This window comes from Diceros bicornis, chromosome 36 (assembly GCF_020826845.1).
Source record: "Diceros bicornis minor isolate mBicDic1 chromosome 36, mDicBic1.mat.cur, whole genome shotgun sequence".
Taxonomy (NCBI): Eukaryota; Metazoa; Chordata; class Mammalia; order Perissodactyla; family Rhinocerotidae; genus Diceros; species Diceros bicornis.
In genome coordinates, this window is record NC_080775.1 from 28,308,912 (window position 1) to 28,453,090 (window position 144,179).

Below are 144,179 nucleotides of genomic sequence, written 5' to 3' on the forward strand. Positions count from 1 at the left end.
AGGTGACACCTGTCTTTTCATTTATAATATCACTATCACCTGACACCTATTACTAGTGCCTGGTATTCAATAAATACCAATGAATGCATATTTGCTTTTGCTATCAATTTGATGTCACCTACTTTATAACCTATAGACAGCCCTCAAATTTCTAGTCCATTGATGAAGCCCCTCTGCTGTTGCCCTGCCTTCTTTATCATTTTTATACTTGTCTGCCACTGCAATGAGATTTTTGAAAATGAGGGTAAGTAAACAAATGTGCTTAGTTAATTATTTCTAAGCAGGTGCAGATAAGTTCCCTGGAGTTTGATTTACTGTGGCACTTATCACTCACATTCAAAATTTAGCTCCTATTTTATATTTTCCAGATTAAAAATTACACACATACCCCCAAACTAACGGATTCCAAATATGCTATAAGTTCTACTATGAGCTACAAACAAATGTTTATAACCATTAATATTAGTAAGAAAGACAAATTAGAATACATTAAATAAATCTATTATTTTTTTGAATATAAACACAGTTATTGTTTCTTACCTGGCCAGTACTGAGGATCTAAACAACTGCTTTTAAGAGTTCTTGAATGTTGTCTATACAAGTAAGAGGAACGTAAAGTACTAAATATATCTAAGTAACCTGGAGGGAAATTGAAAAAAATACATTTAGTAATGACCAAACCAAAGGGGGACAAAAGTCATATGAAATATAATAAATTTACCAAATATTAGAAAAACAAAAATACAAGTTTTGCCTTTCATTTATCCATATATGACTTTGCTTTTATAAATATCTAAAAGCACTGCTAATCTAATTACAGTTCTTCATCACTTTACTGTCTATCACTTGTTCATTAGAACATCTTTTTTATCTGATATCTGAATACAGCTGCCAATGAAATGAAATTCAAATCAAGAGATAAAAGATCCATGTTTAGCTAAAGTTACTTTTAGTTAAGAGCATAAAGAAATAAAGAATTGCTATTTCCTAGAGACAATTTCAAAAACTCTAATGAACAATGTGATAAAACATTGCAAACCAGAGGTACTGTGATCTTTCTCTCTTAAAGTTTCCATTGTCGTTGGGTACGAAGAAAGTTCCTTCCACAGCTGTGAGCCATGAATACTTTGGTGATCCTTCGGAACTCCTCCTCTTGAATAATGGGCCCCATCCTATGTTACATCTATGTCCCCAGGGAAAAGGTAGGCAGCAACTACAGAAACTGGTTCTCATCTATCCCTGTATCCCAGTAAGATTCAGGGATTTTTCTAAGAACTCTTACGTCAAGTCAAGAAACCCCTACTCTGCCTGCCTAAGCCAAGAAATCAGCTGGCAGCAAGAACAACCTTAAAAGGAAATTCACATGTGCAGACTAGAAGAGTAATAGTAATATTAAATAATAATACTATAATAACAATGATAGTAACAAAAATATTACTCTCCTGCATACTTACTATGGACCGAGTACTTTACTTAGATTATTTCATTTGATTCTCTAAAGTGAGATAAGGAGTTATTCTTCACACTTCATATAAGAAAACAGTGATTTAGAGAAATAAAGTAAATACCATAGTCACTCAGTGGCAGGATTGTGTTTGATCCTAGTCTACTCCTCACTCTTAACCACTAAGCCTCAGGGCTCCTCTCAGGAAGGAGGTAGTATAGCATAAAAAAATCATAAAATAGAAGTAGATTTTTAGTCCAAGCTCAAAAACTTTTTTCTCAATCTTGAATTCTTTATTTATCTTACAGCCCTTATATGAAACAAAGAAAAATGAAGAATGAAGAATTAGTAAATGAATTAAGTTTATACAAAGTACAGCTTCAAATCAAACCTTCATCACAAAACTACTCAAACTTGCTCTCTTGTTCCTGGGCTTCTACAGCTTACAGTGATTTGAAAAATCTGTTCTTCCATCAATACAAAACAAGTATTCTGATAATCCTCTAACATTCCTTGTTTAAGTATCATCCCAAAAGAAACTCATCATGAAGCTGACATCCCTTTCAAACAAACTGCCCACTTACTATAGTACCAGATTGTTACAAGACTCAAATAAGAAAATATATAGACATTCTATAAAACAAGGGACCATGACTGTTTCTTCAACGTATTCTCAGAGATTTGTATGTTACGTGGAATCCAATAAATGTTTGTCACCTAAAATTAAAAATAAAAGAAACCCACAACGTTCCCTATTCTAAATGCTATGTAGTATGCTATGTTAGATCTTGGAACAGAAAACAGACCCTAGTGGAAAAACTAGTGATTTGGGGAAATTAAAATTTATTTTGTAAACTCTAAAGAAAGTCCATAGTTTAATTAAAAATATTGCACCAATGTTAATTCTTAGTTTTGACAAATGTACCATGGTTCTGTAAGTAGTCAGCATTAGGGGAAACCAGATGAAGAGTATATACGAACTCTCTGTACTACCTTTGCAACTTTTCTGTAAATCTAAAATTATTCCAATATGAAAAGTTACCAAAAAAAAAAAAGAAAGAAAGAAAACAACTCAGGAAAGAACCTGGCACACAGTAAATGTTAATAAATGGAATCTATTAGAATTATTAATAGTATTAAAATGGCTTATTTTAATTGGAACAAAAAATATATTAATTTACCATATTTATTTCCAAAGAAGGATATGAGATGTATTCCAGTGGCAAGAAACATTTTTGCCTTTACAAAATCCAGGAAGGAGACTCTCTACCAGTTGATCAATCTGTCTAATTTTTAATTCAGATAACTGTAGGTCCCTTAAGTTCAGTATTGGCTGTAAAAGATTAAGTCAACCAAGTAAGCAGTATTATCAAGATATTTAAATAAAGAGTACTTATTCAGTTGAAACAATATGGATTTTTAAAAATCTAACAAATGTATTGATTTCCCTTTTCTTTCTAATATTTTCAAAATAAGTTGGTGCAAATATTTTTATAGTTCTAGTTTTACCGACGTCAGTCACAGGAGGTTTGACAAAGGTTAAAAAATCATGTTGCCAATGGTATCACCAGTCCGTGGAGCTTTAAAGCTTCCTCCAGGCCCTAATGCCCATAAACAAAAGCCCATTTGACAAAGAAAGGGTGTGATCTGTGACCACAGGACATCTCACTCCTCGGGCCTCACTGCTGAGATCCTACTTTGAACTGAGAGGTTCTATAATTACTCACATCTAACTTCTAATAAGGAGAGAAATTGAACAAAGTCAAAATGTGGAAACACCAGGCAAAAAATGCCCTCATATTACAACAGTCTAAAGTTACTAAAATTGGGTAGTGGTGAGTTATCTCCTTGTCCACATGAGCTGACAGGAAGATACTAAAGACCGGTAACAATTACAAGCCCCAAACAGCTAAAACTTCAAGTAAGGAGAGCAAAAATAAACAGAACAAGTAATGTATCAACTTCTTACAATGGAAGTAAAGTTACATCCACAGATTACACAGCTCTGGATTGACATTCGGGGTTTGTCACTTACTAGCTTTGTGAGAAGTCATTCATATTCTTAGAATCCATCTCCTCATTAGTAAAATGACCAGGAAATACGCCCTATTTCATGATGAGACAGAATGGGTCAACAGAAGAGATCATGCCTTGCTCACCTACTTACCCTAACATATGCAGTAAGATAGTTAAAGGCATGATGAAATAAAATACTTAAAAGTGCTTTTAAACTTCTAAAAACTATACAATTTAAAGCATATTATTATAATGGAAGCAGGACTACAATATTCAAGAGCTACTTTTCAAAAGTTATCTTTTGGAATGGGAAACCAAGAAGTCTATTTACAATACATAGACTTCAAAAGGGAAATGCAGATTCTTAACTAAAAAAGAGAATTATTCCCCTTACCGATTGGGTGTCAGGTCCTAGGAACATACAGAGAAATAAGGCACATAAAAGCATAGTAATTGTCATACAACATGGTAACTGCTATTACAGAGACATAAAAACAAGTGGTGAGAGAACACAGAACACAGGGCAACCAATTTCCTAAGTAGGATGAGGCTTCACTGAGGTAACAGCTAATTAGCAAAATGCTGGGGGAGGAAGGCTTGGGGAAGGGGGCACACAAAAAGTCATCAAAGGGCCTGGAATGTTTGAGATGTAGTAAAAAGTTTAGTGACGGAAGAAGGGACTAGAAAGATGGGCTATGGCCAAATTGTGAAGAGCCTTGTTTGAATTTAATTCTACAGATATGATTAGTTTTGTTTTATAGGAGAAAAATGAAAGATAAAGATAAACCGGATGAGAGAAGGCTGATGGAAGAAGAGAAAAATGATATGCGCCTGAACTAAGCCCTGACTAAGAAGGATGGAAATGACAAATCATAGATAACAGACACTTGAAGAAGCCAGTAGAGTAGAGGGATGGAGAGGGAGCAGGGTTCTGATAGATGTGCTGGTTATCAATTGTCTCTTAGCTGCTCTTCATCCCTCTCGTTCCCATGAACATGGATGTGGGCCCTTTAAATAGTCTTCCTTTGCCAGCGGGCACGATGTTAAGCTTCGTCAGTAGAGGGCGCCCGAGAGACACTGCGGGGAAAGAGGTTTTGCTCCTGGTTCTAGTGTGCTCACTCAGCAGGCTCCTGTCTGCAGCACCCAGCGTTTCTCCAGCATCTGGCTCCCGCCACGTGTGCAGCTTCTCCAAAGCCTGGCTCCTGCCGTGTACAGTGGCCAGCAGTACCCAGCAGCTTCCTGCGGCACCACTCCTTCACTGGGCAGCTCTGTAGCAGTTTTTCCAGGAAGACGCATCCCCATGAACAGCTTTCCCTGGTACCCTAGATTTCCATCAAGCTCAGCTGGCGTGGCACCAGTGACGTCTCTGCCATTCAGTGAGCCAAGGCCATGCCCTCACCAACAAGGTCAGGACCTCAGCCCGAAGGTGGAGAACTCGTCCTGGGATGCTCTGTCTCAGTACTAGGAGGATTAGCTGCTCCTGACATCTGCTAGTCTTAGATGAATTTTAAAGGTTTCTTTATTATTACTTTATTTATTGGGATAATCCCTAGTTATCCAATCCCCTGTAAAAATAGGTTTTTAAAAAATATTAAACTAGAAAATTATACTGATTTTTTATATTAAACTTTCACTGTTGAAATGACTATGTGGTTTCTCTCTCCTGTTTGGACCCAGACTGATAAAGAGGGGCTGAAACCACTGGAAGATCAAACACACTGGAATCTGGGGAAGAGCTCAGTTTTGGACGTTTTAATTTTGAGGTCCCTGGAGCCTACCAGAGGGGTATTTTAACAAGCCACTAGATAAATTACTTTAAAACTTTAAGGTTGGAGATATATTTGGGAGTTATCAGAATATAGACATATAGAGATGTTACGTGAAGACATGATAATGGGTAACATAACCTGGGAGACAGTGCATAATGGAAATTAGATTAGGGATAAATGCACAGTACTCCCAGTGCTTAAGGGGTTGGCAATAAAAAAGGCTGGCAAAATAGAAAGAGAAAATAATCATCAACAGTGTAACAATTTAAGAGAGTATTTTGAAAATAGTAGATGTTCAGCAAGATCAAATGCTGAGGAAAAGTTGAAAGAGATATGGATTTTTTAAAGGCCTATATTTAGTGCCAGGGAAATCAGCAAAATAAGTCTGTAAAATGGTAAAAGTAGTAGTCAAACTATGATGGGATGTAGTGTAAATAAAATTTTATAAGTACGGTTATAAGTTCAGAGTATCTTTTTCAAGAAGTCTGAAAGCAAAGGGAAAAGACGTCAGTAGCTTGAAGGAAGTTAAAGGAAGATTTTTTTGCTTGCACTGTGGAGTGGATGTTTGGATGAGCAAGATGATGAAAACAAAGTCACCAAGTGGCAAAGGAGGTGAGAGTAGAGACAGGTAGGATGCTCAGGGAGAATGAAGTGTTTGTGAAGCAATAACGAGCACTCAGTGAAGACAAGTAATGAGGGTATATCAGAGGTTAAGAACACCAGTTCTGTATTTGAGACCATTAGTCTCAAGCTCAACACTGGCTTCTAGAGTTGAGCTACTTTTCAAGCCCCAAAAATATCCTTCACTACTGACCTAGCAATTTCACTTGACAAAACAGTCGAAGATTTAGCAACACAGAGAGTAAAAATGGTGCTGTTTATAGCAACAAAAAATTAGAAACAATAACCAACAATGAAATATCATACAATGAACACTTCGAGTTGTTAAAAACATAGAAAATGTATGACATTGGAAGTTCATAGGACTATTAAATGAACAAAGAATCTACATCAGCATATACAGCATGATCCAATTCTTATAAAATAGAAAATCACAAGAGGAAAGAAGAGACATGAAATATAAATACAAAAAGTTAACAGCAAGGGCGAGCCCTGTGATCTAGTGGTTAAGTTCAGCACGCTCTGCTTCAATGGCCCAAGTTTGGTTCCCAGGCACGGACCTACACCACTTGTCGGCGGCCATGCTTGGCAGTGTCCCAAATACAAAATAGAGGAAGATTAGCACAGATGTTAGCTGAGGGCGAATCTTCCTCAAGCAAAAAAAGAAAAAAAGTTAACAGCATTATCCCTGGGGAATAGGATTAGAGGTGAATTTTATTTCTTCCACCTACATAATATTTTCCAAAATTTCTGAAATGAACATAATTTTGCTGCATGTAGCAATTTTGATGCATATAGTATTTTCATGAGGAAAGCTCTCTTGGACTATAATTTGAGAGAAGGATGTCACAACAGTAGAAAGACAATGGATTGCTTACAGAAAGAGGCAATAGGAACTGGGCAGACAGTATGAATGGAAAGTATGAAAAGGACAGAGACAAGCTTTTCATCTAATTAAAATTTTATCCTAAGACTGACCCCACAACTCCCCCAAAGTGAACTCTTTTCCAACTCCACTGTCCTTTGCCTAAGCCCCTGATATCAGGACTAAGAACATAAGCTATTTATGGGCTGAAGAGGCTTTTGGGAAAGTTAACTACAGATTATAAAGTTTTCTATGAAAAATGTCTTCTGAGCTATAAGCAACGATCTTATTAATGAAGCATCTGAACACAAAGGATCCTAGGCTGGGAATTCCCTATGTCCTAGGCAACACTGATTTTATAATTCTCTGAACGCTGAAAGTACAGTTTCATAGCTCAGACATTTCACTCGCAGGTTCCTCTGCGCTAATCGTTCAATTACAGCGACAGCTCCTATGAGGCAGGAGACGATAACTTCTTCCTGGTCTATCTTCCCTGAGACTTGGGAGGCAGTTTTGGTCGGTTAACTGTGGGGTCACTGCTACTGTTGGAGGAACACAAAAGAGCATCTAAGTGGTATCACAGGAGTAGTAATCCAAAATTGAATACCAAATATACTGCCACATGAAAATTTTTATAGATTAAATGTTAAAGAATAAAACAAAGTAACTTTTCTAGCTGGAATTAGACATCTTTAATTATAAAGGAAATTAAACTGAAGACAGAAATCACCTTGTTCCAAATGCCTAACCATAGAAAGATATTTCACACATGTCTACAATGTACTGAATCAAAGAGGCTTTCTCCCACAACCAGGGGAAAAGTTATGACCCCATTGCTGGGAGCCTCATGCTCAGGAACCACATCTCCACATTGGTTTTGAGAAACTGATGCACTGACAGAAACAGATGTGTTTTTTGGTGACTGGAAGGCATGGATGAGATGACTCAGAGGAACTGTAACCTAGAAGACGAAAGTTGAAATTAAGTACTGTGTTTTCTAAAATAAAAAGAATCTTTCTATTGTCAGGATTTGGGATTTGTAAAAAGTTAAACATATACTGTATATCAAAACTATGTATTAAAAATTGTAAATACTCAGATTTATTGCTGGTAGGAAGAAAACTGGTATATTATTTCAGGACAATATTCTGGCTATATGAATCAAAAGTATTAAAAATACAATCATGTGCTGCATAACGACATTTCGCTCAACGATGGACCACAAATAGGACTGTGGTGCTGTAAGATTAGTACCACAGAGCCTAGGTGTGTAGTAGGCTGTACCATCTAGGTTTGTGTAAGCACACTCTACGACGTTTGCACAAAGCTGAAATCACCTAACAATGCTTTTCTCAGAATGTATCCCCGTGGTTAAGCAACACATGACTGTTGCGTAAGAGAATCTGTACTGATTTTAGTTCCCGCCAACGTGAATACCTCTTGGACTAAGTATAGACATTGGATGAATGACGGGGTATGGTATCCTCAACTAGAAAAACACCACTCTGCCTCTTCTTCTAGTGAGTTACTAGGGCCTGGAAAACCTCTATAGAAGCTCAAGGGCTGTCCCTTGCCCAGATAAAGACAATAGGTGAAAATTTCTCCCTATGTATTGAAAACAGACATGCCACTGACCTTTCCTGGGTGACAAACCAGGACAATATTGCAATCAAACCCTGTGTTTGATTCCATAGATGGCATCTTCAAACCCATCACAGAGTTTAAAAGTGACTCTAGCAGAGACGTTTGCCAACTCACCAAATGTTTTGGATGGTTCACAGGCCATCCTTGTACAACTTGGGGTATCTCAGCTGCTCCCTGATTAGATTGCCCAGTACCCCAAACTGTATGTGAGTGGAGCAGAAATCTGAACTGGCTTGGCCAGATGACAAAACCAAGCTTTACGGCTGCCCCAGCCAGACTGCAGGCCTCCTATATCAGATATTTTGTAACCTGTTCTGCTCTTACAAACCAACAGGAGTCCGTGGAAAATGAGGTATGGGAACTAATATTACTGGTAGCAATGGTCATGGAATGTCCCAGATCTGAGAAGTTACAGATTCCACTCTGACCGTATCTTTGAATCACCGTGGGTTTTTTAATCTTATGTGGTGACAAGATATATAAAGGGTTCCCACCTAAATGGTCAAGACAATGTGGACTTGGATACCTCGCTCATTCTGTCACCAATACTCCATTTAAATGCCAGAGAAATTACAAACGTGAGCTGCTTTGTTCATAAAGTTGTGCCACATAAACATATTGCACAAGAAGTCATAAAAAATCCAACTGTGTATCACCATTCCAAGTTCTTTTCATTGTGGAGGACCTTATTCCCAAGCTTTGAAACTTATGAAATGGAAAGAGCCATCTTATATCTTCCCACAGTAACAGAACAAGAGTTCAACACCACTGTGCAAACTTTGGAAATGCGCCGGTCAGAAGTTAACAGATTAGCCTCTTTTTTTTTTTTTAAAGATGAGTCAACTCATATTGGAAACCAGATTTTCTTTTTCTTTCTTTCTTTCTTTCTTTCTTCCTTCCTTCCTTCCTTCCTTCCTTCCTTCCTTCCTTCCTTCCTTCCTTCCTTCCTTCCTTCCTTTCTTTCTTTCTTTCTTTCTTTCCTTCCTTCCTTCCTTCCTTCCTTCCTTCTTTCCTTCCTTCCTTCCTTCCTTCCTTCCTTCCTTCCTTCCTTCCTTCCTTCCTTCCTTTTTGCTGGGAAAGATTCACCCTGAGCTAACATCTATTGCCAATCTTCCTCTCTCTTTTTTTTCCCTCCCCAAAACCCCAGTACATAGTTGTATATTCTAGGTCTTCTGTGTGAGCTGCCACCACAGCACGGCTACAGACAGACAACTGGTGTGGTTCCGCGCCTGGGAACCACACTGTGGTAGCCTAAGCGGGGCACGCCGAACTTAACCACTAGGCCGTCAGGGGTGGCTCACTTAGCCTCTGCTGTACTCCAAAATCGTCTGCCCTACATACAGTGACTGCCCAGCAAGGAGGAGCTTGTGTGACCATTGGTGAAAAATGTTGCTTCTGTGTAAATCAAACAGGACAAGTAGAGTGCTAAAAAAGATTAACGCTTTCCATCAGATAAATGAAGCACAGCCATTTCATTGGCCTTATCTATTCCCAGGGTTGGGAGACTGGTTTAATGGGTTGTGGGAAAATTGCTTCAATTTGTTCTTTTCTGTTTGTTCATCTTCATTCTAATCTATGTTCTTTTCCAGCTCAGCTTTTAATATGGGAAACTTGCAGGGAAGTATCAGAGGAGGAAACTGATGGGGGTCATTATAGACCACCCCAAAATAGGCCAAAATGGCACATTGATTATTTTGAGTTAAAGTTACTTGAGAAAGTCAGTGCAAGAAGGACACTCTGACCCTCCTCTCTGTCCCCCTGAAAGCAGGAAATAAATCTCCCATCTGAAAGGTGCCCTCCCTGCACCAGGAGGTAGAGAGACTTCCTTATTGCCAGAGATAGGGAACTCAGAACCGAAAAGCCTATGTAAACAAACTCTGCTTAGTTTCTTCATTAATTACAACCCAGTCTAAGTTTCTTTATCTTGTCAGTTCTTCACAAATTTATTGTATCTTTATCTAAAAGGTATGTAAACAGCATGCTGTGGTCACTTCTTGGGTCCCATATCTATGAGACCTCCATAGAAATTGCACATATGAAATTAAATTTGTGTTTTTCCTCCTGTTAATCTGACTTGTGTCACTTTAATTACTAAACCAGCCAAAAGAACCAAGAGGAATCGGGGGAAATTTTCCCCTCCCTGTCCAGGGCCAGAAGAACCGCTTGAAACTGACTGAAAAGAGGGACTAAACTGACTTCAATTATTTGGACTGAACTAGAGGGGAGGGTGGCACTACACCGTCCCAGTCAGTGGGAGGTGGAGGCAGTGCTGGGGCCCAGTCCGTTGTGCTCCCTGATTAATCTATGTCCAGCTCGTGGTCCCTAACAACTAGACACTCTATTTCCTGGGGAGTCATGTGTGTCCTCTGGGATTCTTGTGTTGTGTGTGGGAAAGGCAGGTGGTAACTTGGGTCTCTAGTGAAAACACTGTGATTTGCACCTAGGGGCAGTTATCAGAAACATTCAAATGCTTGAGGAAACACTCCTTTAGTGCACATAGCCCCCAAACATGTATGCTGTTTTGTTTTGGTTTGATTTTTTTGTAGGTTTTACGTGGAATGGGAATTATTCCATTAGAAAGATGGAATGAAATTTGTCCCCGACTCCTGCTGAAGTGAACAATGACCTCATCTCAGCCTGAAAGGCATTCGGGGGGATTTCAACTCACTGGTTAGTGTTATTTGGATAGCATAGTTTGCCATAGATTTCTTCCTTGCAGGCCAAGGCAAAGTCTGTGCAAATTGTTAGCATAGCTAGCTGTACCTGGGTATGTGCCTTGGCCCAGGTAGGAAAGGTTAATACAGGAACATAAGGAGGAAGACACCTGGCTTTCCAAGATGGACTCTAACAGTTTTGGGGACTCACTTAGATGCCTGAATCTGAGATCTTGGGGTGTCTGGCTGAGACCAATGCTACAGGTTCATCTCTTCCTATTGCTCAGGGTCCTGCTGATCAAAGCTCTGAGTAAATGTTGCCTAAGACAAGACAAAAGGATTTGGTGACTGCCAACGCCAATTTCAGTTTGACAGGTTAGAGAGGCTGATGTTGTGGCAGACACTTAGGAAAATTCCCCAGGGGCTAAAACTCTTTCAGGAACAAGGGGTGAAATTGTGGGGAAATAAAACTTCGTGGGATTTCTCAGTGATTCTGTAAAAAGCCTTAGCCCTCTAAGACTCCTCATGCAGTAGGAGATTTAGATCTGCAGCCATTTGTCTAGTTAATTACTCTGATCTGCAAGGATTAATAATGTCTCCTATCTCCCAAGGAGGACCAGATAGTTACAGTCCAGAGTAAGTCCCCTAAGTTGCACTATCTTCCTAGGAATTTACATTTCACGGAGGAATGAGGCCCAGGAAGTTGGAAAAGCCTCCAGGTCTGGCTCCTGGAGACATTTTATTTACATACCACAGGGCTGGAGTAAGGAAGAGAGCCTTCCCAGGGGAAGAGGACAGCTAGCTCCTGCCCCTTCATAAGCAGCAGGGAAAGTCAGTTTTCCTGTCCTTCCCCTACTGGTATAGGACAATTGACCTGCTCTCAACATCTCACCCCAGGGGTAAGATTGGGCCAAGGGGAGTAATGTGCATGTTATTTACTGTGAGATGTTTAACAAGAACTCTGTCTCTGATCAGAATACCTTGTGTGTGCATTCAGGATAAAATTAAAGAATATTAAAAGCCCAGCCCAGCCAAAAGGAGAGAGCGTCTCAAGGAGATCAATTATACTGAATGACACGAGGAATGAGAAATTGTTAGACAGGGCCTGGAAATGTGTCACCGTGATTTAGCAATGTGTAAGTCATCAGTGACTTTCGAGTAGTTTCAGGAGAATGGGGGAAGGAGGAGACATAGGAGAGACGGTGGTGATAAATTGTCAATGAGGAAACAGGCAAATCTTTCAAGAAGTTTGTCATGGGAAATAAGATCGTCTGGTACAAGTGAGAGGGAAGAAATAGGATGAACTTTAGAGAGAGAGAGGATTTGAAATCATCCTTGTGAAGAAAGGAGATGCAAATTAACTCAATAAAAATAGTAGGATCACTGGGCACTGTGTGATTTTCAGCAGCACTTAGATGTCTGGGGGAAGGTAAGGGGGCAGAATGACAATTAGTCTCTCGTGTAGTTGGGGGTTTGCTGAGTAAGTACTTTGGACGGACAGAAGGAAAGGGGAATAAACGATGTAAGGTAAGAGTTATTAAAATTCTAGCTCTTGGAATTGTTGGGAAGGAAAACATTTCCTGTACCCTCTTAATTTTGTGATCAGGGATCTGCAAATTAAATTGACAAAAGCAGATTAGCATGAGAAAAAAGCATTTAATCATGTGCTACTACATGCAAGCTTTCACAAAGAAATGTGACTCAAGGGGGTGGTTAGAATTTGGGACGGACTTACTATTTTTTAAAAACTTTAAAAAAATTTTTTTATTGAGGTCATATTGGTTTATAACATTGTATAATTTCCGGTGTACATTATTATATATATCAGTTTCTATATAAACTCCATCTTGCTCACCCCCAATAGTCTAGTTTTTATACATCCCCATACATACATGCCCCTTTACCCCTTTCGCCCTGCCCCCACCCCTTTCCCCTCTGGTAACCACTAATCTGTTCTCCTTATCCATGTGTTATCTTCCACATATGAGTGAAATCATATGGTGTTTGTCATTCTCTGTCTGGCTTATTTCACTTAACATAATACCCTGGGCATCCACCAATGTTGTTGCAAATGACACGATGTTGTCTTTTTTTTATGGCTGAGTAGTATTCCATTATATACATATACCACATCTTTATCCATTCATCAGTTGATGGGCACTTGGGTTGCTTCCACATCTTGGCTGTTGTGAACAATGCTGCAATGAACATAGGAGTGCATAAATCTCTTTGTATTGTCTATTTCATGTTATTTGGGTAAATATCCAGTAGTGGGATTTCTAGATTGTATGGTATTTCTCTTTTTAATTTTTTGAGGAATCTCCATACTGTTTTCCATAGTGGCTGCAGCAGTTTGCATTCCCACCAGCAGTGTATGAGGGTTCCCTTTTCTCCACATCCTCTCCAACATTTGTTATTTTTTGTCTTGGTGATTATATCCATTCTAATGGTTGTAAGGTGATATCTCAATGTAGTTTTGATTTGCATTTCTCTGATGATTAGTGATGTTGAACATCTTTTCATGTGCCTGATGGCCATCTGTATATCTTCTTTGGAAAAATGTCTGTTCATATCCTTTGCCCATTTTTTGACTGGGTTATTTGTTTTTTTGTCATTGAGTTGTATGAGTTCTTTATATATATTGGAAATTAACCCCTTGTCGGATGTATGATTTGCAAATACTTTCTCTCAGTTGGTGGGTTGTCTTTTTGTTTTGTTCCTCATTTCCTTTGCCTTGAAGAAACTTTTTAGTCTGATGTAGTCCCATTTGTTTATTTTTTTCTTTTGTTTCCCTTGCCTGAGTAGACATGATATTTGAAAAGATGCTGCTAAGACCGATATTGTAGAGTGTAGTGCCTATATTTGCTTCCAGGATTTTTATGGTTTCAGATCTTACATTCAAGTCTTTAATCCATTTTGAGCTAATTTTTGTGTATAGTGTAAGATGATGGTCTACTTTCATTCCTTTGCACGTGGCTATCCAGTTTTCCCAATGCCATTTATTGAAGAGACTTTCCTTTCTCCATTGTATGTTCTTGGCTTCTTTGTTGAAGATTAGCTGTCCACAGATGTGTGGTTTTATCTCTGGGCTTTCAATTCTATACCATTGATCTGCATGTCTGTTTTTCTGCCAGTACCATGCTGTTTTTATTACTATAGCTTTGTAGTATATTTTGAAGTCAGGGATTGTGATACCTCCAGGTTTGTTCTTTTTTCCCAGGATTGCTTTGGCTATTCAGAGTCTTTCATTGTTCCATATAAATTTTTGGATTCTTTGTTCTATTTCTGTGAAGAATGTCATTGGGATTCCGATTGGGGTTGCATTGAATCTGTAGATTACTTTAGGTAATATGGATATTTTAACTATGCTTATTCTTCCAAAATATGAGCGTGGAATATCTTTCCATTTCTTTATGTCTTCTTCAGTTTCTTTCAACAATGTCTTATAGTTTTCAGTGTATAGGTCTTTCACCTCCTTGGTTAAATTTATTCCTAAATATTTTATTCTTTTGCTGTGATTGTAAATGGGATTGTATTCTTGACATCTCTTTCTGCTAATTCATTATTAGTGTATAGAAACGCAACTGATTTTTTTTTTTTTGAGGAAGAGTGGCCTTGAGCTAACATGTGTTGCCAATCTTCTTCTTTTTTTTTCTTTTTTTCTCCCTAAAGCCCCAGTACATAGTTGCATATCCTAGTTGTAGGTCCTTCTAGTTCTGTGTGGGATGCTGCCTCAGCACGGCCCAACAACCGGTGAGCAGGTCTGCACCCAGGATCCAAACTGGCAAACCCCGGGCCACTGAAGTGGAACACGTGAACCCAACCGCCATGCCACTGGGCCGGCCGCACAACTGATTTTGTAAGTTGATTTTGTACCCTGAAACTTTGCTGCAGTTGTTGATTATTTCTAATAGTTTTCTGGCAGATTCTATAGGGTTTTCTATATATAAAATCATGTCATCCACAAACAGCAAGAGTTTTATTTCTTCCTTTCCAATTTGGATACCTTTTATTTCTTTTTCTTGCCTAATTGCTCTGGCCCAAACTTCCAGTACTATGTTGAATAAGAGTGGTGGGCATTATATACCATTTAATAGGTGAAGGGGTGTAGCAGAAAGTCACTTTCAGGAAAACAAATGACTTCTCAGTGAGGGGGGAAAGAAAGGGCACTTATGGGAAAACAAATGACATTTAGGAAAGATAAAGGGGACCTTAGGAAAATAGACTGGGGACATGGTAGTTTTGTGAGAATGTCTGTTTGAGTTGGTGCTAACTTCTCCTCTTTAAGAGGATTAGAGTTGCTTTATAACAATTAAGATCTTTTGAGTTCTTTTGGAAGGCTCTGCTTTTAGGCCAATAAGAGATTTCAGGAACTCAAATGTCTTCAGCTCAAAATAATTTTTTTGCCATGGTGGCATTCTGGACCCCTTCAGAATCTAAGTAAGATGAAGATGAAAATTAAAGCAGAAGGCAACAAGAACACAGACGCTTCCTCTAGACCCTGAATTATCTCTGATGGTGAGAAAATAAATTGCTTCTGTTTGTTAGAGCTTTGGAGGAAATGGTGTCTTTAAGGTTTAAATCTAAGTTTAGATAAGATAAGAGATGAAAGATATTGAAGGACTTCAGAACAGGCCTCCCCAAGATGTGCCACTTTGGCATGTGGAGTATTGTGAGCTAAAGGCAATGAAGATCCCACGGGCTTCAGAAAATTTTACCTCTCCTTTAAAGAATTTAAATTGGGAGCCTTGCCCATAATAACAGTTATTATCAGAAATAAATTTTTATGACCTATCTGTAGGGCAGGGCAAACTTCTAATTATTGAGCATTTGCTATGCTCTTCTTATCATCCTGTGAATTACCCTTCTCAGAGACCTCAGAGCCCTATCCCATTCCTTAGCTCAAGATGGAATATATCTCTCATTTTGCCTTTTGTCTCTGAAACTTTTATCTAAGTGGGGTCTCAAGGGGGACCCCCTTGGCATGTAGGGTTCCCGTATATATACAATTAAATTTGATTGTCTCCTATTAATCTGTCTCATGTCAATTTAATTCTTAGACCAGCCAGAAGAAGCCAGTAGGGTAGAGAAAAATTTCTTCCTCCCCCATGGTTGGCATAGCCAGCAGGATAAACTTCCCTGGCTGAACTCTACTCCCTCCAAGGCTACTGCAGCTGAGAGATCATGGGACATCTGCCAAGTGCCAGCAGAAGGTAAGATTCTTGCCCCATCAGAATCCTGGATCTCTGCCTGCTGCAAGGTCTATCAGAAGCAGGATTGTTTAGAGTCTTTTTTTCTCTTTCCTAAATTTAGATTAGCAGGAGAAAATATTTGTTAAATTAGTTTCTTGGGCAAAAGCAACTCTGGTAAAGTTTTGAGAAGAATGCTCTTGTTTTCTGTTGATCTGGTTCCTCCCAGACATGGTCATTGTTTTCTTTTGTCTCCACCAGCCAGATGATGCATATGCGTATGGCAGGCAGCCGAGTAGGCTGTGGATCTGAGCTTAGGGAATCTCACCCTATTCTGTTCAAAAGCTGGGGGAACACATGATTCCCTCTGTTTTGGAATGGTTGCTTAAAACCAGGGCCCCTCATAGTCACTGCCTTTACTTTCCTAGGCTAACTCTGGGAGTGAACTTTTGGATCTTGGGAGGACTGCATCCTTTGCACTCTCCTTTGAGGATGCCTCTCGCGTCCATGGTTAAGCCCATAAAAAGGCTTTTGGTTTGAGTTGCTATTAAGATCCTACCTGTCAATGGCCAGATGATGGGTGCTTTGAATTGGAAAAACTTCTAAATTGGGGAAAAAAATTTTTATAGAGCTCTCAAATTGGTATAATGGCTAGCCAGTGAGACTCCCTTAATAAGACGTCCTTCCATGGACAGAAATTAGAACAAAAATCAAAATCCACTCAGACCCCTTCTTATTTGCCTTCAGACATTTGCAGGTATTGTAAAAAATCAGGACACTGGAAATACAATTGTCTGGCATTTAAAAAAATAATAATAATATAACAACTAGACTTAGGGACTCCCTAATATGATGAAAAAACAAAAATTTAGACTTAAAACAAAAATCGAATGTAAAACCCTCTTCTTAAAATCCAGCCTCATCTGCCTGTTTTAGCTTCCCTTTTTCTGCAAGATTTACAGAGAACACTCCAGCCTAATCTCTAAGAGTTTACAGGTTACTCATGTAAGTGCTGAAGGCAAGCAAATGAATTTAGCAGAAGCCCTTGGGACAGGCAGTCGGGCTCGTTTTGCTGGGTGCTATAATCAGGCTCTGCCAGCTTCAGCATTCCTATGCAATATGTCCTGTGGATATATCTAGACACCCACTCAAAGAATTTGTGTTCCCAGGGCAACAACAGATCTTTTGAATTATAAAGTCTTTTTACCTCCACTTTCAGAAGATCCTACCAAATGTAGAAAAGAATTAGAAAGATCAATGGCCACTGTAGTGCCCAATCAAGAGAGTGAAATCAAATTTAATGTTGTCCCTTCCTTTCCAAATCCAGATCAATTTTATTGACCCTTTCTCTCCCAGGGGTAGCTGCTGCCCTCTTTCTTGTTTTGTTCTGTGTCCTAAGGGCTTGGCTTGGCTTTCTGCCTGCCTGGGACATGCAGGCTGTTGGTTTTTCTCTTTTGGCTATCTTTGGGAGTGACTCTGAATTTTAGGAAGGTAGTAACCTTCGAGGATGTCTCTAGGGTCCGTGGAGCTGTTTAATACAGCCAGAAATATTTGCTGTTTGTCTCAGCTGAAAATTGGCCAAACTGGAAGCTGATATTCAGAGCCAGATAGGAATTTTTGTGTGTGTGTGTGTGTGTGTGAGGAACATTGGGCGTGAGCTAACATCTGTTGCCAATCTTCCTCTTTTTGCTTGAGGAAGATTGCCCCTGAGCTAACATCTGTGCCAATCTTCCTCAATTTTGTATATGGGACGCTGCCACAGCATGGCTTGATGAGCAGTGTGTATGTCTTCGCCCAGGATCTGAACTCGTGAACCCCAGGCCACCAAAGCAGAGTGCGTGAACTTAACCACTATGCCACCAGGCCAGTCCCAGGAATTTTTTTATAGAGGACTTTTTCCCTAAGTTAAAATAAAACTGTGTAGCCAGAGGGAAGAAAGAAAATTAAGGATAATGTAGTTGGAAGAGTAGATCTACCTATGATATCATTTAAATTACTACCCAATTTCTGAGGAGTTGAGAGCAATTGTCCTTATCTTACAAATTTTGATCTAGACCATCCCCGATTCCTAAGGCTCAAGGGAAAAAAAACGGGGGTAAACAGCTGTAGAAGTACCCTTACTCAAAATCTAACATCTTAAGTGTCTTCTCCACAAATATTAGTGAAAAAAAAAGCTTTAGCCATCTAGGTAGGTAATTTAATTTATTCTAGCCACCAGAAACACAATTTGGACCCAGCTATTCTTTCATAACTAGTGAGTATTGTATTGCTGTACCTGATTCATGGCAATAATTTTAAAACAGTAGCTATGGGGTCTCTATGTATATGTGTCTATATATGTATGTTGTAAACATGTAATGATTTTCTACCTCTGGATGGTTTTATCAAATTTAATTTGTAAGAGAGCTCTGTTTAATTGGCTTAAAAGTAAACAAGCATTTTATAAATTAAGTATACCCTCAAAAATATAATGGAAATTAACTCAAATGAATTTCAGGATCACTTGATCTAGGAAAATATTTGGTATTAAAGCTAATTTAAGTTTGTTGATTATTAAAATAGGTATGTCTTTAGAGTTATCAGCATTAAATATAAAACTTTTGTTCTACTTCAGTTTATTAAAAGTCAAACAAATTTATTTATCTCCATTAAAAAATTTGGCAGCAAAAAGTTGATGGTTGACTTTGTCTAATGTCTCATGAAGTTTTTGTAGGTAATCTAAACATAATTATTTTGAACAAATAAACTAAATAGATGTTTTAAGTAAAAAGGTTTTTAGGTGAACTTTTTAACAATAATTGAGTGTTATAGTATATGTACTTAAAAATAGCTTCTAAAATCTTTTTGGTAACTTGAAATGTTAGAGTTTTGCTAAGTTAAGTTACATGATGGGAATTCATTCATAGATCATTCCCAAATGAGATAAAATACAGAAACAATAATTGCTAAGGAAGCCTAAGTTTACCTACTTTTGACCTCTTATTACAGAGAAACTAAAAGATAAATTTGGGTCTGTTAGTAAACACATCTTGTGCTTTTTTGAAAAGTTGTACTATGAAGAAGCATGTTTCTAGAAATTATGAAATCAATTCATATATTTGCTGATTAAAGAATGCTGGTATGGCAGACAGTTCACAATTGCTAACTTCTTAGTTTTTACCAGAAATTAAGGTTTCTGAGGGTTAAAAATTCTAATTAATATTTGTAATTAAAACTACAAAAATAATAAGGGAAATATCTTAGTATAAAGTGTGTGGTTTTAGTAAAATAAGAAAAGAGAGGGAAAGCATCGGACAAAATCTGAATGTAAAAAAAAAAGTTATAGGTTAAAGAACCTTGAGAAAACAGTTTTATGCATAGTTAAGCTGGCTAAGATTGAAATGAATTTAATTAAATAAATGAGTTTAATATCAAAAGTAAGCTGATACAAAATTAGAATTTGGTTTTTCTCTCTATTAAAAGGAAAAGGTTTCGTTGGGCTTCTAGTTTGCTCTTGATAAAGAGATTATGAAAGGTTTTTTTCTCTACCTTTGAGTAGCCTACCTAAAAGGCAGGGATTTTATGTTTTATCAAAATAATCTCCTGTATTGTTTTTATCAGCTCTTTGATTACAAGAGTTGTTTTTCTTACAATCATTTAACTTTATGTAATTGCCTGAAAGTCTTTAATTATCACCATGGTTAAATGGATAACTGAGCAGTGTTTCATGGTGACTTATGATCCTATTTGACCAAGTGTTTTAAAACCTTTTGATATTTTTGACAAATTCAATCTGCTGCACTTTGCCCATGCTGGAAGTTTTGTGGATTTTCCTGAGATCTTTGTCTCAGATGTGACACCCAGGCCCCTCACACTCCATGCCCATGCTGTCCCTCCGTGGGCTGATAGAGGAGCCCAAGGGCAACTTTCACTTTTCTCCGCCTCCTGATCCCAATACTAGAGCTATAGATAAGCCAACCAGGTCTTGCCACAACATTTCAGCAGTGAAGTTCCAGGATTTGGAATCTTTCAGCCCAGAACAACTGTAGCCAAGCAACGCCACTAAACACAAGTGCATGTGTGCACCTCAGAAGTCTCCATGGAGTTTAGCCAATGCAACAACAGAAAGCTGTTTTAATGGGTTCAGAGATTGCGGCCATATGTGTCATGAAGTGCAGACTTAGGAAGAGAAACCAACGCATATTCTCCAGATGAAAGGAAACACATTTCTGCATGCCTCTTAACCTTCTCCTTTGGCCTAACCTTACGTTTCCATTTTATTTACTTTTATTTTCTGCTTTCATTTTTCTCCAATTAAATCTTTACTCAATCCAAGATTTCTTTTGAAGAATGGTGTAACATTTAAGAACTTCTTTGCCAACCCACACACAGGTCCATCAGCAGAATGGAGGGCCTGACTAATGGGGATTGAACACAACCTGTGTTCAATCTTTGGATAACGCTAAGCTATGCAGACACAGCAGCAACCCTTAGGAAGCAAGATTCAGAATTTTTAAAAATCAGCAGAGACATCAGTGGCTGCATACTGTGGCAGAGACAGACTTCACAAATTTACTGAATACAAGTTACTAAACAAAACAAGAACAACCCTCTGGGGAGAAAATCAGAATCTGTAACTGCTACATTATCTGAAATTCAACAAGATAGCAAAGAAACAAGTGTGACCCTTACTAAGGAAGAAAAGCATTAAATAGAAACTGTCTGAATGTCTCCAAATGTTGGATATAGCAAAGACCTAAAAGCTATTATGAACTATTATGAACATGTTCAAAGAACTAATGGAAGTCATGTTTAAAGAATTAATGAAAACTTTGATGAAAATGATGCAATGCATAAAGAATCTCAAAAAAGAGATACAAAGTATATGAAAGAACCAAATGGAAACTTGGAACTGAAAAATACAATATCTGAAATGAAAAATTTGGTTGATTTGAGATGGCAGAAGAATCAGTGAACTTAAAGAAGAATCAACAGAAATTATTCAATCTGAAGAGGAGAGAAAAAACAATGAAGAAAACGAACAAAGCTTTAGAGACCAGATCAACATCAAATATATCAACACGTGTAACAAGAATCCCAGAAGAAGAGAGACAGAAGAGGACAAATATATTTGAAATAAATAATTCCCAAAAACTTCTCAAATCTGATGGAAAACATTAATCTGAAGCTCCAAGAAGCTCAACAAATCCCAAGTAGGAAAATCACATGGAAATCTACAGCTAAATGCATTATAATCAAACTGTTAAAAGACAAGGCTAAGAAAAAAAAAAACTTGAAAGCAGCAAGAAAAAACAACCTATCACAAAAGGAGACCAGAATATGATTAACAGCTGATTTCTCACCAAAAATAATAGAAATCAGGGGTTTGTAGGATACCATATTCAAAGTGATTAAAGAAAAAACTGTCGACCATGTATTCTACATCCAGCAAAATGATTCCTAAAAAACAAAGGCAAAATAAAGATATTACCAGATAAAGACTGAGGACGTGATTACATAAAGCAGTATTAATGCCACTGTATTGTTAAGCTTTAACATGTACAGATGTAACATATGACAACAAGAGCACAAAGCATAGAACAAAAGGAGATAGATAGAAATAAAGTTCCTACATTTTACCAGAATTAAATTTGTATTATTTTTAAATAGACTGTGATAAGTTAAGATGCAAATTGTCATCCCTGGAGCAACCATTAAAATGTAACTCAGAAAAGGAGGAACAGAGGGATCACTTTAGATATGAGAAAAACAGAAAAGAAATAACAAAATTGCAAATGTAAAAACAACTATATCAACATTAAATATGAATGGACTAAACACCCAACTCAAATATTAGAGATAGTCAGACTGGATTAAAAAAAGTAAGATCTATTTGATAAAAAACTTGTATTCAGAGTATATGATCTTTTACAACACATAAGAAGACAAACAACCCAAAAAAGGGGGTTGCTTCTCCAAAGAAGATATACAAATGGCCAATAGTATAGGAGAGGATACTCAATATCACTAGTCCTAGAGAAATATGATACTAGTTTGTATCCACTAGAATGGCCTTATCAAAAAGACGACAAGAAGTACTGTAGAAGATGTGGAGAAACTGGAACCCTCATACACTGGTGGCTGGGAAATAAAATTGTATCATTACTTTGAAAAGAGTTCTTCAGGTTCTTAAAAAGTTAAACAGAAACTTACCACATGACCCAGCAATTTCAATTCTAGAAGTAACCAAGAGAAATGAAAACATGCAGCCACACAAAGACATGTATACACACACACACACACACACACACACACACACACACACAGAGGGAGAGGGAAAAAGGGAGGAGAGGAGAAAGGAACGGGGGGCAATAAAAAAAATGGAGCAAATGAAAATAATTAGTGAATCTGGATCAAGGGTGTATGCGAGTGCCTTGTATTATTCTGGCAACGTTTCTGCAAGTTTGAAAGTACATCAAAATTCAAAATCACCCAAAAAAAGGGCAAGAATATCATGTAGCAAGCTCCCTCTCACAATTTCTTCAATGAAGACTATATACAGCTTATAAGTGATTAGAAAACTGTAGATAATTTTAATAAAATCACTTCAAGAATATAATTTGTGGGGCCAGCCCCATGGAGTAGCGGTTAAGTTCGGCATGCTCGGCTTTGGTGGCGCAGGTTTGTGGGCTCAGATCCTCGGCACAGATCTACACCACTCATCAGCTATGCCGTGGCGTCAACCCACATATAAAAAAAGTGGAGGAAGATTGGCACAGATGTTAGCTTAGGGCTCATCTTCCTCAGCAAAAAAAAAAACAAAAAAGAATATAATTTGGTTGTAAACCCAATACAATGTGCTCTAAAATAATTTTTCTATTGATTTAAATAAATTCATCTATAAATCCTGTAACAAGACAATAATATTCACAAAATCTGGATGAAAACTTTTTATTTCTAATACAGGGTAATTCAAAAGTTCACTTTGAAGGGGCCTGAGGTTTTCATTTTATTTTGCTTTTAATACGAAGCATAATTATATAATTATTCAGAATTTGAGGTGTGTTACTTGTTTATTTAACAAAATACTGCTGCTCTGAAAGAAATTTCATTAGTCAGAGTGATAGTAATGTTTTTTGAAAAAGACTATGAAAATGCAAGCTGCATTTGTAAAAGGTTATAATCATTTAAATTCTGATTGTGTCTGTACATTTACAATTCCCTACTCTTAGATTTTCAAAAAACCATTTTAAATATGGTCAAAGTGGAGCATAATTAAGTGCATCTTAATGAAGTTTCCACTGATGTATGTAGACATATGGTTTACCAACAGCTAAATAGCATCATTTCTTTATCAAAGATAAATGGTACTATGTAGAAATAAAGACAATCCTTCAACAGTTTTACTTCGCTAAGTAAAAATACTTCCCAGGAGTTAAAGGCACAGTTTTTATTCACATCTAGTACAACAACCAACCATAAAATCATTACTTATTTTCAACTTAATAACAGATTGACATTTCTCAAACAAGCTGTTTTCAATCCTGATAATTCTTTATTTTCTTTAATATATTTGCCATTTGCAGCAGGTGTCCATCATGAGCGTAACCAAAATTAGATAACTGTGACAAAAAATCAACAAATTATTTCACACCCTTGAGTGATACCAAGTCAAGAATGGGAGAAAAACATTGCAAAAGGAGATTACTGCAATACCACTTATATTCTTGCAATAAAATCAGCAATGCCTCCATTTCAAAAGAGTTATCATCTCACTTACAATTTCTTCCCCTCAAGAACAATTTGAATCTCCTTGGCATCCAAAGTCTCATAGGTCAATAAATCTTCTGCTAGGTTCTTATGCTCTTTTGCACGGGTCTTCAAGGTAAGTTTCTCCCATTCATATGAGTCCTGAAATAGCAGATATGTAAGAGGCAGAAAACTTAGGAGAAGCAAAAACCATAAATGAGAAAAGAAAAAACCTTTAATGTATCCCCCAAAATGTGAAATCTACAGATTTCTATTTATAAAAGATGAAAATATTTAAAAGCTTGGTTCCAAAAGATAATTCTTTTATACTTCCAAGTGTTCTATTTTTAACCTCAAAATCTATCACACAGATAACTGAGGACTACTTAGACAAAAAGCTACTTAAAAAAAATAAAAATATGCATTGTACTTATCTACTTTTTAAAGACTTTTATTTATGTATTTTTTTCCCCCAAAGCCCCAGCAGACAGCCGCATGTCATAGTTGCACATCCCTCCAGCCGCTGCACGCGGGACACAGCCTCAGCATGGCCGGAGAAGCGGTGTGCCGATGCACTCCCGGGATCCGAACCCCGGGCCGCCAGCAGCGGAGCGCGCGCACTCAACCACCCAGCCACGGGGCCGGCCCTACTTATCTACTTTTTAAATAAGGTCTGTGAACATAGAAATCTATTTCTCTATTCAATACATATGTTAAAAAGGAAAGAAAGTTCTCCCCTTTCACCTCGAGATTTCACCAATTTATACAATCTAAAATGGCCAGAAAGGCTATACCTTTCCATTCTTTTACTTGGTAACAGACTCACTTGTCAATTTGTTACAAGTGTAACACAGTATCATTAGACAATCTTAATTTTCATATATTTGATTTTATTTTTGGAGCTCACCTTAAATTTGTCACTTAAATCCTTCAATTGTCTTTCCAAAGGTGAGTTTGTATTAAGTTTATCAGCTCACAAATAATGGCACCAATAATAGTTCATTTTTGGCAGTGTCACAACATTTGCCTGTACAATGTCTATGCCAATATTTGGATATTTAATCATATTTTTGCCCTTATAAAGCTGGATGGAAAATGTAAAAATGAATTTACCAACACCAAGAAACATAAGTAATATCAACACAGCACAATTGTTAGACATTCTGAACATAATTTTTATGTCCAAGTGAAATAATCAAATTAAAGAAAATATATAAAATGTTAGAAATATATCATATAAGATTGCAACTAAAAATCAAGAATAAATTAACAATGACTTTTAAAACTCTCCTGGCATGAAGCCCTTACTTTACAACATGTAAGACTACCATTAGGTTGTTATGCGTTTAAGTCTCATATACATTTGAACCTAAAATGCTACTGACTAGTAATCATTTCCCCTTCATAACAGTTAAGCTCGCTATCTAGAGGAAAGAGGACCTACTGTCTTTCCAATCTATTGTTTCAGAAGGAAAGGACCCCATTTTTGTTCTTCTGTTTTCTGAGTTTTCAGAAATGTACTATAGCAAAGAAAGAGTATTTCCAACGCTCTAGGAGTCCTAGAGTATAGATAATTGACTCAGAATAACATATATAGTAAGGGAAAGAGAATGAAGATTCTGGGAAGGCAGAGACTCTTCCTCTTCTGAAATACCTTCTAAACTTTTCCATTTTATAAACCTTCCATTCCTTAACTACTCTAAAGCCTTTCTTCTACCTCCCCGAATTATCAAATCCTGGCTTTCTTGCGGAGACTGCTTTCTCTGACTCTTATGTGCAGTTATGTAGCTGCTCTTATACCAGATACTTCAAGGTACAGAGGCGAGCTCTTTGCTCCCATCACCACTTCCAGACCATGACTATCACATCCTCTTCTATAAAGCGCTATTCTTTAGAAGTTCACACCATTCGACTGTAGCCTTACCTAACACCCTTCACTGTGCCATCTACTACCCTCTTTACAGTCTCCGTTCACTAAAGACTGCTGGCACTCAGCTCAGTCTTCCTTTCCATTTGAAGACCTGCCTTCACGCACATCCAAAATGGAACAAATATCCAACCTCTACGCTAAGCTCCAGACCCACGCATCTTCACTAAGACACCTCAAATTCAACGTGTATAAACTGAACTCATGACGTACGCGTTTCCCAGCTTTAGCTCATCTCCAGTGTTTTCTCAGTAAATGACACAAACAACTATACAGTTACATGAGACAGAAATCTAAGCAACAGCTTTCTATTAGCTGCTTTCTCAGTCAAAACATCACAAAGGCATGTTGATTCCACGACACCAGTATCTCTTGAACCCACTCATGTTTCTCGGTTTCTACTTTCACCAGCCTGATCCAAGCATCCATTACACCACAACTGCATTACCACAGCACTAACTGATCTCACTGCCTTTACTCTCACACGTGCCTTTACCCTAATCTCTATTGCACACTGCAGTCAAAAGGATCTTTGTTTGGCTTATTCTGTATTCTCAGCACTGCTAGGCACAAAGCAATTAATACTATTTGTTGAATAAATATGTCAGAGTGGGAAAGCAATAGAGACTCAATAATCAACATCCCCCAGTCTAATGCCTTTTATGGCTTTGCAGCTAAAGCAGAATGGAATATTTATAATTGTAGATATAAACTGTTTTTAGCCTATGGCCAGAATAAAGGAAAGATCCAGTCTATGACCAGAGCTTCCCTAACAACATATTTAAATCATGGCTGCAATGGTGCATCTATTATCTTTATTATGTAGAGTGACATTTCTAAGGAACAGAAGGCCTTCAGCTATTTTGTAAGCACCCAGTTTTTTAGGCACATTATGACTAAATAGACTAAAAGCATAGAAAAATATGGTCATTACCCTTAGAAGGATTCTGATTTCTTGTTCAATAGCAGATTGAGTTTCTGGACTAGTTTCCCTGTGTCACTGTAGGTTATAAATCCAAAGCTAAAACCAATGGGAAGAAAGAAATTGAGCAGAAAAACCTGAAAACACTAATAAATGTAACAGAGGTAGTACTATCCTATACATAAGGAAATAAATATCATGGGGGCCAGGGAAGAAATACATATAAAAATGCCCTTGAGGGCAAAGAAATTTCAAAATTCCTCTGAAAGTATAATGCTAAAATTAAAAGTGTGAGCAAGAGAGAAGATTTTATATCCTTAGTATGGTTCTGAGTACCTTTTTAGAAAACATTGGCAGCTACTCTAAGTCCAGAAATCCACAATTCACAGAGTATTAGAATTGCTTCATGGAGCCACAGTGACAATGTAAGAACGTGAAATACGTGGAAAGGGCAAAGTAAGCAAGCTCAACAAGTATGTCTTTTATGTAGTACTGATACCGGCTCAAGACAAGGTTGACATGAGGGAAGCCATATTATAGAAAAGAAAAACTCTATTGAAATTTTGAATAACCTCTGACAAACTAACCCAGCTGGATCTGCACCCTCCAGGAGATCTAACTGCTCTGTAGATTTTACGACCCCTGCTTGTGCATATACATCTCAGCTGCGATAACTTCATTTTTTTGAGTTCCTTAGGAATGTGATGACCCCCAAACAGAGAATCTATGCTGATAGCCATCATCAATGAAAACTGAAAGATCTGGTGTGGCACTCCCAGTCTGTAACACTAGAAGGTCAACATTCCTAACTTCCTCCCCAATAATACAATGGCCTATATAACTGCTGTAAGATTTCATGCCCCCTTAAAATGGTTCTTTTGGACATGAGTTGGCCATCTTCCCTCTTGCTAGCAGGCTGTAATAAGAAAGTTCTTTTTCTCCTACCACTTTGCCTCTTGACTATTGGCATGTCTTGCGGCGAGCAGAAGGCCCCACGTTGGGCGGTAATAATACGAATAGAAAAGACTAAAGATTTTATCTTATCATTTGGTTAATTCACAAAGTAATAACTGTTGCTGTTCGAGCAGCTAGAATAGAAAGAGAATGCTACATTTGATTTCTCAGAAAATAACATTTAGTTTAGAATAAGTTGCATCAAATCCATTTGGAATGAGACAGGAAAAGTAAATGTTATCAAATTACAATGAGAACACTCTCTCACAAAGAGATACTTGGCACATAACCATTTGATGCGTGAGGAGGGATTAAAATTAGCTATTACCTTTTCACTCATTCCAAATCCGGTAACCCCATCCACTTTGCTGTTTTGGTTGCATTATCAAAATCACTGGAAACACCTAAAATTTTAAAACATACATAGAAGGTAATATACAGCACAGGGAACATAGTCAACAATATTGCAATAACTTTGTATGACGACAGATGGTAAGTAGTCTTATCAGGGTGATCATTTGGAATGTAAATAAAAGTCCAATCACTATGTTGTGCACCTGAAATAATACAATACTGTATGCCAACTATACTTCAATAAAAAGAATAATAAATAAAATAATAATATACACAAACTCAATTTTAAAATATATCTTTAAACCAACAAACACAATTTGGATGAAAGCCATGCTTTACAGCCAACCTGTTGTAACATGATCAGTTCCAAATATGAGCTCCTCGGCCACTCTTCCTCCCACACTAACATCCATTTGTGCCAGCAGCTGAGCTCTGGTCTCATTCCATCTGTCATTCTCAGGCAGCAGAGACACCTAGACAATTGAAAAACAGAGACAAACCTCAGACACGGGTTGGAAACACTTATATTAATAAGCAGAATGATCGCAGGTCTCTCACCACCTGACGACACCCTGATTCTGAAAGCTCAAGGGCATTCAGCAGAGACGGTCGTCAGTGAATGATGACAAAACCAGCAATTGACAAAATAAGGAAAATTCTTTACACAGCAAAAGTGCATTTCATGAATAAGAGGTAGATAATGCTGCAATAGGACTGCTTTATCTCTGGTTGCACAAAAATGTTTAAAATGTCTATAATTAGAAAGATATGAGAATGAACCTTGTACTCAGTGTGAAAAGTCTTACACAAACTGTTGTACTAGATTATCGGTTTGTTATAAAAGGATATAACTCAGGAACAGTCAGATGGAAGAGATGCATAGAGCAAGGAGTGGGGAAAGGGCGTGGAACTCCCATGTCCTCTCCAGGCACACCACTCTACCTACATCTCCACATGTTCACCAACCCCGAAGCTCTCTGAACCCCATTCTTTTGGTTTTTTATGGAGGCTTCATTACATAGGCATGGTTGATTAAATCATTGGCCACTGGTGATTACTTTCAATCTCCAGCACCTCTGCCCTGGATGGGACATAAAGTTCTAATCACAAGGTTGGTTCTCCTGGCAACCAGCCCCCATCTTTGGGTATATTTCAAAAGTCTCCTCTTTAATATAAAAAAGACATCTTTATCACTCTCATCATTTATGAAATTCTAAGAGTTTTAGGAGCTCTCTGCCAGAAATGAGGATGAAGACCAAATATATATTTCTTATTATAAATCACAATGTCACCGTATACCCCTAGGCCCAAGGAACATTGAGCGAGTGATCTCCAGAGCCTAGAAAGAGAGCAAGCTAGGAGAAAGGGGCCACATGGGATCTTGCTTGAGGGAGGAAACCAGGAACCAAGTGCCTGACCTCTTGCTTCTCCTCATCTCCTACTGGTCCCCTTTGCCCACATACTAACAGAAGTCAGGGAGGAGGGTGACAAGGAAGCCCGAGCACATTAATGTGGCCTGTACAGGTCAGCCCTCTTGGTAGAGAGCAGGTGGAGAAGGTGGAGAGTGGATCTGGAGTGGTAAATGGAGAATACACAGCACAAGGACCATTGGACCCAAAAAAATCCCCCAAAACAGGAAATTTCCTAGTTGAGACTGTTATCAACCAAAAGAGCATGGCTGTATGTTCAGACTCTATTGCAAAGGCTCTGGGAGGCAAATGCAAAGAGTTGCACTCAGCCCCAGGGAAACTGGGTCTGTTCAAAGCAGCCAAGGACTGTATGGGTCGCATTTCTGAAGCATGTTCTTAGATGTATCTCTCAAGAAGAAATTCTGCATTTCGTGAAAAAACTGGTTACCATAGTCAAATACGTTCAGAAAATTCTGGGTTAAATTGATTTTTCACTTCAAGGTTTCTGAATTCCTTTAGTGTTCCAGTGTACACTGGTTAATTTACAGAAGGAAGGGCTTCTTGTTAGCATCTCATGGACCTGTGTGTTCTTTACAGTATACCTGAGTACCTCCCTGAGAATCAGGCTACCGCTGCTCTAGCTCTAGAATTCAATTCTGCTGCTGCCTGCCGCTGTGGACACTGCAAGCTACTTAATTCCCTTGGATCTCATTTTCCTTGTCTTCCTGAGTTAAGGAGTTGATCTTAGATGTTCATATTCTTGAGATTCAATGTCTGTCCTCGAGTCAGGGCTGACCAGTAACCTTGCATTTCTCAGAGTAAAAAGCCTGAGTCCTTCTGAGAACCTCAGAGCAGCAGCTTCCTTGGAGGGCTCGCTGGTGTCCGTCTTCCCCTCTTGACCTAGACCTTAGTCCTGATCTCGTTTGTCATCACTATGCACAGCTCTGGTCTCTGGTAGTGACACACGCTTATCCTACTGCCTGCAGTGAATTACTCAGCCCGGATTCTGCCCAGTCTGGTTCTACTTCCGTGAATCACTCATCTCCTGCAGTGACACTTGAGTATCCTCCAAGGTCATTCCGATGTGCCCGGGATCACATGTCCTTGTGGCTCTGAGCTCACCAGGCCTCACCAGCAGCTCCACCCATTCTATCCTCAGCAGTTTTCTTCTGGCTGCTGATGTTTTTTTCATACCATTTTGTTTATTCCTTATATCTTCCTCTTCTTTCCTACCAATATTGAAAAGAAGTTTCATTTTCCTCTCTTTCTTCCCAAAGCTGCTACTTCTCTCCTTCCCATCCTCTCTCTGCTCCCTGTGGCTTCCCTGTATTCCTTTGGGCAGAAGTTACTATTCCCCTTGAAACCCATCCCTCCTTTCAAGTACGACACAATAGCAAGTTAGCTGCTCCCTAGGGTGACCATAAAATTTATCGTTCAAACTGGGATACTCCTGAGAGTGAAACAGGTTGCTTTTAACAATTCTGCCAGAACAATGAGTGTAAACCAGGACTGTCTCAAATGGAGTTTTATGATCACCCAGTTGTTTACAGATATGTGACCTATTATACAGCTGAAATTTCATATGATTTTCTTTTATGAGGTGTGTTTATGTCCTAATCCTGCAGATTTGAAGCACTATTCCTGACTGCATGGTTTCTTGAGTCACATGTATTGCATGTCTCTGACTGTCCCCTAGATCAGCCAAATTCCTCCTCTAAATGACAAGTTCCCTAAACGGGTGGTTGAGCCTGCTGTCACAGCCATGGTCACGGTCACTGAAGCTGCAAATCAGAGAACAGCAGCATCTTCCTCCTTGCCTTTTCTCCCTCCCCTTCCCCAGGTCTCTTTGATACCTCCCTTATCCACCCCGCCCCAACTTTCCAGCGATTAAGCCTGGGTTGCCTTTCTTTTAGTGCTCCCACTGGCACCTACAGCAACATTCACTGCGACCTGTCCCAAGTCAAGAGCAAGAACTTCTGGATCATGAACACCAAGACCTTTCCTAGCCTGCTTCTGCTGGGAGCTTGTGTCCCTCTTCCTCAGCAGCTGGATTCTTTTTGTCAAATGCCCACACTGATTTCACTAGCCTCTGCATATTGTTTTTTGTTTGTTTTTTGCTGAGGAAGATTCGTCCTGAGCTAACATCTGTGCCAATCTTCCTCTATTTTGTATCTGGGTCACCACCACAGCATGGCCACTGATGAGTGGTGTAGGTCCCCACCCAGGAACCAAACCTGGGCCGTCAAAGCGGAGCATGCTGAACTTAACCACTAGGCCACAGGGCCACCCCACTCTGTGTATTGTTTTGATGGAAAGAGATAGAACCCCAACTAAAGCTAATTTAGCCCCAAAGGGGAATTAATTGACTCAAGGATCTAAGAAAATTTTTTACAATGGGAGGGGCAAAGATGTAGCTGGGCCTAAGGAAAGACTGGAACCAGAGATCTGAGGGCCACCTGGACTCTGTTGGCATCCCTTGTCCTATTTTTGGGCATCAGCTTGAATCTCCCTCCTTGATGACTAGCGTTACTCTATGCCAGGAAATGTGGTTTCTGAGTCCCCAAGTTGTGCATCTTTAGTGCTGTGCAGCCTAGGGTGTATGTCCATCAATTTTTAGGAGTGAACTTGGGACACGACAACCAGGAGCCCCTGCAGTCACACTTGCCTGGGAGGGCACAGCAGGTCTATGCAGACCTCCTATCTGGAGTATTGATGAGATCTCTGCTTGGATACCAGAGAGAGATCTCCTAACTGCTTGGGTGTTAAGGCTTCCACAGCAAGCAGGTTTATTGGTGATATATGTACACTGGTGGTTTCTCTTGCATTCTCAAATTCTTCTGCCAGATTTTGTTGATGACTGGGTATGGAAGAACTTCTTATTTTGTTTAACTGATGTGTTTGTTGAATGCCTGGCACACCTTAGTGCTTTTGACACTGAGATAACTAACTTCATAGCACTGAGTCTTCAAGCCAAAAATCCAGGCAGGAACCAACTTGGACAGACTCTCCATACCTAAGTGAATCAGCCCGAGCCTGAGTGAGAAGGACAGGGGTAGTTTCCAGGAGAATGGATTTACTGGGCTGAGAGCTCCAGAGGTTCCTCAACGCTGAGTCTCCCAGACCCCCAGGAACTGCCCGCCTGAGTTAGAGAAGCCCATCCAGCAGCTCCCACCTTCCATCCTCCTAACCCCTGGGGGAGGCGCTCTGTCCTGCCCAGCCTGCAGCACTCCATCAGTAAAGCTCATTCTAGCTTCCCTTCATGCTGTTGTTTTATTTGTTATTATCAGCTGCTCATGAGGCTGTTATTTTAGGAAGGTCCTTACAAAACTATCATTACATAATTGCCCCAGCCTACCACCAAACAAGCCAGAAACTGTCCCCGACACTCACCTCCACCCAGTTTCTTCTAGCACAACAAACAGCTTCTCATTTCCGCCCGCTCTCCGGTTCTCCGGTTCCTCCCTCGGCCAGGCTGGGTCCCTGGCTCGCCGGGTTAGTCACATGCGTGTCGACTTTCAGTTGAGTTTCACCACGTGGGTAGATTTATTCATCTTAGTTGAACTCACAAGTTCCCTTCACCTTTGACACCTTTCTCTCTGGCAGCTTGAACTTTTTTTTTCAGATAAGATCTCAGGCTCCGTTTTGTCAAGCTGTGTATATTCTTCTTTGAATTTCTCTTGGGGTCTCTTTTGAGGGCCTTGTTGCCCAAGGGCCTTTTGATTCACATCCCCACACACCACCACCATCACCCCCACTCGATTTCCTCAGAATCCCCTCTCTCCCTCTCCCTCCTTCACTTTATGGATCTAGACCAAGTGAGGCCATCGTTGTCCCAGTGGGAATTATCTGCTCCTGGCTGTCCTTCACTGCTCCTCAGGGTTATCCCCACTACTTCTTCAGCATTCCTGCACATTTCTTCAGCATCCCCTAATCCATCTTCTGTCTCTCCAGCACCCCTTCCTGCCTAAAACCTCTCTTGCAGGCTTTGCCCTCCTCCACCCACAGAGTGGTCCCTGCCTTCCTCTGGGCAGGTGCCACTAGCCCTGTGTTTCATTTCCCCTCTCAGTAGGGGCCCACCTCTGCTGTGGCCTGAGTATGAGTAGTTTGTATAAATGTAACTTCCCTCCACCCAAAGGTTCCCCTAGCATTTTTTTAAAACTCAAATCGTGCTTATAGGCATTATGCTTGAAATACTATTTTCAACTACACAGTTGAATTCAGAGAGTTTCCTCTTTTTTGTTGCACTTTTAAAAAAACAAAGTGATTCTTTGTCATGGTGAAAATAATATATGACTGCAATAGAAAATCAACAATTAAAATATCAATATTTTGCTGTATATGGTATGTCCTTTCTGTTGTTTAAAAGGTATGGTTTTTAAAAAATATTTGTAATCATGTCACACATACAGTTGTGGATCTTTCCATTAGCACTCAATATTAAAACTCATCTATCAAATATTCATTGAGCATGTTTATGTGTGAGGGACTGTATCAGGCCCTAGGGATACAATGCTCCCCACCCTCCCTGAGCTTAGGGTCTCATATCAGAAATAGTGGGGCAGTTATGACACTGTGAGCACAGAGCGCAATGTTCTATGGCCCCTAGTCTGGTCTTGGAGTGGGTGGCAGGGAAGGCTTTCTTGAGTGAAGTGAAGCCCAAGCCAAGATCTGAAGAATTTGCAGGCATTACCTGGGCAATAGGCAAGGACTCTTCTCGGCAAAGGGAACAGCATGTGTACGGCATAGAGGGGAAGGGGCAGGAGAAGTTTTGAGGTTGATTCTGGAGGTAACAGACCATGTAAGCTAGGTAATTGAGTTTGTATTTTATCCTGAGAGCAATGGAGACTTCCTTCGGAGCATAACCAGATTTGCTGATCAGATATCTCTATCTACAGTAATGCAGCGTAGATCAACTCCTTTGTATACTTATTAACTCTTCATAATATATATTTTTATTGATAACAGAAGATCCATAAGTAAATGTACCGTAATTTACTTAGTCATCTCCCTGCTGTTACTGATATTTTATGTTGTGGGAAATATATTTCTCTTTGGCTCTCCTTTATACAAACTAAACCCCTTTTTCAACACTAGTTGAATAGCTTCTTTTATGTAATTAACTCTATCTTTTCTTTGTTCCAATTCTGGTTTATATGTCATGCATCCCGTCCAAGCTCCAAACTAGTCTACGAATTTAGCAGGGTCTATTAGGAATAGCAGCTAAATAGGAGGTCCCACTCGGGCAAGACCATCCATGTTTACCTACCCACATCCACTACCAAACTTCCCCTGGAGCACTCAGTGTCCCAGGAGAGACACTCAATGCATTTCACATCACAAAGAGAGCTCCATGGACTGAACTGCATGGGTTTCTGAAAGAAGTTAGCAGTCCTAGCGGAGAAAACACAGTGGTAAATTGACAATGTACACACTGACCTAAAACGTACTGAAAACTCACACCAACCATTTTCACACACTTCCTCTTTTTTTCAAACCTTTTTTTTTTAGTTATCCCAGCTTCAATCTTAATTACCATCAGTGAGAGTAGAAGAGGAAGGAAGCAAATACCACTCTTCTTGAGTAGTTGGGCTATTTTAGTCACACATGATGGATCCACAATTGAGGCTTTGAACTAAAAGTTCTGTTAAGCTTCACACGAAGTTGTAAGTTACTAAACCTCATTTCTCTGGTTTGGACATCAGAGCTAAAACGTGTGTTGGCTGTAACTGTCTAGGTAATGTGGCATCCTTCCTTTTTCTTGTTGTTTCCTACTCATTGAAACTCCTCTTGTTGTTTTGTCACCTTTCTTGACCACTTAGCTTCCTCTCAAATTAAATTTTATTCATTAAGGAAACACCCTGTTTTCATGGTTCATAATTTCTTGCTAACTAGGCTGTGTACAACCATGACATTAAAAGCCACACCAAAGTTTATAAATCTTCCAGAAACCTTACACTCATAAACTATTTGGTCCTTGGGAACTTTTCAGTGTATTTTTAAATACCTTCTAAGTCTTGCTAAAATTCCACATGCTCCTTTGTGCAGAAGGGGGATTGCCAGATAGAAGAGTCCCTCATCCTTATTCATTCACTCATTTGTTCAAGAAGTGTTTATTAAAACACCCACTATGCATCAGCTTTGTGGTACACCCTCTAATCTACCAGGATCTGGCAGAAGTGAAGCAGGACCCAGGTCCCAGCCCCAGTCTCAAACTTTGATCAAGAGTTCAGACGTCGTTCAATGTTCCTAAGACTTAGCCAAAAAAGACCTCTTTGTACAACTTGCAAAGATGACCCTATGACAGTGGCTCACCTAATGTAACTCCCAGATCAGAACACTTTTTAACACCCCCTCCTTTCTCTATATGAGCAAATTATTTTCAGTTATGATTATGAAATGAGATAAAAATAGTTGTGCCCAGAAAAGACGCACAGACAATGAAAGTGGTCTGTTATTGAACTTCAACTATATAATCATGCCAGTAAAAATATTAAAATTAAAATAAATATTACAATTCAAAAAAGAAAAATGTAAAGTTAATTGCATTAACTACAAATGTTAATTGCAAATGTAATCTTAATTACAGTAATGTATTTTGGAAAGAGAAAAAACTATCTATATATTTTTTCTGTTGCAGTAAAGAATAATAAATTATCGTTTCTGTTCTGCAGCTGTAACCCTGCAAATCTGTCAATGACAGATTAATCTCTGATCGATCTTGCTTGCATAGTCGCATTCAATACACTCTTCCTTCACTCATTGTTGATTGAAGAATAATGTTTATTTTAATTTCAAAAAATTTCTTTCACATGAGACAATAGATATACAAATAATTAGGAAAAGTATATAGTTTAGCGGTGATTCAAGTAAATCCCATTTCACAATACATTCTAGAAATTGAAAGACTGGCAATGTTTTTGTTTCTAGGAGATTGATCCCACTGGCTTTCAAAAGTCTTCACATTCAGAAAATTTCCATTATCTTCCAAATATCTTCTCCAGAAAATTCACCATAGATTTCTTTTATGTTTGTTAAAAACTTCCATAGTTTTTCTTCTACAAAAATCAGAGAGTAAACATTGACATTATTTGATCCATTCCTTTAGAAAGTGTCCAGCTCTTGGGGAAAACCAGTGGAGCATTCAAACATGGTCCTTTGGGTTTCTTCTGGCAGCGTAAGACTGGCATCTTTTGTCATTTCTCTACATTCTTCTCCAAAATTTAATTCTATTTTCTATGAAACATCACTTGTTTACTTATATTTTGTTATTTTGGAGTTAGAGGCCTTTTTCATAAAATCTAAGCCGATCCTCCCAACTTCCAAGTTGGGATTAATTTTTCAGATTTAGTCTTTGTGGTATGCACAGCTTCATACTGAGCACTCCATCTTCTCTGAAAGGCTTTTGGTTTGTTGCCTACTGTTTGCAGGATTTTTCATTGATGAGGTGAGATTAATAAGAATGAATAAAATTTTTTCATAATTCCAAAAATATCACACATGAAGAAACACATCCAAAAGAGTAAACTGTGAAAGGTTCAGAGAATGTTTTGCAGAATAAACACATAAGGACTTGAGCAATTTCTGAGATCTTTTCTGGACACCACTGTGAACACTGGTCAAAACTAGTGTTGTCATCCCCTTGACCACAGCAGAGGTTTATCCTCAGTCCATCCATATCCAATTGTTCCAAGATTTCTTTGATGCATTCAGCAACAATCTTCCCAGAAATAGAAAAGATGCCCAAGACTGATTACTTTAACTTGATTGTCTTCAATATGGACACATCTGATCACTTCAAATATTTAATAACTGTGGGAAATATCAGGAGTGCTGTAAAAAGAATGACAATATATTTAGCTTTTTGAAATGTCTACTACTATTTTCAATTTGATGTAATTTTCCAGAAGATGAATGAATTGATTTTGGATTTTGGGGAAACATGCGTGAAATAAAACTCTTCTAAAAGAATAGAATGTTTAGCTTTTACAAAATGTTCCTTCAAAACTAGTTGGCAATTTTAAGGCTATTTCTACCAGTGCCAACAAATTTCTTTTGATTCCTTATCATGTATCTGCTCTTTAATCACAGAAAGGTTTTGTTTGGCTAAAAACATAATTAGGCCCAAATGATGATATAAAATTTCTCATTGTCTTTTCTTTCTTAATCTAATTTTACTGGATGGATTTTAGGAGTTTCCATTCCATTGCCAGGATTTTCAATTTATCTAAAGCAAGAGAGGTGTGACTGAACTATCTCACATTCAAGGAATTGAAGATTAAATTTCTGCCAGATTTAAAGCCAGTTATAAAGTTGGACACTCCATTTTTTTTAAATCTCATCTGCAAGCAGTCTCCAACAAAAACAAAATGAACAAATTTTTAAAATTTTAATAAATTATATTCTCTGCACTTTTGGAACTTGGTAGACATTTATGAAACCATGAAGCTGTCAAATGTCAACAGCTTATTTCATTCTTTCCTCCTTTCTGTTGACCAACAGAGAAGGGACTGTCTTGACTGTGAGAGACGCATTTCCCTCTTCACCAGGGTACTGCTCAGGTCATGTGCAACTGGTATTGGCCAAAAAAAAAAAGTTCTATTTTCTTGATTCACTTTTTAGTTTTAAAACCAACAATTAGTAATTAAAATAAAGACATTGATTTTAATTTTGAAGAAGTTACTCAAATTTAAAATTTTTCAGGTGTGGACCAAAGTTCACGCTTACCAAACAAGAATATTTTACCTCACAGTTTACACTGTATTGTACTGTTTTAAATTTTAAACACAAATAGGAACTCCAAGTGGTCACATAGGATGACAGAATGGAAGAGACTCGAATTCTGTTTCTTCTTCTCTAAAACTGCTGGGCTATCCATCATTGTTTGTTTTGAATCTACTTTCTTTTTTTTTTAAGGTTTTTGGTGGGTTTTTTTTGGTGAGGAAGATTAGCCCTGAGCTAACATCTGTTGCCAATCCTCCTCTTTTTGCTGAGGAAGATTGGCCCTGGACTAACATCTGTGCCCATCTTCCTCTACTCTATATGTAGGACGCCTGCCACAGCATGGCTTGATAAGCAGTGTGTAGGTCCGTGCTCAGGATCTGAACGTGCGAACCCTGAGCCACCGAAGCAGAGCGCGCGAACTTAACCACCATGCCACTAGGCCAGCCCCTTGAATCTACTTTTTAAACATAGGGATGTGTAAGACCACAGGGGCTGGAGGCACCAACCACACTTGAGTGAACTTCAACAATTATGTGCCATTAAAATCTTACTCTTGAAACAAATTCGTGTGGCTGAGTTTTCTGTGGGGAGAACTTTATAATTAGTTCCCCAAATTAGCCACCATACAATGTTTATTAAAGGACAAGTGACGACTCCACTCTTAAGAGGTACTTATGTCAAATTCACACAGTCAGAAAGTACAACGGTGGTCACCAGTGGCTGCGGCGATGGGGAATGGGAGGTTAATGGTTAAAGGGTACAGAGTTTAAGTTTTGCAAGATGAAAAAAGTTCTGTAGATGGATGGTGGTGATGGTTGCACAACAATGTAAATACACTTAATACCACTGAACTGTACACTTAAAAGTGGTAAGTTTTATGTGGTATATTTTACCACAATTTAAAAAACAAGTAATTTTTTTAAAAAACAAAAAATGGATAATTAATTAAATTGTGCCAACTTCAAGCTTATCTATATTATTCAAAGTCAACAGTAACCACAGCAATTGTTTAGAAATTTGACTAACAGAAGATTTTTTTTCAGGAAGGAGCATTTTATCACTGACCAGGACATAATATATCAAAAGCACATCAACTTTGGGTGGATTTCATTATCGTTTGTGAGTTCCCTATAGACAATGCACCCCTCATCTCCTGCATTCCGGAAGGCAGCTCCCACTGCCCCCCCTTTGGTTTGTCACCGCTCTATCCTCTCTTAGAAGATAACCTTGGTCGCACAAGTCAAGATTAGAAGAGATGATTAAGTAGTGAGTTTTCCCAATCTCAACACGTCCCAACCGAAGTGCATCATCACCCCAGTCCCTACCCCGCTCTAGATGACCACTCATCTCACCTTCTTCTCTCTGTCAAACTCACCGCCATCTCTTTGGACACCCAGACTTAAAAACTTATGTTTCCCATTGGCTTGTTCCTCTCTTTCATCCCCACTGCCAGCAGTATGTAACTCCTACCAATTTTCCCACTGAAGCACATCTTATGACGATCCTCCACCATATTCAAATCCAGGCTTGCATCACTCCTTTGCTGTATTTATTTAACAGTTTCCCAGACTCCCTGAATCCCATTTCCTTTTTTTCTAAAATGGATGCATTGTTCTGCCTAGGCTGATCTTGCTTAGTGCTGCCTTCACTTCAAAACCTTCAATAGCAACCTCTTTCCTGCCACACCAAGGGGATGCTGACCTGCCTACTTTCAAGGCCCTTCAAAGTAGAACTCCACCCAACCCATTTACCAGTATTTCTCACAGTCTTTCTACTTCTGTTGATTAGGACGACACCTTCAGTGCTCCATAAACGCCTTGTCTTCCTGCCCCTGGGCATTTGTTTACCTTCTTTCCTGGCCTGTGGCAAGCTTCCCTCTGCCCAGCCACATCCTACTCACCCTGCAAAGTCTCTCTTGGTGCTATAACCTTGAACAAGCTACACCATTTCTCATCTAATAAAAAAAAAATGGCAGGAGTGGGAAAGACCTAGACCAGGTGCTCTCTGAGACTCCATGCCAGACATCTTCCAAATGCCCCTCTAGATCCACTCTCTTCACTTCTCCACTCAGTTCTTAGCCCCTGGGCACTGACCTGCATGAGTACATCAATAGATTCTTCCTCTGGCTTCTGATTGGAGCTCATATCCTCTAACTCCTTCTTTGTAAGGTTGCCCTGGGGTTGGCAGTGTCCCTTAACCAGAGATCATTGTTCCTTTCAAGGTGACCTCTTCTACAGGACTGTGTTGTGAGTTCAGTAATTGCTTCCCTCCCTAAATTCCTCCAGTCCGGAGTTGGTGATAGTTCTTCTGCTACTGGTCCAGAGCTATCGAATTATGCCCATGGTTCCCCTATACTCTGGAAGAGTGCCATCGTGAATGAATTTTTCTCAGATGACTGTATCTCTTGAATGGCATACCCTAGAATACTCTGTCTCTTGGAATGCCCCATCTCTTTTCTTTTGGAACTCTGTATCAGATGCAATTACACACCTCCTCAGATTCACTTGACCCCACGTGTCTCCTGTGCCTTTGGTTGCTTACTCTTGGAGACCCCCCTCACCACTGCCCATTTCACAGCTGCCCCCACCACATCTGCCAGCCCTGATCAGCTCCCGGCCTCCACCAAGGGGAGTGCAAGCTCCAACACGGGCTCCATTGCTCCTGCTTTAGTGAGAGCCACAGCAGCTCTGCTGCCCAGGCCTGACAGGACGCAGGTGACTCTGGTCCCTCCCCTCACTTAGGGGTGTGGACGAAGTGCTAAATTGCAGCCCATGGAAACTGGCTTCCCTGCAACTGCCAAAGGTATCTGGACACACAACCCGGAAGTTCAGGGAAACTATCACTCATGGGAAATCCTTGACCAGTAAGACAGGAGGGAGAGAGAGAATGAATCCCTCTCCCTTCCTCACTTCAATGGGCTGTTCTGGGACACTGTGTTCTGTATGGCCTCTCCAAAGATAGCCCATGTGTCTAAGCAACCAGCCGTGTCTTTTCCTGAAGCTGTGGCCTGTTCAGTAACATATCACCTTTTATTTGCTTCCCCTCCTTTCCTGCTTCGCTTCCCTCCTCCCTCACTCTCACTGCCCTGGAATTGTGCCTCCCATAAAACATTAGCACCTAAGCTTTGCCTCATGCTCTGTTCTCTAGGATGCCAAGTCTAAGAAAGACTAACTGATGCAGATCCCTTCCAGTTCTATGGGTTATCACAGCTCTTATTCCTTCACCTTTATCTTCTGTATGAACTCATACAGCACTCCACGTCACACAATTATGTCCTTAATTACACTAAATGACCTGGTTGCTACTTGTATGGGTCCTGATCTTATTGTACAACCAGACTGTAAACTCTTCATGAGCTAAGCCCACATTCTATACCATTCTATTTGTATTAAAGAAGAGGATGTGTCCCAGCAACAAACATTATAATAATTCAAATAACTTCATTTCTAGAGGTAGAAATAATATAGGAGTCATGGGATTTGGATTCTCATCGTAACAAGTTTTAGTAGGAAATTTCTTTCTCCTCTTCCCTCCAGTGAGACGGGGAAGCAGCAGAGTTTAGTGGTACGGGAATGAGCTTTGGAGTCAGATGGACCTGGGTTCAAGTCTCAGTCTACCAGGTACTAGCAGTGTATCCTCACGTTACTTACCCAACCTCCCAGACTCTCAGTTCCCTAGTTTACTAATACTGTAAATGTAAAAGTGGCCACCACAAATGTCAGCCACAATGTCAGCACTCAGCAAAAGTCAGTTTCCGCTTCCTCTGAGGCTGTTCCCTTGCTTGACAATGTGAAACCTCCTATAACAATGGCTCAATGACACTTTGGCCACTTCTAAGTGAACAGACTTTGTAAATCCCGAACACAGCACCCCTGCCCAGGCCGAGGGTCTGGCTCATAGAAGACAGGTCTGATCCATTCTGGCCTCTGCTGTCTGAGCCTCAACCATCAAAGCACATGGCCACCAAAGCACATGATGAAAGGGACTAGCCCTCCCCAACACACCTGCCAACTCTAAGGTTAAGGGTAGTTTGGAAGAGCTTCGCTTTTAGAACATTTGGCATCCCTTTGCTGAATTCACAATTTACTGTGATTCTATTCATCCTAAACAGAGATAATAATGCCCAAACTACAATACAGCTTACATGGAAAACAGTTTCATTCCCACAGAGTTAGCTCATTGGAATATGACTATATCTACCCACAACTGCATTCCACGTTCTCGAGCACACAGCTGGTCCTTGCATCATTCTTTGTCATCGCTCACTTTAACGAGTGGCTCGTGACTTTCTTTTCTTGTACCAAACACCATTGATTCTTTTCCTTTAACATCACCTTGATTTTGTCACCATGTGTAGAATCTCTTCTCCTGCTATCCTTTACCCCGGAGCCTATTCTCACCCGCATAGATCGCATCTCATGACATCAACTGGAGACAGGATCAATAGATCTTGGTATCAGTAGAAGAGAAACTTGATTAGTCTAGCCAGATAGATCAATTCCCCACCCATGAATGTAAATTGTTGTCTTGCTTCTGCTCTGGGATTTCCCAGGCCCTTCATAGCCAAGAAGGAAACAGTAAGTGGCAAACAGCAGCGTGGGCTGGTGGCAAGATGCTGATGTTAGAAGAAGTCAAGGGCTTCGGTTCCCATCCCTGCCCTGCGAACCATTACATTTGACCTTAGGCAGATCCAGAAACCTGTTGCTGTTCAATTTCCTTTCCCGTAAAATGAATCTTAAAGATTTCAGTGTCTGGAAGCAAATTGAGAGGCCATTTGGTGCCACCCTTCAATTTCCAGAGGAGGAAAGAAAAGCAGGAGAGCCAGATTAGAGCCTTCCACCTCACGGCAGGAATGTCTGGGAAAAGGCTTTGTCGAAGATAAATGCAAGAGTCATGTTAAATGAGATTGTTCTTATTAAAATACTTCCTTCTGTGATCACTGGGAAATATTCTGTTAAAAAAAAGAAAACAAGATGCAAAACTACGTAGAAATTATGCTACTATGTGTGCATGTTGTTGTTGTTGTTTTACAAAGAAGAGTGTTATGTAATCACCTATGTTTGTATATGCATAGAATATCTTTGCTAGCAGCAATTGTTTCTGGAGAGCAGAGCTGGGGAATTGAGAAGGTCAGGGGGTGTCAGGAGGGAGGAGGAGAGGCTGAAGAGATGAATGAGGAAGGCACTTGCCAAGTCTTTCTGTTCACTCTTGCCTGCTGGCCAGACGAAAGAGGGAACTTTGGATTTCAGTGAGAAAATCTGAATTAATTACCTGTTCATTCTTTTTCTTTCTTATGTAACTTAATTAAGATAGAAACAATTGGGGTTTTTTTGCTTGCTGGCCCTGCCAAGGACTCACAAATAAGTCCACACAAGGAAGTTGTGAGAGGTACAAGGAGTCTTCTGGGCCCTGAGTCACCATCTAGTCCTCTGTCCTACCGAGAGCAAAACTTTGGCAAGACCGGAATTTCCAATCAGAAGAAATATCTGGCAGAAAGGGAGGAGTTGTTCCTGTATGGAGGTTATGCCATTTCCTTTTCACACCAGCCCAAAAGTTAGCAGAAGACCTCATTGGTGCCAGGCACTGTCATCCTGTAACCTCTCTATTAGCATCACTGCCGTGGGCTCACAGTCCCCATAGCCCACACGGGCACTTTTGTGAAAAGCAATATTGAATCAGAAGTCAACTCTTCTCCTAGCTCCAAGCCTTCAGCAGTGGCCCATTAACCCTCTTTTTCCTGGGGCCAGCCCGGTGGTGTAGTGCTTAAGTCGTGCTGACGGGGGTTTGCAGGTTCAGGTTCCAGGCGTGGGCCTACGCACCACCCATCAAGCCGTGCTGTGGCGGCATCCCACATACAAAGTAGAGGGTGATGGGCAAAGATGTTAGCTCAGGGCTAATCTTCCTCAGCAAAAAGAGGAAGACTGGCAACGGATGTTAGCTGAGGGCCAATCTTCCTCATCAAAAAAAAAAAAAAGACCCTTCATTTTCCTGAAAATATTCTTCTTTCTTTTCATCTCCTTGATGCCTTGGAAAAATGTTAACTAGACTCAGATGAGTCAAGTCTGTTGGAATTTATAAATGCACCGCTATGGAGACATGTTCCAACGAAATGCAGGACAATCCCCCACTCTCTGAAATTCTACATTCATGTGGGAAAGATAGAGCTGAAGTATATTAAGCTTCACAGAGAGAAAATTTAGGGTGAATTAAGAAGATAATAATAATAGCCCTCATTTACAGAGCAATTCCACATCTCCTCTAATCTTTTAGTGTTATTTGTATGATGATCAATTACTCAGGGCACCTCGGCATAGGTGTGGAGCCGTAATGAGAGAATGTTATGCCCTGATGTGTGTTTCCGGTTGGCTGCCCTTACATAGTCACCAGAATTAACAGGATCCCGTGAAATTGGCCGTTGCACTCTGGGCAGCCAGATAGCCAGTTTTTATCACTCCTATCTCTGTAATTTCTGATGAAACAGATGTCTCTGAATTGGTTAAGTACTCAGAACTTATCCCAGCACTGAAAATAAATGAAGCACGTGCTCTGTTCTCACGGGTGATAGCTCTGAGTGGTCGTCTCTCACTGTGCTTTTTGAAGTGAGACGAAACAGAGTTCCCACATCTAGGTGAATATAGGTAACATGGGAGGAAACCGAGGTCCTTACAGAGGGATGAGCCGAGCTCTGGCTGCTGAGGGGGCAGCTGCTGCTCCCGGGCCTGGAGCTTCTGTGCAGTGGAGTAGAGAGCATGACTGCATGGTGCCCTGTCCTCCCTCTTCACCCTCATAGATGCACCCCCACCCCCCAGAGAGCTGAGCAAAAATCCCTGTGAGGGTACATACAGATTTGTACCGAAGTGCTTTGTATATGGCTACTTTGCGTCTCTCCTCTCTCTGGCCCAAAGCAGACTTTTGAAACCTGATGTGGATGCCAAAATCATGTGATTGTAATCATCATTTTCCTGTGCATTTGAGGTGAAGTTGATATTTGAAAATGTAGCTCACAGGCAAAAGGCAAAATTGCAAGTAAATGCTTGGCCGAAAGTCAGCGAGGACATACATCAAAACAAAATACCTTCCAGAAATTCCAACATGGAATGTGCTTCCTTTCAGCAGGGACTGAATGAGTAAGAGGGGCTAGGACCCTCTCTTGTGTCCCTTGCAGGGGCCGGCATAGTTCTTTGCCCAGCGTAGGTCCCCATAAGGCTTCGACTCTCCATTAAATATGCCTGCTCTTCCGCTGCACCTTTCCTCCGGGGAACCCTCAGGGGTTGGCCCTGGACCTGTGGCATCAAGCAATCTTTACTCCTAATCACATTGCAGACCACGAAAAAAATCCCCCAGGCCCTCCAGAAATCACTGGCTTTCATGTTGAGTTACACCATAGAAATTTGCTCTCAATAAAAGATTGATTGGCTTTGCTCTGTCAGACAATGGACATGTACCAGGAAGGAACACAGGGAGCTGACAGAAATCAGTCCCACTGAATTCAGGTCCTACTGTGGTGCTTAGTGACATGGCAGACACCCAGTGGAAACTTAGCTCTAGGGGTGAAGACATACTGGCTGATCCCCAGATGGGAGCCATCTCTCCAAGGCTGGGCAAATCCCCATTAGGTCTGGCAAAGTCCTAGGAGGCAGTCTTTGTCATCTGTTCCAGGTTATTATAGACCTCAAGGCAAACAGGAGGGCAGTGATCATCAGAGGAGGTGGCTCCAGCGTCAGCCATGTGACCACCAGCGAGCACGTCTGTGTACCAATGTATCCAACAGGGGCTTAGACAAGATGATCTGTAAGGCCTGAGCTGGAAAGGTCCCATCTGTCTTCCATGATGCATTCCATGCCCCTACACAATCAGAAGCCTTGCTGCTGGAAGCAAGAATTCTCAGGTGGGCACAAGGAGGTTTCAGGATGTGAGTATTCTGTCCTAGATACACACAAGCCTGAGAGCCCCACTGCTCATCTTCTCAAGAGGCGAGAGATGGATTCCCTCAGAACCCACTGGGGGCCTCCTTGCTTCTCTCAGCTGATTCTCTGCCTGTGGTCCATCCCAGGCTACAACTCTTGGCTTCCCATGTCAGCAGCTCTGTAAGTCTCCAGGGCACAGCTCTCAGGCCTGAACATCCCCTCAGAGCTCCCATGACCGCTTGCTTAGCCACCACCATCGCTGATCACCTCTTGGCAAACAAACACCTCCATTCTTTCCACAAGAGTTCCAATTTATTTAAAAGGAATGGTTTTCTCCAAGTGGAATTGAACTAGAACTCCATTCCTACTGTTTTTCATGCAAGTCATCCAAAGTCGTATACCTTGATGCAGGGGCAGGTCCAGGTTTTGTTGGGTCTGATCTGGGATATTATGAAGGTAGGCACAGAGCCACAGAGGGGTCCATGCAAGTGGGGAACCCTGCGGCTGAAGCTACATTAGCTTCATGGTAAATAGACCTCTGCCCTCAGAGAACTGAATCCCAGAGGGAGAACTCTGCTTTCTCTGCAGCGAGATGATCTATCACTTACGAGCAGCACAATATGAGAAAGAACACAAGCACTGGAGTCAGAAAGCCTGGGTTCCAATTCCAGCTCTGTTTCTTTACTTGCTTTGTGATTTTGAGCATAGAGTTACCTGACCTCACATTGCTTCAGCTTCCCCCTCTGAAGAAAACCAGAGGAAATAGTGCATCTTTCATGTGTGTGCTGTGAGGATTACAGAGCTGGTGTGTTTTACGTAACACATGTAAAAGCCTGTAACGCTATTCACTCAGTGAATGATGGATCAGACTCCCATTCAACAGTTTTCATTAGAATTTGGTGTATGTGATTGAAATCTACCTTATACAAAGGCAAGTTAGTTATTAACTTCACAGACAATAATAGGCACAGAGCATGCAAGTATATATTCAAAGGTAGTATAAATGTATAAAAACAAGGTGCAAAATAGGCCCACACTTAGCCCGAACCAGTGGCTAACAATTATTTTTTACCTCAATGTACCAAAGGGACGCCACATCATCCAGAGGACAACAATGGCTTGATACCACAGCAACAGAAGAGGAGCATACACACAATCTGCAAAGCTCTCAAGCATCTTTTGCCTCCTTGTGATACATGTTCCCCTCCAACCTATATCCCAACCCCTATTACCCATCCCCAGTCCCAGATCAGAATCACACTCTTTACAATAATTAAAGCAAAATACTGAATTTATTCACTTGATCCGACCAATAACATTGGATAAAAGTGTTGGTTTCATTTGCAGGATGTAAAAACATACTTTAAGTAGGAATACTCACATACTTTATAATGCTAAAAATATATATATATATATATAAGAAGATTCATGGAGGCATTTGATATAAAACATACACAGTATGCTATTTTAATATACAAATGCTTAAAAGTAAATAGAATCTTAAGAATTATAAAAGTAGCATCATTAAAAATTTACAAAAGTTTCCATTTTTCTTAAAAGTCATACTCTCATCCTTTGGGATGTACAGAAGTTATGTGGTTTACACAGTTTTATCCACATTCAAAACATCACGTTTTAAATGTTTTAAGCATAGCATGTACAGTACAAAATATTTCCATAGGAACATAACAGAACCTGTCACTAGGGGCCTGCTGTCAGATGGCTCCCAGTTAATCAGTTAGCCATTTTTAAGACACTAGTCCAGCTTATTGCTACAAAATTCAAGTTGTTCTATTCACCCAAAATATAGTGACTTTAATTTATACTAGACTCTCCCGACAAAGGCTCACAGAGTTATCATATAATATACACCAATATACATAAAACAACTATTCTGAGTTAAATGAAATTCCCATACTTAAATTAGAACCATGAATAGTAATTTTAGGCTAATATATTATCCTTGTGATTGGTATTTTAAAATTTTGAGAAAAGTGCACAGTGAATGGAAACAGTCACCAGAAACGATCCTTCTATGAACACTCAGTTCCTTCCTTTGAATCACACCACCTGAGAAATGAGAACTTTTAGAGCTGGTGGGTACCAGGACAGCCTCACAAATCAAACCCACAGGAGCCACGTGGAGTCACATTCATGAGTCATGGGAGCCCAGACTGCGGGCTAATAAATGACACAATTCACTATTCAGAGTCCCTGTGTAGAGTCAGCAGAACCAGCTTCCAGGAGATAAATGCTGAGTCTTAATTTAGAGCAAACGATGTCATCAATCAGCCATATTCTAGTGTGGGGGGGCCCCGAACAAGGTTGAAGTAGCCAGCCAGGGCTCCAAGGTCTATGTAGAGAGAACGTTGTCTCTTTAGCATCTCAGATTCCTCAGTGCTTCCTGTGCATGAAGAATCTGAAAAGGGAAATATTGAAAAAATAAAATAAATGACCAGGAGACATGTTTAATAATAAATACCTTCTGCAAAAAAATACCCTGGGTCTAATGAAACAGCATTCAAGCTCTGGTTTTATTAAAGAGCTACACTCAAACGGTATGCACTAGTTTATGCAATATGACATAGACAAAAAAGTCAATGACAACAACAAATCAGCTAGAAATCCTGGCATATTTTCCAACATCCCAGACGGTTCTCTTTAAATACAGAAAAGTCAGACAAGAAGCCGAGAAATGCAAACAAGCATTCCAGGCTTGACATCTGGGTTTGGACCAAAATGGATTAAGAATGCCACAGATTTTAACAATAAAAATAGAAACCCTTCTCCATGCATATTCGATGCTCCTGGAATGCATACTGACTTTCCTAACTGGGAAAGATTCATAGTTCGCAGAGATTTTAAGCAGAGGAAGACAGAAATGCAAACTGACTTCAAGCTCAGTATTTCATCTGTGCAGAGCAGTGCCACGGTGTTTTCAGCCACAGACTGCCGCAGCTTACCATAATTGAGTTAAACAGAACCCTGCTCTTTACCAACAACAAGACTGTCCTGCTTGATTCGTTTTTAAAGGCAAATTATGTTCTCTATTGCAAAAAAGCAAGTCAGAGGCAATTCCCAATGATTGTGTTACCTACATTTGCACTGAAAACCTGTTATGATTGGCTGGTAAATTAGCCAATTTTTTTTTTTTTTTAATGCTTTTGCTAACATTCTTGCTGAAATTTCTCAAACAACTTATGGCACTCAAGAAGTCACTTCCTTTTTTTTTTCAAGTGCTTTCACGAACTACACTAGAGGTTTGAAGTGGACAGAAAAAGAAAGGAAGAAAGAGGCACTACCCACAGCAGGGTGGCCCTACCAGCAATGTTCTCCTCCGGAAGTTCCAACTCCTTCCTACTCAGCAGCCTCTTCCTCTCAAAGAGGGCAGAGTCCAGACTCTGACAGCGTGGCTGATCCTCTCTGGGGGGGTTCAGGGCGTCGTGTTTGAGCAGGTCGGCTGCCCTGGGGCGGTGATTGGGGTTCCTCTCCAGGGCGGCCTCCATCAGCTCTCGCATGCTAGGACTGCAGTCAGCTGCAATATCTTCTAATGGAGGCGCCTGCTTGTGGATCTGTCAACAAACCAGCTCTCTCAGCATCACTGATATGGAAACATACCCTCAACAGCAAAAGTATTCTAGTAACAAGACCTGGAAAGTCATGTTTCCCACCACACGCCCTGCAGCAAATACAGTTCATACCCTTAGACAAGTTTCCTTTTAATTTCCCAAGGACACTGAGTTAAACCCATCTCTTGGTTTAATGCAGTCAAGGACACGTGCTACATATGAATAAACGGTGACAGCTTTATATCTGAACAGTGGCCCAAGGGTCACTCTGCAGGAAGTATCTGCTCTGCCTGATCTTCTCAACAGTAAAATGAGAGTTGCATGTTCCACTACATGTCAGGCTGCTGTGAGGATCTATAATCTAGTATCTTTTTTCTTTTTTGAAAGTGTTCAAAGAACATATACAACTTCCTTGGCTAAAGATTTATGCTACTCTGATGCTACTAAGTGGCATTTTATTATTACAGCTGCAATAGAATAGCATATAATTTACACCCAATGTACATTTTAGTAAATTTCCACTAAAATAGCAATGTCTTCTTTGTAAGAATGGGGCTTCCCTCCACGTGGGAAGAACTCGCAGCTTCCTCTCATGGGTCACTAGTTCACCACCATCCCACTCGGGGGGTGAGTGTTACAGGAGGTAAAGCAGGTCTCCTGAGCAGGTGGGGTTCCCCTCCACCCTTGCCCCTGGGGGACCCCCACTTACTATGTACAGGTAGGAGGGATAGGCTGAGCGAGGGTAGCGCTTCACCCAGGGAGGGGTGCCCGTCTGCATGTGGATGAGTGTGGCCCCCAGGCTGTAGATGTCTGCTTTGGTTGAATGGCCCCTGCATAGGATCACCTCTGGGCTCATGTAAATCTGAAAAACAAGTTGGAAACATCTGTCTGACTCCCCTCATTTGTCCAGGTTTCCAGTTCTTTAAGTTGGCTCATCTATCTTTCCCATATTTACTGCACGATTCATCCCTTCAGAAGAGCATGTCATTGCTGTGTTCCCTTAAGCTAAGGAGGATACTGCAGACACCCTCGGAGAGCCAGGCAGCTTTGGCACAAGGGGCTCCTGCAGCCTGGCAAAGAACACCTTTTACCCACAGACTGAACACATCATAGGCCTGGCAGCAAAGGGCTTGCAGCCAAGAACCCACCTGGGACCCCTACTCATCAAAGTTCTGCAAAGCACGGATTGATGTTTAATTTTTCTATTAAAACACCAATTCCTTTCATATTTAAATGCACGCTTCAAATATACTTCTTCACTTCATGTTTATAAATTGCTAAACCTCTAATTATCTGCAGCAATAAAACATGGCAGAAGTCCACAAGGTTTTAACACCAATCACCCAGAAGAGAAGAATTTAAAGTGTAATGTTGTAAAAGTGATCCTAATTAGTCATTTCTATGAATACTTCTTATTTCTACCTACCAAGTAGCTAGTGACTAAATATTAAAGGCATGCCATATTAAGGTGTGTAAGTTCTATCTGGTTTCATGAGTTGATGCTGGAAAAGCAGAACTAGTTTTAAAAATAGTTTCTCTACGAAGTGTTTGTTTCTAAACTTAAAAAAAGAAAGAGAAAAAGAGAGCCAACACTGGTGACCAATGATCTGTATTTATAGCTGGTACAGACATATAGTATTTAATATCCTAATTATCAATATTCCCTTTAAGAATCTTTCATACTATCTGTCATTTGAACATGGAGAAGAGGGTTAGTGTTCCTGGAATATAATTCACAGTAAATAAGTAAAGAACTGGCTTACAAAAACTGGGGAAACTGCCCAGTTTCCCCATCCTAACCACACTTCCGGGCTGGCTTTTGCTCATGTTCTCTCTCTCTCTCTGTCTCAGCAAACAGGCTAAATCGAGCTCCTTCTTCTCAAACTTTCCCTGAAGAAAAGACGAAGTATTTGGATCCTGAAGGACTTTCTTACTAAATATAATCACAAAGTTAAACAATAAATGCAGTCAGTAGGATTAGCTGCCAATAGAGGATTGCCTACGTCTCCTCCTCCCCCGTTGCAGAGAGTAATCCAAGCCAGGATTAGGCAAAGGATTTACTGTTGGTGTAACCAACGCAGCTGTGCACACAGGGCTCTGGAGGCTCTATGTGACCACACGGGAGCATCCTGTCCACTCGGTGACCTGGCTGCTGCCCCTCAGGCAGATCCCCCAGAGTTCTACAGCGCAGAGCTCCTGCTTCCTCAAGCTCTACAAGAGCCAGAGCCGCAGGGCATGGTGTTCAAGGACTCCTCAGGCTGGCTGACCGCGGGCATGAAGCTGGCCTGGTGCCACCCACACGAGGCTCTCTGAGTGCACACCAGAGCAAGGGAGACTAGAGGTGGGTGGTCAAGCCCTTCACCTCTCAACACGTTTATTAGAAAGAGAAAGACTGTGTGTGTGTGTTTGTGTGTGTGTGCACGCATGCACTATAAAAGTAATTCTAATTAGTTATTTACATTCATTATTCTGTCTTTCTCTAGGACATATAATTCAAAACAATAGATTAAATACATGCCAGATTAACCCTGTATATGTTATATGGTTACAGTATAATGCTCTGAATACGAATGCTGAGAGGTGGCAGCGTTTGTATATGTGAGCTACACTGAGGGATCAACAATTATCCATGCTTATGCAGTGGCCAACCCATCAAGTCCAACGGAAAGCAAATCTACATGGTTGACGCTGACTAGTTATATCTTACTGGCTCTTTAGGAATAAGGAGTAAAAACAAGCTCGCTGAAAGGTTCACTGGTGACTTCACAACCCGGGTCATTATCAAACTTCGACTCATGAGTACCACACAGTTAGTCAATGCAGGTTGATTAGAAGAGTTTACAACTATAAACACCAAAGCCAGTTTAGCACTTCATAAAAAGCTATTTGCATTTGATGAAAATAACTCAGTCCAAATACCATCCAGGAGTAGACACTAGGTAATTATCTCATACTCTAGCATACATTCTCCCTCTGCTAGAGAATCCCAGAAAAGTCATATCTTTCTCCAGCCATTGCAAAATGTTTAATTTGATCACATTGCTGGGAAGAGAAAGGTATTTTCCATCTTTAATACCATAAATAGTTTGTTTCTCAAACTGGCTCCAGGAAAAAGGCTAGAATGTCACATATCTGAACTTATGACTAATGCCAAAATATGCTGAAACATTTTCCAAAAAAAATATGTCGTAAGCATTAAGTCATATTAGATTTTGTGCTTTGGTGAAGTATTCTTAAGATTTGAGGACTAAAACATTCTTAAAAAAAAAGTCTACAGTTTTCTCTTCTGAATATTATTCTGCCCAAAGATGACTATCAAGAATCCTCTCTCAAGTATTTTCCAGAATAATTTCAGTAATATCAGCAAAAACAAGGATTTCTTCTGCTGTTCAGGAGGGTCTTTGCTTTGAGAGAGTTAAGAAAAGGCTTACAAAATCTTGGTTTAAAATGAATATAATTTTTTTTTTTGCACTGCAATTGAGTTCAGTGCAATACATTTACTAGCTAGACTAAGCACTGTCATTCGGTTGAACACCAAGACTGACCTGGTAACCTTGAGGCAAAGGTGCAGCCAGTGCCCTCTCTCCATTCCTGGGGACACTTCCAGCAGAGAGAAGGGCATGGGGCTGAGAGGCTCTGAGAATTAGCATCCCACTGTAGTGGACATGGGCCAGCAAGGCAGCTTCTACACCCATTTACCTTCCCAGTTGCATCCAAACCCACGCCCATCACAACGCACTGTGAACTAAGCTATTGGTCTTTTAATAATTCAGGTAAATTTAAAACAGGTCCTTTCACCAAAGAGTGAGGACTGCTGAAAACCACTGAGGGCACGATCCTTGTTGGCCTGGTCCAGTGTGCCATTCCTAGAACCCACAACAGCCTGCCCTAGAGTAGATGCTCAACAGACGCTTGCTACTTGAATCAACTATTCAGCCTTATAATGTGAATGTTAAATTAAATAGATTATTTGAAAACCCAGGAATCCATTTCTCTGAATCTCATTTAGATTTAGGAAAGTTTGGTTTTGATTTTGGTTTTGGGTTTTTTTTGGTTTTACAAGTGAGTTAAATAGTACAGCTGGTTTATATCTTCAATAAGATTTATTTGTGCTATAATAAACTTGAGGCTTATTATAGGATCCCGAGGATTAAAGATAGGCCTGAAATGTTGTCACAGTTCTCAATAAATATTACCAATGACCATGAAAATTATGGTTGCAATTGAATCAAAACAGAAATAGTAGTTATACTAAGATTATATATATATATAAGCTATATTAAAAAGTTACATAGTGGTTAGACCTCAGACTTTAGACTCAGATCTATCACTAGCCAAGTCGCTTTGCGCACGTTATTTTAACCTCTTTGAGCTTATTTCCTTATTGTAAAATGGTAATCATAATAGTATGTGCCTATGATAATAGTATTTACCAATAACAGGTTGGTTGCGAGGATTAAATAATATAATTCCTTTAAAGCACTAAAATGAGTATCTGACACAAAGCAAGTGCTCCTTAAGTATGTTCCAGTGATAATCATAATGTAATACAATGGTTTTCCTCTCCTTCTTTGTCCTTTCCGCAATAATGCTAGAACATTTTTGATTTTTACTCTTAACAAGATATTGACCATTCTTGTGGGAACATAATTACCTCTGTTCCGCGGAGGTCCTTTGGAAAATAAATATCTTCAGTCATTTGAACACTTAGGCCAAAATCCACCAAAACAGCTTTTGTGGACATGAAAACAATGTTGCTAGCTATAAAGAAAGGAAAACTTTTGTATAAAATTGTCTATATATCCATAAATAAAATGAAAACATTATTTAAAATGAGTCCCAAGTAAGAATAAGTTGAAAGGCTTTCCCAACTGAGATGGGTGTAATCTATTCAAAAGAGGAGAATGAATCTGGGTGAAAGTTTAGGTGAAAATCACTTCAGATCTGTCACGAATTCAGCCAATGTGGATATAAATGATTGTAGCCACCAATAATGCTCAAGCTATAATAGCAAAGACATGGAAACAACCTAAGTGCCCATTGATGGATAAATGGATAAATAAAATGTGATATATGTGTATGTAAACATAAAATGGAATATTATTTGGCCATAAAAAAGAAGGAAATCCTGCCATTTGTAACAACATGGATGAATCCTGAGAGCATGATGCCAAGTGAAATAAGTCAGACAAAGACAAATACTGTTTGATCTCACTAATATGTGGAATCTAAAAAAACCAAATTCATAGAAACAGAGAACGGATTGGTGGTTGCCAGGGGCAGTGAGTGAGGGTGGGGGAAATGGGTAAAAGTAGTCAAAGGGTAAAAACTTCAGTTATAAGAAGAATAAATTCTGGGAATGGAATGTACAGCATGGTGACTACAGTTAACAATACTGTAATGTATATTTGAAAGTTGCTAAGAGAGTAGATTTTACAAGTTTTCATGAAAAAAAATATTGTAACTATGTGAGGTGATGGATGTGTTAACTAATCTGATTGTGGTAATCATTTTGCAATATACACATATATCAAATCATTACATTGTGCACCTTAAACTTACACAATGTTATATATGTCAATGATATCAATAATGCTAGAAAAAATATAATAATGCCCAAGCATTTGAGTTTCAAATTCTAAGATAGAAGCATACTATTATCAAGCTGCTTTCTAAAACAAAAAAGTAAAATACTCATTTTTTCCAGCAAAATTTATCATGAGATATTAAGGGTTCATAGTGGGTCTCTTGTGTATTTCCCCACCATCTCTTACTCCTAGAAAGCAGCCAGCGAAGGCCTGTTTAATGGACTATTGCCAAATTGATGTTGAGAATTTAAAAGCTATTTGTTTCTCAAGAATATGTGACTGTGTGTGTGTGTTTTTAAGTCAATACCATTTTAAAAGCCTTATTAACAAGGGAGGGGCAGTTCTTAATAGACATGTGGCTATAATCTTTTCCACAACAACTGGATAATCATACTTCCTTATGACTTTGCAAGCTCTAGTGACCCGACTTGACTATAAACCGTATTTCAGGAGCACAGGGGAGGAAGGTGGAAAGTGCTCCGAGGAAACTGTCCTCCCAGCCACTGAGGATCTTCAGATTACTGCCTGTCTAACTAGTCTCTCGAAGCCAAAGAGGTACATATGCAAAGATAACTCACGTTTAATATCGTGGTGAATCACTTTCTTTGAGTGTAGAAAGTCAAGTCCCTTGAGAACGTGCTTTGTCACCCAAATAATCTCGAATTCTCTCATTGGCCCACAGCTCTCCAGTTTCTCCAGAACAGACCCTCCCTCGCCTGCTTCCATGAAGAGGTGGACGGTTTCACCCCAGAGGACTGCGCCATATAACTCAGCGATGTTCTCGTGCCGGAAGCAAGCCTGGATTTCCACGTCCGAGGGCTTAAACTGATCTACCGGGATCTAGAACACAAAAATACCAGGAAGATTCTTAAGAACACTAGGATAATGAAGGATATATATAATATAGGTCAACCCACAAACCAGAAGGCAAATAACCGCCCTCACGGATACTCTGATCTTATGAAATTGTGCTGCCAAGTTAACATAATGTTTTCTTCAGATCTGCCTTTACATTACGGCAGCTTTAGGTAAACAATTCAAAATAAGAAAAGAAAACACACAAAAAATGAAATATTATTTTCATTTAGAGTGTAGAAATCCAACCAAAGAATTATTTATGACTGAATCAAAAGAGAGATAATTTCCTATTTTACATATAATTTCTATGGCACCTAGATTTTAGGTTGTATTTTCAATATTTCAACTTGTCATGAAATAATATGTCTTTGGTCCCACAGCCCATGATCTAGCAATGCATTTAAAATAAGCATGGGCCATCTATTCTATGGAAAACCACACAGATATTAATAAAAAGAGAAATAGATCTTTCACAGTGCATATGGATATGGAATTTCTCCAAAATATAGTGTTAGATGAAAAAAGCAAGATGCAGAAGTACATATTTTATGTTCCCATTTGTAAAAAATTTTTAAACTCTACACACATATGTCCATAGACATGTTCTTGAAAGATGCATAAGAACCCATTATCAGTAGTTGCCTCAAGGAAAGGGATCTCATTCTTCAGCTACGTCCTTTTGAATCTGTTTGGGGTTGTTAATCATTTTTTTTGGCTGGGAAAGATTCGCCCTGAGCTAACATCTGTTGCCAACCTTTCTCTTTTTTTTTTTCTCCCCAAAGCCCCAGTACATAGTTGTATATTCTAGTTGTAAGTCCCTCTAGTTCCTCTACGTGAGCTGCCGCCACAGCATGGCTACTGACAGACAAGTGGTTCTGCCACCGGGAACCTAACCCAGGCCGCCGAGGCAGAGCTCACCGAACCTTAACCACCATGCTATCAGGGCCGGCTCATTAATCATTTTGTATGTTTTTCTTTTTTAAGAGAAAATGTAGCTTGGGGCCGGCCCCACGGCTTAGCGGTTAAGTGCATGCGCTCCGCTACTGGCGGCCCAGGTTCGGATCCCGGGCATGCACCCACGCACCGCTTCTCCGGCCATGCTGAGGCAGCGTCCCACATACAGCAACTAGAAGGATGTGCAACTATGACATACAACTATCTACTGGGGCTTTGGGGGGGAAAAAAAAGGAGGAGGATTGGCAATAGATGTTAGCTCAGAGCCGGTCTTCCTCAGCAAAAAGAGGAGGATTGGCTCGGATGTTAGCTCAGGGCTGATCTTCCTCACAAAAAAAAAAAAAGAGAGAGAGAAAATGTAGCTTAAAAATTAAATATAAGTACTACAAGGAAAACAAACCCACAAAGCTATTTTCCCATGTCTTTTGCAATGAAACTGAGAAACAGGACGCTTTGGTTCTAAAATCTTTATAAAACGTTGCTAGACTTTTTTAAAGGAACTTGCACATGTCCCCTCTAAATGCAAGCTTCAAATGACTGACCATAACACCTCCTTTTTTTCTTTTAATAACAGATATTCTAGCAAATCTTTATGAAGGAACAAATGAGGTCAACAAATTATTGATCTTTTAATTACAATAAGAGAGACTGAGATGATATCAGCAACTATTTTACATTTTTTGTTAAATCAAAAGTGAGTTTATTTTATTGCACTTTAAAATAACTTTTAATTAAAGTAAAACAGACAGACAAAAGTGTCAAACTGGGTAAGTATCAAACTCAATGAATTATCAGCTGAACACACCCATGTAACCACCATCTAGATCAAGAAACAACTCCACCAGCACCCCAGAATCCCCCTCCTCACCCCTTCCAGTCACTGCTCCTCGAAGGGACCCAGTAACCTGACTTCCACCAGCATGGATTTGTTTGGCCTGTTTTTGGCCTTTAGACAAGTGAAATCTCATACCATAGAGATTTTGTGTCTGGCTGTATGGGCTCAACATGATTATGAAATTCACCTACATTACTGTAATTGTAGGTCATTTATTTTCTTTGCTGTACAGTATTCCATTGTGTAAATATACCACATTTCAGCATCTGGAAACTTTCCAGTTGGGGACTATTGCAAACAGTGCTGCTAGGAACACTGTAGTACACAGCTTTTGGTGACCACGTGTACACGCCTGTCAGTTATGTACCTACAGGAATGGAACTGCTGGCTCATACGGTGTGTGCGGTGTGTGCGTGTTCAGCTTTAGGTAGATACTGCCAAACAGTGTTCCAAAGTTTGGAGCAATGATTGTTTAATAAGAAGAGATGGGGTCTTTTCAATAATTGGTCCATTTAACATTCAGCCCTTCAATCCGCAGTCCCGAGAAGTCTTGTAGCTTTCCCAGCTCCTGCTTCTCAGCCTGGCGCCCTCCCCAGTGGGTGGGATTAAAGGAGAAGTGCACAGATTGGCTCCCGCAGGATAGCTCCCCTCTACCCCACCCCACCGCAAGGGGGACGATGTTATCCAGGCCGGTGCTAAATAAGCCAGCAGGACTGCCTTTCTCATCAGGGCAAACCAGATTAAAATCGACTACACACTTAAGCAAACTTAGGGGCTGAACGGCCCCAGGTAGTAAGTAAATGCACGAAACATAGATGCTTTTGGACAGGGCACCCTCAGACAAGATCCACGCAAAGGGTATCAACTTAAGAGTAATGCGAATAAACAAACAAAAGCCACAACGCCAAACATGCAGTGCACGTTGTCCAGTTATAAAGTACATACCAATTTACACGCCATCCTTTTCTTAGTCTTTATATCTTGTGCTAAGTACACTTTTCCAAAGGCCCCCCGAGGAATGAAATCGGAGCCAATATTCCTGTAGGTCAGCTTCCAAGGGATGAGAAGAACGTCAGAGTCTATCTGATAGCGTCCATTTTGCGGAGTGATCACCTATAACACGATAAAAAAGCAGGAGGGTGACAATTTCAGCAAAGTCCTTTGCTAAGACCCACCCTTTAGAAACTGGGTACTTAGAGAATGCATTGCTACACTCCGTGCTTGAAACTGGTGTCACGGTGTGCAATCCGAAGAGCGCACAGAGACTATATTTAGAGCTTCAGCAAGACAGAGAACGCATGTAACAGAAACACATCCCCGGTCAGACCTGATAGTATTTCCATCTACTCACGAGTAATTAATTGCTAAATAGAACTTTAAAAATTATTTATCTAAGGGAGCGTGACTGATCTGACCAAAAGGCTGAAAAAAAGCTTGCATAAATGTAAATGGTGCCTGCAAGCTGACTTGTTTCCAATTAAAATGTGCTAACCTGTTAGTCCACATAGCAATTACTCACACATGATGCATACAGAGAGAGCGTGGAAATTAACTGATAATGGAGGATTCTGGAAAACAATGTGTTATGCCAGAGATATGAGCTGACAGTGCTACATAAATAAAGTAAGGGCAGGGCCAGCACCAGTGGCCTACTGGTTAAAGTTCGGCACTCTGCTTTGGCTGCCCCGGTTCGGTTCCCCGGGTGCGGAACCACACCACTCGTCTGTCAGTGGCCACGCTGTTGCAGCAGCTCACATAAAAAAAAAAAAAGAGGAAGATGGGCAACAGATGTTAGCTCAGGGTGAACCTTACCCAGCAAAAAAAAAAAAAAAAAGGGCAGAATTATTTCTCATCTACTTACTCACTTAATATATATTGAGTGCATAATATGTGCCAGGCCCTGTGTTGGTGCCAAGGAGGCAACTATGAACCCTGACCTCCAAGAGCACATGAGCAAGCACTTAGAACAAGCAATTTCAAAACCAGGTGACTCAAAAATGAAGAGACGTATCCTGAGAGCAGCATGGGTTACAAGGGGATGTGCCTTTGTCAAAACTCATCAAACTGTAGATTTAAGATCTGTGTATTTTACTGCATATAAAGTATATCTCAATTTTTAAAGAGTAAAAAATTAAAAGAAGTAATTACAATTAAAATTAAAACAGATTAACAAGGTAGTCCACAGGAGACAAGACCTGAAACACATGTGTTAAAAATGCTTGAAGTGTTCTTCCAAGGAATAGAGAGTCTCAAAAATCTAAGTTTTTCCTCAGAGTACTTACTAATATTATCACTTCAGATTACAAATCCAGGAATTATGAAACTATCAAAATGACGTGGTTATTTCAGTACAGAAGAAGCTGAAGGGGAATGTGGACCACATGGGAAAAGAATGATGGGCTGATTCATCTGCAGAGGGCTGGGGCTCCTCACAGCCACCGCTACGGGAAGAGTTCTAGTGACTGTCAGGGTTATTCATTTGGTCTTCATATTGCTAAGCTTGGCTACACCCGACAAACAGATGTGTTCACTGTTAGGGAATGAAGCAGAGAACAACTCTATTACCTAGAAATGTGAAGTCACTACATTTAAAAATTAAAAATGTACTGAGTGCTCCCTCCGCGCAGGACCCTGGGCAGGGCCATAGAGGGAAAATGAATGAGTACAGACCACGGTCTTGACTTGCTTGAAATATGACCTCCTTTCAAGAAGTGTGTCACCTCAAGTTACTGGCGGCCTCTTTTGACAGCATGCTAAGAATGTGATGAATGTAGACCCTTTCCACATTTAGACAGAACCAGACCGACGGTGCTCAACTGCACCAGCTTACTGTCTCTTTCTTGTTACTAAATATTTACAGACCCAACGTCACCAAATCCTCTGTTACCCACTTCAGTGTTTAACTCGCCTTCAGGTAAGTTTTACTTTTATCCAACTAAATTTGTTATAACCCAATGTGACCCAGTGTCCTCTTAGTCTATCCAAGGGATGAAGAGTAATAATAGCCATACAGTGAGTGCTAATTATGGGCCAGGCACCACGCTTAATACCTGAATACATTATTTCATTAAAGTCTCACAACAGTGTTGTGAGGTAAGTACTATTTTTATCTCCATTTTTCAGATGAGAAAACTGGCTTCAAGAAGTTAAGTAACTTGCTGGTCAGTAACAGAGTCAGGATTTGAACTCAGGTTAGTCTGACCCCAAAGCCACAGCTCTTATTCTTTGGATAAGAGTCTTTTGGCTTCTAGAAGGCTGTAATTAAAGCTGAGCCATGATCAAAACCCAGTCATTAAAAGCCTACATTTCCACGTCACAGAGCACCCCTTAGCCTTCTCCTCTTTAGATCAAATACTGCAAGTTCCTTCACTCCTAGTTTACCATCTCCCGCCTTCTGGGGACCCTCCTCTGAGCGCCTCGCAAGTTCTCCATGGTAACCTTTGACGACAGGCCCTGGTCGGAAAGTGTGATACGCAAGTGCTGACCAGTTTGCAGTTCTGCAAAGTCCCCGGTTCTTCCCCGAGCCTCAGACCTTCCCTATTTGGGTTTGAGATTTTTTTTTCCCCTTCTTCTTTTACGGGCCCTCCCAAATAACCTTATAGAACTCTATGCTCCTTATCTCTGCAATTCTTCAACTCACCAAAGTCATCTTCAAGTGCAGACATTATGAGCATGCTTTCGATGTCCTCATCCAGATCACTGTCATCCATACCAAACAATACTGGGCCCAGGAGCAATACTTGAGAAACATTCTTAGGTATTTTAGTAAAAATAAATTCCATTTTATTGTGGAATATAGTTGTGCTGTGCCCACTATGAAATGGATGTGACCCTGGGCTACATTCAAAGAGGTATATTATCTAGAACAAAGGCAGAGCTGGCTGTGTCCTACTCTGGTGATCACAGAACAAATGGACTGCCACGTTTAAGTTCTGTCCTGTAAGACAGGCACGGCACAGGCCTGACTTCAGAGGGCGCTACCCAGATGACAAGGAGAGTTTCCACCACCATACATGAGAACAGCAGACACAATTAGAAGTGTTTGTGAAAGAAGAGAGAAGATGCGTGGAACCTGCAATTTTTAAAACATTGGAAAGACTGTCATAAGGAAGGAGAGTAACAACTGTATACAACAACAACTACCACGATGATTTGCATTCTTTCAACACTCACTATGGGTAAACAGGTCACGTGCATCTATTATTTTTTCCAACAACAACCGTATGGAGTAAATGCTATCATGTTACCCATTTTACAGATGAGTAAGCTGAGGCATAGAGGGATATAATAACTAGTCCAAGGTCACACAGCTGACCCATTTCTGAGCTGAGATATATACACAGGCACTTTCATTCCTGGGCCCACAGTCTTTACCACTACTTATCAAATACACCTGTTTATGGCCAAAAAGTAGAACGAGGACTAAGAGAGTCAGAGATGGACTTTAGTTCTATATAAGGAAGGACTTCCTTACAATCAGAATTGGTCAAATACAAAGTGAAATGCCCCAGTACACGATGAACTCTTCATCACAGGAGATTTTCAAGCACAGACCAAACCGCTCCATCAATTATTGAGATGATGAATGGGGTGATTCAAGCATCAGACAGGGGAATTGACTCAAGAATCTTTCAGGTTTTTTCAAACCTGGAAGCCAGCACTCCATGACTAAGCCCTGAGAAACAGCATTCAGCGTTTCACACCCACATCCATGAGCGAGCCTTTTAGCTGTCCATATAATCGCCAAAGAGTTGAGTGTATGGAACCCATTTCGGGTTATTCATCCCCAGATCAGGTAACGAACTGGTCTAGATTATAAACAACTTGTAGCACTCTCACACAAAGCAATCCCTACATCAAGTCTCCTCAAGTTTCTTCCCCAGGTCCTGCTGGATATTGGTGGAATCTTTATTAAATATTATTTTTAGGAAAATAGCACACACTTGCACATACATGCAGATCACCATTTAACATGCCTACGCTTCAGGATATTTTTGTAATTCCCGGTCCTCCACCCTGTCTAATTACCTCCATGGGAGGTGTGGTGTTGGTTGCCTGGAACACACCACGTGTCTATGCCTCCAGGCCTTTGCACACGCTAACGCTATTCTCTTCGTCTGGAACACTCTCCACTCTCCATCCCCTCCATCTGTCTGACTGCAGGTCAATAACTTAGACATCCACTCCTCTTGGCAGCCTCTCTGATATTCTTCTTTCCCCCTAACCCCCCTCATGGCTATGTGAAGTATCCTGCCCCGTGGTTCCCACAGCAATGAGGGTGTAGTTGTATTGGGAGGTACCACACTGCATTATAATGGCCTGTTTTCATGGCTCCTGCCCTCACCAGGCAGTAAGCTATCAGAGGGCACAGACTGTTCAACACTGTATCTCTAGCACCTGGAAAAGCACCTGATACGCTGTGGATGTTGGAGCCATGTCTAGCAAATGAACTAGATGAATACATGAATGAAAGTATTTGGTCCATATGTAGATAAACTTCATAGATAGATTTTACCTTGAAATCGATTTGTTTGATACATAATTAGCTGTCATTTTGTAAAACAGAGAGTAGCAAATGAACCCAGAAGAGAAAAGTTTTGATAGGATATTAGGTGGAGGATTGGGAAGGGAAAGGTCTTGAATGCAGGATGGTTCCAAGGAGAGCACCACGTGAGAATGAAAGGGAGCCAAAAGCAAACCTTGCCTCTTTTAGCATCTTGTCCCAGACTGGCTATGATCAGAGACGGCAAGTCACAATTCCTATGCCATTATTTATGAAACAGAGCCAGGATAGGTTACTAGAAATCTCAGGGATATATCGATCTTTAATGTCAGTGGCAGGAAAGTCAACCACGGCCTCCAGAGCCATCAACCACTGGGTTGATTTGTGGATTTTAAGGTTCTCATTTCCATTCCATTTATATGTTATATTCTTGATCATTTTAAAAATAAAAATCTTTTAAAAGTTTTAAAGATCCCTGCCCTTATATGTCCTGTTCTTAAAATTTCTCCTGAATATGCATCTGTCAGTCCCTCCATGGCAGGACTGACAGCATTTCACTCTTGCCCTTTGCTGATAAAATTCTCACTAACTTTATCTCCTTTTCTGCATTAGCATTTTTTTTTACTGCAAAACCATTAGGACGCTATTGCTTTGTACTCCTTACAATTTTCCTGACTTCCCTTCTGTACACTCCCAGTGGAGTTCTACGGCCCATCTCTCATCAGTCTGATGGGCCAGGGGAAATATACCTAAGTCTCTACACGTTTACAAGCAAGAATAATTTGTTTATTCTGCATGTTTTCCTTAAAAATACCCATTCAAATAAGAGACAGAAATACATAAGCAATTATGTTTCTGATTATAGACATACATATTATTTTGAACCAGAGTTCTCCAGCTATATTTTAGCTAAGAAAATCAGGCATTGCTCCCAGTTCAAGTTATTACTACCCATGCATAAGAATAAGTAATATTCTCAAGGTAAAGTCAAGTCAACTATTACATACAGTTTGGTATATCCAGACCAAAGCAAGTCACACAACTATGCAAAGTGTAATCTTGCTCCAAACCGAGCTACAGCTGAACACAACTGGTTTCTAACAAAACAATTCACTCCATAGCTGACCTAAATTAGTCGTGTTTAATTAAATGAATGCGGTATGCAAAAAAAACAAAATAATTAAGTACTTTGTCCAGACTCTTTACTTGTTCAGCACTGACCTTCCCCTCACATTAGCTATTTTGCCATTTAGAAACAAGGAAGGAAAGGAGTCACTTTCATCAATAAGCTTGTTTTGCAAGTTACCACCTACTCCTTTGCAAATTGTTCTTTTTTTAAAAATTAGATCACCTTTAACCAGCACTGCCGTTCACCTTTGACATACTAAGAATCTGACAGAATCTCAGGCACACCTAAACACATCACCCGATCTATTATTGTGGCAACAAAGTATTGTCACAATATTTTGGATTATTTGCATATTTGGGATGACTAAGCAAATATCTCATTTGTCATTCATACTTTGCCAATTAAAGACAGTGAATCCGTGGATAGCTATTTACTGCCTACACACCACATTTCTGCAAGAACCAAATTTAGCCAGTATTAATACTGTGACACTTCAAGATGTGACAACAGAGAAGCAAAAAATTCAGCCTTCAAAAATATTAAAGACAAAGTCTTTATTCTCCTCTCGGATAAAAATTCTCATTAAGCCTTTCTCTTCTGCCTAACTGATGATGAGTCTTTTAATGAACTGTTAAACTTAAAATACATTCTTCTTGATTACTTATTTGTAGAACTACTACTAAAATATGGAAAAGATTCTTTAAATGGAACTTTTAATGAAGACTTTTTTTACATCGTTACCATGAAGGTGATTCTTACAGACACTACATTTTTAAAAATCATACCTGGCACCCAGTCTAAACTGAGTTCAAATGATACCCTGCATTAAATGAAGCTGCAGTAATAAAGCTGAACACACAGCACTCAACTGTATCAGAAGAAAACATACCATATTTAACAAAATGCCAGATTCTTGTGGTCGGCGTCCATAAAAACGCTTTGCGGTGTTGGATATATGGTTTGCAAAAGCAAGCAAGTCCTCCACGGTTCCATATCTGACCGATGACAACCAAGGCACCTCCTGGCCACTGAGCAGCAGAGAGTCCGCACGGTCCTCATTTTGATTATTGTCTTGACACACAGTCATTAGACTGGGTTCGTAAACCTCTGGCTCTTGACTTGCATAAAGATTTTCCATAATGTCTATTACATCGGACACATTCAAATGTTTAATCAATAAATCGAGTTCTTCTTTGTTGTCACTTCCAGTGCTCATGTACTCCATCACTGTTGTGCTTTGTAGAGAATCTGCAAAAGAAAATACAAATACGTAGTTTACTATATTTGTATTTGCATTTTGAGATCAATGGGAAACTGACATAAAAGGACTGGGAATGGGCTTCTACGTGCCTATGTTGACACCCTGTGTCAACAGCATATGTGAATTCAAGTTGAGAGACACTGAAGAAAGGGACCTTAGCTAACCTCTAGTCCAGCTGCTCACTTTGTAGAGGGAAAACCCAGAGAGCTTATATGTTACTCACCGAGTTGATGGCATCAGCTATAGCCACTGCAAACAAACTTTCACTAAATATAAACACAAATAAGAGCAGCTCAGAAATCTGAGGAGCAGAGGCTCCTGGCTGGCCCTTTGCAGCTTCCAACGCTACACTACCCTGCCCCTCCCCCAAAGGGACAATCCTCCCTGCACGGATCTCGGTGGCTTTTACGCCTTGGGTCACTTGAAAGAAAAAGAGCTACTTTACCAAATTCAGGAGCTAACTTGGCAAATAAAATTCAAGCAGTGAAGCCAGAAGCATGTAAAATGGATTTTAATCTCAGCAAATCTGATGATGACAGGCCAAGTCTCAGAAACAACTCTGATGCCAATGAGTTAAACAGCTCATGCAGAAGGGGGACATCAAGGCTCAAATCTTCGTTCTACCAGTGATGAGTACGAGAAAGAAGATCCATTTAACCTGTGGATCAGCTGTCCCTTTTTGGGACTAGACTTCTTCAACAGTACAAACCATACATTTCAAGGGTCCAAAAAGGTTCATTTAACATCTAGATCAATGACTCTCTAAAGGTTGTGGATTTACAAGGAGGCCAGAGAAGCTAAATCTATCTTAAGCAGGACACATGTGAGACCATGTGTGAAATATATGAAATATATGCAGGACACATGTGAGACCTTGTGTGAAATATGTGAAATATCATATTTCACTTCTTATATACAAAGGAAGTGCTACACCTGGGGATCTGCAAATGAGGGAAAAAAGGTAAATCAAAGGTAAAACATGATGCTGTTACTCAGGATTTTAGAACAACTCCACTCAAAGGATTAAAGACAAAAGGATTTAAGATATCTAAGAGAATTTGGAGGCATGTATGTCTGCTTAAACTACTGTGCTCCTGAAAGCACAGCCTCTCTCTGAAAGATGTTTCAGGTTCTTTTTTAAAACCCCAAGCCACAGGCCTCCATCAACTTGGAGCTCAAGTTCTGGGGGATCAGAATTGGCCACCCCAAAATGTGTCTCTTTGCCTTGATTATTTTTAAGAACAAAAGACTCTGAAAGAAACTTGAACCTTCCCCCTAACTGCCTAAAAGAATCTGACAGAAGGCCTGTTCCAGGAAGGAGCTAGTACCATAAGATAATGTTGTCTATAGCTGGCCCAGCAAACACTTGCTTAACAAATAGTTGCATTTTCATCTCCATGTGAATTGCCTTCTCCCTTTGAAGCTCCAAACTACTACCCCCAACATCCTTCTTTGTCTTTAGCTGAAAATGGTATTTAAGGTGACAACCTCGGCCATTCCTGCGAGTTACCCAGTTTCCTGGGTTTCTCTCATGTATACACGTCATAAAGCTTTGTTTGATTTTCTCCTGTTACTCTGTCTCATGTCTATTTGATTCTTAGGCCAGCCAGAAGGACCAAGAGTGGGTAGAGGAACTGTCTTCCTCCCCTACAAGCGCAAAACTCCAGGAAATGTTCCACCTCGCGGCCACCTGCAGTGCGCGACCCCGTCATCGGCCTCTGAGTGAATTTCATTGGAGAAAAGAACCGTGCGATTTAGTGCCATCATTAACCTACTTGACGATCATTTGCTGAAGGAAGGAAAGCAGTGTGGCATCCTGCAGCCTGACATTCCATCGAGACTCAGACTGCTGGGGATCAAATCTCGGCCCCCCATTTACTCATACATGAGAGCAAGTACCTTAAGCTCCCTGCAACTCCACTTCCCCATCTGTAAAACGGAAGGAACAGCACCCACCTCACAGGGTGGTTTTCAGGATTAATGGAGTTCATGTGCATAAGTGCTCAGCGCAGTGTCTGGGCCACAGTGAATAAGCTGTGTCATTTGTAGTTGCTATTATGAGCTTAAAAGAGAGAAGTACAGAGTCAGACTCCCGGCTTTGCACACACTGCATTAGGCCTCCTTTCTTATCTGCAACAAGGATGTGGCTACCTATTCTCCCTGCTTCTTCACAGTAAGGTTTTAAAGATTGTATCCAAAACAAGAGAGAAAGGAAAAAAGGCAGAAACCTATGCCGTGCTTTGATGTCTGTTAGCAGCAGTTACATCTAGAGAGCGGGGGAAGCTCCCTCTCAGAGATGCTGGATGTCTTTGGGGGAGACTCTGATTGAAGCTCTTGGGGCCTGTTGAGTTATGAAAGGAATTTCTTAGGCTAATAGAGGAACATTTGATTTTGGTTTCATGGAGCCCTTTAGTTACAGTTTCTGTTCGTAGAATTTAGTGACAAACAGAAGGTAAAACAAACATAGGCTGATTTAGGACCCTAGTGGCTGAAAAGTTCCAAGGCCCCTGTACTTATCAAATGGCTGACTTGAGAGAAAATAAAGTTCCCAGTAGGAACATGACTCAAGAAAGAGGGAAAAGTCCATATAGTTTACAGGACAGTCAGCTGACCCAGAGAGGAAAGACAGGTTTTGGTTTTTCAAACCTGCAGAAAGTCTCAAGAATTTATGTGTAAAACCTAAGGCCGAGGTTAAACACACACACCCCTAAACTGGGCAGGAGGGGGAGGGGGGGAGGAGGGAGGAAGGCAAGGAGGGCAGGGGAGGAGGAGGAGGAGGAGTGCCTGACTCTGAGACTGTCTCCCGCTCCAGGCATAATTCCTTAGCAACGCAAGGCTCCTCTCACACACATCAGCGCTCCCCAAGCAACCATGATGACCAGTCCCCCTGACAAATGCCCCTGCAAATACCCTCAGCACATTCAGGCCTTAATTAAGCAGACAATATGCTAATGATTTCCAAGTTATTCACAATCAGTAGCCGCCTAGCAAAAGTGTTGATTGTGACGGTATGCTAGGTAAACAATAAAGACCTTTTCCCATACAACTCACAATACAAATCCTCATAAAATTCCTACTTCTTAACAGAGTAGACGACCATGGCCATCTTAGAAATGGGCAAATACAGTCACAATTATTTGCTTCGAATTATTTCAGAAATCAGCAATAAAATCAATAGGAAATCCTAGTCCCCAAAATATTAATGTCATACTCTTGGCTACTTGCATCTCCACAAACAAAAGTTGAGGGTTTCCTGGCAAGTGTGACTGAAAACGGGCAAGATTTCAGGCATCAGCTTCTGTCTAACAAAGGATGATTATATCTTGCGTTACTTCCCATTTAAAAGATTTTTCTGCCAAAATATTACATTGCCTCTCAGGGCACATCTCTTATTATATTTTTGTTCTCGAAAGGCCCCAGAATGACGCAGTCTAGCTGTATAGAAGCACAGTGACTCTGCTTCAAGACTTCTAGAGGCCTCAAGTATCCAATTTTCCTTATACCGGGAAGTCCTTAATTAAGGGTCATCTGCCAGAAGTACTGAACACAAACCTCAATCCATCAGAGAGCTGGGGGTCTCTGTTGGAATCAGATTATATTCCACTTGGCAAATTCATAAGACTCAGGCCACAGATACCTAAAGTAACTGTAATAGTGTTTTTTCCCCTGTTTTTATCAGGAGCAGTCCTTTACTCTAGGCCAAAATATGTCTTTCCAGAAGTGAAACAGACACTGCAACGTTTCCCTTAAAGATAGCTAGTGGCCTTCCCTGTTAACTGTTGGGACAATCTGCGCACACCCGGCTTCCTTCTAAGCGTCGTTCTCCGCCCATAACTAGAAGAATTTCGGAGTCCTGATATCACATTCCTGCTGGGAAACATCTGTGAAGTAAGTTTTCTTTTCCTAACATTCTTTCTTAGACCAAAAGCCCAGCATCTGTGTTCTGCTATAACCACTCTTTTGTCACACAATAGCGTCTGGGTTATAAGCATGAAATTAAGTTTCAGCTATTCAAAAGGCTCTCTGCTCCACCACCAGCATCCCCCACCCCCACCCCCACCCCCCACCCCTTCCTCCCGTCCTTACAACCAGGGGAGCCTGAAAGGGCTTGTAAATTATAAAAGCACCCATCATTTGGGCGGGCGGCGGCGGGATTCCCTTGCCTCCGAGGTGCACTCACCGGGTCTCGGCAGGGAGTGCAGCCGTCCGGGCAGCTTACGCGGTGGGAGGCGCGGTGACAACGGGTCCCTGCTTCCCCGAGCATTGCCCAGACCCGAAGTGCTAGTGCGCTAGGGATCCGGGAAGGAGGAGGAAGGGGGAGGAGCCGCGAGTCTGCACTCGGTGAGACCCTTGCGCAAGGTGCTTTCCAGCTGTGCAGGCTGCAACCACGACACGCGCGAAGGACGGAAGCGCAGCAACGCGGGTGGTGGGCACGCCCCCACCTCCCCAAGCCCCAGAGTTCTCCCCTCCGCCGCGGAGACCCTCCATTTCAGGATGGGAACCGCCGGGGCACCCAGGAGGGCTGCGATCAGAAAGACATCCCCGAGCCCCCGAACTGTGGGTTACCTGCGGCCTCCGCGCGCTCCCGTAGGCCGAGCGCTCCAGCCGCGGCCCCCCGACGCCTCGGTGTGCACCTGGTGGCCGGCACTCCGGAGCCAGGCGCGCCGTGGCACCGAGGTCCGGCGGTGACAGAAGCTGGAGCCAGGGCGACCGGCCCAGGAGAGTGGGGCGTCGTCCAGACCGGAGCGGCCGAGTGAGCCCCGGGCCGCCCGCGCAGCCCGCGCGCCCAGGCCACCCTCGTCGGCCCCTGACTCACGGCGTCTGAGCCGGCCGAGGGGCGGCGCAGCGGACGCCAACCGCCGCCTCCCCGCCTTTTCCATTTCCCCTTTCTCTCCGTAAACAGAAAGAGACTGCCCGGTTGCGGGGAAGCCGGAGCCTCCGCGCTGGGAAATTCCGTCCTCCCCCCGTTTGCCCTCGGGGCACCCAGGCGGAGCGGAGGGTGGGACTAAGGAGGAGCGGAGCGCCGCGGGGAAGGGCGCGGGCTGAGCGCTGGAGCCGAGACTCGCCACGCCGTCTGGGGCCCCCGGACGGCAGCAGCCACCGCTCCAGTCCAAGGCCTGGGACACCTAGGCGTTTTCCCTTGGACCTGGAGACCGGACAACCCGCTGGTAGAGGGCGCCCCAGTGGCGGATTTGTAAAGGGCGACTATGCCTCCGCACCCCTGCCGGGTCGCCGAAGGAAGATCGTATTTCCTAAGAGCTCGTGCCCTCGGCGCTACTCCGGCGTCCCAGGCCAGGGCAGGGAGGGCACGAGCGCGGGCTCCGGGCCCACCCCCACGCCCTGCGGGGACAGGGGCGCCGCGTGCTGTCTCCGCTGCGCTGCAGGAGGCGCAGTGAGCTTCTGGTCTTCTCAGAACCGCGCCCAGCCACCCGATCGCGGGAAGCACGGCCCGCCCCGCTCAGATTTCGGTTCAGGTCCACACACAATGAGTGCCATAATCCGTAGTCCGCACGCACCGACTCCGGTTGGAAGGTTTGGGAGAGGCTACTGCAAGGTGGGCCAGAACCTGGGGGGCGAGCACCTGGAGAGGGGCCGGGGTACTCCGCCAACAAAACCTGGTTTCCCTCTTTCCTCTTTATTGGAACTGGTTTGGGGGGGGGGGCAGCGCCCAATTATGAAGTGTGTCTGCACTGATCTCCTCCTAACCCCAGCTGCGAGTCTGGGATTCTCTGGTCTCTTTGGGACGAAGATCAGAGTTCGTTTATAGGTTGCTTCCTGAGTGGAAAGCGTTTACTCCAGGTGAAGCCGAAAGTGAGTTCTAGGGAAATAGCGTCTCTCTCCACGAAATCCACTCTGCCAGGACATTCCCAATAGTTACTGAATTGCAGAGCACGCCCCAGTCGCCCCAAACTTTCCTAGTACCAAGCACCTACTAATAAGCCAGGCATTTTGCAAGACAACCGGGAGAACGAGAGATAATGTAAGGTAGACATGCTCTCCATCTTAGCGCCCTGGACATTGGGCGTGCCAGGCAGAGCCTAGATTCAAACGCCCTACGACTGAGTCCACGACCTGCTCTTTCGGGTGCCCAAGCTCATTTACCCCCGCAGACTCAAAACTGCATCGGACCCGCTCTAAGGCTCTCCAGGTTTCTTCTGTGGAAAGTGTATTTGTACTGCGACCCAAGGAAGTCGTATGAGAATTGCTGGCGGACATAGGCTAGCTGAGGTGAGAAGCAAGGCCCTCTTGTAGGACCTTAACTCCCGTCATTTCTTTGTGCTTCTGGTCACGCAGGAATAAAGATAACAGAGTGATTGACAGTCACCAGATCGCGTCAGTAAAAGTGAGCCCGACTAGCAAATAAAACGGCGAGGGCTGATTCGGCGCTAATTCACCCCCTAAATTATTTTAAATGCAAGAGCTAGGGGTGGCTGTGACGTGAATGACGCGGGACGTATGTCATCCAGGTGGTCCCAGGCTGTGGAGGAGTCCCAGGTGCCTAGAAGAGAAGCCCTTCTTCGGGACTGGGCCTTTCTGGTCCTGAAGGGAGGGGGTGCAGCTTGGACCAACCCTTTCGCACTGACTCGGCAGATGCAGCCAGCGCCCAGGCTGGGAGAAGCCGGCCTGGCCGGACGCGGACTCCCGGGAATTTGGCCCTGGCTCAAGGGCAGATTATACCACTCTGGTCTGCAACTGAAATATGAACTTTAGCGTTTTCTCTGGAAACCAGGTTGTTACCTCTAATTGTAACGTGAGAGACTTCTCTCCTTCATCTGTCGTCTTTGAACAACAAAGGATGATCTTTATAAGCATTTTAAAAATAGAAACATGGAACCACTCCCCCTCCCACCCCCTTGAATGAGCTCATGAAAACCACACCTCATCTTCTGGGAACTAAGTATTAGCCTAACTTCCTACACAGCGATCTCCCAAATATAGCTGTGTTTTAGGGAGCTGGTGAAATGGCTGCTCCAGCAGGGTCTCTCTGGCTGTTAAGGACTTATGCAATAGCAGATTTCATCTGGGTGAATTAAGAGGAGGTTTCACTCAAAAACATTTTTCAAGTCTAGCAGAGATTAGATCTGCTGACCCAGAGGGAAGAGACGGAAGAGAGTGCAACTAAAAAGAAAGAAAAGTTTGCATGACTCCTTGCATTTTTCTTGGCCAAGACTTTGTTACACAGGCTTGCAAAAGCAATCCTGCTCTTTTAGGAGTGTGCTGGCAAAGTGGGGTTTAAACTTGCCGATGAGAAGCCCCCTGAGCCAACGTGCACAACCACAGGGGAGTTATTCAAGAAGTTGTTATAAAGAACGCCAAGCGACAGCTCTCTTGCAGTTTGCAGCTGTTTGCAGCTTACAAAATGCACTTTGAAACTGAGTTGCAACCCGTTGCAGTTTACTTGAACAGCCTTTCTCAACTCACAGGTTGGGACAATAATGGGTTTGTAATCTGTAGTTTGGAAGTCAGAATTTATTAACTCACAGAAACAAAATGACTAGCAATGGGCAGGTTACCAAGTCAGCGCACTGGCCTGTGTAACCCCAAGTGGGGCTCTGTGCTAACAAATATAATATAGGACACTGCTGTCAAGTCTTTTTCATATTCATAAAATATAATATTTTTAGAGAATACTGGAATAAACAAATAAATTGGGGGATAACTATATGTGGATTGGTGAAAAACGTGTTTCATTTTCTTAAATTATAATAGCAATGTAATACAAAGTATTCGAGGAAGATAATTAAATACTGAATTTGAATAAAGCTATTTTTAAAGTGAAGAGGAACTTGAGCCAGATTTTATGAGCATAACTTTTTTCTATATGGTTTTGTTGTAACAGCTATACATATTTACCGGTTAAGATGTTTGAATAATGATGTCTTCAAACTTCAGGTGAGAAACTGTATAGACATGTGGGTAATAAATTTAAAACCATTATTGTAATCTTTAAAAATTTTAAACATTGCAATGGTATTTTTAAAGTCCAGTAGTGCTTCTTTTTCTTTCACTGACATATGTAAGTTTCTTATGATAATATGAGTGGATTTCAATTATAATTGAACTTTTTCATATTAAGTCTTTTAAAATGACAAAGCTTTAATTTGCAGAACGTGCATGCACCGTTGGAGCAGTTAGCATGGACACTATTAAAAAGATACATCAGCCCAAAGGTGGAGATTCTGGGCTGTCTCCCTGAGCTGGGAACCGCCAGCCCCACCTCCTGCCCCACCCCTACCACTGACTGCTCCCTGGGCATTGGCCTGTGCCCCTTTGGTACCTGAAACAAACCCCTTCCTCCAGCACTGCATGAGCCCCCTGCAGCTGCTGGCTGATGGACCTGCTCTGCCACACTCAGCATCTTGAGATGGATTAGGGATGTCCATCAGACCTGTGCAGACCACATGGTGCGTTATTAAATTCTGCTTTGCCCCAGCAGCCCCCTAAGGCATCCCAGAGGCAACAGGCCTGGAGCCTCCAGCCTCACCTGGCTGCTTTAAGGAATAAAGGGGTGAGTATCTAGAACACATCCTTGGCACCTGAGTGTGCCAGGCTATGCCCTCAGTGCCTGCGGCCCTCTCCCCTTCAGACCCTCCCTAGGACTCTGGGGAGGAGAGCACACAAAGATGGAAGGGACAGTCTTATCTCCGCTCCTCCTTCCTTTTGCCTTCTCCTCACCTTTTGGGGCATCACTGTACTCACCAACTTTTGCCTTCCCTGTGCAAAGTAGTAACAGCACCTGAAGGAGGGAAATGGGGCCTGGGGCAGAGATGGAGTCCTCACGTTGGGGGAAGGGGAGAGAAATCCCCCAGCAGCCATGGGAAGAGAAGGGAAGTTCCTAAACGCTCTCAGCTGTGGCCATTGTTTATCTATGAAGGCTGTGTGTAAGTTGGGCCTGTATGTGAATCAGAGACCTTCTGTTCTCATGTGCAGAAAGCTAAATCTTAGGTCTCTCGAAGCACCTAAATTGCACTATTCTGTATGATATATATTATGTTTTTATTAATTCCTTTGTGCTGTGACTTCCCCAAATTGGAGGTCCTTGAACCACACTTTGAAAACAGAAACCACTGCTCTGTGCTTCTGTATTCTGCCTCCCAAATGGAAACTCCTGGTACAGCATTTCTTCATCTTGGTCTTCCAAAATGACCACATACTGGGGGATGCCCCCAGGAACTGTGCAAGGCTCTGGCCTCGGGCCTAGGCAATAGCTTTCATTTTTCACATTTTGAGAGGGGGAGAAAGACTCAGCAGCAATGCTCCCCCAAACTCCCCGGGGTCAGACATCCTGGAGCAGTCCCAGGTGGATTTGTGGAGGGCATCCACGTGCAACCTTAGGCACCTGCTGCCACTCCTTGTAAACCTCAGTCCCCCACCCCAATCCTACGCATCTCCTGCAACCACTGCCTAGAAAGGGCACTGCCTACGAAGTGAGGGATGGGTTGGCAATATATTATTTGGATGAGGGGAGGAATTGGTTAAGAAAAGTCGGTACAGTCTGATCCCCACTCTGTAACTGCAAATGTAAATGCATAGATAGAGATAAAACGCCAGAATAGCATACTCTCCAAAAGGGATCATTTACTAACCTCTTCTGAAATGGTATTCTTCACAAGCAACGTGTTAGGAAACTAGTCAGCTTATTTCAACAGTCTAAAAAAGGTGTGGCGTGTTTATTTTCACGTGACTTGTTTCAAATCAAGTGAGTTAAACACATTTTGCTTTTTGTCCTTTCAGTGACATTACAATGCTGAAAACAATTGCCAACAGATTCCATCTCTTTAGTGTGAGTGGAGAGACTGCTTTCCTTTCTTAACGACATGCTTTTCCTTTCTTAAAACAGCGATTCCTGTTCGTCAGAATTTTTTTTCTTAGTATCAAGATGCCTTGATGGGTGGATTTCGTCATAACTGAGCATCATTATACACTTACACTCCAACCACATTAAAAATAACAATAATAGCTATTGTATTTTGAGCACTTATTAAGTCCCTGGCACTCTGCTAAACCCTTTAGATGGATTATCTCAGAACAATCCTGAGGTGGGCATTAGTCTCTCCATTTGCATGTGGGATTGACATGAGTTTAAAGAGGTTAAGTAATGTATCCAAGGAAACCGGATTCTAATCTGTGTCTGTCTGACCCCAACCCACAAGTTCCTGCACCTACCTGCATGGTTGCCTCCCACAGCAAAGGCACCTCGTGCACTGCTGGTATTTCTTGGTGCCTGTTGGAGGAAAACAGGACTGACCGTGGGCCAGTTGTGACATATCTCGGACAGTTTTCCCATCCTGGCTTCTCCTTTGGAGGAGGTCGACTTTCCAGGCTCTATCCTCTGGCTGGCCCCCTTCCTCAAGACATGAATGAATTGCAGACATACCTTGACCAGCGCTTTATGTTTTTAATCTTTTATCTCTAACCATGAGAGGAGAGACTCTGAAGGAATTTCAGCTATCTCCTTGTGGGGAGAAATGTGGGAGACAGCTGAGACCAGGACGCCTCAGAAATAGAACACTAGTTTTGCTTACCCTTTAAGTAAACCAGCTTTAATTCCTCTTCAGGGCTGCAAGAACCCAGAGCGACTTACTGGCCCCTCTGGCCCTGGTTCTGGGTGGGATGATGGGTGTGTCCAGGCACTGCTGGGGCTTAAGGCCTGTTCCTAGGTTGTTCCTAAGCATGCTGAGGGCAGGAGGGCAGCTATTCCCAGTCACCCACCCAGCTCTAGCACAGATGGGCAGTCCTCCAGGCCAACGCGCTCCCCAAAACAAGAGTCCTCTGGCCAGACTCCTGCAGGCAGTGTCATGCTGAATGGAGCCTATTTTGACCCCCTCACAGAGCCAGTGTTCAATTTTTTCAGGATCTGTGAGAGCTGGTTGTTAAACATAGTCATTATTAAAAATAGAATTATAAAAAATTACAAGTAAATAAAATATATTAAAGACAAAGGTAATAAGCACTAACAACTTACCACTTCCTGATTATTTTATTACATTTCATTGTTTTCTAGGCTCTTGAGCTTACTCATGCCTACTATATCCGCGTGGTGGAAATACTACAATACGATGTGCTCCTGTGCATCTCTTTCCGGCTCTGCATGCGGTGGCCTCACGTTGGTGGCTTAAAATAGGCCATGGTGGGAGTACTGACACCACGGAAACCAGCAAATGCTACAAACCAGGGCAAGGTTTTCAGAGAGCTGGTTGTTAAATATCAGCACACCGCCGCCTACAGGTAAATTTTATGTTTTCAGGCACTGTTGACACATTTTAGGTTATTAATTTTGTTTTTGTACTCTACCCTCCCTTTTCTAATATTTGAATAATGCATCTGTATATCTCTTATTTCTGCCCAAGTAGCAAAATCTCTGACAATGAAGGGTGACCCTGGGCCTCCACCTCTTCGCTGGTCAAGGCCTTCTTATAGCTTCATCTCTGTTCTGACAGCAGCGCCGCAGGAAGGGGAGAAGGTCATCAGTAGCCTGTCCTGAGAGCCAGGCTGCAGCCTCTGGATGGCCTTTGGAGGCACAGTGACTGTGTCCACCAGGCAGTGGGAGGGGACATATTCATTCATAATCTGAACTCCCATGCTGACGCCAGCTGGGTTTAGGATCAATGTTTCTTTCCCATTTGCCTCATAGGAATCACCTGGAGAATTCTCTTTCCGTAGATGGAGGCTGGGGTCCCTGAGATCTGAATTTCAGAAAGCTCAGGGGGAATGTTCCTGGGAAATACTGGGCAAATGAAAGGAGCACTTTTGGGATTCAAACCTCTGCTTTGCCACTTTTTGTCTAGGTGACCTTGGGCAAGTCACTGAAACTCATGGAGACTTGGTTTCTTTCTGTATAGAGGGGGAAAAATAAAAGCTACTTTGTTTTCATTGTACTTTTTTATAATATCAAAAGTTGTTAACAATCCACACAGCTTTGACATTAGGAGAAAAGTTAAATCAATTATTACATGTATTTATGCTGTACTAAAAGACTTGAAAAACATAATACTTTCAGTCACTTGTTAGTTGTTATCACTAATACACTAATCCTGAAAGTTGCTGTAATTAGCCCCATTCTATATTTGAGGAATCTGACATTCAGAGAAAAGTAACTTGTCCTGGATCACTCAGATGTACACAGAGCCAAAATTCTAACCCAAATTTGTTGATTTCAAAATCATGTCGTTGTTAGATTATTATATTCTTGGATTTAGCAGGTGCTAAGTCACTCACTCACTCACTCAAGAGACACCTAGGGGATCAGTAGGCTCCAGAGATCACCTGAGATGCACCTCACATTGCCATCTGCTGCTGTCTGCTGTCGGTGAAGCCATTGGCCAGCCCTCCCCACTTCCGGCTGCAGTCCTGCTCTCAGGGTCTCCACCCCCTTGCTTGCTCAAACCTGCCACAATGGTGCTTCTAGCTAAGTGAGCTGCTGCCTAGTCAGCTCCCCCAGCCTCACCCAGCAGATCCAAGATTCACGAGCACAGCCCGGGGCACAGATCTCCAAGGAGGGCTGGAATAATGAGATGCATCTTCTTAGTTTCAGTTAATTAAAGATGGGGAAGCTCCTGACATACCATGGGGTTCCCAGAAGCCCTCCAACCCGCTACATCAACCAACCGATAGCACAGGTTATAGATTTAATTGCTCCCAGAAGAACACCAAATTAGAGAACACGCCAAGAGTTGGTACTTTTTAAAGACTTAAATCTGATTGCAAAACAATTCACATCAGTAAAGACATTCTGGAAAATAGAGATAATGACATTTATACCCAGTTCCAACACTCAGATCAAAGGTAACTACTGTCAATATTTTAGTGAATATCATTCTGATTTTCTTTGTAATGCACAGAAATTAAGATTTTGTTACCTTTATTTCTGGTAACTGCTTCTACAATTTAACTTTACAAGTGAGAAGAGAAGAATAACCACCACAGCATTTTAAAGGCAATTTGCTCACTCATTCGTTGATTCAGTAAATATTTGAGTGTGTATTCTGTGCTTATCACGCTCCATGTGCTGGGGACAGCAGTGGAGGAAACCCCATGGCTTTCTGGAAGCCCATAACTTAGTTGGGCAGAGAGAGACACAGAGGAGTAAATAAATACGTGTGAGTACAACTTGTGACAAATCTTCTGAAGGAAATGAACGAGGTGGAGGAAGCGGAGGGGTATGGAGAGATGCTGATGGACTGGACCTCTTGGATCAGAGAGGATCTTTCTGAGAATGTGCCCCTCACATCAAGATAATGATGTAATTCCAGCAACCTGGTATAGGTCAGAAGTGTAGGAGTACCTTTTGTCACTTACATCCATGCTTCAGTTTTGTTATTAGTTGATGTGAATAGATTCTCAAAGTAAGCCGAGATCTTAGAGGTGATTTAATCCAAGACCTTCACTTTATACATGATGAAAATGTGGTCAAGAGGGTGACTTAGCCAAAGTCACACTACTAGCAAATAACAGAACCGGGCCCAGAGGCTAGCTTTTTTGACCCACAAATCCCATCTGTTATTACTGTAACATGCAGCTCCTTGTAGAGAACAGTAATATAAAGAAATAGTGCTCTATATAGTTCCCATAAATATACTATTAATAATAAAATATAATCACTTATATAGTATTTGTATCTTTTTTTCCCTGATGGAAAGTCTGGGGTGAAAGAAAGAACATGGGTTTAGTGTTAAATAATATCTAGATGGCTTTCTTTTTTTTGTTTTTTTTTTTTTCCTTTTACTAGCTGTGTGACTTGGAAAAGGTACTTAATCCCGCTGAGCTTTAATTTCCTTATGAAACCAAGATGCTTAGAAAATGTGATTATTACTCCAATGTTTAAGTGGAGAAAACAGTCAGTGAGAGATTATAGGAAAAAAATGGCATTAGGAAAATTTATCACTCTGTGATAAAATTTAATGTCTTCGGTGTAGAAGAAAGAGTAGAACTTGTTAGTGGTTGGGTTTTTCTTTCAACTGAATAGGACTCGAGTTAGTAACAGAAACCTCGGTCAGTGCATGGAGAAACCTGGGTAACCAATGCAGCAGGTCGAAGACATATTGCTGTGGTTTTTCCTTTTAAGATACCAAACCTTCCGGTTTTCTTTGGTGCCTCTTTTATTACACTTTATTTATTGCATCATAAGCCACGTGGTAGTAGTTTCATTTTTACCATGTGAACTGGATTATTCCACTGCAAATCTCCCTACAGTTCTTGGAAAAATATCTGAAATTGATAAGAAACAGGACATTTTTAAGGAAATACCCAACTAAGAATTGTTGAATGTTTTACATAGCTGGCAAAGGTGTTCGGGAGATCTTGACAGTCTCTTTAGAAAGATCTATTTAGAGGTCTATTTTTATGTCTCAGGGACCTGCATGGAGTGCGCATTTTTTAGAACACTAGAACAGACAAGAATAAGCCGAATTTTTAATGTCTTTGAGCCTTTAGTTATGAGGCTCCTCAGGCAGGCTTCACTTTGAAGAAAATGTAGTGTGAAATATACAAAGTAAAACTGCAAGAACCTTGGTGCCACATTGCAAAAGTCGGTGTTCACATTTTAAAACATTTGCTTACAAGCATTTGTCCACGACTTTGAATCTAACTGACCCTTCATGTTCCCACAATAGCAGCAACTGCTTAGGAAAACATCATAAGGGAAAGAGAGAAGGTGTCAGTGCTACTCGTTTACATAAATGTCTCAGAGGCTTGTGAAGAAGACACAAAACTCTTGCAATTCAGGCGACTGTGTGCCTCAGAGCTCTGTTTAATGCACCGACTAGAAGTTGTTCTTGTGGTCCTAATAGAAATGTTTCCCATGATTTGAGGCCTGTCCAAAAGCCTGAATGTGTTCTGAGGTGCCTGAATTACTCTCTCTTTAAGGGTCTCGTGTGGTGTTTTAAAAAAATATTGTTAAAATATATTTTTCCTTCAAAGAGAGAGAGAGAGCGCGACTGACTGGGCAAGCTGGGACTGTTGGTCACTCTAATTACTATTCTACCTTTACTTACAGCTTTTGTTTTTTTTAACCTTGGGCAAGTTATTTAATCTCTCTGTCCCTCAGTTTCCTCCCCATACAATGAAGGATAATAGCTTATTTTATATTCTCAGATAATTTTCCCATATTTCGATATCTCTGAAATCAGTGTGCCTTACCATCTACAGTGAAAAAGCATTGTGTTCTACATTAATTAGCAGCGTTTTGCTCAGTGGTGCATAAAATAATGGAGTGTCTTAGACTAGATGAAATATGGTAATAATACCTATGACCCAGGGTTTTGTTGGGGTTAACTGAGTCAAGATACACGATGCTTAGAACCATGACTGGCTAATATTAAATACATAATAAATATAATCTATTAGTATTTTAATCAGTGGATGGATTATAAATTAACTAGTCCCCCATGTTGGACCTTTAGATTGTCTCCAATATTCCTTCCATTATTTACTTCATTGAATGTACTTGTATGTAAACCTTTATGTGCATCTCTAATTAGGACAGAGTCCCACAAATGGAATTACTAGGTCAAAAAGCATGAACATATTGAAGGGATGGACTTATAATCATGGCTAGAAAGTCAGTCAAACCTGAGTTAGAATCACCCCTTACTCTGTGACATTGGTCATTTTACTTAACCTTTCTACACCTCGGTTTTTCCATCTATAAAATGGGAATAATAATAAGATTCACAGGCATATTGTGAGGTTTAAATAAGATGATGCAATTAAACACAATACACTATTAGCCCATAGTAGGTTCAAAAGCAATGTAAGCTATTTTTATTAAGACATTGAGACACCAGCAGTGCCACATGGCCTCACGCCGGCTTTGGATGAGCATGCATTGCACTATGTAAGACCACCAGTTTTCAACAGTGACCCCGTGTGGCCACAACAGAAACAGCAGCAGCAGAAAAAAGGCGTGTCATTTCTTTCTCCTGGTGTTTGTTGACAGGATTGTCCATTTGGACAGCAGAAGCCTCTGCCTGGGATTCTCGAGTAATCTGAGATAGACAGATTCAGGAAAGAGATAATAGACAATGCCAATCTGAATATGAGGGCCTGAACAATTGCTTTAAATACTGAAAGATCTCACAGATATATATGAACTGGTGAAACAATCCATCATCATTTCTATGGCAACAGCATAGAAACAGTTTATCTCTCTGCATAATGTAACCATGAGAAATCACTTTGGCAATTTTATTTGTGCCTTATAAATCCCAGCAAACTCTATGACTGAATTTTAATGAATGGTTGCGACTGGCATGCTGATGCCCAAGCTATAATTCATGAAAGGCCTCGTGGCTTGAATTTCTGGAGAACCTAGGAGGCCTAACGTTCAGAAATACCAGAAGTGATTATATAATGAGCTCGTTGAGTATATTAAACAACTGGCTTGTCAGATGATAAATTTACATACTTCATAAATTTTATTTGAGAACATCATGTCAATCTTAATTCTGTGGTTTCTATAATCTACTCATAGGTTAAATAAAGGAAAATATGATTTAAAAATAAGCTTTTACTTTCTTAAGTTTATGAATATCTAGAATTATAGAGCAGTAAGTAACAGCTGAAAAATTTCTATTGGTAGCAAGACCATAAAAACTCAAAGATGGGGGCCAGCCCCGTGGCTTAGTGGTTAAGTGCGCACGCTCCACTACTGGCGGCCAGGGTTCAGATCCGGGCGCACACAGATGCACCGCTTGTCCAGCCATGCTGAGGCCGCGTCCCACATACAGAACTAGAAGGATGTGCAACTATGATGTACAACTATCTACTGGGGCTTTGGGGAGAAAAAGGGAAAAAAAGAAAAAAAAAGGAAGAGGGTTGGCTATAGATGTTAGCTCAAGGCCAGTCTTCCTCAGCAAAAAGAGGAGGATTGGCATGGATGTTAGCTCAGGGCTGATCTTCCTTACAAAAAAAAAAAAAAAAACAAACCTCAAAGATGGATGTGAATGGCCAGTTTGAATGATAATAAATTTAGAATATATGATTATAAAGCTTTATATTATTTTTAAATGTAGTTTGACCACATTTAAAAATTCATATAATAACTTCATTAGCAAAGTTATATGGAAGATGTAAAGTGTTTAAAGGTACTTCCTTCTTTCCCCTATATGTACATGGTACAAAACTAAAAAGATGCAAAAAGGTAGACAATGAAAAGTAAGTTAATCAGTAAATGGAATTTATGAAATTAATGAAGATTAATGAATGTAATACACCATATTAATAGAATAAAAGACAAAACCATAAGCTCATCTCAATAGATGCAGGAAAAAAAAACATTTGACAAAATCTAACACCCTTTTGTGATAAAAATGCTTAACAAACATAAAGAGAAGAGAACATCTTCAACCTGGAAAAGGACATCTACAAAACACCCACAGCTAACATCCTACATAATAGTGAAGACTGAATGCTTTTCCCCTGAGAACAGGAACAACACAAGGATGTGCATTCCCACCACTTCTGTTCAACATTGTACTCATGGTTCTAGCCAGGGTAATTAGGCAAGAAAATGAAATAACAGCTTCCAGATTGAAAAGAAAGAAGTAAAACTATCTCTCTTTGCAGATGACATGATCTTGTATATAGAAAATCTAAGGCAGCTACAAAAAAACTATTAGAACTAATAAACAAGTCAACAAGGTTGCAGGATACAATATCAATATACAAAAATCAATTGTATTTCTATACACTTGCAATGAACAATCCAAAAACAAAATTGAGAAAACAATTCCATTTATAATAGCATCATAAAGAATAAAATACTTAGAAATAAATTTAATGAAAGTATAAGACTTATACACTGAAAACTGGAAAACACTGTTGAAAGAAATTAAAGAAGACCTAAATAAATGGAAGGGCATCCTAGGTTCATGTTTTAGAAGATTTAATGTTGCTAAAATGACAATACTTTTGAAATTATCTACAGATTCAATACAATCCCTATCAAAATCTCAGCTGTCTTTTTGGCAGCAACTGACAAGCTGATCCTAAAATTCATACGGAAATGCAGGGACCCATAATAGGCAAAAGAATCTTGAAAAAGAAGAACAACGTTAGAGAACTTACACCTCACAATTTTAAAACTTACTACAAAGCTACCGTAATCAAGACAGTATGGTACAGGCATAAGGATAGACATATAGATCAATGAAACAGAAGTGAGAATCCAGAAATAAACCCAGCTATCTATGCTCAACTGACTTCAACAAGTATGCCAATACCATTCAATGGGAAAGAAGAGTCTTTTCAACAAATAGTGCTGGGACAATTGGATATCCACATCCAAAAAATGAAGTTGGACTCCTACTTCATACCATATACAAAAATTAACTCCAAATGGATCAAACACCTAAGTGTAAGAGATAAAATATAGAAATCTTAGAAGAAAACACAGGGGTAAATCTTCACAACCTTGAGTTAGGCAATGTTTCTTACACATGACACTAAAAGCACAAGCAATAAAAGAAAAACTAGAGAAATTGCTTTCATCAGAATCAACTTCTGTGTTTCAAAAGCTACCATCAAGAAAGTGAAATTCAACACACAGAATGGGATAAAATATCTGCAAATCATATATTGATAAGGGACATATCCAGAACATTTAACAACTCTTAAAACAATAATAAAAAGACAAATAATCCAATTAAAAAATGGGCAAAGAATCTGAAGAGACATTTCTCCAAAGACAATACACAAATGGCCAATAGTTACATGAAGAGAGCTCCACATTCATCAGAGAAATGCAAATCAAGAGAGAGATACCATTTTACATCCATTAGGATGGCCATTATTTAAAAAAAAAAAACAAAACAGAAAATGACAAGTATTGGCAAGAATGTGCAGAAATTGGAACCCTCATACACTACTAGTGGAAATGAAAATGGTGCAGCTGCTTTGGAAAATAGCCTAGCAGTTCCTCAAAAGATTAAACATAGAGTTACTATATGACCCAGCACTTTCACTCCTGGGTATATACCCAAGAGAAGTGAAACGTATGTTCACACAAAAACTTACAGATGAATCTTCATAGCAACATTATAATTATGATAGCCAAAAGATGGAAACAACCCAAATGTCCATTAACTGATAAGCATATGTGTTATATCCATTGTTAAAAAAAAGACAATAGCCCAAAATGGAGTCATTTATGCTAAGCTTCACATCACCAAACAGACTACAATTACAGTTTTGGCGCTCCCAGAAATGGAATCTTAAACCAGTCAATCAGGAATCACCTGATCAGCACTAGTTAGGTAATCTGCCTGATAGACCCCTGCCATCCCCTAAAGGAAAGTAACCTTGCAATAACCAACACTCTCTTCTCTGAGACAACTTCCTTGTTTCTGCTTCCTTCTGTCTATAAAAGCCTTTCATTTTGTACAGCTCCTCAGAGCTCCTTTCCATCTGCTAGATTAGATGCTGCCTGATTTGAATTGATTTTTGCTCAAATAAACTCTTACAATTTTTATATGCCTCAGTTTATCTTTTAGCATCACACAATATAATATAATTGGCCATAGAGAAGAATGAAGCACTGATAGATGCTACAACATGGATGAACCTGGAAACCGTTATATGAAGTGAAAGAAGCCAGTCACAAAAAAACCACATATTGCATGATTACATTTATATGAAATGTCTAAAATAGGCAATTCCATAGAGACAGAAAGTGGATAAGTGGTTATTGAGGGCTGGGGGGAGTGTGGTGATTGAGGGGTGATAGCTAATGGGTACAAAGTTTCTTTTGGAACCATGAAAACGTTCTAAAAATGATTGTGATGATTGTTGCACAACTTTGTGAATATACTAAAAACCACTGAATGGTACACCTAAAGGGGTGAATTGTTTAGTATGTAAATTAAATCTTAATAAACTTGTTACAAAAGAAAGAGAAAAATAAACCCTGTACCAGACAAGTTAGGTTTAACTCCCGTCTCTGCCCCTAATGGGCTGTGTCATTTTAGGAATATTATTTAACCTCTCTATGCCTTAGTCTCCCCATAAATAAATGGAGATAACAACAGTTCCTACCTCATAGGGTTGTTGTAAGGATTAAGAGTTAATCCATGTGAAGCACTTGAAACAGTGTCTGGTAAAGAAAAAATGCTGTCATTTATGATACTCTTAAGTAGGATTCCCAAGTCAGTGCTTCTTCCTCATGGTCTTGCTCTCTGGTTCTATTTTCATGACTCTGTTTGAAAGAGTAGGTGGCGTGCTCATTCTGTTGGGGTCTTCTTTTAGAGAACTGTGGGAGAGTAGAAGTAAAACATGTCTGAAAACTCAGGCATCTTCATTCGGGGCTTAACTCGAATTTTTCTTTTATAAGCGAACGTCTTTCGCCTAGTTTGAACCTTTAGGCTTCCCATTCTTTTCGCCTCAGCGCGCATGCGCGGAAGCCGGGTGCCCTTTCCTCTCTCGCGCTTCTGTTACCTTCACCATGGCGGCTCGCGGCGTGGGGTTACTGACCCTGTTACCTCTGTGTGCCAGGAGAAGTCAAGTCTTGCGTCCTATCCACAGGCTTCTCAGTCGCGCAGGAACTGTGGCCGCAGACGTCAGGAGGGAAGAGCAGTCCTCGGGGAGCGTGGAGACAGGTGATGGTGCCGCGTCCTGGGTTTGCTCTCCAGCCTCGACACACCGCGGGCGAGGGAAGGGGGAAGAGACTGGGATCGCGGGCGAACGGGTGGCCATGGAACCTTTGGCAATAGGGTGAGGCTGTGTCCCGTCCTCCGACCTCATTAAGGGAACCCAGGGCCGCCTCCGTTGCTCGTGGTGGTGGGCTTTGTGACGTTTCTTTCTCTGGGACTCCTGTGCACAGTAATGAAATTGTTTAAGCTTCTGTGAATTTCAGATCAAGAATACAGTTTGCTAGTATTTTACAGTCCGGCGAATAATATTGCCAATAATAACAGTGGTGCCACACACCGGTCACTTAGTTCATCATTCACAAACGTATCTGATTTGGATACAAGTTACTGATGGAGGCTGAATATCTTGAAGCCTTCATTAATAACCAGGATTCCTGGGTGCCAAATGTGGGGCTCTGCCTATGAAATTTACTGTCGTCTACTTTATTCTTTTGGCCACGTTGAGCAAAATCAACCTCGTGACAGATTTGCATCTACTGGAACAGGCTGTTGTCCTGCATACGTTTTAAGTTTATATGCTTGTGTATTGAGAAGCCCCCTATTAACGAGCCTCTTTTGTGACTCAAGAGCTGTGTATACGTTGTTTACAATTCTTAAAACAATCTAGCCAGAAATGTAACACTATCTCCATTTTACGGACGGGGAAAGAGGGTCAAAGAGCTAAATGACTTGTGCAGGGTCACATAGCTGAGTTGATTTAGACGTTAAGTCCAGCAGTTAAACAAAAGGTGTTGATTTCTACCATTTCTCGGAGCTTTAGTTTTAAGATATGAAGTTATTTCTGGGAACAGTTCTAAAGTAGGCTAAACAAGTAAAATATTTTCCCCTAAAGTAAATGATAGGATTGCTCTCCCCATCAGACTCTACAAAAGACTCATATTGACAGACAGTGAGAAATGTTAATTAATATGACATTTCATTGAAATACGGATTGGATTGTGTTTAGTAAAAGCTGCTTCTGTTAAAAATTCTTAAGTAACTGAAAATTTGAGTAAGGATTCTGCCAAAGAAGCTATTGTAATTTAACATCTGTATAGTGGTTTAAATTTGAGAGTATTTTCATATGCTCTTTGAGAAATAAAACTCTGTAAAGTAGGTATGGAAGGAATTATTATTACTCCATTTTATTGATGAGGAAACAGACTAGTCCAAGTGGCTAGTTAGGAATTACGCAGCTATTCAATAGCAAAGGTAAAAATAAAATCTTCTGATTCCAAGGCAATACTTTTCACTTAGTACAGCTTTGTTGTTTTTCTTAGGAAATGTGTTTCATTTTGTATCATTAGGATAATTTAACTGACTATTCAGGGGCTCTTGTGGGGCCTAACAAGTAACAAAATCCTCATTTGAATTTCTTTTTCATTTTTAAAAAGAGAAGAAGGTAACTATACCTTATAGTCACTTAGAGGCATATAATTTTATAATTGGAAGGAACTTGAGAAATATCCAATTCAGTTTTTCACTCAGTATGACAACTGATTGCCAAAACATTCCTAGTAACATTTTCAGGTAACAAGGAACACACACTATTTTGTAAATCAACCATTTCCATTTTTGGTCAGGCTCTAATAGTTGAAAAATGTTTATAATGAGCTAAAAGCTACTAATTTCCCATTTGCATGTTGGTCTTAGTTTTGACATAGCTTTCATGTGAATAATGGGAAGAACCCTAATTTAAGAATAAGAATTTGTAGTGTATTATTCAGGACTCTTTTGGGTGCACGCGACAGAAACTAACTCAAATTAGCTTACGCAGAAAAGGGAGGATATATCAACTCATGTAACTGAATTCCAGAAAGAGTTGTCGCTGCTTTAATGGTCGACTGGATGGATGGATGGATGTGGTCGCTGTGAGATACTGTTTTCCTCAGCTGTTGTTTGGTGGCCTCACTATCTCAGATTCTTCTACACAGGGGTGTTGATGGCAGGGGCATGGCCACCAGCAGCTCCATGTTCAAGTGCTTATAGCTTTCTCCAAAGGAAAGAGTGAAATAATCTTTTACCTGAATTTGAAAAATTCGAAGAAAGAGCTTTTGGTTGCTGACCCCCCCACCCCTTGGACCAAGAGGAGCTGTCCAAAATAGTCTGATACTCCTGGCCTGTCTAGTGGGGTGAGGGTAAGTGTAGTACAAGAATTACTGTATTGACAGCCCCACCACAACCACACAGAGTGGTCGTCTTCTAGCATGGTTACCAGAATGAGGGGGGACAGATGCCAGGCAACCAAATAGCAGCTAAACTCTACAAGAGGCTGCTCAGCTTATTAGATGATTGTGCAGTTTTTTCACCAGTAATGCTACCTGCCCTATCTCAAAAGGTTTTTATGAGATTCAGAAGAGAATGTATTTGTAAAGGTGCTCCGAAAACTGTCAAGTGCTGCACAAATAGAAGGTTCTCTCTTATATTTGAAGACGGCTCTCAGGTTCTCATTAGGTTTTTTCCAGGCTATAAATCCCCAGTTTATCTACAGTAATTCTCTATCAGACTTTCCAGACCTTTTATTACTTCTCTCTGGATGCTCTTTGGTTCCTTAATGTCCTTCAAATCCATTATCTCCGGAGCAGAACATATACTCCATATGTGGCCTGACCGGTAAGTAGTAAAGAAGTGCTGTTACCCCTTGAATTTGGATTTTTAAAAACATTTGGTTTAATAAAGCCTGAAATTATATATATATATATCCTCTCCCTCTTCTTACCCCAGAAGTTAAGACAGTCCTTTGACTCATTTTGAGCTTTCCTCAAATCAAACTTTTGGGTCTCTCTTATACAACTACTGCTAGGTTAATTTTTTTCCCCATTTTGTGCTTGTCTCTTTATGTCGTTTTTAATTCTAAATGCAAGACAGTATTTAGTCTTATTTTTTGTGTTAGTTTATGCTTACCGGATTATGTTATGAAGATCATTTCAAATTGGAGTCTGTCATGAAATATTAGCACTTACTAGTTTTTCTTCTCAACTTTGTGTCATATGTAGATTTGTTAAGCCTTTTGTGAGATAATAAACTACCTGAACTTTTTGTCCCCTCCTTCACAACTTTGTCAGGTCTACGTCATTCTTACCTACTGTTGTTCCGGGCCAGAGCTGTTAATGCTTTAGATTCTGCCTCTCCCGTTTTCTGAAGCACATTGCTGCATCTTTATCAGACTTCTCTATCTCAATCTCAAATCCAGTCCCTGATCTTCCCCAGTAATCCTGCTGCAGGATATACTTGCATAAAAGTGCAAAGACATTTTATACAGATGACACTGCAATATTGTTTGTAATAGTGAAGAAAGGTAAACCATCTACATATTTATCAGTAGAGGATTGGCTAAACTATGCTAAATATACAGGAATACTTACACAATTATTTAAAAAATGAGGTAAATATATGTCTACTGACATGGAAAGATATCCCCAATGTATTAAATTTCTAAAAGCATATTACAGAATGGAATATATCGTACAATTTCAGTAATTTCAATTGTGTAAAAAATGTTTATGGAAAGATACAAATGTATATGTTAATAAATGCCTTGAAAATGTCTGGAAAGGTAAGTACCAAAGTTAATGGTTGAGTATCATTAGAGGGAGAGAACTAGGGAAGGATTTATGCTTTTACTTTATAAAATTTTACAGTTTTACTTTATTTTCACAATAAGCAGTTGGACATCAGTCTAGACTCAGTAAATATCAGAGAGAAGAATATATAGGTGGTAATTACAACTGGAAAAGTGGTTGAGGTAGTCCAGGCAAAGCCTGTACCAAAAAAAAAATAAGGAAATAGTTGGAAGGACTGTCAGTAGACTGAGGTCAAAGTGATGAGAGTAGTCCCTGTCCTCATTGTGGAAGACAGGGATTCTTCCATATTGTTAAATAAATACAACACCACGAATTACCATCTTTCATGGATGTTGAAGTAAGGTAATACAGAGGTGGAAAAGATTCTACTGTGGAGAGTCAGAATTCTTCACAGACCTGAGCATGATTTGGAGGATGAATGGAAGTTTGTGAGGCAGAAAATGAGAAAGTGGGCATTTTCCAACCTGAGAGAAGAAGACATGAGAAGTTCATAGTCTGTGTGATAGGACTGTGTGTGCAGAGTACCATCAGTGAACAGTGCATAAGGAAGAAGTGGTAGAAATTGACATCGAGGAGCAGAGATGGAACAAGATGCCAATAACTGTACCCATGCTGTGGAGTTTAGACTTGATCTTGAAGGGAGCAGGGAAGCTATTGAAGGGTTTTAAGCAGGAAAGTCAAAGAATAAGACTTTAAAAAAAAGATTATTTTATAAAGATTTCTTTGGCAGCAATGTATGGAATGACTTGAGAAGGACAAGATTAGAGTGAATGTGGCCAGTTTAGGAGTTAGGCAGGCTATTGTGGTGATACAGGCCTGAAATAAGAGATTGACGGTAGGGAATTGGCATCCGGAATAGAGATGAGAACACGTATTTAAGAGATGTGCTTTCAGCATCTTGTACAGTGAATGTAGGAAGGATACTCAGTAAGTGTTTGATCAATTGTTAGAAATTTGGGGTAGGTCAAGGCTGAGAGTTCTCTGGTGCGTGTTAGAGACTTGGCGCTAAGTCCGTGCTAATGAGCAGAGTTAGGGCTTAACTGTCGTTAGCCCACATTTCTCTGTGTTGTCCATGAGAATTTCTTGGAGTTTGCTCAAATAAAGGTACGGTGTGTTTTCAGTATGTCCTCGCTCCATCAGTTTTATAACCTTTTGAAAGAAAATGAAGTTAAAAGCCATTGCTGATTTCCATGCATCAGTTACATTTTCTATTCTATTTAATCTCTTTGGAATTTTGTTGAGGTTATTGATATCACATGTGGTGGTTTATAATCTCTAGAATCTACCATTCCAGACTTTTAGAAGAAGCACTTTTCAGCCACCTAACTAGAAGTTAAATATCTCGGAGGAAAAATGAGTTGCTAAGATTCAGTGGCTTTAATATGCTCTTAGAACTTCAATGCTTTTCTTTTTTCTTATACTCAGTTCACTTGCTGATCTTTCCTTTGTGGTCAGTGAATTATTAACGTTTAATTCTTGACTCTCATAGCTCTTGTCTTCATTTCCTGAGATTGTAAAACACCTAACCCTTGGAGTGGTTTTTAATGAAAAAAAAATTACTCTCTATTTCTTTTTGTGTGTGTGTGAGGAAGATCAGCCCTGAGCTAACATCCATGCCAATCCTCCTCTTTTTGCTGAGGAAGACTGGCCCTGAGCTAACATCTATTGCCAATCCTGCTCCTTTTTTTTCCCCTTTTTCTCCCCAAAGCCCCAGTAGATAGTTGTATGTCGCAGTTGCACATCCTGCTAGTTGCTGTGTGTGAGACTCGGCCTCAGCATGGCTGGAGAAGCAGTGTGTCGGTGCGCGCCTGGGATCCGAACCTGAGCTGCCAGTAGCGGAGCGCGCACACTTAACCACTAAGCCACGGGGCCAGCCCCTACTCTCTATTTCTTTAGTGAAATTATCCATGAGCTCTTTATGGGCAGCAACTATGTTTTAAATTCTTTAATTTCCCTGTGATACAGAGCACATGATAGTTGGTAACTCATTGTTAATTGTTTGAGCCGGATCAAGACCTTGACAAAGAAAAACTATAATACCTTACTTAAATACATTAAACTTCTAAACTCATTGTCTGTGTATGCTCAGGCTTGTAATAATTTCTTTTAGGCTGTGGAATGTTACAGCTTGCACAGATTTTGTATGTGTGTATTTGTGGGAAATGTTAAATGAGTGATTTTAGTTTCCTGGTTTTGCTTTTAAAATTTGGTGGAGCTCTCTCTTTTTAGCAGTATGCATTTAATATAGTAATCAGAACAGAGAAAGTGGGCAGTTTTAATGATAGTCACAAAAAAATGGTGAAATGAAAATTGAAAGTAATGTAGCTTCACCCTTAAAAGGAAGAGAAGAAAGAAGATGAGATTAGGGTACAGTTGGTTTTAGTCAGATTTAATAACTTTATATACTTTATCAAAATATGCTTTAAGTTTTACTTAAATGTTTTTATCTCATTCATAGGCTCTGAAGACAGGACTCCCAAAAAGAAGTTCTCTGAGGTGCAGAAAGAAAGACGAGAACAGGCACAGAGGACTGTTTTAATACATTGCCCAAATAAAATCAGTGAAAAAAAGTTTCTCAAATATTTATCCCAACATGGACCTATTAACAATCATTTCTTCTATGAAAGCTTTGTAAGTATTTGAAAAACAATCTAACTTAACATTCATGAGGTTTTTTTTAAGTTATTTTTTACTGTCTTCCCTCTTTGCAATATGGTCAAGTTAGATTCACTTTTGATACCCTACGTCTTTTCTTATGTAAATTTCTGTAATAAGGTTTTTTTTTTGGATATGAGAATAGAAACTCTTTACAGGAGTATTACAGAATTATAAGCACTTTATAACTGAATGATTGTATTATTTGAATACTTAAATAGTTCCATTGTCTTAGGGATAAAGGCCAGTGGGAGAGCATCTTTGTTTTGTCTTTTAATTTTCTATTTCAGGGTTCTTTTCAGCTTCTCTTGACTGATATCACTTTAGAGTGTTCCTTTTCTTAATTTGCTTGTAGTGATTAAAACCACTGCTCCTGTTAGAAGCGTATCATTTGTAAATTTTAAAAATTAGTGTTTTTTCACATGATAAGGGCTTTGAAACGTGAACTAAAATACTATGTTAAATATATCATGTTGAAATGTGTTCTGTTTTCCTTGTGTTTTTGGCATAGGGTCTTTATGCTGTTGTAGAGTTTTGTCAGCAGGAAAGTGTGGCTTCCCTGCAGAGTGTAACTCGTGCCCCGAGCATGGACACCGAGGCTGCCATTCCATTCAGATCACGTTTCTTCAATTTAAGGCTGAAGAATCCGTCAAACCAGCCTTCTGAACAGCCACACGCACAATGTAGTAGTCAGTCGTCTCCTTCAAGCAAGAAGCTTTTTGAATTACTTTGTTATGCAGAAAGTGTAAGTTTATAGGTGTACTTCCCCAACTTTTAAAAATATGTGTGTGTGTGTTGGACATTATTTTGTGTAAGTTCTTGTGATTAAATTTCAAACTACAGAATAGGTTGAGTGAAAAATGAAAGTAATTCTTCCCCACTCCCTGCCCTCACACCCCATTTGTACTCCTCAGAAATAACTACGTTTTTTCAACGTTGTTTGGGCCTTTGGACTACGCATGTTTTCCTTCTCTTGTCAACATAAGACATAACAATTGTACGTGACATTCTTCTATCAATTTTAAAATGTCTTATTTCTGGTTTTCTCTCCTTTTTTCTGGTCTAATAATGTTTATATTAGTTTTGGTTTTTCTTACTCAGACTTGTCAGAGGTTTAGCTGATTTAGTAGTCCTTTCAAAGAATCACTTCATGGTTTTATTAAAGTATTTTTTGGTTTGATTTTCTAATTTTTAAATTTTTACTTCTAATCTTTTATATTTTACTTTATTTTTCTTGAGTTGAATGCTCAGTTCACTTATTTTCCATATTATTTTCAAATATGGGCCTTTGAGGCTAGGATTTTTATTTTAAATATTCAACTCCAGCGCATACCTTCAAAATGTGATCATTTTAACACCAGTTTTCTAGTGAATATACAGGATTGTTATTCTAAGGAACTGAGAGATCTGGGGCCTCGTTACTTGAAGCATTGCTTATTTCTGGTGTTTCTTGCCTTTAACATTGGTTCTTCTTTCCCCAACTTCATTTAAATTGTCTAGCTTCATGGTTGTTTTGACCTCCTTTTCTGGAGCATTTTACTATTTCCATTTTCCTAAAACAATACTTTATAGTCATTGCCTAAGAAAAGTAGTAGTTTTAATTCTAGCCAACTTCTATTTTGCTAGTGTCGTCGTTCCCCAGTGCTTTTTTTTTTTTTTTTTTTTTTTGTGAGGAGATCAGCCCTGAGCTAACATCCGCCAATCCTCCTCTTTTTTCGCTGAGGAAGACGGCCCTGGGCTAACATCGGTGCCCATCTTCCTCCACTTTACATGGGACGCCGCCACAGCATGGCTTACCAAGCAGTGCGTCGGTGCGCGCCCGGGATCCGAACCGGCGAACCCCGGGCCGCCGCGGCGGAGCGCGCGCACCTAACCGCTTGCGCCACCGGGCCGGCCCCTCCCCAGTGCTTTTTGAAGGGTGCTTTTAAAAATCCACTTTTAAGGCTGAAGAAAAAAAGATTGCGTATTTTTAAGGCAGGTCTCCAAAGCCATCAAATCTCTAGAAGTAAAGTGACAATGATTTTATATGACCTGTACATTTTCTATATTTTGTTGCTTTTGTTTTGGCCAGCTAGATAGATGATCAGCTGAACACTCTGTTGAAGGAGTTCCAGCTCACAGAGGAGAACACCAGGCTCCGATACCTCACCTGTTCTCTTATTGAAGACATAGCGGGGGCATATTTTCCAGACTGTACAGTCAGACCCTTTGGCTCTTCGGTGAACAGTTTTGGGAAATTAGGATGTGATTTGGACATGTTTTTGGATCTAGATGAAATTGGAAAATTCAGCGCTCACAAGGTAATTATATTTCTTTAGATCACTAAAGTTGAGATGTTAGAAAAATAAAGGAAGGAAATCTTTGGACTTAATAAAATTATAACCGTTGATTTCTGAACTTAGTAAACAACACGGTTAAAGAATATGGTCTATTTGATATTGATTCTTCAGAATTGTAGTGTTTCTTTGTATTGGTCTAATATGTGATGATCATTTTCTGTGAATATTCTGTACATATGTGGTAAAAAACATATGTGTTCTTTTCAGGAGTTCAGAAGTTTTTCAGTTAGGCCAAGGTTACTTATTGTGTCATTCAAATGATCTGTATCTTAACTAATTTTTTTATCTGTGTGATCTAGTTATTGAAATAGTTTAAGATCTCATGATTTTTGGTTTTGTTAATTTCTCCTTAGAATTGTTTTGATTTTTGTTTTATTCAAAGGCTATCTTAGCTACACATAGCTATATAGTTATATGATTATTATATCTTCTAATTGAGTTGTTCATTTATATTAAATTATGTCCTTCATCTCTATAAATGCCTTTTCCTTAAATTCTGTTTTTTTGTTAAGATGGTCGCTTGTTATTTGCCTCACATATCATCTTCTATATCTGTATTTTCAGCCTGTACGTATGTTGTTATATTTTGGGTATATCTCTTATAAATAGCAGATCACTGATTTTTATGCTTTTACTCCACTCTATGAGTCTTTGAGTTCAATGTATTTATTATTACTGATAATTTTTGTATTCATTTCTACTGTCTTATTTTTTGTTTCCTATTTACTATGCTTTTTCTTTGCTTTTCATTCCCTTCCTTTCCTCCTGTTGGGTTAATGCTTTCTCTATTCCTACCTTTCTTCCCCTCCCTTTTTCCCTCTTACAGTTTAGAAATTATGTATTCCATTTATATTCTTGTTGACATGCATGTCTAACAGAGTAAAGTTAGTCAGGATCTCTGCCATCCTCCCAAACACTATAAGAGATGCTTTAATTTAATTACAACTTGGAAAAGTCTTCTGTGATTTTATAAAATGTTGGGTTTTTATGACTTTTTTTTTTATGTATTTCAAACTAATAATCATCTCTAGGTGGATGTCCAGTTGATACTTCAAACTTAACATTTTGAAAACAAAACTTACCTTCATCTTCTTGCAAATATTTTTTATAAGTTTTTCTGAAAGTTCTTATGTATGTTTCACATGTCAGTGACGTTCTAGCCTTCCTGGCATTTGCTGTCTTCTTTAGTTGTTTCTAAGTATTGTTTGTGTCTATGCCTTCATTTACCTCCTGAGAGCTATAGTCACGCAGTCCCTTATAAACTCTCACTTAGATTATTATAACAACATCCTGCTTTCCACTTATTCTTTGTGTCATGCCTTGGTATTCCAACCTTTAGTCTGTGCTTGAGTTATCTTAAAACACAGGTTGGCTCTTTCCACAAACTTAGAATGGTTCTTCTCTTTAGCGTAGTATTGAAATGATCTGTCTCTTAATTAATTTTAATAATCATTTCTCATTATGTATCTTCACACACACAGTTTTTCAATCACATCATTTAATTACCAAATTATAAGGGACTTTAGAATATGAATAATGACTAAACAATTGTTCTGTCCCTTCATTGAAGAGGGCTCTTGCCCTCCATTTCGCGACCGTCATTGCTGAGCAGCTTTCAAGGGCTAGTTCTGACTCTACCTTCTTGAAACCATACATGATTTTTTTCCTCCTCTCTAGTCAAAATTAGTTAGTTCTTTTTTTGTAGGATCTTGTTCATATTTCTGTCTGTCTCCAAATTCCTTCTATGTTATGGTTACTTAGTAGTTGATATGTGTCTTACTATATCATAAGCTTGGGCAGGGCAGGAACCGTGTCTCTTCATTTTCTTATCCCACGTAGTGCCTGGCATACTTAATATACTCAATAAACACTTACTGAATTGAAACTGGCCAAGGAATACAAAACACAGCAGAATGAAATGGATCAGTCTTATTAAGACTAATGTGTACTTGAAATTGTATTAAATCCCTAGCAGGGACACTTAAATTGTGTTAGACTACTTTTATATTAAATAAAAGACTTCGCTGCATAGTCAAGGAGCATAATAATGTGTTGTAATGGTTAAAACCTGGGCTCTGGTGCCAAACTGCACAATAGTAATTCTTCTACTTACTAGCTGTGTGATCCTGGGTAAGTTATTTACCTTCTCTGTGCCTCAGTTTTCCAAGCTGTAGAATTGGGATAGTGCAATAACACCTATCTCACAGAGTATTCAAGAGGATTGATGGAGCTAAGACCTGAGCAACACTTAGGACAGTGCTTAGCACGTCAGTGCTCACATACTGATCACCGTCAGCAGCAACAATAATATTATTAATTATTTTATTATTGTACAAGTAGGAAACACAAATTTTTTTGGTTGGAAGCAGAGAGAGGCGTTGAAAACTTTCGGTTGGGTCTTAGCTTTATAAAATATAGAGGTTTTAGAAAGAGATAATTTAAAAGACAGTGTTCCAGTCTCACTAAACAATCTGATATTATTTTGTATGTAGGGTTAACTCATGCAGGGTTGTTATAAACGTATACTTTGAAATATATACTTGTTTAAGATTATAATAGCTTTGCTAATAGAAATCTTAAAAATGAAATATAATGAAAAGTGAAAGCACTTAAATTCATCGCATTCATGAAGCAGCATCTTTGACTACTTTGTGCAGTTGTGAACTCTCCTCTTACCTCCTCGTACTTCGTGTGTCTCTTGGCGCTCCCCCTTTGCTTATAGTTCTCTGTGGACTTGTTCTACTCCTCAGCCCACATCGAGGGCAGTTAGGAAGAGTGTATTAGATGCTTGTAACGTCTACAAGCACTTGTAATGTCCACAGGCACTAAACAGATGATTTGCTAATGAATAAATAAAACTTATTTACTTACTAAAACTGTAAATTTTCATAAAATTTTTAATGTGAAAGATGCTTACATGTGAAATGTGTCACCTAACTCATTACAGAGATAATTTTATCACAAAATCTTATGCTAAAATCTGCCTTGCTCTTTTCTTCCATTTTCTAATAGGCTTCTATATCTGAGAGGATTTAGGTAACAGAAGTAAAAATTGGTGGCTAAGTCCTATTTTCTAATCTAAATTGTTGCTGTAGGCAAGGTGCTTAACTTCTGTTTTGTCTTTATTAGATACTGGCGTAATACCAGAGTGATTAGGAAGAACATGCAATAATATTTAAAAATTTATCTGAAACTAAGTAGTGCTGTAAGGAATAGCAAAATTAATAAGAAATGTTTATTGATTTGGCTGTCTATGAAGAATTTTTCTAATCTTTATCTGATGGAGGAGAGTAATTTTTTGGAGGATCTTACCATTGCTCATAATAGCTGTATTTTTCGTTATCTGTATCTTCCATAATTGCAGTGTTTTATTTCTGTGCAGACTCCATTTGTCTGGTTACTCTGTGGTTCTTGATCTCTTGCTTCTTATGTCAGCCAGATTAGACCAGGTTGTTCTTTGGTAGTAAACAGCTCCCAATCTCAGTGGCTTCACGCCTCACTGTTCATCTCTTCCCAGGGCTGTGTGGCCAAAGCAGGCCAGCAGCGGCACCGCAGAGATTGTGTCTTTCAGGCACCCAGGCTGACCACGGTTTCATCGTCTGTGCTTCTTCCAGCACTGAAGCAGTGGAAAGGCAACGTGGAGAACTGAGCGCTGGCTCTCCAAGCTTCTGCCTGGAAGTGAGGCATGCAGCCTCTGCTCACGTTTCATTGGCTAAAGCAAGTCACGTGACTGTGCTTAAGCTCAGAGGAGCAGGAAGGCAATATCCTACTAAGTGTCAGAAAAGTGATGCAGAGTATTTGGTGAATGGCTCTAACAACTCTCACATTCCTGTTCATAGTTCACAGTTTCTCCAATTTCCTGGCTCTAATTTCATTACTCAGATCTATTTTTCTCTAGTGTCATTTTCACTTCTGTTACCTCAGTGATTTTATTCTTCTCACATTCATGATATTTAATTTTTAAAAGATCTCATCATCTCCTCCTGAGTGTTTCTAACCCTTCCTTTGCATCTGAGTCCAACATTACTGCTCCGCATCTGTTCCGATGCTACTCCTATTGCGTTTCTTTTGGCATCCTGAGATTATTTGACCCCAAAGAAGTCTTTTTCTTCTGGTCCTGCTTAATCTTGATAGATGTTTCTCTTTGCTTTTCCGTTAAAGAGCTACATACTTTATTTATTAGTTGCTCTTGTTTGAGTTCCTCCTTCCTGTATAAATTGGTGTGTGTTTGTATTTTAAAGTAGAACGGACTAGGGAAACAAAAGTTATAAAGATATTATAATAAAGGGGCTAAGCTAGATTTTAGAAATTTTGATGTTTTTAAATGAAATCCATATTTTATTCCCTTCAGTATAAAAGTTTCCTAGTAAATAGAAATTTGGCTAGATGACAGAAATCTCTAGAGAAAATATTTGTTTATTTGCGGGGATTGTTTGTATGCATGTCATATTTGTATATTTTTTTAATCTATTTTTTTCTGATTTAAAGTAGTAGTTACAAAAATGTATAATATCTCTGATGGGTCCATCACCTCCAGAAATAACTATTGTGACTGGTTTAATGTATTTTATTCTAGATTTTATCCTTTGCATATAGAAATGCTTTTTTTTTTAACAAAAAAATCTTTATAGATTATAACTTAATCTATACAGATTATAACTTGGTTTTTTTTCCAGTTAATAGTGTCTTGGCAATTCAATCTACTGCATCCTATTCAGTGGCTGCAGAATATTCCATGGAATGAATGTACCATAATTTACTTAACCAGTCCTTTATTTCTTAGACAATTACAGTGATATCTCTTTTTTCCTCTTTTATTGCCAACTATATTAGGTAATATTCTTTGGTTGTACATAACAGAAACCAACTCAAACTAGCTCAAACAAACAGAAAAAAGAAGTAGAGGGAACATCATAAAAGCCAGGGTCAGGAATGTGGACGAGTCTTAGGAAAGGCCTAGAACTAGGATGTGTAAACTATCAGGAACCTGTGAAGGGTTCTGTTTCTCTCCACATATTTGCTTTGTCTTTCTCCCCTTCACTCCCCTCTCCACACTCCCCATTGATTTTCTTTATGTTTTCATCCTTGTCATATAGAATGTGGTGCCCCAAAGCTTCTGAGTTATGTATTTCAGCCACGTGGTTGCTTCTCAACCTCAGTTCCAATTCCTAGTAGAGATCTCTGGATGAATGAATGGTGCAGTCCTACAGTGCTTAGCTCAGCTGCCCATGTCTGGTCCACCCCGCTGGGAGGAAGGGCATGGATTTCCATGATAAACATTGTTGGGGCCTGACTCCTTTTAGTAGGAATGAGTTGTGGATAAGGGGGCAGTTGAGAGCAGGGAGCCTTATTAAGCTAGTTAGAGCGCCTACAAGGTGTCTGCCACACAAATAATGCTGTGGTGAGGGAACAGCTTTGTAAATCGGCTCATTTATGGAAGTATTCCTGTGGGATAATTTCTTAGAATTTTAATAGCTGGTCAAAGTATTACACATTTAAAGTTTCAGTAGAAACTGAAGTTGTCCAAAAAGTATGTCAAAGTTTATACTCCCACTGACAGTATACACGTATTTCCCTACACCCTCCGAGGCTGGTCCTGTCAGCCCTTTAGTCTTTGCCAGACTGGTAAATGAAAAATCTTATTGCTCTGTTAATTTCTTCTTTAATTTCTGTAGAAAATAAGAACATCTTTTACTGTTTCTTAGCCGTTTTTATTTCTTCTATTAATTTCTTGTTCAAGTCGTTTTTGCCCATTTTTAGAATTAGGTAGGTTTTCCTCCCTTTCATTTGTGCAGACCCATCATAAATTAGGCTAATTAGCCCTTTATGTGACATATGTCTTATTGTCTTACTTTGTCTTTTATCTAGTAGTGAATATATGCTTTGCTTGAAGATGTTTTTAATGTTTATGCAATCATATTTCTTTTTTTGTGTTTTCTGGAATTTTGTGTCATGCTTAGAGAATCCTTCACTACTGTAAGATTGTAAAAGCATTCACCCACTGTCTTCTAGTACTCTACTGATAGAACTTTTTACATTTAAGTCTTTGATCCGTGTGGAATTTACTTTGGTTTTGGGACTAACGTAGGGTTCTAGTTTATTTTTTAGTGGCTACTTGACTCATTCATTAATAGTAATTTTCCCCCAGTAATTTACAGAGTTCGTTATTAAATATTAAATTACTGTGTATAGTTAAGTGTGTGTATACTGTCTATTTTCCACTGTCTGATCTATCTGATCTTCTATTTGGTCTGCTGTTCTTGTGCATGTAACTACTATCGGTTTATAGCATCTATTAAAAGTAATGGCTAACTAGGAAAGGGCTAGTGTATGTTCACTGAATTTACAGAGGCAGTGGTTCTACATATAATATTACTTTATGGTATATAATATACTATGGTATATAAGTTAATTATAAAAAGCCAATGATCTTTCAAGTTAGCACTTTATATTCTAGAGAAACAAAAGTCAACTAAATACTTTTTAAGTCCGCTCTTAGTTGTGATTGCATGAAGAATTTGTGTGTGTGTGTGTGTTTTGCCAGAAATGACTTAAAGCATCCTTTTAGAGAAGTTTAAGAAATTCCTTTTTATAAAAGGCTCCTATTTACTAATATTTTTATTATTCAGACCTCAGGAAATTTTCTGATGGAATTCCAAGTGAAAAATGTTCCTTCAGAAAGAATTGCAACTCAGAAGATCCTGTCTGTGATAGGAGAGTGCCTTGACCACTTTGGCCCTGGCTGTGTGGGTGTACAGAAAATATTGAATGCTCGGTGTCCGCTTGTAAGATTCTCACACCAGGCCTCTGGATTTCAGTGTGATTTGACTACCAACAACAGGTATGATCTCTTGATTTTATCATCTTAAATGTGAATATTATGGGTGTTACCATAGTTTTTCTTGTACAGACATAGTGGCTTTGGACTCAGACATGCTTTAATAATAATTTTTCAAAAACTTGAATACATGAATTGGAAAGTAGGAAATCCTTTCTCTTATACTATATGAATCTGTTGGGTTTTTTTGGTGTTCCTAAATAAAATGTTAGGATATTGTGTTAAAATGTTAACATAACTAGCCAACATCATTTTCTGAGAACTGTATTTCATTGTTCTTACTTATGTAGCCTGATAACAACATGAAAGTACCCATAGTATTTAGTCTTCTATATATAGTCTTCTTAAGTATTCTTAGAAAATAAAGTAACAACTTGAGTTTGACCTCTGAATTGCCTACACATACAGTCAACTTTGTGTCTTAAACAAATGTGGTGTTTGCTTAGGTCAGAAAGTGGTCTAAGCAGCTTAAGACTGCCTAGTTTTTCTTCAGCGTATTTTCATTTTATTATCCTAGCAACCTGTTTGCTTAAAAAAATGGAGTGAGAGGGTGTCAGCCCAGTGGCATAGTGGTTGAGTTCACACGCTCTGCTTTGGTGGCCCAGGGTTCTTAGGTTTGGATCCCAGGCGTGGACCTACACACTGCTTGTCAAGTCATGCTGTGGCGGTGACCCACATACAAAAAATAGAGGAAGATTTACAGAGACGCTAGCTCAGGAACAATCTTCCTCAAGCAAAAAGAGGAAGATTGGCAATAGAGGTTAGCTCAGGGCCAGTCTTCCTCACTAAAAAAAAAAAAAAAAAAAAAAAAAAACAAGAAAAAATGGGGTGAGAATGACAAGTTTTTTCAAACTCTGGTTACTCTTCTTTGGTTCTCAATGGGGAAACTCAGTTGAGGAGTTTATTTCTTAACTCTAGTATTCTCATTATATGCATTTGATTTTACTATATCGTCTGTTAGATAATCGTAACTAAAAATAGAGTCAGAAATTCCACTGTAGAGCAGTTTTGGTTAAACTCAAGTGTTCACTAACAAGTAACTTCTAAGCACTTCTGAATTTCTCTCAAGTAGCCATGCAGTAAAACATACACTGCATTTTCTATCATTATTACATTTTCTTTATAGTATGTAAAATAGAACAAAATGACATTTTTCTTTGTCTATAATGTTGTTATTTTCATTGTCTTATTGGGACAGGTTTTTAAAAATTTGTTTTAATATGCTTCAAGTTTTTATACTCTTGCATTGTTTATAGAAGGAACAGTTGGCACTATTTGATATTTATTTTTCAGCTTAATTTAGCTTAATTTGCTTATATAAAATGATCACTGTGAATTTCTAATTTGTCATTTTTTCTATTTTCTTTAAATTCAGGAAGTAAATGCCATGGTGGTGCTTTATAGACAGTTTGAAGTAGCTACTGTTAAATGATTTTGTGCCCTCTGTTGGTCCTTTGAGAAATTACGAGACATGTTTTGATCAGTAGGAGCTTAATTTTAAAGTATTTCTGATTAATAATTCTTTGCATTATAACATTATGACTAGGAAACTTATTGAAGATAGACTCTGAAGTTTGATTTCTTAGTGGACACTTTATCTTTGGGGATTTGGTTTTTATAAGTATTAGACTTAAGTAATAAAGAATACATATAAGTCATTAGGAACTTTGATTTAAAAATTCTCAGTTTTAGAATACATTGTGATTGTCAACATTTAAAAGAATGTTTTAATTGTAATTAGTGTATTTTCAACTATTCACATTAAATTTTATGTTGGAAATACATAATGCTTTTGATTATCTAATCATTGTATTCTGAATACATTCAGATAGAGATATAGTAAAATATTTAGATATGCCTCACGTATATGTTTTATTCTACTCTGGGATCATAATTTGAGAGTTTGAAAATTCTTTTTTTTCTCTTTTGAAGGATTGCCTTGAAAAGTTCTGAACTGCTTTACATATATGGTGCCCTGGACTCACGCGTGAGAGCCTTGGTGTTCAGTATCCGATGCTGGGCTCGAGCACATTCGCTAACGAGCAGTATTCCTGGTGCTTGGATTACAAATTTCTCCCTTACAATCATGGTCATCTTTTTCCTCCAGAGGAGATCACCCCCTATTCTTCCAACACTAGACTACCTAAGAACCCTAGCGGGTAAGACTGGAAGCAGTCTCTTTTCTCTTTCTGATGTTTTGAATGAATGTAATTGTCGTGTTATCAAAGCCATGTGTATTTGTTTATTAGTCATATAATTTGTCTTCTGCATTTTTAAAGCCTTGCGAATCTAAAATTTAAGTGCTTTTTATTTTTTTAATGCCCACTAGGGGTCATGAGAGCAGAAGATTTGTGAAGCCGAGGCCTTTAGAATTTTTTGAGAGTTCTGTCTCATTTGTGTCAGTTGGCAAGGTGGTTTACAACTATCACAAGACAATTGGAGCCTCTTCCTTAGCTGACCAAGCTTGGAATGACCTTGAAAAAGAACACATCCCAGATACAGCTTTTGATTGAATCACAGCTTTAGAGATGGCTTTCCAAATCTGAACCTATTTTCAGATTTCTGTTAGAGATGCTAAAAACTGTTTTATGATGTTTTGAGATCCTAAGTGTGTTTTGTAGTTAAAAGTTTATAAGTAATCTTAGATGATTTATTTTAAAATTAGTATACTAGCCAATTTACATTATAAATAAATTGAAATTTTCATAGATGCTAGAGGAGATACTAAAATATTACAATCCTAAATTCTAAAAGGAAGATAATTCAAGGATACACTCAAAATGTGGATACACTCTGTCTTCTTTCTACCCATCCTAAATATTTCTGCCAGATAATTCTCTTAAAGTATATCCTTGAATCTTTCCTGTTTAAAATAACCTTAAAAAGGATTTTATTTCCTACAGAATAAACCTTAAACAGTTTACTTAGCTTGGTGTTTCAGACCTTCGCCTGTCTAGCCACCTCTTCTCCCACTGTTTCTCTTCGTGTGTTCCCACAGTCCAGCCAATACTGTGATTACTCTCATTACATTTCGTCTTATCTCCTTTGTTCACACTATTTCTCTCCCTGGAATGTGCCTTCTCTTCTCTAATTCTCTCTTCTATGCCGCTTTCCCATATTATACAAATTAGAAGTAATCTCTTCTTCCCTGTGAACACTCTAAGTGTTGGTGTAGCTTAAAATTGAGCTTTACAAAAAGCTCACAGTGGGGGCCAGCCCCGTGGTGTGGTGGTTGAATTCAGTGCGCTCCACTTCAGTGGCCCGGGGTTCGCAGATTTGGATCTCAGGTGTGGACCTACACCACTTGTCAAGCCATGCTGTGGTGGTGACCCACATACAAAGTAGAAGAAGATGGGCACAGATGTTAGCTCAGGGCTAATCTTCCTCAAGCAAATAAAAAAAGAGGAAGATTGGCAACAGATGTTAGCTCAGGGCAATCTTCCTCAGGAAAAGAAAAGAAAAAGCTCAGAGTGCTAGGTTAATGGCAAGTAGGAAGTTTTCAGGGAGGTAGAGTGGTGGTCATGTATCTCCCTTTTGAGGATGAAATAAAGGGCAACATCCATGCCTGTGGTCATCTTATCATTTGGTGTCATTCATTCACTAAATATTAGTTGGTTAATACTATGTGTCAGGTGTTATTTTTGGTGCAGTGGGGATATGGGTGTTCTCAGGCAACTCATAATCTAGTAGAGGTGAGACACACATGAACAGAAAATACGGGTAGGTCGCCACCTTATAGCACTTCCTGTTCAACCCCTGCCGTGTGCCCTGATGCTTAATACTACTGTCATAGAAACCATTTTGAGGAAAAATCATGGAACTTTTGGAGTTCAGAAGCTAAGGAAGAGTAGAAGCTGTAAAAAGGAAGAAGAATCGAGGCAGGTTTCTGTCAGGGGCAGACTACTCCGACCATCTTGTTTGCTCTCTTCCAGTCCTAGAAGTGCTGCCACTGGGGCTTGGGAAAGTTTAGGCTGCCTTCTCTCCTTGCCTCCATCTGCTCCCCACCAATCCATTCTTAACAGAGGGATTTTCAAAAATTCATACCTAATTTTATTATTCTCTCCCTTGAAAGCCTTCAGTAACTTCCTAGTGTCTTTTTAAAAATTTCTACTAGTTATTTTAGAAAAAGAATATGATGTGTGGACAAGTTGAAAATGACATGTTGAGTTTTTATTCCAAATCTATTTTAAAACAAATTTAAATTTGTTCCCATCTTATGGCATCAAAGCAGACAAAACTAGTTTTGGAATTCTTTAATCTTCTACTTAAAAATCCCAAATTGATTGTTTAAAATTTTTTGTGTTAGTTTTTAAACATGGCAAGAGATATTTTCAGGCTGTTTTTTTGCAATTGCTTCTCCATGCATAGCACATTATAGATGTGAATTGCCAATAAATGCGAAGCAGATTTGATATGATTGTTGCTACTTTTTTATCTTTGGTTTTTTAAGTTCTGGCGATATCTTGAATTTGCTATAACAGAAGTTTTCATAGATGAATGTCTGTCAAGGATGTGGTGAAGATTATTTTGAGGAAAATTTATCAAAATATGTTTTTCCTACTCATTTATATATTTTTCAAAATCCGTGTTTTTTGTTTTGTGTTTTTTGTTTTTGTGAGGAAGATCAGCCCTCAGCTAACATCCATGCCAGTCCTCCTCTTTTTGCTGAGGAAGACTGGCCCTGGGCTAACATCTGTGCCTATCTTCCTCCACTTTATATGGGATGCTGCCGCAGCATGGCCTGACAAGTGGTGCATCGGTGTACCCCGGGATCTGAACCCGGGCTGCCAGCAGCGCAGCACGCACACTTAACGGCTACGCCACGGGGCCGGCCCCCAAAATCCGTTTTTTATACTAGCTAATGTTAACCAGTGGTCCCATATTGATGTATATTCAATAGAATATGGCTAAGAATAAAAACAGTGTTCAACTGTGAAGCAATCAAAACCATCTTGGGTCTCTGTGATTAATCAGTTGAATGGCTTGAGTCTAGCGTATGATCATTTCGTTTTTTTCTAAGCTGCGCCTCTCATTTGATGTTCAAATAGAGGCTATCAATTTGTTTTTAAAAAATAATATTTCATTTATTTGCTTGCTTGTTTGTTTACGAATAGAAGGCGGCATGAATTTCTGGAACAGCTTCCAGCATGTCTAGGACTTTGTAAATCACTGTTTGGAGTCTAGCATAGGTTAAAGTCCAAACTTTTTTGTGTTCTATTTAGGGCCCTTTATGATCTTCCTTTTCCTCCTCTTCTCCTACGTTCATTCCTGTGTGCGATCAGGAGCTTCAGCACTCTGAACTCCTTGCTAATCCTCAGAGATTTTGTACTTTTTCATGTCTCTGTGCCTTTGCCTGCACAATGGCCTTCTCCTCCCTACCTCCTCTTTTTACATGGAGAACCTCTTCAAGATTAAGCCAGGGAAGAGAGAAGACCACCCCAGTCCAAGGACTCGTTTGTTCAGTCTTTCCCAGCTGTCCCCCTTCCTCCCAGGAGGTGGTGCTCTGTTGGCGTCAGGCACCTGGTGCACACCTGTGCTGGAACACGTTCGATTGTTGTGGTTCTCTTATCTGCCTGCCTTGGCCCAGCGTTTCTAGGGCAGGCTGTCTTTGGTTCGTCTCTGCATCTTCCCTTCCTGGCGTGGTATTGGGTCCACAGTAGAAGCTCAGTAAATAGGTTGCAGATAATTGAGTGAACGTTTCAAAGTTGAGGGCTGTTTGTACTGAGCATGGTGGCAACTTTCATATGTTTGTTACTCTTGAATTTCTGTTTCTTTGTGTTTTCTCATAATCGCCACTGCTTTTCCCCATGTGTCTCTTATTTTCCTGTGTTTTCCATCCTCTTTTGGCTCTGCCACCTTTGTTATATTTACTTCTGTGCTTAGTGCTTTTATATAGCATTTTCCTCTTATAAACAGTTTGATTGGAGCTTTTTTGCTTAAGATCCCTGTTCTTCCTTTGATGAATTAAAGGTTTGAGGAAGAAACAACTGGGTAGCATCTTTAGCAATTTTGATGCAGAGACTTCAGCATGGAAGAGAGCTTTAATTGTTATCTCTGTGTGACCCAGTACCAATCTATTGAGTGTTAACTCCACGCCAGGCACTTGGCTAAACAATTTTATGCATCATCTTATTCAATCCTCCCAGCAAACCTTGTGAGGCAGTATTTCTATTTTCATTTTGTAGGTGAGGAACCTGAGGCTTTAAGAGATTATCTAAATTTCCTAAGGTCACATAGAATAGGCTGAAGCCCGAATTCAAACCCACGCGCTTTTCAGAGCTTATACTTCTTTTTTTTAGCTGAAATATAATACACATAGAAGTGTGTGTATATATATCAATTTTCACGGACTGAACACATCCATGTGACCACCACCCAGAATGAATCAAGCACCCTTGAGGTGCCAGCTGTGCTCCCTTCCAGGCACTGTGTAACTTCCCCCACCCCTGACCTCTTCTAACAGCATAAATTAATTTTACCTATTTATGTCTCTTATGTAAAAGGCATCATATGGTATGTATTCTTTTGCCTTTGCCTTTTTCCCTCTGGACATTATGTTTAGGAGATTCATTCATATTGTTAGTGTATTTGTGGACCATTCATTTCCATTGCTCTGTAGTATTCTGTTATGTGAATATACCAGAAAATTTTTTTAAATTCTCTTTTTGATGGGCATTTGAGTAATTTGTAGTTTGGGACTATTACAAGTAGTGCTAGTATGACCATTATAACATTTCTTTCCTTTTTTTTTTTTTTTTTTGCTGAGGAAGATTCACCCTGAGCTAACATCTGTGCCAGTCTTCCTCTATTTGGTATGTGGGTGACCGCCACAGCATGGCTGCTGATGAGTGGTGTAGTTCCGTACCCGGGAACCGAACCCGGGCCACCAAAGCGGAGTGTGCCGAAGAACTTAACCACTAGGCCATGAGGCTGGCCCCTCTAACACATTTCTTCTGTTGAACACAAGTACTCATTTCTGTCAAGGAGTGGAATTTATAAGTCTTAGGATTTGGGTATGTTCAGCTTTAGTAGACACTGCCAAACAGTTTTCCAGAGTGTAACCCTCCCCAGGCCTTATCTACAAGTTCTAGTTGCTGTACGTCTTTGCCAACACCTGGTATCATCTTTTTTATGGTAGCTGTGCTAAATGCATGTGTAGTGGCATCATGGTGTGTTTTTTCTTTTCCCAAATGGCTAATGAAGTTGAGCACCTTTTCAAATATTTATTAGCCATTTGGGTATTTCTTGTGAAGTTTCTCTAAGTCTTTTGCCTATTTTTCTATTGCATTATCTGTCATTTTCTTATTCATTTGTAGGAATTCTTTATCTATTCTGCATATGAGTCCTATGTCACGTATTATGTGTGTATATGTATATCGTGTATCTCAGATATATGCACACTGTGGTTCCCTTTTCACTCTTTTAATGTTGTCTGATGAAAAGGACTGTGGTTTTTACTGTTCAGCTATCAAAGTTACAGATGCACATAGTTAGAGTAAAATATTCTACAAACTTTGTAACAGGAACTCACCCTCTGAGCCTGTGCCTTCTCCTCCGTTTGCCTCTCCCCATAGGCAACCACTTTGAACTCTTTTAACTGATTGATCTGTTTGATGTTTTAAACCATATTTCCAAAATAAAATGCTTGAATTGCTGTTTCTTGGCTTTCAGGGTTAGGCACCATCTCTGACTTCCCTTTATGGAAGAGGAGGAATTAACTCTTTTCCTCCTGTAGCCCCCACCACACACAGCTTTTCCATCCCTCATATTCTGCATATAGCTATAGCATAATTTTGGTATGCACTCTTCACACTATTATGTCTGTGTAAATGCTATTCATATCTGATCCATGGAGTAAACTAAAATTGATTTCCTTTTCTGCATGACTTCTTATTTTTTTGAAGCTAATAGTTTTTAATACTACTTATTTTCTTGTTTGCTTAGTTTTTTATGTACTTTACGTTAATTAAATCTCAAACTTGCTACTGGTTGTCTAAATAAATCTTTTCTTAAAATAGTCAGAAGCATCAAATATTCTATTAATTAATTTTTCTTGACCTAGCCTCTTTTTTTCCAAATAGTTTTTCATTTTTTTTCTTTTTTTTTTTTTTTTTTTTTTTTTTGCTGAGGAAGATTTGCCCTGAGCTAACATCTGTTGCCAATCTTCCTCTTTTTTTTTTGGGCTTGTGGAAGATTAGCCCTGAGCTAACATCTGTGCCAGTCTTCCTCCACTGTGTACGTGGGGTGCCACCACAGCATGGCTGGACAAGTGGGGTAGGTCCGTGCCTGGGAAATGAACCTGCGAACCCAGGCCGCTGAAGCGGAGCACACCGAACTCAACCACTAGGCTGCAGGGCTGGCCCCTCATTTTGTTTTTTTAGTCTCATGTTAGAGGCCTTCCTGAGGTGTCTGATCATCTTTGAATTTCTGCTCATGTTTGAGTTAGAAACTGAAAAGCTAATTTGAATCTCTGAGTTTAGGTGGGCTTGTTGACTGTGATGTTCCTTGCATGGTAATCAGGCGGGGTGCTTTGTTGGGAGGAACTTTAGATGTCACTATCTGGGTCATTCCTCTTGGGCTATTCAGATTCCTCAGAAATGACTCTGAATTTTTTTTTTTCTGCAAGAAAAGGCCTGGCTACTCGCATGCAGAAACTTTGGCGCTTGCTAGTGCTTGTAGAACAGCTTTCCCACCCTCGGCTGTGTCTTGTATCTCCCAGTCTAGTGGGCCTTTCTTTTACCTTCTCCAAAGTAAACCTCAAGTTTTCCGTGTGAGAGGAGGAGATCTAGGGGAGTCTGCTTCCTGAACCGCCAAGCTTCCAGTCTCGGCTCTTTCCGTCAGACCTGGCGCTTCCAGCTCCTGAGCCGCCGGGAGCTCTGCCTGTGTACCTGGTTTCCTCTTGGCTTCTTTCCTGCTGGGTTAGGAGTCAGTGTTTTCAGATCTCCTGCATCATTGCTGCTTGCTCATCTGTTCTTCAGCTTAAAAAATTTTTAGTCGCTCTTGTCTCTTCTGTTCTCCATCTTTAAGATTTTATATCATTTTGCTGTCGTTTCGGTGGTCATTTAAAATGTCATTTGCTGTCATTTCATAAGTGTATGAGCACCCCCTCCAAATATTGAAGCGTTAGCCTGCACTAATTAAAGCAGAAGCACCTGTTGGCTTCTCCCATTTAATTCCTGTTGAGCCATGGCGTACTGGAAAGTTGGGACCTGTTAATAGCTATAGTAGAAGCTGAATATAGTTAGTTATATAACTTTTTGCTATTCAAGTTGAGTTCCAGTAAACTCTTCTTATAAAAGTAGGACATTATAAAGGATTTGTTACCAAAGGAAAAAAATAATAAACCTTCATATGAACTTGGTGCCTGTTGTTATGTCCCTTATTCAGATGCCTGTCAACTTCAAGTGGTTTATTAGACATGCATGTGGCTGGCACAGTTGGATTTTGGCTCTTTTGACCAGAAAGATTAACCTAAATAATCATACAACCCATAAATCTGATTGTCTATACTGCAGCCCCTAGTAATCCACATACCAACTATTGCCAGCTGTGCTCTCTGTAACAAATTATGAGTCATTGGAGTATAGTATTAGTTCCCTGAAAAATGTGAGTGAAGTTTATTATTCTGCATATGTCTCTGAGGACATTATTCAGTGAATTTCTTTGTCATGTGTTATCATGCTGAAAAATAATCCTTGAGAATCTAAAGCTTTCCAAAGGAAGTAAAAAAGTCAAATTTAGTAAATGCATAACTTTAATTTTTCATATAGTTTTTACGTTTATTTAAGGTGAAGAAAAATGTCATCGGGTTTCTATTATGAGTTAATTAAGTTGCATACATGGCTATTTTCCTCACAACTGAGAGAGTTTGTATTGACTTAGGGATTTTTGCCAGTGTTTCATACAAAACTTTTAAGAAGAAAGTGCCCCAGGGGTAAACAAAGAGTGATAGGGTACCGAATGTCTGAATAGGTTGAGAATTACTTTCCTAAGGCAGCACTATCCAATAGAACTTTCTGTGATGATGGACGTATTCTGTATCAGTGTTGTATGTTATAGGAGCCGCTAGTTACCTGTGGCTGTTAGGCACTTGAAATATGGTTAGTGTAACTGAGGAACTGAATTTTTCATTTTAATGGCTACAGGTGGCTAGTGGCTATTATATATATATTTTTAAAATTATTTTATTGAGGTTATATTGGCTTATAACATGTAAATTTCAGGTGTACATTGGTCGATATCAGTTTCTATATAGACTGCATCGTGTTCACCACCAGTAGTGTAGTTTTTATCCGTCACCATACATATGTGCTCCACTACCCCTTTCGCCATCCCCCCACCCCTTCATCTCTGGTAACCACTGATCTGTTCTCCTTACCTATATGTTTGTTTATCTTCCACATGTGAGTGAGATCATACGGTGTTTGCCTTTCTCTGGCTTATTTCGCTTAGCATAATACCCTCAAGGTCTATCCATGGTGTTGCAAATGGCACGATTTTGTCTTTTTATGGCTGAGTAGTATTCCATTGTGTGTGTGTATATATATACACCACATCTTTATCCATCAGTGGGCTCTTGGGTTGCTTCCACGTCTTGGCTATTGTGAATAATGCTGTGATGAACATAGGGATGCATAAATCTCTTTGAATTGTTGATTTCATGTTCTTTAGATAAATACTCAGTAGTGGGATAGCTGGATCAGGTGGTATTTGTATTTTTAATTTTTTGAGGAATCTATACTGTTTTCCATAGTGGCTGCGCCAGTTTGTATTCCCATCAGCAGTGTATGAGAGTTCTCTTTTCTCCACATCCTCTCCAACGGTTATTTCTTGTCTTGTTAATTATAGCCGTTCTGACAGGTGTAAGGTGATATCTCATTGTAGTTTTGATCTGCATTTCCCTAAAAACTAGTGATGTTGAGCATCTTTTCATGTGCCTGTTGGCTATCTGCATATCTTCTTTGGAAAAATGTCTCTTCATGACCTCTGCCCATTTTTTGATTGAGTTGTTCATTTTTTTCTTGTTGAGTTGTATGAGTTCTTTATATATTTTGGAAATTAACCCCTTGTTAGATATATGATTTGCAAATATTTTCTCCTATTTGATGGGTTGCCTTTTCGTTTTGTTGTTGGTTTCCTTTGCCTTGGAGAAGCTTTTTAGTCTGATGTAGTCCCATTTGTTTATTTTTGCTTTTGTTTCCTTTGCCTGAGTAGACATGGTATTTGACAAGATGCTGCTGAGACTGATGTCATAGAGTGTACTGCCTGTATTTTCCTCTAGGAATTTTATGCTTTCAGGTCTCACATTCAAGTCTTTAATCCATTTGGAGTTAATTTTTGTGTATGGTGTAAGGTAAGGGTCTACTTTCATTCTTTTGCATGTGGCTGTCCAGTTTTCCCAACACCATTTGTTGAAGAGGCTTTCCTTTCTCCATTGTATGTTCTTGGCTCCTTTGTCAAAGATTAGCTGTCCATAGATGTGTGGTTTTATTTCTGGGCTTTCAATTCTATTCTGTTGATCTGTGTGTCTGTTTTTCTGCCAGTACCATGCTGTTTTGGTTACTGTAGCTTTGTAGTATATTTTGAAGCCAAGGATTGTGATACCTCCAGCTTTGTTCTTTTTTCTCAGTATTGCTTTGACTATTTGGGGTCTTTTGTTGTTCCATATAAATTTTATAGTGGCTATTATATTGTAGTAAAATATGTGGTGCCTATTATGGTGTAGATGTTGTCTGGGTGATAGTGATATAGAAAACGAGAGGAGAGAGAAAAGGAGGGGAAAGACTAGACAGCCAAGCTCTTTGTTAGGTGAATGCCTTAGAGATTTTGGAAAAACAAAGATGGCCCTATCTTAAATCAGAGTATAATTTTTTCCCTTTAAGTTTCTATACTTTCTGTTAAAAACTCTTTTAGAGAAGAGCAACAGTCGTAGAGACAGTCTGTTTTTCATCACTGTACATTCCTAGAAATATTTCATTTTAATGTGGATCTCATTTTTCTACTGAAAATGCATTTCTGAAAATAAAAAGACATGGCAGCTAGAAGAGCATCAGTGTAATGTGACTGGCGCTGTGTTACAAAAAATGTAAATTGTTGATAATTTAAAATAGTAAAACGTGCCCAGGCCCCATGAAAAATAGATCTAAGTGGAACTATATATAAATTCTTCAGGGTACTGTAAGTTGTACAGTACAGCACATAAAATTTGCTGTTAAAACTAATATGTTAGAATCTGGAATAATTTTTGAGAAATTATGTCAGTAACCCAGGTCATAACAACAACAAAATAACCAAAACCACAAAAAAAAAGGGAGACAGAAGTTTGAAGGAACGTTGCTTCTCTCTTTCTAAATTTCTCTCCGGCAGTTGTAGATAAGTACTGAGAATCAAGTATTGGCGGTCATTCAGATTATTGGTTATGTGCCTGCTGTATGTTAGACACTCTTGTTGTGGCCTAGACTGGGAGGGAGAGACAATAATGAAAAAGACAGTGACCTCTGTAGTCCCAGATAGAGGAGGGGAGTGGACAGCCTGCATACAATCAAAACGCAGTCAGGTAGGTGCTAACGGAGCATGGAACAAGAAGGCTGGAGCACTGACCTGGAATTATGAAATGCTTCATCAAGGTGGCCATTGATTAGATTTTCAAAGAGTGGGAGTGGGCCTGCATGTTGTGCAGTGGAAGGTAGATATAATAGGCAAGGGATTTCATGGTGGCTGTATGTTTATCAACAATTAGGGAAATGATTACCTCTAAAGATATAAATATTATTAGAAAAGGTGAATGCTTAAGTCCAGTGTGCTGTTAAATTTGTTGTACTGATTTCCAGTCAGTCTAGAGTATTGCATTTTAGAAATTACCTGAAGTTTTTCAAAACTCTTAGAGCATTCAGTTAGTATCATGGATGAATTGTTGAAAGTAAATGCGTAAAAAGGTGGTATGATTGGAAGTGGAGATCTACATTAAATCTTATTGATCAAAGATAGTGCCAAGATTTGAGTTGGGGAAAGATGGGAACTGTCTACATTCTCATTTATAACCAGTAAACTGATTACCTCAAAAGGTAGACCAGGAGGGCCTGCCCGGTGGCGCAAGCGGTTAAGTGCGCGCGCTCCCCTGCGGCGACCTGGGGTTCGCCGGTTCGGATCCCGGGCGCACACCCATGCACCGCTTGTTAAGCCATGGTGTGGCAGCATCCCATATAAAGTAGAGGAGGATGGGCACGGATGTTAGCTGCATCTTCCACAGCACAAAAGGGGAGGATTGGCATTGGATGTTAGTTCAGGGCTGGTTCCTCCTCACAATAAATAAAGTAAGATAGACCAGGAATCATTGGGTTGTTGATAGATAATTTTAAAATGCTAAAGTAAATGTAATGTTAATTTCACTGTAGTATAATTAATCTCAAATCTTTTTTAATGGAGTTTTAAATCCTATTAGCCATAAGTATATCTATAACACTAATAATAGGACACATTAATCTATAACTTTGATTTATTTAATTATAGATTTCTTTTCTGAAGTAGGCAATATCTTTGAAATATAATGTGAAATATTTTTAATTTCTGTTTATTTAAGATGCAGAAGATAAATGTATAATAGAAGGCCACAACTGTACATTTATTCGTGACTTGAATAGAATTAAACCTTCAGGAAATACAGAAACACTAGGTAGGTTTTCTTTTTCTTTGTTCCTTTTTGGATTGAAACAGACTTTCTTCTTATTTTCCTTGTTTTATTTTCTTGCAGAATTACTACTGAAAGAATTTTTTGAATATTTTGGAAATTTCGCTTTCAATAAAAATTCCATAAATATTCGACAGGTAAATAATGTTTAATGTTTGGTTATTAGGTATCTGGTCTTCTACTGTACTAATATTGGATTAGTTTAGTTTTCCAAGCGCTTTCACAGATGTGATCGCATTTGCGCTCTGCAGTAACCGATAGTCGTAAGGAGATGGATGCCTGGAGGAGCTGTGTGACTGGGCTAAGATCAGTCGCCTAGAGATCTGGAAGAGCAAAGGCCAGCTCTCTCAGCATCTGCCTTTGTCACCGTGCCTCGGCACCTTTGTCATCACTTATTGCTAATACTGTATCCTTCACAACCTGGAATCGAGTCTGGAAAGTTTTCTGGAAAGCGTAATTTTACATACAGTTCTTTTAAAACTGGATTTGTGTTCCCACGGAAGAAATCGGATACATAGTCCCAAAGACAGATTTTAGTAATTCCCTCAACTTGATCCTTTACGATTAAATTTACTTAGGCAAGTGAATTTATGATTTTGGTTCATCTTAGTAGCTGGAATGATAGACATTTTTCTAAAAAAGAAAATCAGTCAGAGGAGAACCCTAGGCAAAGTTTGTTTACGAGTAAGGATCCTTGAGATCGCTCTCTGGGTTTATTCTGGTTTGCATTTGGGTCCTTGGTTACAGCCCTTATAAGATTGGCTTCATGTAACACATACTCATATATTCTTTCTTGTTGTTTCTTCACCACTGCTTTGTTCATTCTTCCCTCTTATCCTGATTATAGAGTTTTTGTTAAAAACGAGTGTGAGGAAGGGAGGGGGAAGGGACACAGTTTGGCATGCAATCTAGAAGAAAAAGGTCACGGAACATACGAAGTTCTTGATCCTTTTTGTCCCCTTCCCCCAGGGCTCAGAGGAGGACAGGTGGGACCCCTGCGGGGCAGTGGCATGAGGAGTGATAGGGAATGAACAGGGGCTGCTCACACTGGAGACCCTTGAGCATTGGTTTTGTAATACTGAATATTGTAATATGTGATATCATTTGAAAGAGGGAAAGCTTAGCTGAGCTAATAGATCACTGCTGTTCATATGACTCCTAGCTTTAGCTTTTCTTTTTATTTCTATGAGGTGTCTTAGGTGGCAGAGCCTTATTTAAGTTGGATCCTAGGAGTGTAATAGGAAACTTTTAGGGTTTTAAAATGAATAATGAATAATGCTTTGTTCCTTCTCTTCCTTTCTCATTTCATACTTGGGAAACATTAATTATTATATTTAATTTAAGGCTTCTAATTTTGTGTGCTTCTGTTTCCACTGTGTGTTGTGTATTTTTAGCAAGTCTTAAAAATACGTGTATTTTCATCTTATTTTCTGCCATTTTCCTTTTTCATTTTTTTTTCCTTCCCAGCTCTATCCTGTTAGGTAAAAGTTATGTTATTTTAAAAATACTTTTATTGGTTGACTTAGTCCAGATACCTCTCATTTGAGCAGTGACATCATCATCCATAGCTCATAAACCTAATTTATTTTTCTCTAAAGAATACTCATAAAACTACAATGGAAAAAAAAATCAGTCAGAAGTACACACACATATATACACAAATGCATAACATGCATACATACCCAGTTCCCTTAGGGAAGAAATTCTTTACTCTGTAAAGTTAATGCTGGTATTTTACGAGTTTTTGACATTTTATTAAGCCAAACTGTTTTTATATCTGAGTCCTCTGTATATTTATACATTTTTTTCTGCTTGGTAATAATCTGTAGGGAAGGGAACAAAACAAACCTGAATCTTCTCCACTGCACATTCAGAATCCTTTTGAAACTTCTCTCAACATCAGCAAAAATGTAAGTCAAAGCCAGCTGCAAAAATTTGTGGATCTGGCCAGAGAGAGTGCCTGGATCTTACAGCAGCAAGATCAAGATCGCCCTTCCCCCTCAAGTCATCAGCCCTGGGGGCTGGCCACCCTGCTGCTCCCTTCTGTGGCCAATAGTCTGTGTCTTGCCAAGAAGAAAAAGAAGAAGCCTGCAAGTGAAAGAATTAAAAACTTGTTGGAATCCATAAAAAGGAGCAGTGCGGAGAATTCCACGGACACCAATGGGGAAAGCACAGTTAGCACGCAGCCGTGATGGCTGTCCCTTTGCTTTAAGAACTGACTTTATCCTATAAAATGGTCTTTGGACTGCCCGGAAGATCTGGTATGACACTTGCACAGGCCTCAACTTCACCTGATGTTTCTTTTCTTGGTCTTTTCCTTGGGCCCCTTTACCTGATCTGACGTCTCGAGACATTTTCAGTCTGATACCCAGTGGCACTTTATTAAAACGCGGCCACGGGGAACGGTGCAAGAAGATTACAAATTGATAAACTCCGCAAAGTGAATGGTAAAAATCAGTTTTAGAATCAAACCATTGTTGATATCCACATCAGTCCCTGGGTAGAATCATTTTAAAGGACTTCTAGGTATGTGCATATGTAGGCAGTGAATACAATAAAGCCTTGCAGTTTGGTAGTGCCCTTTAGTATGTATTTTTGTATTCTTTAAGCAGAGTGTTCTTATTCACGTATAAATTAAAACAGGTTGGTACTGATTTCCAAAAATGTTCTTATTTTTTAAAGATAGGAATGCAAACACTTCAGTTACCACATTCTGGGTATTCTAAGCCAGATATATAAAAATATCGGTACATTGTATTTTAAAATATTATTTAGTTTTGTTGTTAATGTCGTCAAGTAGATTCTGACACCTTGTGACCCTGTGGACAGCAGAGCAGAACCCTGCGCATTCTCTCTGCTCCAGCCTCTCGCCTTCCAGGGCTCTATCAGACAATGCTCTGCTGCTATTCACAGGGTTTTCATGGCCACTTTTTTCAAAAGTGGGTGGCCAGGTCCTTCTTCCTAGTCTGTCTTAGTCTGGAAGCGCCGCTGACACCTGTCCACCTGGGGTGACCCTGCTGGTATGTGAAATCCCAGTGGCAGAGCTTTCAGCATCCCAGCAACACGCAGCCGCCACAGTGTGACAACCCACAGATGGGTGGTGTGCTTCCCTTACTGGGAAATGAACCCGGACTTCAGCGGTGACAGCATCGAATCTTAACCACCAAACAACCAGGGCTGGTTATTACTTAGTTACTTATTCTATTTTCAAAAATAAATCCCAGTTTCTACTAATACGCAATATTCCCAATATTCCTTCATTTCTCTTTTGAGAACTTCTTTCTCTCTGTAGGAAATAGATACATAGTGAAATATAATTTCCATTACATCCCCTTTGGAGAAACTTTCAGTTTAAGAACCAAATAGTGTTGTGTTTACAAACACAGACGAGCTAAACTGGCTTCATGATAAATTACCCAGTCTCCCTGGGCCCCAGTTGTTTCATCTGTAAAATGGGGATGATAGTAGTGCCTTCTTCACCAGACTGGTGTGAAGATTAAGCGAGGTCAATAGGAAAGTGCTAGGTCCAGAGCCTGGCCCAGAGTACGTGTTACTTCTCCTTAGCTGTCATGTTTTAGTGTTTGTGGTATATAATTATTCTTGCTACTCAGAATTCAGATTTAGAGTTTGTGGTGGTTTTCAAAATAGTTTCCCATCTAAATTTTAGATGGGAAACTATGATGAGCTCTGCTTGGGATATTTTGAGAAACTCACTGATAGAATTGTTATGAAGCAAATACATTCTGTGCCCATGTGGCTGTGCTATTTGATTCACATTTGTAACCAGCAAACAAGTATCAATGTTCTTGTATACAGGTGGTATCTTTAAATTAAAAGGTATTTTTCATCTGTTCTTTAATTAGGTTTATTGTTTTGGGCTAGAGATCTGTATTAAGAATTAAAAAGAGGTTTTAAAAGCATAAATATTTAAGAGCTTCTAAATGAAATGATTTTTTTTCTGTTCACAAATATTTAGTTGGACATTTTCTTTTTTAGGTTGGTATTAAATCTAAAATGGTCGTTTTAAAGTATGTATATGTGTTAGCATTTTCTTCTTTTTTGTACTTTATAGAGCAGCTTTGACACCGTAGGTCTGTTTTACTTTTCAGCATAAGATTTAATTATGTGATAAATTTTAATCTACAACGACCTTTTAATATGAAGTTTTAATTTCCGTTAACTGAATATAGACTACAAACAAATGTAATGTTTTCTTATAAGTTCATTGTATCACATCCCAAATTTTTAAAGGATAGTTTTTATTACATCTTAGGGATAGTCAGCAATTACTTGTCATTGCCATTTCTTGGTTAAAACTAATTGCAACAGTAAGGTAAGGAAAAATTTTTTCAAGGTTTTTCTTTCCTAGCTATTACCAGGCTTTAATTTAGTAGCTTTCACGTACAATGCGTTTTATTCAGTAGGTGAAAGTAATTTTGATGTGAGCCTGCCTAGATCAGATTGATTGCAATTATACACCATTTCAGATTTTATAGCCCACTACAGTCATGCGCTGCATAACAACGTTTTGGTCAAAGACAGACTGCATATATAACAGTGGTCCCGTAAGATTAGTACCACAAAGCCTAGGTGTGCAGTAGGCTATATCGTCTAGGTTTCTTTAATTAAGTACACTCTATCATGTTCGCACAACGAAGTTCCCTAATGACGCACTTCTCAGAACATATCCTCATCGTTAAGCGATGCGTGACTATAGTATAATTCCTGGAGTTATTACCCATCTTTAGGAAATTAGAGAATTCGCCAGAGACGTTCTAGGAGAACAATGTATAATCTCTTCTTCACAAGCCTTTAGTGATCATAGAGAAGAGACAATAAAGACAGTTGAAGTAGGACTTTCTTCCTGCTGCTGTTTACTACTTGCCTCTTCTTCCTTTGCTCTAGGGCTTTAGTCAGGTGAGAACAGAAGTAGATTGTTTCAAGTCATTTCATGTTCCTAGAAATTTCTTCACCTTAAAAGTGCAGCTCTGTTCAATTCCTCACAGCCTGTGGGTACCATAGTAGGGAAAAGCTACATTTGCATGTATACTGTAAGCCAATACAGTGAACCTCTGCAGAGCCAGCAGAAAGAGCAATCGAGTGGTCACGGCTTGTCCGGGTAGCAGCTCTCCACTGTCCACCAGAGTTTGGCATTCAGTTGGTGAGTAGCTGTCGTCGTGTCTCGATTCATCTCAATTCAGTCCCTTCATGAAGCATTGTAGGAGTGGAAAGTTCAAAATGCTATAGAAAAGAAGAAACCATTTCTGCCTGAGGTGATCAGAAAAGGCTTTATTGAAGAGGGCAGGGTAGGTCTTGAAGGGATAGTGGGTGGACCGAGGGAGGGACGTAGGGATTATCATTCTGGGAAAAGAGCATGGCGTCAATAGCAGTCAGGCAGGGGGAAGCGTGGTACAAGTGGCTGCCCAGCCTGGCTGGGGTGTAGCTGTTACTGATTCTCTTCTGAGAGACAAGGTTGAGTGAGATTGTGAAGGGCCGCCAGTGACAAGTTAAGGAGGTTGGGTATATTTTCAGTGGTAAACCATTGAAGGTTTTGTGTAGAAAATAATAAAAATTAAAGCAGTGCTTTAGATGGTTAATCTGTTCATACCAAGTAGTTTTAGATCCCTGCTCCTTTTTTTTTCTTTTTTTTTAGCAAATTTGAGTGCCATAGGTCCCATCATTATGTTAGAGAAATTTGGCTGTTAAATTTTCCGCAAAGGTCCAGAAGCTGACTCTCATGTACCTCAGAAGAGTCTGTCTTTTTAATATTTAATAAGGAAGTAAAGTTTAAGTAATTTAAAGCTATCATCAGGAAATATAAGGTCATGGCATATAATTTTATGTAAAGCCTTATTAATGAGAAATTCTTTGTAATATATACTTGGAAAGGAGTGAAAACATGACCAGAAATCACTTTTCACCTAGGGATGATGTTGGAAAATTTATTTTAAGTACTTGAAAGACTTATTTTGGTTTCCATGCTGAATTCAATTACTTATGGATACATATTCGAAAGAGTATAAACATTACAACATTCCTCTGGAATTCCCGTGGAGCAACTCCCAGAAAATGTCTATTTTAGGTAGAATTTTTAATCTTTAATATCTGTGATACAGGATATATATTAAATCACCACAAATTATTTTAAAAAATACACTTTGTATTTTAAATGTGATCCCTTATGTTATCTGTGTGTATGTGTATCCACCATCTTTAAGCACTCAGTGGAGTCCAAGCTAGATTAAAGACGTTCACTTTTTCTGTCTACTCTTAGATGAATATATTTAAACTTTCTTTTTTTCATGGCAAAATTTCTAAGCTTTTAGAATGCGCCGCTGAGACATTTTAAAGAGAGTATTGGAAATATATGACTTGAAACAGTAAATGTCAGACTATGAAGAATACATACTATGATAAAATACCCAATTTGGAATAGGGCAAATCTAAATTGATGAAAAATATAAATTACAGATTGTTATTTTTTCTGGGTTTATTTGGAAGTATGCCACATTGAAAACTGACTGTAATGGACGCTGTCAAATAAAATGGAGCACATTAACAAAAGACTACAGATTAGGTCTGAATTATGTTCTGTGTCACCAAAATTCATTAACATATTAAACCTGTTAGGTACAATGAAAGTCATACATTTTTGAAGCTTTTCCTATTACAAAGTTACTGGTACTTGGCTTAGGTTAATGCAGCTTAATGATTAGAGTTTTAGTTAATCTTTGCTAAGTTTACACGTTGGCTTGGAGAGTGGTGTAAAATAGCATATTGACGTGTTCTCTCTTGTCTCAAAAACTATCTCCAAGACTGACAGTAAAAGGTGGATTATGAAGTTGGCTGATGTCTTGGAAGGGAATTTGAAACTCAAAGCCTGATTTTTTTTTTCTTTACTCCATCTAAAATGTATATTGAAATTCTTTGAATGCACATATCAATATAAAACTAGCACAAGCTTCACCTTGGTTTTCTTCTCTAGAAATTAATTTTCGCAATTCAGAAGGGCTGTTTGTAAATGATTTATGGGATAACTTCTCTTTTTCTCTCAATTCTCTCATTGAACCTGTACTATCTTCGGAGTTTCCCTACTTGATGTCTTGGCTTGACCTATTGTAAAGCTCCGTTATCAGTATGAGTGGTTTCCCTCAGCTTTGTATAATTGAGTTTTTTAGGAAGAGAACTGTAGCACCTTTTGCATATTTTTATATTTTATATTTTTATAATTGATCAAATATTTTTGTATTTTGGTTTCTTAATTGTTTAAAGAAGTGACTACACTTAGAATAACAGTGAGCAGTAGCACTTCATTTATCTTCTTAAGCGGTAAGATGGGTTCAGATAAACAAATTGGTTGGATAACACTGATTTCCGTAGCTTCATCACCACCTCTGGGCATTTGACTGTCAAACCATCTTGGTCCTACCCTCTAGAACTTCCTCTTATTGTGCACTGGACTTCGTTCCTTAACTCTTGTTCTTTACCTGCAGTTCAACCTGTGTTACATTAAAATTATTTTATTTCTTAAAATTGGCTAACCTCTTCATTTGCCTATTTCTATTGTTAGTACCATTATTCTCTGCCACCATAGCTCAAACTCTGGGATCTTTTTAAAACCCTTTTTTTTTCCCCTCTTGTTTGATTAATCTTTTTCTCTCTTTCTGTTGCCATTAGCTTATTTAGTTCATGTCTTTATTACGTCTCTCCTAATTTAATACAGTGATCTATTAGCTAGTTTCCCAACAGTGTTTTCCCTCTTCTGTGAACTCATTTAAACCATCAATTTTCAAAAGAGTAGGATTCAAGAAAGTACATTTTACAGTAAATCAGTGTTAAATTATATGTGTGTGTTTATTGTGATTTTAAAGATACCTGGGAATTGTACACAGAACTTTAGGCCGTTCCAAATATCAGTGAACATTTTTGTACAGGTATACAAAAAAGATACTGATCAAAGGTTCTAATTAGTAAAAAGCACAGGATTTTTTCTGTAACATCCAAAATGTGTTCTCTTTATAAACTCCACTGACTTCTTAAAGTTTTCGAACTTCTCTAATAATGACACTTAATCCCAAAATAATGGTACAATGGAGTCATTCAGTAAACACTTACCCATGCTTGCTTACTATGTATCATTCTAAATCAAGACACACTACTTACTAAGAGAAAGGAAAGGTTTGAATTACTCGAAAAATGATTTTTGTTCTTGAATAGAAAGGCTTAATATAAGGGTAACAGTTTTGCCTACATATATTTATCAATTAATAATGATGCAATCAATTAAAAATCCTATAAGGGGTTTTTAAAGAAACTTGAAAGTCATTGGAAGTGTATTTGGAAGAATAAACATACAAGAATAGCTAGGAGAAAAAAAATTTTTTAATTTGCTAAATAACATTAAAATATAAGGCAAAAGTAATTAAAACAGGATGCTACTGGTTTGAAATAGAAAAATCAATGAAACAGTCCAGAAATAGAGAAAAATGGATTATTCAATAAATTGTGTTGGGACAGTTGGTAGCTACTGGGAAAGAATAGTTTGATCCCAGTCTCACTCTTACACCCAATAAATTCCAGATGGGTCAGAATTTAAATGTGGAGGGGGAAAAAATGAAATCATCAAGTACAAAGAGAAATCATAGATGAGTGTTATAAACTTGGAGTAGAGAAGTATGCCTTTTCAAGTATGACATGAATTTATAAAAGAATGTATTGATAAACGTGACTACTTGAAAATGGAAAGCTATGCCACAAAACTGTAAACAAAAGGAAAAATTCTGATACTAATGAAAAAGGGCTATTTTTTCTAATAAATAATGAGCTCTACAAATCTATAAGTAATAGGCAAAACAAAGGCAAAGATATAGAAGCAATTAAAATGGACAAGTAAACAGTAACGATGGTCAAGCTTACCAATAATTACATAAAACTTTATTGTTAATTATCGTGGAGACTTTTGAACACAGGCAAAGTAAACTGAAAAGTATAATGAACTTGCATAAATCCTTTGCCTGTTACAATATTTAACTCACAGCAAATTGTCTTTAATTTATAACCCCATTTACTTACCCCATCTGTGTAATTTTAAGCAAATTCCAGTCATTCTACTGTTTCATTTGTAAATATGGCGGTATCTCCAAAAGATAAGAAAGACCTATTTTCTAATATAGTCACAAATCATTATCAAACCTAAGTAGAACAAACAAAAACAATGTCTTTAATATCGTCATATGCGATTAGCGTTCAAGTTTCCAGTTGTCTTACGGATATCACAATTGTTTTTTCCCAAATACATTTGTTTGATCAGGATCCAATTACTGTCCATATATTGTGATTGATTGATCTGTTTCTGAAGTCTCTTGAATCTTTAGGTTTCTGCTTCATCTCTCTTTTCCCTTTGCATTTATGGAGGATATTGGGCTGTTTGTCTTGTGGAGTTTCCCACAACCTGGATTATGCTGGTTATGTCAGCACATATGATTATGTGCTGTGGAGTTGTTCAGCATTACTTAATGACTTAAAAATATTTTTTATCAGTTTTAGAAAACTTTCAACCACTTTCTTCCCTTATTTTCTCCTTTTTTTTTGTCTCTTCACTCTGGGTATTTCTTTCTGACCTATATTATAGTTTATCAGTTTTTTTCTTCAGCTGTGTCTAATTTTTTAAACCCATTTGTTGCATTCTCAATTTCAGTAGGTTTTTTTTAGTTCTAGAATTTGCACTTGGTACTTTAAAATTTTTTTCTAATTTTCTGACAAAATTCTCAATCTCGTCTTTGATTTCCTTGTATTAACCATAGTTATTTTAAAGTCTGTGTCTGATCACTGGATTATGTGGTTCCCCTGTGGGTCTGTTTCTATTTTTCATGACGTTGGCTTCTCTCCTAGTAGTATACCTAATTATTGTTGTTCTGTATGTTGACATTGTATGTGAAAAACAGTAGGTTACTTGAGGGATGGTGATAATCTTCTTCAGAATGGATTTATTTTTGCTTCTGGAAGGTAGGTAGGGGTACTTACGATCCTAGATCACCTTAATCCAGAAGGGGCTTGAGATTTTGAAGCTGGATTCAGTTCCAGATTCTAGTTCATCTTTACTGTCAGAGTGTAGCCCAATCCAAAGCCAGGAGCGTTTCTCAGTGCCCCTTCTCCTTGGTGGGCCCTGAACCCCAGTATTTGTCCCCTTTCTCCGTGAGTCTTCTGAAAGCTCTGCTCAGCTCTGCCTCATCAGCAGGTGTCCCTTGGGGAAAAGCAGCCCCCAATGCTAGGCTCCCCTGTGTAAGTCTGCCTCTGCATAGTCCTGTAAGTTTTCACTGCCTCATTAGCGTTCCGATGCTTTCAAGTATCTGCTTTTTGTTTTGCTCTCATTTTCAGCGAGAGAATTAGTGTATATTATCTCGTCTGCCATGACTGGAAACCATTGAGTTCTTTTTGATTCCAGCTTCTGATCCCATATATGTTTTTTTAATCTCATAGGAATGATGTACACTATTCATTTAGTTTACTTCCTTGTAAGGAGTGTTCAAATGACGTCTCACTTGCCAGCACATATTGAGTTGGGCTTTAGATGACAGTGCAGACACCTGGCTGGAATGAACTCCTAGTTCACCACTAAGGAAACCAGGTACTGCAAATGTTGTTTTGTGCTCTGCTTCAGAAATCAGAAATTGCCAGCTTTTATTTCTGGACTGTGATTTCCTCATAGAGGATTTTGTACGTGCCAATTCAAAGTTTAAATTTATGCCATGTGTGAATGAGAGCAAAATGCTCAAATGAGGATGGGGAAAATATCTTCTTTTTCCAACCATATTGAGACACCTCAAGCAACTATAAAATATAATTTTTCTTCCAGTTTTCCAGAATATTTATTTGGGCTGAGATCAAGAATGAAGCATTTTAGGCCAAATGCTTCTTGAAAATGTTATGATTTATAGGAGAGAGTATAGAAATTCTCTTTTGAACTTTAAGCATATGTTATCATCAGGATATCTTATTCAAAATTTTGTGCATTTTTAAATTTTAGTGCATTTTTACATCAGTGAAATAATTTAGGTGTTTCTGTATTATGAATCAGTTATTTTTCTGATGTTTGACTATTTCATATTTGTAGTTTTTCAGCTATGTTATCAGCCTATATTTGTTTAGGTAACAGAGAAGTAGCAATTAAAAGTAGCTGTCATTATTTTGAGTTAGTTTTCAACTTGTATTTATAATTTGCTATGTATATTCTAGCATTACCGTATTTCCAGAGACCCTAATTCAAATCTTTAAATATTTAATAAAATCATTTTGAAAACTGAAATTATTTGCTGTTTTTACCTTGATTGCTCTCAACAAAGACAGTATATCAAACTTCTTGGTGCTTCAGAGTGAAAATTTTGTTCAGTATTTGAATTTAAGTGTGGTTTAAAATGTTTGTTAATTCTAAAGCCTTTTTGTAGTTCCCATTTTCTAAGCAGTATTAGCTATATTTTATCTTCTAGGTGAAGAAAGATTTGACTATGATTCAATATGTGCATACCATCCTGGAATAAATTTTATTCATAGATTAATAAAATATGTGCAGCATGATTTAGGAGAAAATATTTTAGGCCATTAAGTTTAGTTGCATAAGCTACAGTCTGTTTTAAATTCTGTGCAACTAAAATCTGTTTTGCTTTAAAAAAAAAAAAAAAGTTCATTACACTGGGAAGTGTAGAGTATTTGTTTTCCAAGACCATCAAAAGCATACCCAGTTGCAGGCGGCGCAGCCCGGTGGCTTAGCAGTTAAGTGCACGCGCTCCACTACTGGCGGCCCTGGTTCGGATCCCGGGCGCGCATCGACGCACCACTTGTCCGGCCATGCTGAGACGGCGTCCCACATACAGCAACTAGAAGGATGTGCAACTATGACATACAACTATCTACTGGGGTTTTGGGGGAGAAAAAGGGAAAAAAAGGAGGAGGATTGGCAATAGATGTTAGCTCAGGGCCGGTCTTCCTCAGCAAAAAGAGGAGGATTGGAATGGATGTTAGCTCAGGGCTGATGTTTCTCACAAAAAAAAAAAAAAAAAAAAAAAAGCATACCCAATTGCAATTGCACATTTAGGAAAATTTTGAAATACTAGTTTTAGCCTGTCAATGACAGTTGTTATCATTTTCTGATTTTATTATCTGTATTTAACAGCCTTCAGAACACTCTAATATTTGATTTGGTTACGCCCTGTATAATCACCTGTCCTTGCTTTTGATCAGACCTGTGAATATGTTGGAATAGTCACTTCCTTGATGGGGTTGCATTAAGTGGCAAAAATGCTGGTTGAATCATTCCTGTGATTATGTTACATGACATAAGACTCTAGCAGACTGGAGAGAGAAATTCTTGCTGGCTTTGAAGAAGTAAGCTGCCACATTGTGGAGGGCCACATGGCTAGGACTTGAGGGTGGCTTCTAAGAGCTAAGAGCAATCCCTACTAACAACCAACAAGAACTCAGGGACCTTGGTTCCAGCCAAAAGGCAACTGTGGGCAGAAAGGGAAGAGGGAGAGGTGGGCTTGAAAGCTCTTAGCAATCAAACATCAAAATTGGAATCAGATACTTGATTACAAATGGGTGTGCAGTGGAGTCTTATTTTGGTGTTATTTGCATTTCTCTAGTAACTAATGATGTACAAAGAAACCAATTTTCACACACAAAGGAATAATATCAGGAATAATAATAGCTTTGATCTTTTAACAGCAATGAAAGAAGAAAGATAATGGTCAATGCCTTCAAAGTTCTGATGGAAAAGGAATTTTGACCTGAAATTCTATGCCTAGCCAAACTGTCATATAAATGTGATGGTAGAATAAATATTTTTACAGAAATACTCTTACAATGCCACTGAAGGGTCTCTTCCATAAAATGAGGGAGCAAACCAAGAAAGAGGAAGATGGGATTCAGAAAAAAAGAGACAAAAAAAGGAGAAAGTTGAAGAGAATACCCAGAATAACAGGGAGAGATCTCAGAAATGCCCCAAACCACAGTCGTTGGTTCTTCTATCAACAACTACTCATGGTGAAATTATCCAATCTTTTTAAATTAAATAAACATAATTAACATAAAAACTACATATCTAAAGTGTAAAACTTCATAAGTTTTGATGTATTATATACTCATCACCAAAATCAAGATACTGAGTATCACCTTCAAAAGTTTCATAGTGCATCCTTGTAATCCCTTCTGTCCCCGCTCCCCACTCTGCCTTTGCTCCATTCCCAACCTGGTCCTCAGACAACCACTTATCTGCTTTCTATCACTATAGATATTTGCATATACTAAAAATATATATAAATGGGAAAATACAGTATGTACTCTTGTTTGACTTTGTTTAATCTGCATAGTTATTTTGAGATTCATCCATATTTTTTTCTTTGAGGAAGATTGGCCCTGCACTAACATCTGTTGCCAATCTCCTCTTTTTCTTTTTTCTCCCTGAAATCCCACTACATAGTTGTATATCAAAGTTGTAGAATTGTAGCTCTTCTATGTGGGATGCTGCCTCAGCATGGCTTGATGAGTGATGAGTAGGTCCGTGCCCAGGATCCGAACCAGGAAACCCTGGGCCGCCAAAGCGGAATGTGTGAACTTAACTGCTATGCCACCGGGCTGGCCCCATCCACATTTTTACATGTATCACCAGTTCAGTCCTTTATTACTGAATAGTATTCCATTTTATGAACCACTTGGGTCATTTCCAGTTTGTCGCTATTATAAATTAAGCTGCTATGAACATTCATGTACAAGTCTTTATATGAACATAAGCTTTCTTTTTTCTTGGGCAAATACCTAAGAGTGGAATTACTGGATCATATGGTAGATAGCTATTTGGCTTATTGAGAAACTGCCAAATTGTTCTCCAAAGTGGTTGTATAGTTTTACTTTCTCATATGTGTGTTAGTTCCACTTCCTCCTCATCCTCACCAACATTTAGTATAGCCAATTTAGATTAGATTAGATTACGGAAATATAGGCTTTCTGATTTTAGCCATTCTAATGGTATTTTGGCCACCTCGTATAGGTAGGATGAACACTCACTCAAAATTTGGTTTAGGTTTCAAGACTGATGGTGCCACACACAGACACACAAAGAGGGTATGAAAAGGTTTATTACATAATAAGATTCTCTGAGGAGAGGAGGGCAGGTTTCCCAAGCTGGTCTGAAAATGACTTGAGAGAGCAAGGAAAAGAGACTGGCTTGGGGTTTTAATGGTGGTTAGGGGGTGGGGTTGGGGTGAGGATTCCCATACATGGGCCAGGGTTGTGTGGTTTAAACTTTCCTTTGGCCCTAAAGGAGGGAGCACCTGAGTTTTCTTATCAGCTTTCCCAGTTATGGGGCAGAAAGGGAAGAGGGAGAGGTGGACTTGAAAGCTCTTAACAATCAAACATCAAGATTGGAATCAGATACTTCATTACAAATGGATGTGCAGTGGAGTCTTATTTTGGTGTTAATTTGCATTTCCCTAGTAACTAATGATGTTTAACATCTTTCCAGGAATTTACTTGCCGTATTTATATCTTCAAAAAAATTTTAGGGGCCGGCCCCGTGGCTTGGAGGTTAAGTGCACGTGCTCCGCTGCTGGCGGCCTGGGTTCGGATCCCGGGCGCGCACCGACGCACCGCTTCTCCGGCCATGCTGAGGCCGCGTGCCACATACAGCAACTAGAAGGATGTGCAGCTATGACATACAACTATCTACTGGGGCTTAGTGGGGAAAAAGTAAATAAAATAAAATCTTAAAAAAAAAAAAAAACGCTTTAAAAAAAAATTTTTATGAGGAATTTATACTTTCATGAATATAATTTTTTTAAATCAGGTTTTATGCTTGAAATTGCTACTCATAATTCCTGGTGAAGTCCCTTTAGTATGACCTCATCATTTTCTTTATTTTTTTTTCCTTCTTTTTAATTTTTACTTCACAACTCCTTTAATTTTTCCCCTAGCTTTCTCAAAGGATAATTGACAAGAATGGTACATATTTAAGATGTACAATTTGATGTGTTGATATATGTATACATTGTGAAATAATCACCACAGTCAAGCTAATTAACATACCCATCACCTCACATAGTTACCATTTCCTTTCTCCCTCCCTCCCTCCCTTCCTTTCTTTTCTTTTTTGTGGTGAGAACACTTAAGATTTACCCTCTTAGCAAATTTCAAGTGCACAATTCAGTATTGTTAACTATACTGCTAGTCACATTGATAACTATACTAACTAGTCACATTGGTGTCCAGTAGGTCTCTGTAACTTACTGATCTTGCATAACTGAAACTTTGTACCCTTTGACCAACATCTCCCCATTTCTCCCTCTGTCCAGCTCCTGACAATCACCGTTCTACTCTCTGCTTCTATGAGTCTGACCATTTTAGATTCCATATATAAGTAAGATCATGCCTATTTGTATTTCTGTCTGGCTTATTTCACTTAGCATAATGTCTTCCAGGTTCATCCATGTTGTCACAAATGACAAGATTTCCTTCTTTCTTAAGGCTGAATAATATTCCATTTTATTCCACCTTTTCTTTATCCATTCATCTGTCAATGGACATTTAGGTTGTTTCCATATCTAGGCTGTTGTGAATAGTGCTACGATGAATATGAGAGTGCAAATATCTCTTTGAGATACTGATTTCATTTCTTTTAGATATGTATCTAGAAGTGGGGTTGCTGGATATGTAGTAGTTCTATTTAATTTTTTGAGGAACCTCCACACTGATTTCCTTAACGGCTGTACCAATTTACTTTCCCACCAACAGTGTATGAGAGTTCCCTTTTCTCCACATCCTCTCCAGTGCTTGTTATCTTTTTGTTTTTGATAACAGCCATTATAACAGGTGTGAGGTGATAGCTCATTGTGGTTTTGATTTGAATTTCCCTGTTGATTAGTGATGTTGAGCACTTTTTCATGTACCTGTTGGCCATTTGTATGTCTTCTCTTGAGAAACGTCCACTCAGATCCTTTGCTCATTTTTTCAATCAGGTTATTTTTTTGCTATTGAGTTGTATGAGTTCCTCTGTAATTTGGATATTAAGTCCTCATTGGATATAGGGTTTGCAAATTTCTCCCATTTCATAGGTTGCCTTTTCACTCTATTGAATGTTTTCTTTTCTGTGCAGAAGATTCTTAGTTTGATGCAATCCCACTTGTTTATTTTTGCTTTTGTTGCCTGTGCATTTTGTGTCATATCCAAAAAATTATTGTGGAGACTAATGCCAAGAAGCTTTTCCCCTATGTTTTCTTCTAGGAGTTTTGTGGTTTCAAGTCTTACATTTAAGTCTTTAATCCATTTTGAGTTGATTTTTGTGTATGGTGTGAGATAAGGATCCACTTTCATCCTTCTGCGTGGGGATATCGAGTTTTCCCAACACCTTTTATTGAAGAGACAATTCTCTCCCCATTGTGTCTTTTTGACACTCTTATTGAAGATCAATTGACCATAGATGCATAGATTTATTTCTAGACTCTCCATTTTGTTCCATTGGTCTATATGTCTGTTTTTATGCCAGTGTGGTACTGTTTTGATTACTCTAGCTTCATAATATATTTTGAAATCAGGAAGTGTGGTGCTTCCAGGTTGGTCCTTCTTTCTCAAAGACTACGTTGGCTATTTGGGGTCTTTTGTGGTTCCACATGAATTTTAGGATTGTTTTTTCTATTTCTGTAAAGAATGCCATTGGGATTGTGGTAGGGATTACATTGAATTTTTAGATCATTTTGGATAGTATGGACATTTTAACAATATTCTTCTAATCCATGATCACAGGATGTCTTTCCATTTCATCTGTGTGTTCTTTAATTCCTTCATCAATGTTTTAAAATTTTCAATGTACAAGTCTTTCACCTCTTTGTTAAATTTATTCCTAATTTGCTATTTTATTCTTTTTGCTATTATAGTGAGATTGTTAATTTCCTTTTCAGATAGTTCTTGTTTGTATATAGAAATGTAATTGATTTTTTTTATGTTGATTTTGTATCCTGTGACTTTACTGAATTGGTTTGTTAGTTCTAATAGTTTTTACATTGAGTCTTGAGGGTTTTCCACATATATGATCGTGTCATCAGCAAACAAGTAATTTTACTTCTTTTCAGATTTGGATGCCTTTTATTTCTTTTTCTTATCTAATGGCTCTGGCTAGGACTTCCAGTACTATGTGAGAGGAGGCATTCTTGCCTTGTGTCAGGTCTTAGAGAGAAAGCTTTCAGTTTTTCTGCATTGATTATGATGTTATCTGTGGGCTTTTCAAATATGGCCTTTATTGTGTTGAGGTAAGTTCATTTTATACCTATTTTGTTGAGAGTTTTTATCAGGAATGGATGTTGAATTTTGTCAAATGTCTTTCTTGTGTCTATTGAGATGATTATGTGGCCTTTTTCTTTTGTTCTGTGAATGTGGTGTATCACATTGATTGATTTGCATATGTTGAATCAACCTTGCATCCCAGGGATAAATACCACTTGATTATCGTGTATGATCCTTTTAATGTACTATTGAATTTTGTTTGCTGGTATTTTATTGAGGATTTTTGCATCTATGTTCATTAGCGATATTGGCTTGTAGTTTTCTCTTCTTATGGTTTCTTTATTTGGCTTCAGTATCAGGATGAAGCTGGCCTCATAAAATAAGTTGGAAGTGTTTCCTCTTCTTCTATTTCTGGAAGTACTTAAGAGGGATTGGTATTCTTCTTTGAATGTTTGGTAGAATTCACTTGTGAAGCCATCTTCTCCTAGGTTTTTCTTTTTTGGGAGGTTTTTGATTACTGATTTGATAACTTTTTTTGTTATTGATTTTTTCAAGCTCTCTATTTCTTCTTGGTTCAGTTTTGATAGGTTGTATGTTTCTAGGATTTTATCCATTTCTTCTAGATTAGCAAATTTTGGGGGCATATAATTGTTCATAATAGTTCTTTATGATTATTTTCCTTTCTGAGGCATCTTCTTTCATTTCTGTTTTTAATTACTTGAGTCTCCTCTTTTTTTTTTCTTTTTAGTTACATAGCTAAGGGCTTGTCAATTTTGTTTATCTTTTCAAAAAACCAATTCTTATTTTTGTTGATTTTTGTTGATTTTTTCTAGTGTTTTTCCATTATCTTTAGATTTATTTCTGCTGTAATGTTTATTGTTTCATTCTTTCTTCTAACTTTGAGCTTAGTTTCTTCTTTTTTACTGTAGGCATTTATTGCTATAAACTTCTCTCTTAGTACCACTTTTACTGCATCCCATATGTTTTGGTATGTTATGTTTGCATTTTTGTTGGTCTTGAGGTACTTTTTAAATTCTCTTTTGATTTCCTCTTTGACCCAATAGTTGTTCAAGAGTATGTTGTTTAGTTTCCACGTAATTTTGAATTTTCATATTTACTTACTGTTATGGATTTCTAGTTTCATTCCATTGTAGTTGGAAAAGATAATTGGAATGATTTCAATGTTCTTAAATTTGTTAAGACTTGTTTTGTGACCTAATATGTGATCTATCCTGGAGAATATTCTGTGTGCACACCAGAAGAATGTGTGTTCTGCTGCCATTAGGTAGAAAGTTCTGTATACATCTGTTAGGTCCATTTGGTCTGTAATTTTGTTCAAGTTAGCTGTTTTTTAATTGATTTTCTATATGAATGTTCTATTCATTATTGAAAGAGAACTGAAGTATCCTACTATTATTGTATTGCTGTCCATTTCTCCCTTCATATCTGTTAATGTTTGCTTTATATATTTAGGTGCTCTGATGTCGAGTGTGTATATATTTATAATTGTTATATCTTCCTGTTGAATTGACCCTTTTATCATGATAAAATTACCTTTTTGTCTCTAGAGACAGCTTTTGACTTAGTCTATTTTGTCTGATATAAATATATCCACTCCTGCATTCTTTTGGTTACCATTTGCATTGGATATCTTAAACCATCCCTCCATTATCAGCCTATGTGTGTCCTTAAATCTAAAGTAAGTTTCTAGTAGTGACATCAGCGTAATGGCAGAGTGAGTTGTCCCTTTTGTCTCTCCTCTTCAAGTTATAGCTAAGCAGACATCCATTAACTAACAGAGGATTCCCTACACAGCACAACAGGACACCTGAGAGATCTACAGAGCCATGCATCTGAAGATGGGTGGAGTGGAAGCAGTGAAACTAGGTGAGTGCAGCCCTCCCCCTCCCTGGCAGCAGCAATCTAGGTTTCAGATCCTCACACAGCAGCCAGTGTGACTGTAAGTGGAGGCAGGGGCAGCCCAGCCTGCACACAAATGCTTTCAGAGTGGTAGCCTGGCCCGCCAGAGCACCCACCATGCCACAGCAGCCCCACCTGTGGGATCCCTCCCCACCAAGTGGTGGTGGCTCTGCCCCAACATAGGCACCTCTCCCATCTAGCACTGCAGTTCAGGTGGTCCCCTGCCGAGTGCAGCCACCCTGCCCACCTGTGTGCAACCTGCCAAGTGGCTGCAGCCAACCCGCACAAATGCAGAGGAGTCCTACTGGCACAACTACAGCACATGGGGAGAGATCAGAAAACACAGGTCCTGTTCCTCCTCAGCAGTCGCAGGTGGAGTCTGCGACCTGATACAACCACAAATGCGCTGTCAAAGGATCAATTCATCAAATACTATGAAGAACTACACTAACACTAACACTTCAGAGGAGAAGGAATATGACAAGTCTCCAGAAACCAATCCTGAAGTCTCAAAAGTTTACAATCTAGATGACAGAGAATTCAAAATAGTTATCATAAAGAAACTCAATGAGTTACAGGAAAACTAAGCAAGACAGTCCAGCTCAGGAATAAAATTAATAAACAGAAGTAATACTTCACCAGAGATTGAAGCTCTAAAAAAAAAAAACCAAACAGAAATTCTGGATATGAAGAACACAATTAATGAGATAAAAAATAACCTAGAAACCATAAAAAATAGAGCTGATGTTATGGAGGACCGAATTAATGAATTAGAGGATAGAAATATAGAAATGCCTCAGATGGAGGAAGAGAGAGAACTAAGGTTATAAAACATGAAGAAATTCTTCAAGAAATATCTGGCTCAATTAGGAAAAGCAATATCAAGATTATAGTTATTCCAGAGGGACAAGTGAGGGAAACAGGAACAGAGAGCTTGTTCAAAGAAATAACAGTTGAGAACATCCCAAACCTGGGGAAGGAACTGGACTTACAAGTATGTAAAGCCAATAGAACTCCTAATTACATCAATGCAAAAAGACCTTTTCCAAGGCATATATTAAAACTGGCAAAAGTCAATGACAAAGAAAAAATATTAAGGTCAGCAAGGCAGAGGAAAATAACATACAAAGGAACTCCATCAGGCTTTCAGCGGATTTCTCAGCAGAAACCTTACAGATTAGGAGAGAATGGAATGATATATTCAAAATACTGAAAGACAAAAACTTTCAGCCAAGAATACTCAATCCAGCAAAACTATCCTTCAGATATGATGGAGAAATAAATGCTTTCCCAGATAAAAGCTAAGGGAGTTCATCGTCACTAGATCTCCCTTACAAGAAGTGATAAAGGAAACCCTCCTACCTGAAACAAAAAGGCAAAGGCTTACAAAGCTTTGAGCAAGGAGATAAATAGATAGACAAAATCAGAAAATTGCAGCTTTTTATCAGAACAGGTTAGCAAACAATTATAATGTAAAAGATAAAGGGAAAGAAAGAATCAAAAATAACTATAACTTCAATTTAGTCACAAACTCACAACACAAAAAAGAATAATTTGTGACAACATAACTTGGAAGGGGAAGTGGAAAGAGATGGAACTTGCCTAGGCTAATGCAGATAAGAGGCTATTAGGGGCCGGCCCAGTGGTGCAAGCGGTTAAGTGCGCGCGCTCCACTGTGGCAGCCCAGGGTGCGCCAGTTCAGATCCCGGCTGCGCACTGACACACTGCTTGGCAAGCCATGCTGTGGTGGCATCCCATATAAAGTGGAGGAAGATGGGCACAGATGTTAGCCCAGGGCCAGTCTTCCTCAGCATATAAACAAAAAAAAGATGAGGATTGGCAGATGTTAGCACAGGGCTGATCTCCTCACAAAAAAAAAAAAAAAAAGAGGCTATCAGAAAAGGACTATCTCATCTATGAGATCTTTTATACAAACCTCATGGTAACCACTAAACAAAAAATCAGAGCAGAAGGGCCAGCCCGGTGGCGTAGTGGTTAAGTTTGTGCATTCTGCTTTGGCGGCCTGGGGCTTGCCAGTTCAGATCCTGAGTGAGGACCTACTCACTGCTCATCAAGCCATGCTGAGGGAGTGTCCTACATAGAAGAGCTACAACTCTACAACTATGATACACAACTATGTACTGGGCTTTGGGGAGAAAAAAGAAAAAAGAGGAAGATTGGAAACAGATATTAGTGCAGGGCCAGTCTTCCTCAAAAAACAAACCAATAAAAAAAATCACTGGGGCCGGCCTGGTGGTGTAACAGTTAAGTTTGTGTGCTTGCCTTCAGTGGCCTGGGGTTCACAGGTTGGGATCCCAGGCGTGGACCTACATACCACTTATCAAGCCATGCTGTGGCAGTGTCCTATATAAAAAGTAGAGGAAGACAGGCATGGATGTTAGCCCAGGGCCAATCTTCTTCAGCAAAAAAGAGGAGGATTGGCAACAGATGTTAGCTCAGGGCTAATCTTCCTCAAAAAAAAAAAAAAAGTCAGAGCAAAGACACAAGTCATAAATAAAGAGAAAACCATCACAGAAAACCACCAAACTGAAATGGAAGTCAGAAATACAAGGGAAAAGAAGCAATGGAAATATAGAACAACTGGAAAATGAGATAAAATGGCAGTATTAAACCCTCATCTATCAATAATCACTTTAACTGTAAATGGATTGAATTCTCTAATCAAAAAACACTGAGTGCCTGGATGGATTAGAAAACAAGACCCAACAATATGCTGCCTCCAGGAAACACATCTCAGCTCTAAAGACAAACACAGGCTCAGAGTTAAGGGATGGAAGATGATACTCCAAGCAAATGCCAAGCAAAAGAAAGCAGGTGTTGCCATACTTATATCAGACAAAGCATACTTCAAGATAAAAATGACAATGAGAGACAAAGATGGGCAGTATATAATGATAAAGGGGACATTCCACTAAGAGGACATAACACTTATAAATATATATGCCCCTAACAGAGGAGTACCAAAGTATATAAAGCAGTTACTAATGGACGTAAAGGGAGAAATTGACAGCAGCATGATAATAGTAGAGGACCTCAACACACCACTTACATCAATGGGTAGATCATCCAGACAGAGAGTCAACAAAGAAACAGTGGTTTTAAATGAAACACTAGACCATATGGATTTAATATATATATAGAACATTCCATCAAAAACTAGCAGAATACACATTCTTCTCAAGTGCACATGGAACATTCTCAAAGATAGACCATATGTTGGGAAACAAGGCAAGCCTCAATAAACTTAAGAAGATGGAAATCATACCAAGCATCTTTTCTGACCACATGCTATGAAACTAGAAATCAACTAGAAGAAAAAAGCTGGGAATGGCACCAATATGTGGAGATTAAACAACATGCTACTGAACAACTATTGGATCTGACACGGGGTTAATTTCCAAAATATATAAAGAACTCATGCAACTCAACAACAAAGAAACAACCTGATCAAAATGTTGGCAGAGGATATGAACAGACATTTTTCCAAAGAATATATACAGATGGCCAAAAGCACATGAAAAGATTTTCAACATCACTAATTATTAGGGAAATGCAAATCAAAACTACAATGAGATATCACCTTACACCTGTCAGAATGGCTATAGCTAATAAGACAAGAAATAACAAACTTTGGAGAGGATGCGGAGAATAGGGAACCCTCATACACTGCTGGTGGGAATGCAAACTGGTGAAGCCACTATGGAAAAGAATAAGGAGATTTCTCAAAAAATTAAAAATAGAAATACCATATGATCCAGCTATCCTACTACTGAGTATTTATCCAAAGAACATGAAATCAACAATTGAAAAAGATCTATGCACCCCTATGTTCGTTAAAGCATTATTCACAATAGCCAAGATGTGGAAGCAACCCAAGTGCCCATCAACTGATGAATGGATAAAGAAGATGTGGTATATGTATATAATGGAATACTACTCAGCCATAAGAAGACAAAATTGTGCCATTTGCAACAATGTGGATGGACCTTGAGGGTATTACATTAAGCAAAATAAGCCAGACAGAGAAAGACAAACACTGTATGATTTCAGTCATGTGTGGAGAACAGATTAGTGGTTACCAGATGGGAAGGTGGTGGGGGCTGGGTGAAAGGGGTAAAGGGGCACGTGTGTGTGGTGATGGATAAAAACTAGACTATTGATGGTGAGCACGATGCAGTCTATACAGAAATTGATATATAATAATGTACAACTGAAATTACACAGTGTTATAAACCAATATGACCTCAGTAAAATAATTTTTAAAAATAATAAAAAATAAATAAATATAGTGAGTCTCTGGTAGACAACATATCACTGGATCTGGTTTTTTTATTCACTCTAAATGCCTTTTGAATGGGAAGTTTAAACATTTACATTTAAAGTAATTATTGATAGGTGGGAACTTACTATTGCCATTTTGTTAGTTTTCTATCTGTTTTGGAATTGTTTTGTTCCTCTCTTGCTATCTTCCTTTGTTATTTGATTTTTTTTTTGGTAGCAGTTTGATTTGATTCTTTTCTTTTTATCTTTTGTGTATCTAGTATCAATTTTTTCTTTGTGGTTACCTCAAGGATTGCATGAAACATCTTGTCATTATAACTGTCTATTTTAAGTTGATAACAACTTCAATTGCATATAGAAACTCTACACTTTTACTCTCGCCCCAACACATTTTGTGTTTTTCTACTCAGAGGTTGCTTGTTTTTATGTGTATCCTTTAACATATTTTTATCATCTTTTAACTTTTATATTTGGGTTAAAAGTAATTTACACACCACTATTACAGTGTTACATTACTCCATATTTTTCTATATAATTACCTTTACTGGTGAGATTTATGCTTTCATATGCTTTTGTGTTGCTTTTAGTGTGTTTTTGTTTCAATTTGAAGAATACTCTTAAGGATTTCTTGTAAGGCAGTTCTAGTGGTGAGGAATTTCCTCAGTTTTTGTTTGTCTAGGAAAAAAAGACTTTATCTCTCTTTTAGTTTTAAGGATAGTTTTGCCTAGTATTTTTGGTTAGCACATTTTTTCTTTCAGTACTTTGAATATATCATCCCCGTCTCTCCTGGCCTGCAAGGTTTCTGCTGAGAGATCCACTGATAGTCTTAAGCGGAGTGGGGGCAGGGGTCCTCCCTTGTATGTACTTTCAAAATTCTCTTTTTTTTTTTTTTTTTTTGTGAGGAGATCAGCCCTGTGCTAACATCCGCCAATCCTCCTCTTTTTTTGCTGAGGAAGACGGCCCTGAGCTAACATCCGTGCCCATCCTCCTCCACTTTATATGGGACGCCGCGACAGCATGGCTTGCCAAAGCAGTGCGTCGGTGCACGCCCAGGATCCGAACCAGCGAACCCCGGGCTGCCGCAGCGGAGCGCGCGCACCCAACCGCTTGCGCCACCGGGCCGGCCCCCAAAATTCTCTATTTTTGATGATTTAATTATAATGTGTCTTGGTGTAGACCTCATTATGCTCAACTTATTTGGGGTCTTTGGGGCTTCTCGAATCTAGATGTCTGCTTTATTCCCTAGATTTGGGAATTTATTGGTCATTATTTCTTTAAATAAGCTTCTGCCCTTTTTTCTCTCTTCTCATTCTGGTACTCCTATAATGTATATATTGGTTCACTTGATGATGTCCCATAAATCTTGTAGGCGTTCTTCCTTCTTTTTTATTCTTTTTTCTTTTTCCTCCTCTGAATGGATAGATTCAAATGAGCTGTGCTGAGTTCACTGATTCTTTCTTCTCTTTGATTCATTCTGCCATTGAAATTCTCTAATGCATTTTTGGTTGTTTCATTCATTGTATTCTTCAGCTCCAGAATTTCTGCTTGAGTCTTTTTTTTTTTTTTTTTTTGTGAGAAGGAGCAGCCCTGAGCTAACATCTGATGCCAATCCTCCTCTTTCTTTCTTTCTTTTTTTTTTTTTTTTACTGAGGAAGATTGGCCCTGAGCTAACATCCATGCCCATCTTCCTTCACTTTATATGGGATGCCACCACAGCATGGCTTGACAAGCAGTGTGTCAGTGCACACCCGGGATCCGAACCTGCGAACCTTGGGCCGCCAAAGTGGAGCGTGCACACTTAGCCACTTGCACCACTGAGCTGGCCCCTCTTCTTGATTCTTTTTTATGATTTCTATCTCTTTCCTGGACTTCTCATTTTATTCAACAAAGCTCCTGGAGATTCTTTAAAACAATTATTTTGAATTCTTTGTCAGCCAATTTGTAGATCTCTATTTTTTAAGGGTCAGTTACTGGAAATTTATTGTGTTCCTTTGGCAGTGTCATGTTTTCTTGATTTTTCATGTTCCTGTAGCCTTGTGTTGATGTCTGCATTTGAAGGAGCAGTCATGTCTTTCAGACTATATGGACTGACTTTGGTCAAGAAAAGACCTTCACCTATGCATGAGCATGAGAGTGCTGGCTAGGTAGCATGCATGACAGTGTCAGGTCTGGCACTGGGTCTGGGGACACTGCTTCCAGGGGTGCATGAGAGCACCAGTTCTGGGGATGTGCAGGGGTCCTTGTTTTGGAGGTGGGTGTAGTGGCTCCAGGTCCAAGGTGCATGTATGGCAGCATCAGAGCTGGGGTATGGTGTATGGCTTCTCCAACCCTGGGGAGGCACAGCAGTGTCTCTAGCCTTGGGGAGGCATGTTCAGCAAAGGCTCTGGCTCTGGGTAGCTCTGTCAGCTGGGGTCAGTATCAGCAAAGACTGAAGAGTTCCTCAGCAATAAAGGCTTCAGTATCCGCAGCAGCCTCGAGGGTTGACAGGGTCCTCAGTGGCAAAGGCTGATAGGGTCGTCTTGCTCTCCTTTTCTTCTGTGGGGGAAGTCACAGCTGAGGGGCTTTCTTGGCATCAAGTTGTACTGGCCTGGGGATGGAGTGACACAGGTAAAATCTTCCTACACTTTGCAACTGTCTTGGGTTTTTGAGCTCCATTGGTTACTCATAATTGTATTCCAGAGCCCTCCCAGAGCTATTTTAGCCTGTGGGTAGTTGTTAAATTGTTTTTGTGGGGATCTAAATTGGGACCCACTAAGTCTCATCTTGCTGATGTCCTATTTATATCTTCTTTATTATTTTCTTATTATTACTTAATATATACTTATTATATCTTTATATATATTTTATATATACATATGTATTCTTTATTGAAGTGCTGTGTCAAATTTTTTGCAATTAATAAATTGAGTTGTTTTCTTTTACTGAGTTTTGAATATTATTTATATATTCTGGACACAAGTCCTTTATCAGATACATGATTTGCTGATATTTTCTCCCAATCTGTAGCTTATGTTTGCATTCTTTTAACAGTGTCTTTTGAAAAGCTGAAGTTTTACATTTTGATAAAGTCCAATTTATAAATTTTTTCTTTTATTGATTATGCTTTTGAAGTTGTAACTATGTAATCTTTGCCTATTTCAAGGCAATAGATTTTCTCAGATGTTTTCTTTTAGATGTTTTATTGTTTTACATTTTAAATTTAGTTTCTGTTTCATATTGGCTTAATTTTTTTTTTTTTTTTGTGAGGAGATCAGCCCTGTGCTAACATCTGCCAATCCTCCCCTTTGTTTGCTGAGGAAGACTGGCCCTGGGCTAACATCCGTGCCCATCTTCCTCCACTTTATATGGGACAGCACCACAGTGTGGCTTGCCAAGCATTGCATCAGTGCACGTCGGGATCCGAACCGGTGAACCCCAGGCTGCCGCAGCAGAGCACGCGTACTTAACTGCTTGCACCACAAGGCCGGCCCTCTGAGTTAATTTTTATATATGGTGTAGAGTATGGATTGAAGTTCATCGTTTTGCATGCAGATTTTTGAGTTTGTGCCTTTGTCAAGATCAGTTGTCCATGAATGACATCACTAAAAATGGTGGATTAGAGAACTCCAAAACTCCATCCCTCCACTAAAACAATGATGAAACTGGCAAAACTCTAAGAATCAACTTTTCTTGGAGTTTAGAATCTAACAAAAAACTTGAAACAATGGAGGGAATGTGTAATGAGGAAAGAAGCTGCTGAATTTCAGTAAGAGAGCTCTGTGGCATTTTAATTCACCTGTTTACCGTATCTTACTCCCCAGCTTGGCAGCGGCTATGAAGACAGCAACCTGCATTCTTAGTGCAGCTTCCTGGCTCAGAGGAAGTAATATGGACCTTATTCTCGAAGAATTGTCGTTATGTGTTTTGATCTGTCTGGTGCCTCCCTGTAGAATCAACTCAATGGCTTGGCTTTCTTTCCTCTACCTCAGAGCTTTATCAGAGCCAAAGGAGATTCCTGGGCAGCGTTTTTCAAAGGCATTTAATGGCAAATATACTAACTACAGCTGCCTGGGCTAAGAGATAACAGATGGGACAAGCAGTAGATACACTGAAAATCCTCGGAAAGAGGAGACTGGGGAAGAAGATATATAGGGAAATAAGTGCTTTGAAAAGCTCTCAGGTGTATGGGGAATCTAGAAAGCCACGTACATACATAGGACTGAAGGCATGCTCATAAAAGACCTGAGAAAATCCTTAGCTTTCCCCTCCAACTGACATTTAGGGTCCCTAGAAGACACAAATGAAGAGTTATAAACAGCTTGACTAAACATTGAAGGAGAGTCCAAACACAGAGCCAATCTGTAAAGACTGGGAGATGATGATGATGATGATGACAATGGTGATGATGATGTTGGCTCAAATCACCTACAGAAGTCTCTGTGAAATCACTAGCTGACCAATAAGATTATATAACAGAAACTTCAGTGGCCACTAATGACAGAGAATATAGTCTTTAAAAAATTAGTTTAGAAAAGGCACTAAACAAGCAACTACAACCTTCCCAAAAGCAGTAACATCAAACCCTAGGGAGAAAGAAAAATCTGATTTCTAGAATGACCACATTATAATATTCAAAATGTCCAGGTTTCAAAAAAAATTATGATGCATGCAAAGAAACAAAGTATGGCCCCATATTAGGGAAAAAAAGAAACTAACAGTAACTATGCCCAAGGAAGCACAGACATTAGACTTACTAGAAAAAGACTTTAAATCAGCTTAAATGTAGTGAAAGAGATCAATAAACTCATAGACAAAGAAGTAAAGGAAATCAGGAGAATACATCTCACCAAGTAGAGAATATCAATAAAGAGATAAAAACCATAAAAAGGAACCAAATAGAAATTTAGGAGCTGAAAACTATAACAATTAAAATCAAACATTCTCTGGAAGGATGTAGCAGTAGATTTGAGCAGGCAGAAGAAAGGATCAATAAGCATGAAGATAGGTCAATTGAGATTATCCAGTCTGGAGAGCAGGAAAAAAAAAAAAAAAAAAACGAAGTAGAAAGAACCTAACAGAATTGTGGGACCTGATCTAGCTTTCCAACATATGCATAATGGAAATCCAAGGAGAGAAGAGAGAGAAAGGGGCATAAAAAGTATTTG

General features: G+C 39.4%; 2 protein-coding genes and 2 long non-coding RNA genes across 6 annotated transcripts; 2 read left to right on the forward strand and 2 right to left on the reverse strand.

Moving 5' to 3' along the window:
- Positions 1 to 23,988: 23,988 nt before the first annotated feature.
- LOC131398958 (uncharacterized) lies at positions 23,989 to 32,956 on the reverse strand. The gene is made up of 4 exons (XR_009217035.1): positions 32,887 to 32,956; positions 28,434 to 28,560; positions 28,062 to 28,137; positions 23,989 to 24,092 (listed from the first exon to the last, which is right to left on the reverse strand). It is a non-coding gene; the product is annotated as an uncharacterized LOC131398958 (long non-coding RNA).
- Positions 32,957 to 47,417: 14,461 nt separating this feature from the next.
- MAP3K8 (mitogen-activated protein kinase kinase kinase 8) lies at positions 47,418 to 70,815 on the reverse strand. Of its 3 annotated transcripts, none has more exons than XM_058532709.1 (8): positions 70,388 to 70,815; positions 65,450 to 65,808; positions 58,874 to 59,041; positions 55,860 to 56,121; positions 54,348 to 54,454; positions 50,403 to 50,555; positions 49,447 to 49,696; positions 47,418 to 48,543 (listed from the first exon to the last, which is right to left on the reverse strand). In XM_058532709.1, exons 2-8 carry the CDS (start codon positions 65,783 to 65,785, stop codon positions 48,413 to 48,415), a joined length of 1,407 nt encoding a protein of 468 aa, XP_058388692.1. In that variant the 5' UTR covers positions 65,786 to 65,808; positions 70,388 to 70,815; the 3' UTR covers positions 47,418 to 48,412. The 3 variants fall into 3 exon arrangements, with proteins under 3 accessions (XP_058388692.1, XP_058388691.1, XP_058388693.1); XM_058532708.1 differs by lacking the exon at positions 70,388 to 70,815 and adding an exon at positions 70,002 to 70,238; XM_058532710.1 differs by lacking the exon at positions 70,388 to 70,815 and adding an exon at positions 67,778 to 68,222.
- A 324-nt stretch (positions 70,816 to 71,139) lies between these two features.
- On the forward strand, positions 71,140 to 77,717 carry LOC131398842 (uncharacterized). Its single transcript, XR_009216992.1, has 3 exons — positions 71,140 to 71,375; positions 76,827 to 77,050; positions 77,176 to 77,717. It is a non-coding gene; the product is annotated as an uncharacterized LOC131398842 (long non-coding RNA).
- An 8,525-nt stretch (positions 77,718 to 86,242) lies between these two features.
- On the forward strand, positions 86,243 to 118,128 carry MTPAP (mitochondrial poly(A) polymerase). The gene is made up of 9 exons (XM_058532712.1): positions 86,243 to 86,412; positions 92,488 to 92,660; positions 93,196 to 93,429; positions 94,760 to 94,984; positions 101,653 to 101,864; positions 103,794 to 104,020; positions 115,441 to 115,533; positions 115,612 to 115,685; positions 117,378 to 118,128. Exons 1-9 carry the CDS (start codon positions 86,259 to 86,261, stop codon positions 117,738 to 117,740), a joined length of 1,755 nt encoding a protein of 584 aa, XP_058388695.1. The 5' UTR covers positions 86,243 to 86,258; the 3' UTR covers positions 117,741 to 118,128.
- The last annotated feature ends 26,051 nt before the right edge of the window (positions 118,129 to 144,179 follow it).

Coding starts and splice junctions, on each gene's coding strand:
- MAP3K8 (XM_058532709.1), bottom strand. CDS start 65,785: ATGGAGTACATGAGCACTGGAAGTGACAACAAAGAAGAACTCGATTTA. Junction 50,556..54,347: donor AGGACCTCCGCGGAACAGAG/GTAATTATGTTC, acceptor CTTGTTTTTCAG/ATTTACATGAGCCCAGAGGT. Junction 48,544..49,446: donor TCCGGAGGAGAACATTGCTG/GTAGGGCCACCC, acceptor TTCCCTTTTCAG/ATTCTTCATGCACAGGAAGC.
- MTPAP (XM_058532712.1), top strand. CDS start 86,259: ATGGCGGCTCGCGGCGTGGGGTTACTGACCCTGTTACCTCTGTGTGCC. Junction 86,413..92,487: donor CTCGGGGAGCGTGGAGACAG/GTGATGGTGCCG, acceptor TCTCATTCATAG/GCTCTGAAGACAGGACTCCC. Junction 101,865..103,793: donor GATTTGACTACCAACAACAG/GTATGATCTCTT, acceptor TCTCTTTTGAAG/GATTGCCTTGAAAAGTTCTG.